General features: G+C 37.2%; 2 protein-coding genes and 2 long non-coding RNA genes across 7 annotated transcripts; all 4 read right to left on the reverse strand.

Annotated features, from left to right (window-relative positions):
• Window positions 1-977: 977 nt before the first annotated feature.
• On the reverse strand, window positions 978-10,454 carry LOC125276217. The gene is made up of 3 exons (XR_007186602.1): window positions 9,811-10,454; window positions 1,552-1,661; window positions 978-1,408 (listed from the first exon to the last, which is right to left on the reverse strand). It is a non-coding gene; the product is annotated as an uncharacterized LOC125276217 (long non-coding RNA).
• Window positions 10,455-20,435: 9,981 nt separating this feature from the next.
• On the reverse strand, window positions 20,436-23,786 carry edn1 (endothelin 1). The gene is made up of 5 exons (XM_048203715.1): window positions 22,836-23,786; window positions 22,313-22,463; window positions 21,967-22,110; window positions 21,593-21,697; window positions 20,436-21,195 (listed from the first exon to the last, which is right to left on the reverse strand). The coding sequence occupies exons 1-5, from the start codon at window positions 22,894-22,896 to the stop codon at window positions 21,072-21,074; spliced, it is 585 nt and encodes a 194-aa protein (XP_048059672.1). The 5' UTR covers window positions 22,897-23,786; the 3' UTR covers window positions 20,436-21,071.
• Window positions 23,787-27,040: 3,254 nt separating this feature from the next.
• On the reverse strand, window positions 27,041-101,107 carry hivep1 (HIVEP zinc finger 1). Of its 4 annotated transcripts, none has more exons than XM_048203500.1 (9): window positions 100,976-101,107; window positions 95,702-95,863; window positions 42,894-42,947; window positions 31,670-37,365; window positions 31,401-31,537; window positions 31,135-31,310; window positions 30,450-30,551; window positions 29,100-29,644; window positions 27,041-28,844 (listed from the first exon to the last, which is right to left on the reverse strand). In XM_048203500.1, the coding sequence occupies exons 2-9, from the start codon at window positions 95,739-95,741 to the stop codon at window positions 27,684-27,686; spliced, it is 7,911 nt and encodes a 2,636-aa protein (XP_048059457.1). In that variant the 5' UTR covers window positions 95,742-95,863; window positions 100,976-101,107; the 3' UTR covers window positions 27,041-27,683. The 4 variants fall into 4 exon arrangements, with proteins under 4 accessions (XP_048059457.1, XP_048059459.1, XP_048059456.1 ...); XM_048203502.1 differs by lacking the exon at window positions 100,976-101,107 and adding an exon at window positions 100,635-100,943; XM_048203499.1 differs by lacking the exons at window positions 95,702-95,863; window positions 100,976-101,107 and adding an exon at window positions 56,712-57,921.
• A 23,308-nt stretch (window positions 101,108-124,415) lies between these two features.
• LOC125276208 lies at window positions 124,416-128,501 on the reverse strand. The gene is made up of 5 exons (XR_007186592.1): window positions 127,298-128,501; window positions 127,085-127,181; window positions 126,880-126,915; window positions 125,409-126,327; window positions 124,416-125,086 (listed from the first exon to the last, which is right to left on the reverse strand). It is a non-coding gene; the product is annotated as an uncharacterized LOC125276208 (long non-coding RNA).
• Between the last annotated feature and the right edge of the window lie 15,678 nt (window positions 128,502-144,179).

Here is a 144,179-nt window from a genome sequence, read left to right on the forward strand (position 1 = left end):
CAGACTGACTGACAGAAATCACAGCTACAGGTGAAGAATGCAGTCCAAATTTAATATTTTATTTTATTATATGTTATTGTTATTTTATTTTGAGACCGTTGGAATTTTACCCTTAAGTTAGATTAAAACATTTAATTTAAATATTAATTAAATTCAATTATTTAACTAAAATAAAATTTTAAACCATTGACACAGTTGGCATTTTACTCATAAGTTAGATTAAAATATTTAATTTAAAATTAAATACTTTACCTAAATTATAATTTTAAACCACCTGGCTGATAATAGATGCTAGTAAAACTGTATTTTATTTTATTTTATTTTGATACAGTCGGAATTTTACTCGTAAGTTAGATTTATATATTTGATTAAAATTTTTAATTATTTAGCTAAATTATTATTTTAAACAACCTGGCTGATAATAGATCAAAATATTTAATTAAAAAATTACATTAAATTCTTTAAATTATAATTTACTAAATTATAATTTTAAACCACCTGGTTGATGAAAAATGCTAATAAATATTTTTATTTTATTTTATTTTATTTTATTTTATTTTATTTATTTTGTTTTATTTTGATACAGTTGGAATTTTACTTGTAAGTTAGATTTAAATACTTAATTTAAAAATGTAATTAAATTATTTAGCTTATTAATTATTTATTATTGACTGATAAAATTTGCTAATAAAACTTTATTTTATTTTATTTTATTTTATTATTTTAATTTAATTTTGATTCTGTTGGAATTTTACCCTTAAGTTAGATCAAAATATTTAATTTAAAAATTACATTAAATTATTTAAATTATAATTTACTAAATTATAATTCTAAACCACCTGGCTGATAAAAGATGCTAATAAATATTTTTATTTTATTTTATTTTGACACCGTTGGCATTTTACCCTTAAGTTAAATTAAACATTTTTATTTAAATTTTAAATTCAATTATTTAACTAAATTAGAATTTTAATCCACCTGGCTGATAAAAGATTCTAATAAAATTGTTTAGTAAATAAATACCTGAATGGTTGCAGGTTGGGCATATTGCAAAGAAAATCCTTGACACTGCCGTATAGCTTCATAGAAAACTATTATTTATTGACACAGCAATATATATTTTAGTGTTGAGATATTTCATATTGTCCTAGGGAATGAAGAATGTCATGTTTCTTTTTCAATATTGTATTTCTTGCACGTTGCAACAGTGTGCTGAACTGTATTTTCTTTATACGTTGTTTGTCTTATTCAAAGCTTGAATGCACAGTGTGGTGGAGGTCTGTGGAGCAAAGCATTGCTGTGTGGTGACCTCTGTGGTCAAGCCACCCAGAATTCCATGGCAGTGCATGGGCAGCACAGGCCTCGGAGGTCTGCTTTGTATCTGGACGCAGGGAATTCACACTGCTGACTGTTTGTACGGAGGAGACAAAAACAATAATAATTATTATAACTCATTAGGTTTTACATTGAGCTGTAATTGAGGCATTTAACTCAATAACAGATGAGAATGTGAGCTATTTCTTTCTGTAAAAAGAGTGTGACATAACTGACAGACAGGTATTTTGCATGTTTTCCATCCTCTTGGCCCCTGCTTTGACCTGTTTCATGCCGCGAGACACACGTCTGACGGAGAGACTGATTCAGGCCAGTGACATCAGTATCTGTATGAAAACATCACAGTGTGAGTCCTGCTTTCCTTCACTGCACACTATCAGTCACACTACAGAAAACTTTAGCTACAGCTGTTAGTTCACTCTAAAAAATGCTGGGTTAAAAACAAGCCAAGTTGGGTTGAAAATGGACAAACCCAGCGATTGGGTTGTTTTGACCCAGTGGTTGGGTTAAATGTTTCCCCAACATGCTGGGTAGTTTTATTTAACTCAACTATTGTTTAAGAATTACTGTATTGCTTGCTTAAAATGAGCCCAAAGTATGTTGGAAATGAACATTTATTAATAAGTTTTAAACAATATTAAACAATAAACATTTATTAAATTGCTTATTAATAAATGTTCACCTTTCGATTATTATTGTTGCCTCTAGTAATTATGTGTCTGATTTTTAATTTCCAACCTATTTTGGGTTCATTTTAAGCCAGCCATGTAGTAATTTTTAAACAACAGTTGGGTAAAAAAAAACTGCCCAGCAGGTTGGACAAACATTTAACCCAACCGCTGGGTTTGTTCATTTTCAACCCAACTAGAGTGTTCTTTAACCTGTTTATTCAAAAGAAAAGAAAATGGAAATTTGTCAAATTGTGCAAGTAAAATGAGTTACAAATGTGAAATATTTTGTATTTATTTCCCTTGCATTTCACAAATTGTTCTAAGATTTTACAGTAGTTACTATAAAATACTGTAGTAAATGCCTACTATAAAAGCCCCTTTCACACAGCAATCCTGGTAAATTAGCAGAACAACTTTTTCCGGTAAATAGCCTACACAAATGTGCTGTTCACACATGCAACGGCGCTCCGTCTTTTACCGGTAAGGCTACCGTTCACACATCAGTACACAACATACAAAACTCCTGTGATGTCAATCATCAGAAATGACCTTTAATTGCTGATCCGATTTCTTCACCCACCTGGATAAAAAGAAACATTTAGTTTCACTGTCTGTCTAATTTGACTCCATTTTCTTTACTTCTGAGTGACAGGTGTAAGGGGACGGTCACACGGTATGCGATTTTGCTCTTAAAAACATGAGATATGTAATAGTTACTATAGTATTGCAGTTACTATGCAATGACAGCAGAGTTCCGGCACTGATGAATAGAAAAGAAGGCAAGCGTGCGACAATGGTCAGATTTTCCTAGTGCATGTTTACATAAAAAGCAATTAAAGGTACTGGCACGACAACGATGTACTAAAGACAGAACCGTTTTTCATTTGCATTTTTCATGTAGACTTGACACCATTGTCAAAACCATCCCCGTTCACATGGTTCCGCAAAAATGATTAAAAAACACTGTATTCTGCTGCCAGGCCAGTAGTTGGCGATGTTACTTTGTAAAGAAACACTTCGCGCCTGTAGACTGAACCCATAATACGCATGCGCATGGCAAATTTTCACAAATTTGCATTTTTGTAGTTTATACTGAGACGATAACGGTATCGTTTTCAAAATCATGCATTTTGAAACCCAGTTTTTAAAAGTTCGCATTTTCAGGACCCCAAAACACTGTTTTCGTGTAAATGAACGTCCAAAATGCATAAAAAGTTTTATGTTTTTAAAACGGTGTTGTGTAAACGGACCCTTAAAGCATCAAAACGTACTGTAAACAGCTCCAACAGAGCTTTATGATTGGCCCAAAGCAGATCTCGTACATGCTCATACCGGTAATCTTCATTCTTTGTTCATACATCATATCGGTAATTTAAAGGTGCCATCGAATTGAAAATTGAATTTTCCTAGGCATAGTTGAATAACAAGAATTCAGTACATGGAAATGACATACAGTGAGTCTCAAACTCCATTGTTTCCTCCTTCTTATATAAATCTCATTTGTTTAAAAGACCTCCGAAGAACAGGCGAATCTCAACATAACACCAACTGTTACGTAACAGTCGGGGTGTACGCCCCCAATATTTGCATATGCCAGCCCATGTTCCCAACATTATGAAAGGCATTACACAAGTGCAGCCAGTATTAATGGCTGGATGTGCACAGCCGAATCATCAGACTAGGTAAGCAAGCAAGGACAATAGTGAAAAATGGCAGATGGAGCAATAATAACTGACATGATCCATGATAACATGATATTTTTAGTGATATTTGTAAATTGTCTTTCTAAATGTTTCGTTAGCATGTTGCTAATGTACTGTTAAATGTGGTTAAAATTACCATCGTTTCTTACTGTATTCACGGAGACAAGAGCCATCGCTATTTTCATTTTTAAACACTTGCAGTCTGTATAATGCATAAACACAACTTCATTCTTTATAAATCTCTCCAACAGTGTAGCATTAGCCGTTAGCCACGGAGCACTATCAAACTCATTCAAAATCAGAAGTAAACAATATAACAGTATACAATACTCACATAATCCGACGCATGCATGACGAACACTTTGTAAAGATCCATTTTGAGGGTTATATTAGCTGTTTGAACTTTGTTTATGCAATGATAGAGTCGAGAGCTCAGGAGGGGGGCGGTGAGCACGAGATTTAAAGGAGCAGCAGCCCTGAATCGGCGCATTTCTAATTATGCCCCAATATAGGCAGTTAAAAAAATTATTTAAAAAAAATCTATGTGGTATTTTGAGCTGAAACTTCACAGACACATTTAGGGGACACCTTAGACTTATATTACATCTTGTAAAAAAAACGTTCGATGGCACCTTTAATGGCAATGTTACAACATCTCATCGCCAGAACTGATTTACTGGTATTTTTGAAAAGGTCCTATTCAGACATTGGACCAGATTTACTAAACAGGGCAAATTATTGTGAGAGCGCAATTCCAAAAAAGTGCCGATGGGAGTGGAAAGTTCTGTGTGTCATCTATCTATCAAATTAAAGTACACAGACACATCATTTCTATACTGACTAACACAATCTACCAAGAGCAGCACAAATTAGCGTCTGATTTTAAGACATGATTTTTTTGGCAGTAAATAATGCCGCAAATACCAATAAATTGACTAGTGCAAACCATTCATTTAAATACTCTCCTCCCATACATTTTGAGTCTGAAAGGGAAACTCCTATAAATGCATATGCAATAAGATCAGCAGCAAAAATAAATGTGTCCACACCTTTTCAGCACTAATTTTTCACCATGTGTCTTTAGTAAATCCTGAAAGTACCTTTTTAAAGGCAAAAGAGGTTTTGCAAGCTGTTAGTAAATCTGGCCCATGACCTCTTAATGGTAATTTGAAAGGGTATAGACTGATAGAGTTCACTTCTTATTCTTTTTTTGCATTATGTTTATCTTTTGCCTTCTTGCAAACAGTCTCAGTTTGATTTGTATTTGCGTCACACTGTCAGACACCACATAGTTTCTTCTTCATGTTTTGTGGCAGTGACATTTTTAAAACTTTAGGCACATCTCTTTGTATGAATGATCTTATGTCACTCTCCCTCGTCACCGTGTTGGCAAATGCCATTGTTGCATTTAAATATTATGGAACAAGCTGCTGTGTTTGTCCTACAATCATGTATACTATTCTAGAGCTTGAGGTCATGGAGCTGATGGCTGCCAGGGTAACAAGTGCTGTCATTAATGTTTCATTACGTCTGTTTTCCAATCAAATGTTTAGTCTCCCAAATTAAAACATAAAGCAACACTATTGCTGCTTTCAGATCACGAATGGATTTATAGTATGTGTTTACTAGTTATAAAGCTTCCCAGAAAATACTAGAAATAGGAGAATTATAAATTATGCATTTCCTAACAGGTGCATGTAATTCCAGTGAAGTCGAACAAACCTCCTAATTATGATTGCTGAAATCCTCAATGGGAACTTCCCAGGAAGTTTTGAAGATAAAGTCAGAATGAGATATTAGAAATAAACTTTAAACATTTAAGAAATGTTCTGTTTATTCATTTATCATGGACCACTGAAGTCAGAGATCTAGAATGAACAATTGATTTTCATAGAGAAACCTGCTGATTTCATTGGATGAAAGTCTGTCAGAAGGACATCCATGCAATTTATTTTATTCTATATTATTTTAGTATTGTGGTGCTGTTGGCATTATATTAGATTCAATTATTTGAATATAAGTTAAATTTAATGATTTAACCAAATTATAAAAGATTCTAATAAACTGTTTAGTAAATAAACACTCCTCACACACTGAATGGTTGCAGGTGTGTATTACAAATACAATCTCTCCCACTACCAGAGCTTGCTAGATATCTAATATTTATTGGCACAGAAATATGTTTTGGTCATAGTCTTTCTGAGGTGTTTCATATTGTTCCAGTGACTGAAGAAAGTCACATTTCTTTTTCGATATTGGATTTCTTGCAAGCTGCGACAGTGCGCTGAATTTTTTTTACAACCATATTTTCTTTTTACCATGTTTGTCTCATTCAAACCTGCAAAATTAAGCATATTAAATATAAATATAATTATTTGTATAGAGAAACCTGATGATTTCATTGGATGGAGGTCTATTAGAATGATACACATTATTGTGTTTCTCAGTGGCAGTTGCAGGGTTTCATATACAAGCGGCTTTAAATAAAGCAATAAGCTCCGTGAAGCCGTGGTTTACAGTGAATTTATAACACATTGTTAGACATGAAAAATTCACTGTAAACCACGGCTTCACGGGGTGACCACAGAATACAAATATTAAAGCCAAAAACTATGTATCAATGCAACTTTCATGAGGTAAAATCATTAAAAGCCTTCCTTCCACTGGAAAAAATAGTCCCTGACCGTGAACAGCAACAGAAGTTACATTATTACGCCATTAGATGGCGGCAAAGATTGTCTTTATGAGCGAGTCACTCAGTCGCAAAAACTTTTATATTGAAATTTGATGTAAAAAAACGGAACAAGACGCAAACGACAAATGCTTTGACTAGTGCTGTCAGTGTCAGCAGGGCACGGGAAAACCCATTAAATGTTAAAAGGACAAGATCGCAGCGGACATTCAAACAGATTTTTTATTATTATAGGACTGACTTGAAGGAAAATGCTAAATCTGAATGCAGGTAATACACTCGGTCACTCGATATCTCTCTTACAATACTCTTCTCCAGTAAGCTTCAATGAACAAAATCAATTGAGAACAAACATATGTTTTCGTTGCTAAGTGTCGTTGCTAAGACAGACACAGCAACATAAACATTCATTGGCGCAGCGATACTTATGTAATGTGGTCAGCTGTATGTTTTCGGGAATTTTGCAATGGCTTCGAATGTGGTTCGACCAATCAGAATCAATGGCCGGAACTATCTGTTTTATAATGTTCCTTATTTTCACAAGAGTGCTCTGAATAGCTTGAAAACCCCCTGAATTGCCCCAATAAAAGCTGGTGTTTAGTGTTTTGACATAAATCAAGTTGAGTGCATGAGAAGCCGAAGGGGAAGAAGTCAGGTCATTAGGCCTTAATGTTTCAAAAAGAGCAGGCGGCTATAATAGTGTTTCTCAGTGAATCTCTTCTGAAACATTGTGGAAAGGTGCACTGATTTGATGGTCATCACGGTCACAAGTTACTTTCTGACAAAATCATTTCCGGTAACATTGCGCATTTATTTATGTTTTATTCTGTCATTTCTGCCAGAACATTCTGTGGTGTGATGCTGATGTTTTGGTGTCATAAGATAATAGCAGTAAGATAATAGCTCTGTTCTTTCAGTCTGTCCTCTTATGTAGGAAAGTTGAGCGTAACAGAAGGGGAGCCAGAGCACCGTCTGTTCGTATTGTGTCTGAAATGACATGTTGATGGGTTACGCTGACACCGAAACCCCATTTACTAAAAACTGGCACCTCTGGATCTGCTATAGCTATGAGTTTGAACCCACATTGGAAGGTACATACTGTTCAAATGTTTGGGCTCATGTTTTTGAAAGAAGTCTCTTCTCTCACCAAGGCTGCATTTATTTCATCAAAAATACAGCAAAAGCAGTAATTTTGTGAGAAAGAAGTCTCGTCTGATCCCCAAGTCTGCATTTATTTGATCAAATATACAGTAAAAACATTAATATTGTGAAATATTATTACAATTTAAAATAACTGTTTTCTATTTGAATATATTTTAAAATGTAATTTATTCCTGTGATCAAAGCTGAATTTTCAGCATCATTACTCCAGTCTTCAGAGTCACATGATACTTCAGAAATCATTCTAATATAATGATTTGCTGCTATGATTAATTTTATGAATTAAACAGCTTGGAAACATACTTTATGACTAGAAAAATTTGAAATAACCCTGCAGTCAATCATTTTTTCCACATTCAAATGACATATTTAAATGTTTTTCCTGTGAAAATAATTTCTTCATGCTTGAATGTAACTCTACGGTTGCTTCATTTAGTATAGACCTACTTGAAAGCATGAATATGCAACTTTGTCCCTGCCTCCACTCAATCACACCACTACTGGATTCAGTCGTCGACTGTAGTCAGTGTTGCCAAGTCTGCGGCTTTGCCGCAGGTAGGTTTTCATGTCCACGGGTTGAAACAACCCCAAATAACATAAATTAACCCCTGGAATGCGAATGTTACCGGGAACCCCCCTGAAAGGCAATTGGGCTAGTTTTGAGTAGCAATTGGGCGGGTTTTGTTGTGAAAAAGCACTACACAAAGGCAAGTGGAAATATTGGTTTAATTCAGCCAGACACTGATTCAGAAGAAGTGAAAGAGTGAATTATACAGGCTCATCTACAAGTTGATGTATCAGAATGGAAATGCGTTTTATGTGTCGCTCTCTACAACGTCGGACACATAATGGAAATTACTGATTAGCCTTTGACTTGACTACGTTATCAAACAGCTAATAATGTGTTGCTAATGTTACACAAACCATGTTCCTGTTCGCCATCTCTGTCAGACAGCTGCCTTCTAAAAATCAGCATCCATAGAAATGATTTGAACATCATTGAAAGTCAGTGGAGAAAGGCATATAGTAACATCGTAATATAGGCCTACATTATACATAATTCACCCGCTATATTGCTATATATACCCAATTATTCCTGTTCTTGTGCTCACTGTGAAAAAGCCCTGCCCATCCCGCACATTGACTAGCCTGACTTCGTCATACTCATATTCTAGGCAGAATGTGAGTCTGATACTGCTCCATTGCACTTGAATTAGTGAATAGTAAGTGACGTATGTTGAACTTGTACTTAAACTTTTGCCGAATCCCGTTGGAAGGACGGCAAACACATCTTTCCCATCGACAAATGCCTTGATTGCGGTTCTTTGTTCGTCTTTTAAAATTAATGCGCTGTCGATTTCTTTTATTACAGACGTGATAGCGGAATCTAAACATCTTACTTCTCCAGCTGCAGTCATCGTTGGTGAAAACCAATTCAACCCAAGCGCTCTTTGATGACGTGGGTGGTTACGTAACCGCAGATAGCCTGTCCATCATCGATTAAAGCCCGCCCTGGCAATTTGATTGGCTTGGCCTTCTGGGAGCCGAGCATAATTACTCCACAATGGATCGAGTCCAGACCGAACTTCCCGTCCAAAAAATGTTGTGGGCGGGGTTCGGGCTGGCACCCAGGCTACACATTGACAGGATTGGTTATGTGTTTGTGATGGTAGGAAACGGGCGGTTCCAAACTGCGTCTTTGGAGCACTGCAGGTTTAATAGAAAATACTCAGAAATGGTGTTACTGATACATTTGCACATGGTTTGCACATATATACATATAAACAACATTAAAAACTTGATTTTCACCACAGGGTGAAAGACATTTCTTTAAAGATTTCCCTGTGGTGAAAATCAAGCTTTTAATGTTGTTTATATGTCATTGTGATGTTTTTAATATGCTTCAAGACTAACCATGTGCAAATGACGATATATCACGGTATGAACACGTACGATTATCATATTGTGTACATTTGCTTATTTACGGTATTGTAAAAAAATAAATAAATAAAACGCAGAATTTCACTTGCGCATATACAACAACTTTATACTTCACTACACTCTAAACTTGCTCCACACATACAGCAGACAATGTCAGAGACAGAAGTTGCTATCTCTAATCTCTATGCCCCGTTGAAAAATAAGTTACAATTTGCATTATGGGAATACTTTAGATATAGAAAAACAAACGCGGGGCTGTCCTCGAGTGTAGATATTCAAAAACAATGTGGGCGCAAAGTAGGCCTACCTGCAAAAGGAGGAAACGCATCGAACATGTTCACCTATATTCGAGAACACCATCCGTGTAGATGCAGGTATGTTCCGTTTATAACTTAGGTCGTATGATATGCGTGATGGAGAGGGAATCCCGGAATCCAGTCATGAAAATGGAATGTACAGTATAACGCAGCGATGTCAGGTAAAAACGCGCGATTTGTTGGACTGATGAATAAAACGAAAACAGAGCAGTACAATAAATAAAATCGTGACATGGTCTAGGCGGGGTCTGTGAATATTAAAGCGCAAAAAGACGGCTGTATAAATATATCTGTTTGTTTTGCGTGTCTGCCTGTGTGAATGAGCTGCGCCGTTTCGTGTACTACATACTCAAGTATGTGCGACGCTCTTATTGTTTTTTCAGTCTTTGCCGTCTCGTTATCAGAGGACATGAACACAAACATATCCAAGGTTGCTCTGAGATAGCGCTTAATGAGCATTTCATCATTTTATTTGAGAAAAACCATTGTCAAATACACTGAAACTCAAAGCTCTTCACTACATCCCGTCAAAATAAAATACCGGTTTTTAACTCGAAGAAATTGACTGAAATTTATTATGATTGTTAAATAGAATGTAGGCCCTACTTCTCAAAATAATAATGAAAAAATTAATTTCATTTTCATCGTTTTGATAATATTTGTATTAAAAAATAAAAACCAGAAGAATTAGTCAAGGCAGAATTTCTGAATTTTAATTATTACTAAAAGTTGTTCATCTTCTAATCCATAATCATTTATTAAATGTGTTTGATTGTTTTTGATTATTAAAATCTGAATAGAGAAAACAAACATTTTAATTAATTTATTGGTCATTTTAATTGATGATATAAATAATAATTGAGTGTTTAATACCGTATACCGTGAAACCGTGATATGTACTCAGACGGTTATCATACCGTGGAAATCTCATACCATTACAACCCTAGTTGGTGTTTTTGATGTCACAAACTGCTTTGTAACCAATCACGGCAACGTTTGACTGTCAATGAGTGGATCTCTGAACTGGTGCGAGTGAGTGGAGGCGGGGCTAATTTGCATATTCATAGAACTGCGTATACAAAATGAGGCAAGGGTGTAGAGTTACATTCAAGCTGTTTTAAGGCACAAATAAATGTTTTTCAAGGAAAAAACATTTAAATATGTCATTTTGGTGATAAACGATAAGTTTAAAGGGATAAAATTATTGACTACGGGAGGACTTGAAGACATTTCTCCTTTATATAGAACCTTTTTTTTTTTTTTTGGCATGAATGGTAGTTTAAAAATCAAGTCAAGAACCCTAAATAAGAGTGTACTGTTCTCTGATATTAAGGTTAAGCATCATGGCTATGATTGGTTGATACTGTAGGAATGTCCCAGGAAGGATGTTGATGTCCTACTTGAGTAAATCAGGTTGTGCTAGATAACAGCTACTTAACATGAGTGCTCGACTCAAGTACTCCTCTTTTGAGATTTTTCTTCAGAGTGCCTCACCAAAACAATGAAATAAGATGAGTCTAATTACTTGAAATAGACTATTCACTGCAATTTTGTTGAAAATGAGGTCAGTGAATTTCAGCATTGAGGAGGAACTCCTCCCCCAGGATAGTGTTCCCCATCTTATTTGTTTTTGTTCAGTCTATTAGTGTGGTATGCGGTGTCAAGTAGGCTTCAGTTACAGTATATGAGAGTGACAGCAGTGTGGAAAAAAATGGTGTTTTGGGAAAGGAAAAGAATGTGTCCTTAGCTTACCAGAACCCCATTAAGGTCTGTCAGGAGCCTCCAACTTGGAAACAATGTCTTGTTTTGTGGCATCGCAGGAGTAATTGTAGTATTCCAGGTTGGGGAATCTTTGGATCTCTTCAACAGACCTTTGTCTGTCTGGACGATTTGAGCATTCACGTCCCAAGTGCCATCTAGTTGTGTTTCAAATAGAAAATGAGATGACTAGCATCAAAGTTGCATCTTTTAAACATCAGGCTTACTTAAACACTAATAAAACCACATTTCGGACCTTGATGTAAGTCAAATTATTTGATCGAATATACAGTAAAAACAGTAATATTGTGAAATATTATTACAATTTAAAATAACTCTTTTGTATTGTAATATATTTTAAAATGTATTGTTCTGATCAAAGCTGAATTTCCAGCATCATTCCTCCAGTCTTCAGTGTCACATGATCCTTCAGAAATCATTCTAATATGATGATTTGCTGCCCAAGAAACATTTCTCATTGGTATTCGTGTTAAAAACAGTTGTGTTGCTTCATATTTATGTGGAAACCGTGCTAAATTTTTTTCAGGATTCTTTGATGAATAGAACATTAAGCATTTATTTGAAATCTGCAAATCTTCCTCTCTGCATTTCAACAGGAATTCAATGGAGCAGGATCCTTCCAATGAAAGACGATGGAAGGTTTGGCGTAGGCGATCCAGTAACCAGACAGCATCTGGTTCAGCCAAAGGAGACATTTCTACTCACCTGGCAAAAGGTAAAAGGCGTTGTCTGATTTGTGGTGGCAAAGGGACCCTAGAGTTCCCAGAGGCCTTTGTGTTTCGTGCCAGGATGCTTTGATGATGCTTTGATGATGCAGTATGTTGGAATGCACTCAGAGCACTTTTCTATTTTCAGTATGTAGTTAGCAGGTTTTGCCTGCAGCACCTATATATGGTTTTTTACCTTTTGGGTGGTTAAATGTCAGGTGCAAGCGAATACAGTATTATGTGAAAGACTAGATGAGTTCATGACCGCAACCCATTCGCACGCACCCTTTTTTCTTTCAGAATATTACTCAAAACACACCTGTGACGTATTCTTTCTTTTCCCGAGGTGTTTAGTATTGAAGTGGTAATAGTTTTTGGAATAATAATCTTCAGTTCTGTGTCATTTTTTTTTTTTTTTTTTTTGTGAACTGAAAGCTTAGCTTAAGATTTAAACATTATAAGTAATGTATTTCAGTTTTTCTACTTCAAGATTTCATGTTTAATTCAATGTGTTACTTGCCATTTCTTTGTAATTATTTGGGAAATTTACTAGCAATTTCTAAGTGAAAACTTCTACACCGAAGCGAAAATGTTTCTACACCATTTTTTTTTTCTTTTCTTTTCAGTGAGCTGTTTTCAAATATTCTGGTAATAGTCTGTTTATTCTGGTAAAATAGACAGTGTAACTTTCACTTTCTGCTTCTGAGTATAAAACATGATGCTTTCCTGGCAGTGTCAACAGACTCTGTAAGACAGATATGATCTGAAAATCACAGTGTTCTCATACATGTTATATCAAGTCTCCTCAGCACTTTATCAAATTTTTGAAATCTCCGTCAGAGATATAATACTACTTACTCTGTATGTGGATCTCTTTCATATCTCAGATTCTTTTAGAGATTTGAAATTTGAGATTTGATATGTAGACAGGCTTGAATCAGACTTTGCAAACATCACATTATCAGTACTGGTCTAAAATCTGGATGGAGAAAAAAAAAAACATTATGTAAATAGTCAAAAGTCTAGTTAGTGAGACTAAATTTAATTTATAGAAGCCCTCATGGCTTGAAATGGTCGAAACGTCCCACCATCTATTGTGCCAACTTTTCATATTATACAAGCACAATAAGTGCATACATCTGAGCTCATTAGACATTTGCAAATTGCTGTCTGTCAAAAAGGAATTCTGAGAATGTTTTGGGGATCTTCCATAATAGCTTTCTGAAATTGTTTTGTCGCTGATGGAGATGACTGGAGGCGTAGAGGTGTGTTTGTGTGTGTCTGAAATGTGTGTTTACTGGATTAGGATGAAAAGACTGAATGAAGAATGAAGTACCTGGCCTTGTGAAATGAAAGCTCTGTTTCAAAACTATATATATAAGATATATATATATATACAGTCAAGCCAAAATTTATTCAGACACCTTAAACATTTCATTCATTAATGCAGTTTATTCACTATAGTTTAAAAAAAAAAAGTGTAATAATATATGACAAGATCTCAGAGTCAATATCTAATGTCAGAAAAAAATAATCTTAATTATGTCAGATAACACTTAACATGGTCAGGTCAATATTTTATTTTTTTTTTTTTTTCGATTTTACTGGTAGTCCACTGTATGAAGGATTTTTGGGTGTAATACGTCACAGTTTACTTTATTTTGCTATCCTCACTAACATAAATGAACTATAGTGTCCTGCATCCACTAGTAAAATGTATCAAAAATATCAAAAATGTAATTTTTCAAAAAAATATTTTGTGGTTTTTTTTTTTATATATATATATATATATATATATATATATATATATATATATATATATGAGAGAGAGAGATAGATAAATTAATACTTTTTTAGAAAAGATGTATTAAATTGATCAAAAGTGAGAGTAAAAGATTTGACAAAAACGTTTTCAAATAATAATCATAAATGTTTCTTGAGCAAAAAATCTGCATATCAGAATGGTTTCTGATGGATCATTTGACTCTGAAGACTGGAGTAATGATGCTGAAAATTCATCTTTGATCACAGGAATAAATTGCATTTTAAAGGTGCCCTAGAATTAAAAATTGAATTTACCTTGGCATAGTTAAATAACAAGAGTTCAGTACATGGAAAAGACATACACTGAGTCTCAAACTCCATTGTTTCCTCCTTCTTATATAAATCTCATTTGTTTAAAAGACCTCAGAAGAACAGGCGAATCTCAACATAACACCGACTGTTACGTAACAGTCGGGGTGTACGCCCCCAATATTTGCATATGCCAGCCCATGATCGAGGAATTACACAAGGGCAGAACGTCTGGATGTGCAGATTGTGCACAGCTGAATCATCAGACTAGGTAAGCAAGCAAGAACAATAGCGAAAAATGGCAGATGGAGCAATAATAACTGACATGATCCATGATATCATGATATTTTTAGTGATATTTGTAAATTGTCTTTCTAAATGTTTCATTAGCATGTTGCTAATGTACTGTTAAATGTGGTTAAAGTTACCATTGTTTCTTACTGTATTCACGGAGACAAGAGCCGTCGCTATTTTCATTTTTAAACACGTTCAGTCTGTATAATTCATAAACACAACTTCATTCTTTATAAATCTCTCCAACAGTGTGCAATGTTAGCTTTAGCCACGGAGCACTATCAAACTCGTTCAGAATCAAATATAAACACCCAAATAAATACTATACTCACATGACCTGAAGCATGCATGCAGCATACTGTACATGATGAACATCTTGTAAAGATCCATTTGAGGGTTATATTAGCTGTGTGAACTTTGTAAATGCACTGTATTATAGAGTTGCGAGCTCGATGGGCAGGGAGCATGAGATTTAAAGGGCCAGCAGCCCCTGAATCGGTGCATAGTTAATGATGCCCCAAAATAGGCAGTTAAAAAAATTAATTAAAAAAAATCCATGGGGTATTTTGAGCTGAAACTTCACAGACACATTCAGGGGACACCTTAGACTTATATTACATCTTGTAAAAAACGTTCGATGGCACCTTTAAAATATATTCACATAGAAAACTTTAAAATTGTAAAAATATTTCACAATATTACTACATTTTAAGCAAATACATGCAGCCTTGCTGAACAGAAGACTCCTTTCAAAACAAACAAAAAACACTTTTGAACAGAAGTGTAGCCAGCATCGACTCAATAGTCTAATAAGAGCGCACACAAATATTGGTGTCACGATTAGTGCGTTTTACTTTCATTTTCATGGACTTTTAGTTTGTTTCTCGTTTCTTTTGTTCCGTTTTCCCACTCTTTGTTGGTTACTGTAATTTCTGATTCATTAACACACCTGTTCATATTTGAGTTCATTATCCTTGTGTATTTAAGTCCCTCAGTTCATTCAGTTCATTGTCCGGTGTTGTTTGTGCCATGCATGCGTGTTCGCATCCATTTGGAGATCTGTTTTGCTTTCTTTAACAAACCATGCTGCTATTTTGAACTACTTCACCTATTTTCATCATCATTGGACTTGAAACTTATTTTAATTTCTCTCACTTTTTTCGCCATCCTTGATGTGCTTACTGCATTTTGGAAATGTCTAACTCATCAAAAATACATGTAATGCTGGCACAAAATTTGACCAAAACATTATAACAAGGTTTTGCAATACTTTGGTTTTGCTAAAGATCCAATGTGTCATCCTTCTCCTCCAGGTGTATGGATGACTGCAGAGATATTAGTGAGTCAGCTCACCTGTATAAGTGCAATTGCACTCCATGACACATTTATTTATTGAGGAGGCTCTCTGAGCCATATAAAGAATAATTAGAATTTTTATGAGTACAAAAGACAGCCTAGATCATTTAAAACACTGATCTGCACCCATTCAACAAGCCATGATCCCATCAATCAACTCTCATATGACTGCCTAGTTCTGAGATGATGAGTGAAGAGACTGAGCTGGAACAGCCATCAGCCAGCACTGTTAAACTCAAAATAACCGTCCCCGGACTTCACTGGAATTTAGTCCATGTTTGCATCAATGTTTTGTGTTACTATGTGGCAGTGTGTGTGTGTAAGGTAGATGCATTGTTTGTGTAAGTGTGTGTGTGTGTGTGTGTGTGAAGGTAACTCAGGGTGGTGACCCCGGCAGCACGCAGAGACGTCAGAAGCCCGAGGCGTGTCCGCCCCTCCCAGAGTATCTTCCATTGTTCGCTCCATACGCGCTGAATGCCTGTCGGTTCGAGGAGATTCCTTGTGCCATAATGGCCCATTATTTGTGCTCAAGCTCTATTCAAGCCTTAATGACTTACGCCAGTTTTCCAGGCCTCTGGAGACCCGCATACGAAAAGCGCACAGCTCAAGAGGAGAGTCAGCCTTTGTGCTCAACTTTATAGGATCCTAGAATATTTCTTTCTCTTGCTCTCTTCTACACATATGGACAAAAATTACCTGCAGGGTGTATTTTCTTGTGTCTTTTCCTAGGCTTCTGTAATGCAGGAATGCAATGTGGATGGAGTCTTGTCAACATACTTTTTTGATGTTTGTAGGTGTAAATGAATTTTAATAAACAGTGAATATAAGGTATAGAGCATAGACCACTCTATACAGGTTGTTTTTGTTGTAGTAGGGGCTAACCAAGGAGAAATGTAAAAATGTATCATCTTTTATTGGAAAGTTAAACAATGTTTTATCAAACTTTGATAGTTGCCTTAATCTTTGAAACTGATAGTATTCAAACTAAATTTTTATAAAAATCACCTGTCAAGTTTATAATCAGTCAAATTGGAAGACTACCAGGACTCGTCTCAAGATCACTCATTTAAGTTCACTGAATGCCAAAATGATGAAAAAAAGACCAGTCAAGAATAGAAAATTATTGAAAATATTCAAATCAGGAATGTCAGAATCAGAATGCGTAGTTCGTGCATAAAAATATCTGTCAAAGCCAACATGCTGAACGATGTTCACAAACTCTGCAAAGTTTTTCAATTGGATTGGCCGTTTATTCTCTTTAGCATGCAGTGTTGGGTGTTTCACTCAGTTCCCTGATCATTCAGATTCAATTTCAGCGAGTGAAGAACAAATTTATACTCATGTGCATTATGTATTATGCACGTTATTGTCTCTGACAGACAGCATGTTGAAGCCGCTCAGGCAGCCATTTTCTCCCTCTTCTCTGAAAGCTATGACGTAGTCAAAACATCCAGTTGTTTGAGTTTTCCAGGAAATACGTGACTTGCTGGACCTCTGCTTCTCGTAAATACTACCATGTATTGTGCACGTTATTTTTTTAAAGAAATCATTGTTGTGATATTCAAATGACATGGATCTGAAAACAGATGAATCGTAAGGTAATAATTTATTTCTTAGTCGGCAAGTATTCAGTGAAGTGATTGATGCCCATGAGTGTGTCGTCCATGTTCTTAGTTTTCATATTCCAACCGACAGCCAGTCTTAGTTTTTGACGGATGTGATAACATGTACGAGGGGTAAACTGTTTGATTTTTGGTTAATTATAAATGTTCTGGAGATGTTCAAAATACTTTATTTTGTGTAGTTCATTACACTTATTTTACAGAATGAAGTTTTTTTTGTGGCTTAAATTACATTACTCATAAACTGACATGTTTGATAAACTGTGATGCACTGTGTATTCTGACACCTTTCTGTCAGAACCAGCATTAAAGGTGCCCTAGATTATGTTTTTAAAAGATGTAATATAAGTCTAAGGTGTCCCCTGAATGTGTCTGTGAAGTTTCAGCTCAAAATACCCAAACATTTTTTTTTTTTAATTAATTTCTTTAACTGCCTATTTTGGGGCATCATTATAAACACACCGATTTTATGCTGTGGCCCCTTTAAATCCCGTGCTCTCCGCCCACAGAGCTCGCGCTTGCCTTAAACAGTGCCTTAACAAAGTTTACACAGCTAATATAACCCTCAAAATGGATCTTTACAAAGTGTTCGTCATGCATGCTGCATGCATGCGTCGGATTATGTGAGTATTGTATACTGTTATATTGTTTACTTCTGATTTTGAATGAGTTTGAGGCTGTGCTCCGTGGCTAACGGCTAATGCTACTCTGTTGGAGAAATTTATAAAGAATGAAGTTGTGTTTATGCATTATACAGACTGCAAGTGTTTAAAAATGAAAATAGCGACGGCTCTCTTGTCTCCGTTAATACAGTAAGAAACGATGGTAACTTTAACCACATTTAACAGTACATTAGCAACATGCTAACGAAACATTTAGAAAGACAATTTACAAATATCACTAAAAATATCATGTTATCATGGATCATGTCAGTTATTATTGTTCCATCTGCCATTTTTCGCTATTGTTCTTGCTTGCTTACCTAGTCTGATGATTTGGTTGTGCACATCCAGACGTTAATACTGGCTGCCCTTGTCTAATGCCTTTTATAATGTTGGAAACGTGGGCTGGCATATGCAAATATTGGGGGCGTACATATTAATGATCCCGACTGTTACGTAACAGTCTGTGTTATGTTGAGATTCGCCTGTTCTTCGGAGGTCTTTTAAACAAATGAGATTTATATAAGAAGGAGGAAACAATGGAGTTTGAGACTCACTGTATGTCATTTCCATGTACTGAACTCTTGTTATTAAACTATGCCAAGATAAATTCAATTTTTCATTCGAGGGCACCTTTAACTTCTTGAGCAATCTGAGCTACAGTAGCTCGTCTGTTGGGACCACACGAGCCAGTCTTCGCTCCCCACGTGCATCAATGAGTCTTGTCCGCCCATGACCCTGTCGTCGGTTCACCACTGTTTCTTCCTTGGAGCACTTTTGATAGATACTGACCACTGCAGACCGGGAACACCCCACAAGAGCTGCAGTTTTGGAGATGCTCTGACCCAGTCATCTAGCCATCACAATTTGGCCCTTGTCAAACTCGCTCAAATCCTTATGCTTGCCCATTTTTCCTGCTTCTAACACATCAACTTTGAGGACAAAATGTTCACTTGCTGCCTAATATATCCACCCACTAACAGGTGCCGTGATGAAGAGAGAATCAGTGTTATTCACTTCACCTGTAAGTGCTCATAATGCTATGCCTGATCTGTGTGAATCTGAGAGAGAGAGTATAGTATAGTATAGTATAGTATAGTATAGAATAGTATAGTATAGGATAGGATAGGATAGTAGTCAGACAGACCCTCAAACCCAAGACTCAATCCCTCAAGACCCAAATCTGCCAAGATCTCACACCTGACCCAGATCTTGGACTTTCAGTCCAAGAACCATTGTCATTGTCAATTATGTATCACCTTATTTTCAATGCTTTCAGTATTTGCATAGATTTTTAAAGTGCTGTCTTAAAGTTGGAAAAATTTGCCTTAAGATTAAACTAAATGTTTTGATACGTAACTAATGGATGAAAACTTTTGTTTACCATATCCATCTCTCATGTGCCTTTTTCAGCTCACACATAAGCCATCTGACCTGTGTTCATTGAAGGCTTACCAACTCACCGATCCCTGTAATGCCTCTGTATGTTACCTGCTTCTTTTGGGTTTCGCTCATGCGTGCTTGTTTATGTGTTTGAAATTGCTTGTTTGTGCTTTGTGAAGCATCATTGGGTTCTTCAAAAAAAGTTATGTTAATAAAAATATGTATTTTTGAAAGAATTGAAGAGTTTGTCACCCATGTTGCTCATAAATGTATCATTTTAAAAGACAAAATTGGCACGAACTAAAGTCTGCTAACAAAAACGTGGCAGCACCATGGTACAGTGATGGTATCAGATGGTGAGACCATGGTACTTTTACAGTATATACGGTATGGTACTACTGAGAGATTAAAATAGTTACGTAATAAACCATGGTACTTTTTAGCGCATTTTTGTTAGCGCATATATATATATATATATATATATATATATATATATATATATATATATATATATATATATATATATGCATGATTACATTTAACTTAACATGATTGCCGTAAATGAAATGATGCATTTCAGTGGGACTTAAACAAAATAAACAGAAAAATTCACAATCAACTGAAGTTGTTTAAATAATGCAAAATATTTATTATTACCTAAAAGTGGTTACCACAACAATGGCAATTAAATATAATAATTTCATAGAAATAACATTGAGAAAAATCTTATTAGCCAATATGGCTTAATTAAAGATATTTAATATAAATGTAAAAAAATAACATTTCCATTGATGCAATTGCAGAGCTTCATTGTTTTACAGTGTATAAAGTCCAGTAACAAGAACCAGAGCCGTTCTTCCACCAGAGTCTTTGGCTTGTAGTGTCTGGATGGGCATCACACCCCACTTTGGGTTTCTGGAGTCCACAGTTTTAATTTGTTACAGCATATTCCTCCTGTGCAACAAGTATCTTCAATGCAAAGTCTTTATTTGCGATCAGTTTAATCTTAAGCGTCCCGTGTGGAGGACACAGTGGCTTCTCTGACTAATCCCATGCACCAAAAGTTCTAGCTCAGAAGAGTTGGTAGAGGTTAGTCTTGATAATTTGAGGTTTGGTTTGTTTCAGTCAACATCTCCATCAGATTTGATTCTTCTTCCCGTTGAGCTCCACACCGATGCTGACACGCCCCGAGAGTGAAGACCACATGACAGAGACCGCAATCCAAAACGGTTGCATCTGCAGGTATTCCAACACACCTGATGACACCAGATTGCATGACATGTGCAAAGAATGAGTAGATAGGAGCTTCTTATTCAGGTAAATCCTGTAGTGGATCAGCGAAGCTCAAAAGGATGATCTCTACGATGCAGCATTTTCAGACATCCTCGCTCGTGGCCTGTGGTGCTTGCCTTACTCGCCATTTCTCCAGGAGAAGATGGATGTTCTTGACGGCCCTCACCCTGGAGAGGACATCACCAGTCTGTTCTGTGTTTTTCACCCTGTAGAAAAACAGAGCAGTGAGGTCAATATCACAGCAAACACAGGTGGGACCAGATTTACCAGGCAAGCATTAGTTGTACAACTGAAATCAGGTGCTCAGAGGCTTAAAGGGTTCAATATAGACTGAAATCTAAGATTTCATATAATAATAAAACCATAATCTAAACATACTGAGGGTAAAATCCACTCAATGGAGTCTTCGAAAAACTATTTACTTTCAAAGTCAATGCGCTTATATCTGTCATGAAAATGAATGTCAGGTTATTTGTCACAGCCACAAGAGACATCAATCTTACAGAGGCTTGTAATTAAAGCACACAATTATTTCTCAAATGTACGTGAGAATAAGATTGTGCTGCTTTATTTTTTTCGGTCTATGTATCTGATTTGTCTTACCGTCTAATCTTTGTCTGTTCGTCTGCCAGCTTGTGTTTGCATTGCTTCTCGGCGCAATCGTGGCCCTGGGCGGCATGGATCGCCTTGTCTGACGCTGCTTTATACCTATGAAAGAAAGTTCAGCAGTCAATTCCTGAGCAAGTTTGATAAAAGTCCACAAATAGAACTGAAACCTGTTTCTGCAAGTTCACCCAAGTCATGTAGTGACAGATATTATGGCTGTACATTAATACTGAGGTTCCCACACACAGCTCATGCTCAAGAAAACAAGTGTGTCCCAAATATTTTTGTCCTTGAAATTGGTCTTAAGATTAAAACTATCTGGATTTGAACTATGATGACGTTCACCTAATTTGCATTCAATGTGTACTTACCGTAACGCATTGTTCGCTTGACAGAATGAAGAGCATGTTTTGTCTTTGCTATCTGCACATTTGCAGCGTGACTTGGGCACAACAGGTTCCGTGACTGAGCGCTTCTTCCGTGGAGCGTTTCCAAGTCCATATGACACTGTTCGCCTAGGGGGAAAGAAAAAAATGATTAGATAACAAATTTAGTCATGCCATAAGCATGAAGCATGAATAATTCTATAATGATTTACAGATTTTTTGTACATTCATAAGTCATGAAACATCATAGATTCATATTTTTCTATCTATATTTAGATTTGATAGTATATGCTCTTCTGATTTCCATGATATAATGTTTGTTATGACTTACTCTGGTGTGTTGACCCATATTATGTCCAGGTGGCAAAAGTAGACGCACTCTTTATCCAGAAAACTCGCGCAAGAACATCTCTTAGTCCTGGAGTGGTGGGCAGGGATTGACGTGCCTGGTGCTGTGCCATGACCCAAAGATGCTGGAGCAGCTAAAATCATAAAATGATGTTGAATTCATAAGCTGTTGTGAGATAAAGATCTCCACCTACAAACACGCACTGTGATTTTTACATTCTTAAGTTGCACAACCTATGTTTGATGGACTGGAAAATCTGGAATTTGTCACGCTCAATTAAAAATGACAGTGATGCTCAACATATAGACTACAAGAATATTAAAACTTCATCTAGCATATGTTGTTTAATCAACGTCATGTTGTACTAATACTTTATTATATCTGGATCCCTGCACTTTTCTGTCTGTATTTTAACACATTCCAGCTTGTTTAATGGTTTAAAAAGTAGTCAAATAATATTTTCCACAAATATTGGCTATAAATACACTTAAAAACAAGTACATACCAAAGTCAAATATTCCAGATGACAGCATGGACAACACTGGAAAAATAATCCTCAAATCCATTTTATTTAATCTTATGCAAGTCCCAGATGTGGCACAAACGGTGATAGTCCAATAAATTCGCAACCAGTTAAAAAGCTTCAGTTTTGCACTATTAAGCTGCTGTCTTCTCAATGCATTATTCTGGAGTCTCGAGCACACTCTTGTACAGAAGCGCTTATATACTCGCGTTCTCCGCCTCCCGCCCGCTCGCTCACGCGAACACAATGCTGTTTGTTAATAGTCACAGACAAGCAACGTGTGGAGCGAGATAAGAACTTTGTATTCCTGAGATTCCAGCGGGATGGAGACGCCGGGCGGTCGTTCGGTGCCAAGTTTTTATGGTAAGAAAGATGACTTACGAGTAGTTTTCCTACAGGGCAGTAGAGGGCGCGCGAGTACAGACTACGCACACAAAATATACTGAGACTCCAAAAGAGGTTAGGAACAATGTGAATAATAGATGTAAGTAATATATTCCACAAATTCTTTGTATTATATATTCATATAGGCTAAAACAGGGTTAGTTACGTTTTACAAATTGTTATTGTGTATAGACGCGAAATTTCAAGTCTTGGCTTCCAAAAATCTATTGAGCATTTTCGCCGATATTGCCCAGAAAAAAAAACCTCGTGAAAACAAACCCCCGCTACTGTACTCTATAGGGGTAAGTTGAACCTGCTATTAAACAAAATAAAGCACAATTTAACTAGTGAATCAATTATAAAACACAACAACTCACAAAACTGGCCGAGCTTCAACAGTAGTAATTTATAAATTTGCATTCAAATAATTGTTTTGACATTCGTAAATCTAGCTGTGAATATTATTTTTTGTCACAGATATATTAGAGTAATTTAGAATCATTTGGTTTACCCTGAATCACTTTAGGTTTAAAAGATCTCACTAGCAGGACCCTTACGAAAAACTAGTATACTTCAAGTTCATTTGATCAAGTATACTAAAGTAATGTTCAAGTATACTTTATGTAGTAAGTATAATATCAATGTACTAGTAGTAAACTTGTAAGTGTACTATTTTAATACCGCTTGGGATTAATTGGCCCAATTGAAGTATATGTTTAAGTGTACTATAAGTGTAACAGTAGTAAACTTTAACTAGTTCACAGCTACGTTTCTCATTTGTACTGCATCTGTACTAAAAGTGAACTTATACTAGTATACTAGTAGTTTACTATTTTAATACTAGTAGTAGCTACATTTTTAGTATACGAAAGTACACTTTGAAATATACTCTCAGTAAACTGCTAGTTTAGTGCAAGTATACTTTTAAGTTTTCTTTAAGTGAACATGACATCACACTTATAGTTTACTTTTTATATATTATTTTTGCACTTTAAGCATACTTCTATGTTCCTACACAGCAAAAACTGCAGTGTTAAATTAACTCTCATGGGAGTACATGTGAGACCATACTCAAGAGTGTTAAAGTGTTAAAATAAGAGTGTTAAATGAACACTGAAAAGTGTTAAAGTTAATAAGATAATTAAGTGATTAACAGTGATGATTGACCATTATTGAAGATACCTGATGATAACAAGCAGAATCACCAAAGGAGAAAATCACAATTTTAAGCCACCATCGTGGAGATGAGGGTTTGCTTTAGTTGGGCTCTTGTCCCTTGACTTTTAAAAATAAAATTTGGTTTGGGCTGTTTTAACTGAGTTATAACATCCGGACAAACAAATGGAAAAAATGATCAGGTGGTGTTGGTTATGTTTTCACACAATCATTATTTGGTCTGAATCACTGAACTCATTTAGAGCACAATCTCTGAGTTAGATTTACGTTATTGATTACAGCAGCACTGTGATTCTACAGCACAAGATCAGCTTTATCAATATAATCTGAAGGATTTCACAAACAGTTGTTCTGAGCAAAAAAAAAAAAGAAATCTTTCTCTTAGGCACACACAGATATCAAGAATCAGCCTGAGAATCTCAACAATGGTGAGAATAATAAAGCATGTTGCAGTGCATTCTGGGAGCCACCAATCAAAATTCATCCATGGCTCCCATCATGCATTGCTGCATGAATAAATTATGAGCTGAATTGTCTTAGTAATTTCCTTTATTCTCATATTTTATTTTGTTCCGTTTTATGCGACTTTTTAGTAGCTTGTTTTTTAATGTTCACAGTTGATCAGAATATGTTGCTTGTCACTGTCATTGAGATTCACAGGCTGATTCTTTATGTCTGTGTGTGCCTAAAAGAAAGACTTTATTTTTTTTTTTTGCTCAGAACAACTGTTTGTGAAATCCTTCAGATTATATTGATAAAGCTGATCTTGTGCTGTAGAATCACAGTGCTGCTGTAATCAATAATGTAAATCTAACTCAGAGATTGGACTCTAAATGAGTTCAGATATTCAGACCAAATAATGATTATGTAAAAACATAATCAACACCACCTGACCATCTTTTCCACTTGTTTGTCTGGATGTTATAACTCAGTTAAAACAGCCCAAACAAAATTTTATTTTAAAAAGTCAAGGGACAAGAGCCCAACTAAAACAAACCCTCATCTCCACGATGGTGGCTTAAAAATTGTGATTTTCTCCTTTGGTGATTCTGCTTGTTATCATCAGGTGTCTTCAATAATGGTCAATCATGACTCAATTAATCACTTAATTATCTCATTAACTTTAACACTCTTGAGTATGGTCTCACATGTACTCCCTGGAGAGTTAATTTAACACTGCAGTTTTTGCTGTGTAGTATTAAAATAGTAAACTACTAGTATACTAGTATAAGTTCACTTTTAGTACAGATGCAGTACAAATGAGAAACGTAGCTGTGAACTAGTTAAAGTTTACTACTGTTACACTTATAGTACACTTAAACATATACTTCAATTGGGCCAATTTAGTCCCAAGCGGTATTAAAATAGTACACTTACAAGTTTACTACTAGTACATTGATATTATACTTACTACATAAAGTATACTTAAAAAATATACTTGAACATTACTTTAGTATACCTGATCAAATGAACTTGAAGTATACTAGTTTTTTGTAAGGGGAGTTCAGAAACTTTAGCCTCCAGCTCTGACCCTGCCCAATGGAAAACCCTGTTAATGGAAACTCGTGCCAGTTTGTGCTAACAATCAGCTAACCCTCCACCCGCTCCAAAAATGTATTAAATACAGCACGAAGATTCCATACGTGTAGCTTGTTCATGCTTGTTCCATCTAAGACAGAGAATTAGGACAACAATAAAGGCAATCTATTTAGATCAGATGAATATGGATGCTGCATTAAGGACAATTATGGAAATATGCTGTTCTGTTTTTCAATGTTGCTCTCCTCAGGCAAGGGTGGCATGAATACAGTAATAGTTTTCCAAATATTCTGACATCGCACTCAGTCAAGGTTAAGCCTCACCTGTACATACAGGTCGTAACGATGATACTTTCTCTTTATTTATTCATTTTTTCCCAACAGAACAGCACTGATGCAAGCATGTATTGAGATCAGCACATTTACCAATGAAAGAAAATTTGGATTAAAATAGATTAAAGTTTTATTTAGATTGCGGTCAAATCTAGAAATGGCATTCCATTGGATGCAGCTTAGTTTAGTATGTACAAGTGATTTTCAATGTTCTGCTCTCATTTTGACTAAATTCACCAGGTGTGGATGGACTGAATGTTTAGAACTGTTTTCAGAGAGTCTCACCCACTCTCATGATCTTCTGTGGGCTGGGTAACTAAGCAACATCCTCCCCCACCCCACCTTCCTGCATGATGCGCCCTGTACTCTTCTGCTTTGCCTGCAGTGACAAGACCCGTCCAGCAGGTGACGCTATTGAGTCACAGTCTTGGCGGACTGCAGCGGCAGACAGCAAATACTGTCAATTGAATGAGTCATTCCGGGGCTGTAATGAGAGCTTTTGCTACAAGCCTCTTGAGACAAGGACAATGTCGCCGTCAATAATCCTCGTAAAGGAGCTGATTGGTGACGTCATTTGCTGGCCTCTCCAAGCTCCTCATTAGTGATTTGAACTGCTGAATAATTCTAGTGTCTTGGAGAGCCCCAGGAATAACCCTTTCTACAAGGTTGATTAAAGGAGAAAAAAGACAGCAAATCAGAAAGCTAATTACACCGCTTAAAAAAAGAAGAAAAAAAAGGAGACTTCAGAGGCATTTCTGCACTTGTAAACAAGGTTTTACTGATACTGTCGATATTATAGATACAGCAAATGTAAAGCCACCATTTTACTCATACCTATGGACTTATGGAGTTCAAAATGGGCACCAGGTGTAATATAATAAATACTTGACCACAACATCTGTGCACAGGAACACTGACCCCCAAAAGCCATAGAAATGTTTATATATCAGTACAACATTAATTTCCCCATCAATTTATGATAGACATAAAACTTTTCAAAATGAAAACATTTAAAAATAAAACAAATTTCCTCCATTCTTCTTTGACTTCCATATCAACTTAATAGGCAACTACTAGATTTATAAGATATTATATACAGGTTTCTAAACGTGAAACTCCAAAAAGGCACAATTGTCTATACAACATGTACAAAAAGAAAATAACTGTCTGGTGCTGACAAAAGAGTACAAAATAAAATAATTGGTCATCATTTATGATTGCACATACAATATGACTGTCAGAAAATGTGCTTTTAGAGAAGGCTTGCAGAGCTGCAAACCTCCTGAAGTGTTTCAGTTTTACAAAGTGACACAGTTTTACAAAAAAAAGAGGGAGAAAGAGGTGGAAAGAGAAAGAGAGAAATTCATAGGCAGAAAAGAAAGAGCTTTTATTGGGACTCTCAGGTAGCTATGACAAGTCTATCCTCATCATCACTGGAGGCTTCATTGTAGTCATCGGTCACTGGTTGTCTAGAGACAGGTTGACGTGGTTTCACTTCACTAGCCCCACCTGCTGTTGCCTTGTGTGCAAGATCACAGCCTCTCTCATTAGAGGATGAGGGGGAGGAGAGCAAAGATGGCTGTGGTGGTGTTTTTGGTTTTTCCACCATGGCTGTTGTCTTCTCTGTGCCCCCTGTATCCCTAGATCCAGCGCTAGTGCTATTTTGAGAGACATGCTTCGCGTCTGTGGATGGCTTTGCATTTGTAGGAACATCTCCTGGATTGGCTGTTGGAGGACTGGCTGAGGGAATAGTTGCTGGTAGTGATTCTGCAACCTGTGCTGGTGAAGGTACAGATGCTACCCCCTCAGGGCTACGTGGCTTATCCTGGGCTGCAGGGAGTGGGCTGAGAGCTGAGAGAGGGCTGAGGGATGGGATAAGGGCAGGCAGGGCAATGTTGAGGATCTGCAGGCCAGGGATTTGTGCTGGGGAAGCAGTGCTGCACTGAGGGGTGGGGCTAGCTGCCAACACCTGCACGCCTAGGGTGGCATTTAATGGCAGACTCTGTTGAGACATCAGCTGAGTAGAGTTGGCTAAACCCACCACACTCAAAGTCTCCAAACCCACAGGCTGCAGGGCAGTCTGGGGAGCACCAAGTGTCTGAAGCCCTGCCACTTGGCCCAGAGGGAAACAAGGCAGTACACTACTGACTGGCTCCTGGACTACCAGCGGCTGGGTCGGAGAACCTTCTGGACGGGGCGAGGTGTTGGGGGCTGGGAGGGGGCTGCCAGTCTGCCTGTGAATAACACTGAGTGCTGGGATGGTTAGCTGGACTGGCCCGGCCTGAATAGGTACAAATGTTGAGTAAGCAGCCAAGCCGGCGGGAACAAGCTGGATGCCACCCACAGGTACCATGCTGTATGGGGAACGAGGGGGCTGTTGGGAGTGCAAAGGCAGGTGGCTGAAGAGATGAGTAGTGGCTCCTACTCTGGGCTCGTGGATCGGACCTGCATTTGGAAAGTGCAGGGGTCCCTGAAGAGGGTCAGAAGAGGTCTGAGTACCACGGTCAACGTTGGCATTGCACTCACTTGCAGGCTGGGAAATGGTGCTCGACACTCCATCCTGTTAAAAAAAACAATGCTATGAATACTTTTATCAACACTGCCAAACAACACAAAATTGCAGACACTGACTACCATTTAAAATTCTATTCACCTTTTCATGCATTCAAAGCAGTTTTGCTGACGTGCCAGGTATGCGAGACTCAAGACATTGGAATGCATATGGGGTTTGGTACTGGTATGGGGTGAGGTGTACATGTAGAGAGGGAGGGATGTACGACGAGAAAGACAGTGATTGCGAGGACATGGGTCTCACCTGGCCGAGCTTGGCGCCCTTGCCTGGCACTGGGGGACTAGGGGGAACGTCAAATTCAGGGTAGTCGATGGACATCTGCCTGCAAGGCGACACTGGGCTCATCATGTGTACGGAGTCAGTATCAGAGGTCTGGGATTCAGAGGCAGGGGCAGGGTGGGATATAAAAGAGGTGGGACTAGGGCCGGGGCTGGAGCAGGATGCAGAAATTGACATCTGTCTGACCAGTGAAACTGGGCTCATCATAGCCACAGACTCCGTGTCTGAGTTCTGGGAGTCTGAAGCTGGAGGAGGCTGAGGTTGGGGAGCTGGGGTTGGGTTCGGGCTGATGGACATCTGAGCTAGCAGAGAGCTAGGAGCTGTGTCGGCCTGGTTAGCAGGAAAATGCTGTGGGCTTGCAGAAACTGAAGGTGTTGCAGAAAGGCCAGACTCTGCCTGGCTGTCCTCCTCGTCTTCCTCTTCCCCATCGTTATCTTCATCATCTGGGCCATCAGAGTCATCACCATCTGAGTCCTGTCTGTCAGCACTTCCTGCTCTTCCTCGATCACCTTTGGGGGAAAAACAACTTAATGAACAAAAAAAGCAGGAGGAATTGTATAATGTAGCACAGCTAATCTTAACGCATAGCTACAAAAGAGCTAGGTTCTACTTGGAAAATTATCCTAGGAACTTTAATTTTTCACAATCATTCACAAAATCATTTCACCGCTGGCAGAGTGTGACCTTTAGTCTTTAGGGATCTTTAAGTAATGTTTGGTCTTTCAAAAGCTTTCACTTTCCTGAGTTATAGCTTTTACATCTACTGCATAGCAAAATAAGGAATGACAGGTCTAGAAATACTCCTCTCATTATATAGGGAAGACATTAACACCTCAGACCACAAATGCAGCCTGTGCTTCACAGCTTGTGCGGAACTGTGTGAGAGGAAAACAAATATGCTCTCAGTAACTGAGACCAGAGAAAGCTCACAGCTTCTTTCTCTCTCTTTCCTGCTAAAATTAGATGCTGCAATTTCCTCACGGTAAATGCTGTGTATGCCGCCCACATGCACCAAGAGTTAACAAGGAAAAAGACTGCGTTTAGAATCTCTAATTAGACTGTGGCATTGCCATTGATCATCACTGCAACATAACATAGCTAGAGACATTCCACATTTAACAGATGGTACTATTATTAGTAAACCTATTAATGGTCAGGTTGATTCTGTTGTTAAAAATGATGTAATGGTGTAAACAAAACTATAGTTTCTGCTTTCTGAGTTGGTTGGTAAAGTGTGGGTCCTCATGAAACAAACTCCCCTATTCAATATCTTTTTAAGACTTATATTCCCAAAAACACATGAGAGACATCTACCTGAGTCTTCTGTGTCCTGGTCCTCAATAATGCCCACAGCAACTCCCATTTCCATACACTTCTTACTGTGGGCTTTGGACTTCATGTGCTTGGTTAGGTTCCCTGTGTGGATAAATGAACAGAGAGGTCACTCAGGTGGGAGGCGGATGCAGGGCATGGGAGTGGTTTACATAAGCATGACATGTTCCCAAGCACTAGCTCTATGTAATGGGTGAGTAACTGATAAATAAGTTCTTAAAGGAACGTGGGCTGGTCTGACACTGTGTGCTGTTCTGCAGTGCAGCGTGGGAAGTTCAACTGTGATGAATCATACTGGCTTTTTTAAGAGAACAGGCACAGTCTTCAAAAAAAGGCAGGTAAGAAAAAAAAAAAAAAAGAAATTTCCAGCCATCCCTAAGAATGATCTAAATTACCTAACTGTTCTCAAATTCTGACACATTTGATTAAAAATAAATGAAAACTTTTAAGTTAAAAACATGTTTAGATTTGTCCTTATGCAAGTGTACGAGTTTGCTATTTATGGTGGTATTTTTTTTATGGATTAAAATGAAGTTTGTTTTTAATATCTTTTTTTTTTTTTTTTTTTTGTCCTGTTCATTATTTGTAACAATAATTGCCAATTGAGGAAGAAAACAAAATGTACCCATCACAGTTTTCAAATCAGTGTTTCAGACTGTGAACCCACCTTTAGTCTTGAAAGAGAAGTTGCAGTGCGTGCAGTGAAATGGACGGATGTCCGAATGAGTACGGATGTGTTTCCGCAGCATGCTAGGTTTCTTGCAGCGAATTCCACATTCCTCACAGATGTATTTTCCTCTTCCACGTCCCCTAACATACACATACTCCTCATTTGATTTGTAACTGAAAATATACCACAAATAGCACATTAAAACACAATTTCCTGTTAAATATTTTGAAAGTGGAGTAACATAAATGTGAAGATTTACAAACCCTCCATCAAAGATCTTCACTCGTTGAGGTTCAGATTTGGAAGAGTCTCTGTCTGGCTCTGTCTGATTTATTGGTTGAGTCTCTGGTTTTATTTTTCCACTATTCTCACTTGGCACAGATCTTTGCTGAATCAAAACCTAAAATAATCCAAAATACAAGAATTTGTTAATCATGCATGCACCATAAAAAAAAATGCATTAAAAATGTAAAACAGCAAACAATATAAAAGCTAACTATTAAAGCAGCATCAGTTGAGTGAAAATGCTTACTTTTGGCAAGACATCCTTCAGCTTCCCAGAGTAGGTCAAGATGTCAGATTTCAAAGTTGTTGTTTTTGCTTGGGTGTAATGTATTTTCTTGGATGTCTGTTTGGAGTCAAACAAGGACATAACCACTTTGGTGGGAAGTCCCAATGGATTGGGATTGTTTGGGTTTACTACCCATGCAGAGTAGGCAGAGATCCTCTGGTCTGTCTGCTGGATGTGGAGGGATTTCCTTTTCATGAGAAAACACCAGGTGAAGGTTGTAGCTGTTTTCAGACTGGGGAAAGACAGCCGATGGCTGTCTCTGGTGTTGACAACGGACACAGAAGAAGCTAACTTCACTTGTCCCTGAAATGTTGAAGGCCTCAGAGGAGATTTTGATGGAGACCAGCGCTGCTCCTCAGGTTTCTCTTGTGGCTTCAGAGTGGAATTCTCTGGCATGGCATAGCTTTGAACTCCGGGTGAAGAATGTGTAGCAGGTGTTGTGGTAGGTGTTCTGCTCTCCATCTCCTGTTCAGTGACCTCAGTTGTTGTTATCTGAGATACTGGTTCCTGGGTGTTCTTTTCAGCTTCTGAAGTCTCTGGCAATTGTTCTGGGGCATCAGTCTCAATTGGGCTATCCACTGGCTCTGTGGTACAGACCTGTCTAACCAGCATTAACTTCCTCTGCCTGGTCATTTCTGACATCTTTGAGTTCAAGTAGTTCAGAGATCTACCATCAGTGAGACATGCAGCTCCATGCTCATCTTTAGCCCGTTTCTGTGTTTTTTCCATAGCAATGTCAAGGCTGTTTGCAGGGGAGAGCATACGCTTGCTTGAGGCAGTGGATTCTTGGGGGCATAAATTTGCAGAAGCCAGTTTTTGTGTACAGTGCAGTGAACCAAGGGACAGAATGCTTTGCTCAGTGGTTTTCATGTTGTTTTTCATCTGTACAGCAACAGACCCATGTTGCCTGTGTGCTTGGATTTCTGGTCCAATCTTTGAATTACTGTTCACAACATGTACCGTAGGAAAGTTGACCTTAGAAACTGCAGACGCAGGTGCTAGGGTGTGCTCATGGGTGATTAGAATCTGTGGTACAGGTGTAGATGCTGGCGTTATATGAGATGTTGTATCAACTTGTGCACCAGCAGGCAGTACAATTGGAGGCTTATTGATTACAGCCTGATAAGCTGGTTGTGCTACATAGACATTTTGCATTCCATCATTTGACTGTGACACTTTAATTTCATTAGCAATTGGTATTGTTAGCACTGGCAATGTGATCTGCGTGCCTTTCACACCTGCTAAAGAATATGTCTGGCCTGTTTTTAGAACGGAGCAATTCATTTGGTATTTAGGTTCAAAGCTCTTTTGATTTTTTTCATCAGAGCTCTTCTGAATGTCTGTCTGACCAGCCCCCATATTGACCAGAGGTTGCATGTGACATGCCACAACCCTTGAGGTCTGATGCCATGGATGTGGAAGGCCATGAACTTGGGGCTGTTGGGTTTGGCTTCCAAGGTTGATGCTTTGAACCATTTGCTCATTTTTCGTTAGCGGGGCCTCTCCAGAATGTAGGACAAAGGACTGAGCAAGTGCAGATGTGTTCAGATTTACTGGTCTAGGTTGGGACCCAGAGCATTCATTGGTGAAGGGGACTCTTTGGATGGGGGGAGTCTGTTTCACTGCCAATTGAGGGTCTGGTGCAATCTTCAAGGACATTTGACGTACTAAAGGCCCTCTTCTTCTTTCAATGAGAGGCACCTGGGTAGCTGGAGGACATTGTGTAGTTTTTGGCAGGGCAGTCTGCATTGGTGGCAAAGGCCTGCTGGGTGACATACTGCTGCAGTCAAAGGATTTGCTACGGTAGTCACAAGAAATTTCCACTGATGACTGAGTGCAGCTGATCTGTTCTGAGGTAGCGCGTCTCATCATGCCTGGCACTCCAAGAGTGTTGTTTGCTACAGGGATCCCTTGAGCTTCTGGTGGCTTCCCAATACTATCAGCCCTTGATGGGCTGTCAGATCTTGGTGGATCATCTCTGTCAAAAGAGGCTGAAATACTAGAGCACCTTGACAAGCTACTATCTCTACTGAGGCTACGAGAGAGACTTGACTCAAAGCTGGATTCGCCAGATGAGTGTTCCATTTGAGCAAGTCTGATGCGCTTTTTCTTTGGGGGGAGTTTTTCTGTCGGCAGTTTAGACAAGCTCTCACTCCTCTGAGGCCAGTTGAATGTATCTGCAGGTTTCTCTGTTGATTCTACAACTTGAGTTTCATGATCTCTGTCTGGTTCCTCCGTTACTAAGATTTCAGGGACTTGAATGTTGTTCTGGCGCACAAGCCGTGATTGCTGTACAGGTGTCCCATCACTAGCAATGGTAAAGGTTTGCTTACCATGAGGTTCCATCCCTTGGCTGGCACATTTAGGTGTAGACATTCTGTCATGGTAACTTTGTGAAGAAGAACTCACTGCAGCCTCTGTATGGCCTTTTACAGAGCTCTTTACTTCCTTTTCCACAGGATCAACTGGAGATGACCTGTCAATGGACTCTGATGTTTCAAAAGAATTTGGTCTGCTGAGGGAGTTGGTATGTCGAATGACTGAAGTTCCACTTCCTTGTCTCTGGAGGTCACCTCTTTCTTTATTTGGTGTGCTGATCTGAGCCTCTCTAATTGGAGATAGTCTTGTCTCTTGCGATTCTGCAGCTCTACCAATGATTTGTATTTGTCCTAAAGTAGCAGAGTTACTTAAAGATTGGGTATGGTGAGAATAAGGTCGCCCTATCGAACCTGTCGAGGTCTGGCAGGAGTCAAAACTTCTTGAACATGGAGGAGTGGTCTCAGTTGGAGATTGGTCATCATCATCTCCAACACTTTTAATCTTCCTTCTTTTTCTTAACATGAGTGGTTGCTCTACAATGCCAGTAATTACTGCATTCCTGTTTAAAAGAGGCTGCTGAATTCCACGTCCAAACACTTCTGGCTCAATCTCTCTGGCATGCATAGGCTTGTTTTTTGGACCATGCAGTTCAGAACAATAAAACTTCTTGTGATTTTCAAAATTTTCCAGTTTTCTGTAACGGTTACGACAAGTCTCACATTCATACATTGTCCCTTTGTTTTGCTGGGGTTTTCGGTTTCTTTCTGTTGCATGCTCAAAAGACTTACTTCTCAGCTCATGTGTAATACTTGGTCCGTGATGGCTCTCATCCATGGAATGAACTGAGATAAGAACATGACCATCATTTGTGGACAAATCCTCAACTGCTATCTGCCTCACAAGGGTACGAGGATGTACAGCAGAATTTGGAGTAGAGGGAGCTGAAGAGAATACATCATCATTTAGTGAGCTAATCTTGTCGTCAAATGACTGACAGATCCTTAGTGGGTGAGGCTGAGGGGTTACATTGGGGAAAAGCGCTGACTGGCCAGGTGTGGTAGGCATTGAATTACTTCTTGTAATTGGTAAACAATCCATGGCTGGATACTGAGGTGGTACAGAAAGAAGAAATACTGGCTTTGATTTGTCCGTAGGAGTGAAAGGAGATTTTGGTATGTCTGAGTTGGAACTAGATCTTCTTACTGGTGGTTTTAGATCAAATTGAAAAGAGTCTTTAAATATGTAGGATTTAGGAGAATCAATGCTACCCCTTCGGGAAAGGGAAGTTCGTCTGGGTTTGACACTGTCTAGTTGCTTGTCATCCACAACAGCCTCATTGTCTGAGATCAGTTTTGAGATTCGCTCCTCAAGCGATAGAGCTTTGGTTTCCAATGGTGGACGCATTTGTCCAGAAGGAACTCGAGGCTTCTCAATAGATGCTACATGCATGACAGTTGTCACAACCGAGGAAGGAGGAACTTGTGGGGTTTTTGTAATGTCGGTTTCTGCTGGTGGAGTTATCTTAACAAAAGGACTTGGGGGACTCATAGCTTGATCTGCACTCTCAGAACGTGAAAAGTAGCCAGAGTCAGTGCTTCCAAGACTCCGAGGACTCAGCAGGCACTTGCCTTGTGGCTGTTGAGAGTAATCAGTTGCTTGTTGTCTTTGTAGCTGGGCGTGGCTGCCTCCTAGTGGTGATTTACAATGCTGATCTTCATCCTCACTTACTGAATCTTGTAGAGGACTTGTGCAATCCACTTCTTTCAGTGAGGACAGAACCATTACATTGGACCGTAGGTTTGCTGGCTGGAAATCCCTTTGCCTCTGGGCTGTGGCATGTTCAAGTGCTGAATCTGTAACTCTAGGGCTGTCTGCACGCAAAGGTGAAACATTTACAGGGTGGACAACCACTTTAGGGAGAGCAGCAGTGACCTTTGGCTCACATCCTCTCTGTGTAAGCAATGGTTTCAGAGTTTCAAACACCAACAAATGCTCGGATTCTCCTTGACTTCCTGGTACCATGCTTGCACTCTGCAAACTGCTCTCGGATAATGCCGTTAGGCTGCTCTGTGAAGAATCCGGGTCCAAGTCAGCTGCACTACCTTCTTCATCACTGTCCCCGCTTTCCTCCACATCAGAATGTGTTGGCAGACCTTTGTCGGACTCTTGGGAGAGGGATCCACTTCCAGAGTCTTTAACCAAACCCAGTTTGATGGCATGTGCATGAGACTTCTTATGCTTGTATAAGTTGCTCTTTGTCTTAAATGAAAAGCCACACGTCACGCACGGGTAAGGTCTCTCTCCTGTGTGGGACCGTATGTGTTTTAGAAGCACACTTGGCTTGGCACAAGCTCTTTTACAGTATTCACAGACATACTTCCCTTGCTTTTTTGGCTTTTGATCTTTTGCAGAGATATCAGATACTTGATTTGTGCCAAAGTTGACCACAGCTGTCATCTGAACAGGGTTGAAACCAGGTGTGACGGGGACTTGAATTGAGTTGGGTACTGTGGCTGACAGAGACTGGCATGTTTGAACAACAGGGGGCTGACTTTGAGGGAAACCACCTGATCCAGATGGAACAGGTGCATGCGTCAAGTTAAGTGAAGGCCCCAAACTGTAGCTTTTCTGGAACCCTGGTTTGTCCTGCTGACGATTTCCTGACATGTTCACATACTGCTGTGTTGTGTGTTGCCCTGTAGATGCCACACTGCTGTAGAAGTGTTTGGCTGCATTGAATGGTGGCACAAATGAAGGTTGTGACTGGACATTGAAATTAACAGCAGGCATAGCGACAGCATAGTCCGAATAAGTGACAGGAATGGAAATGGATTTTCCAAGATGTCCTATTGGACTGCTGTTCTTCCTTTCTGTCAGTGTATTGAAATCTGGCTCCATAGCCTTGAGCAATACCTCAAGGGGAGCACTTGTGTGAGAGGGAGATGCGTTTTTGTTGCTGCTGTTTCCACACCGGCTTTTTGTCCGCACTGGCCCTGCAGCACAAGGTTCTTCTGCAGAACTTTTGCGGCTGAGAGCCTGTGGCTCTGAGGTTGATGTCTCTTCGTGCTCCACTTTTACTGCCCTAGGTTCAGAAGCCTTCTGCGGTACATCTTCAGCATCTTGAGGGTCAGGCAATCCATGTGATGAACTGCTTGAAAAAGAAGAAGAGGGTGTGGCTTCCTTAGATGAAGAGATGTTTGGAGAAATGGATTTCTTGGTTTGTGATTGCTTTTTGACAGGAGATTTTGGTATTTTCTTTAGCTGGTTTTGTACCACAACTTTTTTCCTCTTCAGTCCTTTAATGCCCTCAGAGTTTCTGCCAGTACTTTCATTTGTGTCTGTAGGGGAAAAGAAAAATTGTAATGAACAACCCAAATGACATTTAATATTACTCTGTCCAATACCTTTTGAGATTTTTCCAGATAATTTGAGTAATAATCTATTAAATATTCCTTATTTAAATAGACAAATCTTTATGACCATCGACAAGGCTGAGGAAAAAAGAAAAACATAAAAAAATAAATAAATAAACAAAACAAACAAAATATGTATATTAACCTTTACAAATCTTTTTGAGTAAATGTGTAACCCAAATCTTTTAGATTAATTTTAAATATTAAATTAGAGGCAGTTTTTGAGTTTCCAAAACTCAGAATAAATGTCCTTTATTACTCATACAATTTTTATTCTAAAAAGAAACTTGAAAATTAATTATTGACATTATTGTAATTATATTTTTATTTTTGACAGTTTTGACTGCAGTACAGTACAGCACAATAACACGTATGGCTCAAATAGAAAAAGGCACAGAAAAAGCCTAAAACCTAAAAACCAAATGAATCTCTATTAGTGTGCTCTACGTAAGATTCTTGATCAAATGTAGTCAACGTTTATGTAATCTATCAATTCACAAATTACACATACATTTTCCTGTCAATCTTCAAAACAAACACCCATGTCTGTTATTTTCTGCTTTCATTTCTTCCCCCTTTGGCAGAATACCTTTCATCATGCAAAGCTCGTAAGCAAAGCAAAATCAAACCATAGACTGCTCTTTCCACAACACCTAAACATCAACATAAACAGTATGTTTAACCCGAAATTCGGACAAAAAGATATAAAGACAAATCAACAACAGCAAAAATCTTGCGATATCAGACCAACCAAAACATACCTAAGCAACGAGAGTTGATGAATTGTAGTGTAGACAAAGAACTTCAATTCACAATAAAAAAACAAATACAATCCTCTTCTTAGCATACCCAGTTCACTATAAGCTGTATCAGTGCCTCTGACAGCTAGCACATAGACAAGACTGTTTTGGAATCTAGAAGATCTCCTGAGCTGCTACTGAGGCCCACGCATCATTATGTACAAAACCCACTCTCCGTTTCTCAACCCTCTGTCACCATCCCTCTCTCGCTCTCTCTTTCTAAACCCTCCCTAACTTGCTCTCCTACATCTCATTCAGCACTGCAATTGTGATAGTTAGGATAAGCCTTACCTTGTTCTATTCTTCTACAAGCTCTCAGACAATTGGCAGAGAAAGACAATAACACACAAGTTGCATGCAGGTGTTTATGTCGATGAATAAGCTTGTGTGAATTCATGAAATCTGTCCCAAGATTGAACGTGGTCAAGATACTCTGGGCTATAAGACCTGAGCACCTATGTCAACATCTGGCAGAAAACAAATCACTATTAATTTGGAAAAAGAAACCTGCCATAGAGCATACACAACTGAAACTTGTTCACAATTACGCACTGATGGGCAGAGTTTACCGCATTTGCTGTGTTTTGACTCCCTGTAGTCTTAAAGTTATACTGAAGGCTCTTTGTGTGCCTGGCGCCAAGTAGTTACAAAACACATAACCAAGCCTGAACATCTGTGGCAACCCTGCACTTATTAGGGTTTCCCTTCTTTACTTTGCTTGGCATGGTTGGTGGAGAGAAGTGGTTAGCATTATAACAACAAAGTCATCAAATCCTGGATGCCTTCAGAATTCCCCAGAAATTCAAATAACCTGTTAGGATTACACCAAGACTTCAATATAACTTTTTTGTTTGTTTGTTACCTTAATAAGATAACTTCCTTACATGTTTCTAGAGAACGTAGAAAGAGGATATGAGGACATCCATGAGCTCTGAGCTAATTAACTGCTTTTAACAAATTCAGGATTAACATGGTAACTGGTGACATCACTGCCAGTTTTTTTTTTTTTTTTTTTTTTTTTAACCTTTATTTAACCAGGAAATAAAACTCTTTTACAAGAAGGTCCTGGCCAAGACAGGCAGCACATTTAGTTGAACATATAACAAATACATTAATTAATATATACAGAAATACACAAAAACACTCAAAAACAATTACAATCAAATGACTCAGAAACTAGATCCTTTAAAATACCCTTAAAATCATTTAGTAATACCAAATCTTTTAAATGTAATTTGTCTTGCAACTGGTTCCAATCAAATGGAGCAGCATAGCTAAATGCCGTTTTCCCATATTATAAGAACCAATTTAATATGTCAATAATTTGTATATTATTATTGTTTGTTTAGAGCGTTGATTTGCAAGTAATAACAAAGTGAATTTTTGTGACTTTCTCTGAGAGGCAATTCTGATATTTCCTGTATCATTATTATTTCTTATGTTTTCTGTATGTATAATTTCTGTTCTGTTTCTTTAACTGCCACGCCCACTTGTTACACACTTGTTTCCCCTCAAGCAGGGAAAGAAGGGAGAAACAGTTTTCTTACCGTTGCCATCATTTATGGCAACGTTTAAGGAAACAAGACAAAAGCTTAACAAGTGTAACATTATAAAATACATTTGTATATTTTTTTGTATTTTTGATTAAACTCGCACTTGTTTACGGACTTTGGATTGACTTTTGGGATGAGTAAGAACCCATTTTTCCTGCCACTGTATTCCAGTGAAGTTGATCTTTAAAAATCTAAATTCTTTACACCTTTCTGAATAATACTCTGCTGTAAAGAACTTTTGAGAAGTATTTTGAGAAGGGGTTTATGTGTTGAACCAGTTGCATTCTGATGTAACCCATCCCAACATGAACACTAAGAAACATAAGGCCAGGATAAACCTAATTATTAATAACCTAATATTTAAAATGAATCCTTCATGCTATTATTGTAACATGGTGCTTCAAAAAAAAAAAAAAAAAAAGTCTTACATAATCTATAAGACTTTCCAATTCCAGCCTATTATGCAACATCTATGGAGTTTCAATGTATGCTGGTGAAACGCAGCTTTGAAATGGCTGCTCCTGTGTTAACTAGGAGTGCAACGGTTCGGGTTGTATCACGGTTTCGGTACAGTTCGGTATGTGCTATGTTCAGGGAAAAAAGGACTATACTGTCAAATAAAAATAAAGAAAATAAGAACAAATAATCAAACTACAAGCAACAGAACACAAATCAATACAACAGAGCAAAGATTCAAATAAAATAAACAGTGCTTTTCAGGTATCTAACAGTAGTTTTCAGGTACAGAAAATGAATAAAATAATCAAATATAAAATAACACTGCATGTTATCTTCACTGTATAAATTAAATAAAGATGAATCATTATTTAGTTACAAAAGCTATTCAGTGAGTGATTTCTTTGTCATTTGTTGATTAACGTTAGCAGGAATAGGCCTCTTTCCCTTTAACCCTTTGACGCGTACGATCACACCGGTGTGATCAGTCTTGGCTGGCCCCAGGAGCATACGATCACACCGGTGTGATTAGAACGTTCAGTGCATTACGTGATCAACTGCCAAATTCAAATGTGCGTGCGCGCTTTAACTGGCGCTAAACCAGAGACGGACGCGCGCAGCGCTTTTCACACTGCAGTGTTTTCAACCAAATAATGTTCGTTTCAGGTTTCAGACATTTAAATACACATGAGTACTAACAAAACAATATATTTAGAGTTTGTAAAATACACAATGATGTCTATAGAAGCGGAAATAACAACCCTTTCCATTATAACTTGACCACACGTTTAATTCATATCAGATACACATTGTGAAAGTAACTTAAAAGCTTACTCTATTCTTCCCCAGTTCACCTGCCCACTTACTTTCATGTATTTCGGGAGAAGTGGATAAATTCACGGGTTGTAAATCCAACAGATCCGATTCTCTGCGTGGTGCAAACTAACATGGCGGCGCCCATCGCTTATATGGCTCAACTAACGACGCGATCGTTATAAAGGTGTTTAAACAGCAAAACACATCCACTTGCACATATTTGTCAATCGGAATATTAAATATTTCATGCTATAGTTAACAAATTTGTGAATATTTTGAATAAAAAAGGAAAAATTAAATGAAAGCAGATCATCAGTCATACAGTGCTGCGGTGTGTCACATAACAAGCAATGACGCGTCACCATGGAAACCATAAAGTGATACGTTCTAAATAACGGTCGCCTTAAAAAACTCACGCTGGGGGGTCAGACAGAATATTTGAAACTTACGTGCGAAAGGGTTAAGACATAATGCACGATCCAGTACAATTAGGCCTGGTTTCACAGACAGGACTTAGCCTAAGCCAGGATTAAGCCTTAGTTCAATTAGGATATTTAAGTTGCTTTTATAAACATTCACTAGAAAAAACATTACTGGTGTGCATCTTGAGACAAAACAATGGCAGTGACATATTTTAAGATATGTCAGTGCTAGTTGCTTTCAGTTGAAACGGCTCAAACATTCATTTTAGTCTAGGACTAGCTTACGCCTTGTCTGTGAAACCAGGGGATACTGTTACGCATGCTCTTTTTTCGAATGTTATACATTCACTCAAGACATAACCGACTATGTTTGTTAGGATACTTGCCAAGACGGGAATGTTGACATAATTTTTGTGTGAATTTGTCCATTCAAACGCATGACTTGAAAGAGAACTGAGATAAACGGCATGCGCGCTTCGGATGAGAGCACACAAACCTTCTCACAGCACGCGCTAATTCTCTTTCACGTCTTGCTCTTGAACGTTTAAATTAGCAAGGCTTAAATGAGTTTAGTTTAAACACAGATAGCAATGTGCACTGTTCAGGTCTCACCTGCGCCATCAACACCCGGGTGATGTCGCCGTAAATGACTGCCCATATTCAAGCATACGGCACTCGCAGTGAACCAAGTTTACAAAGAGTGACAGTTTTGTCCACGCTTTTTCATCATCGCTGTTGTAACGTTTTGGGAAGCAAGAATGCGTATTCATCGACTGAAACACATTATCCGAACGTTGCTATTTTCAACAAACCATATAGATGTGTCGTCATTCGAAATGAACCGCGGTGCAAGTGCGTGCCGAACCGTAAGTGGAGAACGGTACGGTTCGATTTTTTACAAAGAATCGTTGCACCCCTAGCGTTAACCCAAAGCCATGTTAACTGCCATGGTATAAAGTGTGGCAGGTACATTCACAGAGTGCATGCACAGCAGCGCTAAATGTGGTGGCCGCAGGTGAAAGCCAACAGAGGTGCTGGACCATTGAAAGTAGCTGGCAGACCAGAGAACCTCATCATAGAGTCATACAGTCCAGTACAAGCAAAGGGTGTGGCAGAACATTTAAACATTAAGAAGCCGAATAAAGGCACATCTGAAAAAATATTCTGGAATTTGCCCTGGATTCCACAGAAAAGCTTCTGCCTTTAAAACTTAATGAACAGAGTGATTCAACTGCTGCACAAAGACACCAAGCAATTCTTTTTTTTAAAGCAACAGACGTGAGAGAATGAAACAGCTTAGGTACTGGATGTTCTGGTATTGAGCAGGGGGAGGACAGAAAAGCTTCCTGTGGATGCTATTTGAAAGGAGCAGTCGCAGAAATGTTATTTTATATGATGAATCATACCTTTGTGTGCAACTTTGGGGTCTTTGAGCTCCTTCTGTGCTTCCTCTATTTTATCTGAAACAGAAAAAGAAAGATTTCCATGTTAGCCACATGCCAATCCAATATGGGATAATAGTAATAAGCATAAATTATGGTACAATGCAGGACAGAGTGATGCAGCATTTCAAAATACAGTCATTTTTAAATCAATATATTATCAATACTAGAGACAGTGGTGACCATATGACCATAATATAATATAATATAGGCCTGCAAAAAAACACATTCCTTCCCACATCTCACAGGTACAGCAGACATTTAATATTTCATATCATCTGCTCTGTGTGTGGGAGGGATATGCACACTGAGAATATACCCAATATTAGAATGCAATTACTGATTATTATATAAGACCAGCCAGGACAGTGTGTACCGAGTGTGTGTGTGTTTGTATGTATGCATGTACATGTGCTGTAAGGGGAATAAGAAGCAATCATCTCCTTTCACTACCTCAAGTCACACACCCATACACACACACAGCCATGGCATACACAAAAACAAAAAAGCATCTAAAAGCAGAACAGATTTGTGTGGTCTGTTTCAACCACAAAACCCCATTACAAAGCATGAGCAAACACTAGTTTGCTTTGAAAACAATGCCTCACTGTGAAGCGAGAACCAGAGCAGTTTCGGAAAGAATCCTTGCTCGCTGTTTGGAAAATGCCGTGGCAGAGACTCCCAGGATCACTGTAACGGGAATGACACTCTTCGCTGCATGAGGAACAGGGTGGAGTTGCGAGGGGGTGCCCGGTGATCAAGATCGTGGCGTGTTATGTCACGATGAGTGGGCTGAAGGCACACCCTTGATTAACTCCCCCACCCCTCTCTTTCTCACTATGCAAACTCAATTTGTTATATAACCCATTATATATTTAGATAGAACCCAATCTTAGCAAATCTTTCCCTTCAATCCACATCCAGCATCACTTTCCACACAAGGCCTGGTGAAATCAAATAGTTGTTTGACAGTTAACTATTAGTGTATGCAAGTGCGCATGCTAACATTACATGTGCATGTGCATGCAAGTATAATTCAGGGAAAAAACATGTCTCTGAGCCTGTGTTAGAAAAAAAAAAACTTTTAGTCTTAAAAAATAAAACGTAAAATTGGAACTTGTGCAATACAAAAGTTACAAAAATGGAGAAACTTTTGATCAATCTAGAAACAATGAGTCATTCCTGTTGTGCAGTACATTTTCATGTCCCCATCATAGATGATAAAATATTAATTGTATTATTTAATAATAAAATATACATAATTAAAATATTAAATAGTGTTTCAAGATTGAAATAAAAAAAAAATCTTGCATTACAGTCACATATGAATTTTTAACAATTTCATTAAGAAATATTGAGTGAAATTACTATTAAGAAATATTGTTCATTTTTTCTTTCTCTAATGGAAATGTCTCAACATGCTTTTTAGAACCACTTTCTTAAAGGGTTAGTTCACCAAAAAATGAAAATAAAGTCATTTATTACTTACCCTCATGTCGTTCTCCACCCATAAGGCCTTCATTCATCTTCGGAACACAAATTAAGATATTTTGAATAAATCCGATGGCTCAGTGAGGCCTGCATAGCCGGTAATGACATTTCCTCTCTCAAGATCCAGAAAGTTACTAAAAACATATTTACAATATAGTGATGGGCGATTTCAAAACACTGCTTCGGAGCTTTATGAATCGAATCAGTGATTCGGATCTCCTATCAAACAGCTAAACTGTTGAAATCACGTGACTGTGGCGCTCCGAGTCACTGATTCGATTCGTAAAGCTTCGAAGCAGTGTTTTGAAATCGCCCACCACTATATTGTTGAAAAGTCATTATTACTGTACTCGCATGAACAGTTTTAAATATGTTTTTAGTAGCTTTCTGGATCTTGAGAGAGGAAGTGTCATTGCTTTGAATGCAGGCCTCACTGAGCCATCGGATTTAATCAAAATATCTTAATTTGTGTTCCGAAGATGAATGAAGGTCACGAGGGTGAGTAACAAATGACATTATTTTCATTTTTGAAACTTTGAACTAACCCTTTAAATTACAACACACACATATTAAAAGTTACAGAGCTCAAAATGTCCAGCATTACAATAATACACTGCAGGTCTCTAAATGTTTTGTTTAAAAATATATATATATATATATATATTTTACAGCAACACTCAGTAATACTAAGGTCAGCATGATCGGTGTGTCCGTGACAGCCTGAACTTGCTCCGTATCTCTGGAGGGCTCATCTAAACTCTAAGAATGGAAACTTCTCTCATTCCCACTCTAGTCTCTTCCATTGCATCACATCACTCTTCACTCGTTCTCGTAACACTTAACCACCTCAAGCAGCACTGCATCACAGTCATCACCAATTATAACACCATCACATTCTGCACCATCATCTGGGGGATTTCTAGATGCTGAGTCACCACAGACGGTTATAGGCTTGAACCGCTTGGTCTAACCACACGTTCAGATTTATCCTACCCTCATCCGTTTGGAGCAATCAATGGAGCATATGGACACCAGTATATGAGGGATCAGATAACAACTGTTACTTAATGAACCGCAAATAGGATCCCCCTCTGCCCAACCCTGTCCCAGAATTCCTAGGGTGTAATGGCGTTCGAGAACTCAACCAAGGATGGAAGAACTCAAAGCCTGTGAACGAGAAATCAAAATCTGAATATTTTGGTTGAAGAAAAAGAGAGTGGTTGCAGGTGCTGTTTCCTCAACCGTGGACTGAGCGAATGCAAAGCGGCCTCAAACACAAGAACGTTGTTGAGCAGAGTGACTTCTTTGCATGCTTTAGGAAAATCATTATCAGAGATGATTACGCTTGGTTTCAACTGCTACATGAGATTAACACCGTGTCCTAACCAGGAAAAGTTTGCAAAAGTTTTTCACTGTGCAAATCAACATCACACCAATATTGAAATCAAGGAACTGATAAATTGTCCTTTCACTTGACGCTTATAGCGGTCACAGATGCGTAGGACAAAACAGATTTACGTGAAACTTCATGCCTGGTTACACAGAAAGAAAAAAAAAAAAAAAAGGAAAAACTGTACCTATTCACTGAGGCGGTACCCTTGACGGGACAACATTGTACCTTATCAGCTCCTTAAAAGAGACATATTGGTACCTTAGAGTAGTAATATGTACCTATAAAGGGGGAAAAAAATGAAAATCATTTTCTCATAAGACTTTAGTTGATCTTCAAAACACAAATTAAAGGGTTACTTCACCCAAAAATGAAAATTCTGTCAATTATTACTCACCCTCATGCCGTTCCACACCCGTAAGACCTTTGTTGATCTTCGGAACACAAATTAAGATACTTTAGTTGAAATCCGATTGCTCAGTGAGGCCTCTATAGCCAGCAATGACACTTCCTCTCTCAAGATCCATAAAGGTACTTTTTTGATTTAAATATGTTTTTAGTACATTAATGGATCTTGAGAGAGGAAATGTCATTGCTCCCTATGAAGGCCTCACGGAGGCATCGGATTTCAACTAAAATATCTTAATTTGTGTTCCGAAGATTAATGAAGGTCTTACGGGTGTGGAACGGCATGAGGGTGAGTAATAAATGACAGAATTTTCATTTTTGGGTGAACTAACCCTTTTTAATGAAACTTGAGAGGTTTACTCTCCCTCCATTGAAAGTCCAGGTAAACAACACAATGATCATTAAAAAAGAATCCATTTGAATCGAACAGTTTAATCCAAGTCTTGTGAAGAGATACGATTGCTTTATATGATGATCAGATTTAATTTATGCTTTTATTTTACCATGTATCTGTTGGTGGTAAATAAGAGAGGTAGAATTTCTGCACATTTTGTTCTGAGAGTGTAGGACAAAGTGCTAGAATCTGACAAAAATGTGTCAGGTGTAGGGCTCTATATTTGTCATTCTAGTTTCAAAAGTCATGCTTTCACCTACATCACAAATACACAGTCTGATGACCTGACAGGAAAGGAACCTCATGACAAAATTAAGAGTGAAAGAAGAACAGAAACGCTTCAGAAAGTTGCTAGTCATGAACACAATGCAAAGAATCTCCTCTAGAGATTTTCTCTTCCTCTTTTCCTCTATGATGGAGTTCTCAAATCATGAGTCTGTAGATGTGGTGGATCTACTGTAGTGTTTTGAGAGGAACTCCTTGAAGTGTAGACCAATTGCTATTAAATGGCATAAGGTTCGGCTGCAGTTGACATATGGGACAAACCACAGCAGTTGGTCCTCTCTCAATACTTCTCCAGATCTTTATCTCTCCATCCTCCTCTCCCACACTCATTTTTTTCCCCAAAAGCACAAGATTTTCCTTTCAAAACAGCGACCACACCAGCTCTAAACCTCAGATTCAGTGGAACACTTAGCAAGGGGATTTGGAAAAAAGAGTTGCTGCACAAAGGTGGTAAAATGAGGACAATAATACAGGCTGAAATTTCCCCTGGTTAATGCTGCCATGACAACCAGGAATTCTGAAGCGGCTTTCTTCCTCGAAGAAACACGCACTGGTCATCTCGATTGGTCCGGGAGACTTCATTAGATGTCAGCGTATGTGCGCTAACGACATAGAGGCTAATGGAAATTTAATGTGATCAGAGATCTGGTTTTAATGGCCGTGGCAGTACGAGCAGCATGTGGGTATAAATATCACATGAGTGGGTGGTGCTTATTCACAAACAAATTTTAAATGAGAGCTGGACTGAGTGTACCTGTCCTGAAGAGCGGGGTCATTAGAAAAATAGTCTCAGCCTCAGACTGTTCGAAAGCCGTCTAATGCATATTGCACAAAGAAATGGCAAGAGCTGGAAAAAAAAAAATCAGCTAGTTCCAATCTGACTGGCTTTGACATTTTTAATTATTTCTTGCACATATAATGAACCGTTATACTCACACATTTATTACACATTAATGTGTGTAATATATATCATATATGTATATATGTAATATATATAGTCATCATGGAATATGGCCATGATAAGTCTTCCTACATGGTTGTTTCAGAAATGAAAAGCTACACACTCCATCAGTTAGGGTTAGATGAACTGCTGCTAAACATATAACATGCTAATAATCACTGCAATAACAATCCAATCATAGACTCACTTGCCTATTTAAATCCAAACAGCGACTTTTAAGTACAAATCTGGGACAGAAAAATAAAATCCTTACTGCTAAGCCCTGTATATGGAGGAAAATTGATAATAAATGTACCTAATTTTATCTAATCTACAATGACAAAACAGACTCAACTGTTTACAGCGTTCAGCTCTCCAGTAAGTAGCACGTAAATCATCAGAGGCTGGCTGTGTAACACCGCTGTTAGTTTTCCCACACCACGTGTTTTGACAAATAACAGAGTAGGTGCCAAAAGGTTAAAGTCATTTGCCTGATAGTGTTGGACTTGTTATGGCATACAGAGGTTGAGCGCCCGCAAACCAGCCGGGCTCTCACACACACACACACACACACACACACACACACTAAAGAAAAAACCAGCATACAATGCCTGAATCTAACATTAAGAGTGGATCACTAAATCAGAATGACTTGTCCACACACTCAACAGAGCATTTGTATGTCTGTCTCAGATGTGATCAAATCAGACAACATCTCTGCTGCCTGTCAGTCTATGGGAATCACATGACTAAAGCATATTATGCAACCTATGCGTCCTGTCACGCGTGAAGTAACACAACACCACCGAAAGAACAAAAGAAACACGCCATTCGGGAGGAAATATCTGCAAAAATGAAGCGAACTATAGCACTTCCTTTGTCAGTCTTTTATCTGGACCCTTTGCACACACATACTACTCATTTAGAAACTAATAACAGAGCAAGTACTGAAAAGACACACTTCCAAGGAATTCATTCCAGGATTCCTCCGAATCCAGCACTGCTGTTCTCAACCCCACGCTGTTGGAGCCAAAAACCTCAGTTTGATTGCTCAAGGATTTCCACAAACAACCGCACTGGATCAGTTTTGCGATTTACACCCTTACATTTTGCCGCAGGACTGAAATAACATCCGCCTAGAACATTTGTTAGTTATTTGTCATGTCAAATCTACTCGTTTTGAAATTGAACTCGGAAAAGCCTTTTGATTGCATGTACAGTAACCTTTTGCTCTCTGACCTTGCAGCATTTCAAAGGGTCATATCACATTTTTAATGTTTTTTTTTTCCCTCAGTAAAAAGAAATTAATACTTTTATTCAGCAAAGACGCATTATATTGTTTAAAAATGACATTTATCGTGTTACAAAATATACTGTTTCTGTTCAAAGAATCAGAGTTTCCACGATTTAATATGAAACAGCACGACTGCTATCAACACTGATAATCAGAAATATTTCTTGAGCAGCAAATCAGCATATTAGAATGATTTCTGAAGGCTCATGTGACACTGAAGTTCAGCTCTGCACCACAGAAATAAATTACATTTTACAATATATTCACACTGAAAACAATAAATGCAGCCTTGGTGCACAAAAGTATGGAAGCTTGTTTCCACCATGGAATAAAAAAAATTAAAAAAAGGAAATTGTGACTTTTTATCTCACAATTCTGACTTTTTTTCTCAGAATTGTGTTATATAAAGTCAGAATTGTGAGTTATAAAGTCAGATGCTTTGCTTGATATAAACTCACAATTGTGTGTTATAATATCCAATAGAGAGGGGAAAAAGACTAACGTTTTTAACGTTAAAGGGTTAGTTCACCCAAAAATGAAAATTCTGTCATTTATTACTCACCCTCATGCCGTTCCACACCCATAAGACCTTCATTAATCTTCTGAACACAAATTAAGATATTTTAGTTGAAATCCAATGGCTTCGTGAGGCCTTCATAGGGAGCAATGACATTTCCTCTCTTAAGATCCATAAAGGTACTAAAAACATATTTAAATCAGTTCATGTGAGTACAGTGGTTCAATATTAATATTATCAAGCGACGAGAATAACAAAACAAAAAAACAACTTATTTAGTGATGGCCGATTTCAAAACACTTCTTCATGAAGCATCGATTAATAAATGAATCAATGTATCAAATCATGATTCAGACCACGTGTCAAACTGACAACGGCTGAAATCACGTGACTTTGACGCTCCAAACAGCAGATTCGACACACTGATTCATTATGCTCCGATGCTTCCCGAAGCAGTGTTTTGAAATCGGCCATCACTAAAAAAAGTCATTATTTTGGGGTTTTTTGGAGCACCAAAAATATTCTCGTCGCTTTATAATATTAATATTGAACCGCTGTACTCACATGAACTGATTTAAATATGTTTTTAGTACATTAATGGATCTTGAGAGAGGAAGTGTCATTGCTCCCTATGGAGGCCTCACGGAGCCATCGGATTTCAACTAAAATACCTTAATTTGTGTTCAGAAGATTAATGAAGGTCTTACGGGTGTGGAACGGCATGAGGGTGAGTAATAAATGACAGAATTTTCATTTTTGGGTGAACTAACCCTTTAAAATGTCAGGATTGTGAGATAAAAAGTCACAATTACCTTTTTTATTTTTTTATTTAGTGGCAGAAGGCGTTCTGAAAATTTTCATAGTACATCAAACTCTGATATTTATAGACTTTGAAAATTTGATTTCTTATGATATGACCCCTTTAAATCACAATGTGAAAGTGAAACAAAGCAAAGCTTAGAAGCAGCCCAGTGACGAGAGAACATGAGGAACCTTGAGGGACGATACACAACACCATTTATACAGTGGAAAATGGTGCACAGACTATGCTCTTCTAGAAAAAAAGACCATCACAACAGTTCACAGGGTTCCCAAGGTTTCCTTACAGGAAACTCAGATGAGCCTGAAGCCACCAATCAGCACGCAAGAGACAAACAAGGGAGCTGCTTACCAGAAGCAGAGTCAGTAACCTTCCCCTCCTCATTACTGTCAGAGCCCACACACCGACAGACAAATATAAACACACACAAACACACATGGCATCTCAGACCGCATTACACAACGCTCTATCTTCATTAGCTGCATCATCATTTGCTGTCCAAACTTCCTCTTTTCTTTCTCCTGAAATGAGTCTCCTTCTCTAATTCCCTGACTCCCCTGTCAAGAGTCAAGAAGAGACGAAGGAAAGTGAGAGCGAGACATACATTGAGCTCTACAGCGCTCTGAATGGCATCATCTCCACAAAACCCTCAAACAGCACACGCAAACATCTCCTGAAAACTGGAAGAGTTCTGAGGAGGCTCCAAAAACCCCTCCAGAATTCGTCTTTCTAGGTGTTTCTTGGCCGAGAACAGCAGCACTTTTAGGAACGTCTGGAGAGTTTGATGTTTCTGGAGTCAGTGGCAGAGAACGGAGCATTACTGATAAGGCGCACTACTGCGAGCCCGAGGCCGCTCTTAATAATGCATGAAAATAAAGAGACGGCTGGAATCACAAAGAATGAGAGCGACGTGACGAGAAACTCTTTCAAATGCAGAGCTGTAAATGAGCTCCCTACATTTTCTCACCCTTAAAAATCAATGAATATTCACAAATGATGGAGCTGAAAAAGACTGAATAGACTTTGAGGTTGCCACAGAAAATTAACCGTCAATAAAAATCACGGTCACACTTTAGATTAGGTCCAATTCTCACTAAAACTAACAATCAAATACGACTTTTGCCTCAAACTCCTAATTACTGCTTATTAATAGTTAGTAAGGTAGTTGTTGAGTTTAGGTATTGGGTAGGATTAAGGATGTAGGATATGGTCATGTAGAATAAGGCATTAAAGGATTAGTTCACTTCAGAATTCAAATTTTCTCATAATTTACTCACCCCCATGTCATCCAAGATGTTCATGTCTTTCTTTCTTCAGTCGAAAAGAAATGAAGGTTTTTGAGGAAAACATTCCAGGATGTTTCTCCATATAGACTTCAACGGAGATCAGTGGGTTGAAGAAGGAAGTACGGCAGTAGGGTGAAAATCTCCATATCATTTTCTCCTCAAACTTCAAAATCATCTGACATAGTTATTTTACCTTTTTTTGTAAAGACCGTTTGACTTACCCTTCACTTTGTAAACACTAGGTCAGTACTTCCGCCTAAGTCACGTGTGATCTTTCCGATGTGATTACGTAATGCGTGGCGGATCGCAGAGCAGTGCAAGACAAGCATTTGTGGTTAAAAAGTATATATTTTTAATTTTTTTAGAAAATGACATTGTTTTGCTAGATTAGACCCTTATTCCTCATCTGGGATCATGTAGAGCCCTTTGAAGCTGCATTGAAACTGCAATTTGGACCTTCAACCCATTGGTTGTGTTAAAGTCCACTATATGGAGAAAAAATCCTGGAATGAGTTCATATCCTTTAATAAGTTCTTTATAAGTAATATGCATGCTAATAAGCAACTAATAGTTAATAGTGAGAATTGGACACTAAACTAAAGTGTTACCACAATCACACTTAATGGAAGTCTATGGGATGAGTAGAGTTTAAAATCATATCGACTACTGTACAAATGTTTGGAGTCAGAAATTAATACTTTTTTTAATCAAGGATGCATTAAATTGATCAAAAGTGACAGTAAATACATTTAAAATAAAATAAAAAAGAACCTTCTATTCAAAGAATCCATGGTTTCTACAAAAACTGTAAGCAGCACAACCGTTTTCAATATGCATAATAATCAGAAATGTTTCTTGAGCAGCAAATCTGCATATTAGAATGATTTCTGAATGATCATGTGACACTGAAGACTGGAGCTTTGCATCACAGAAATAAATTACATTTTACAATATATTCAAGTAGAAATCAGTTATTTTAATTTGCAATAATATTTCACAATATTACTGTTTTTTTTTTTTTTTATAAAAATAAATGCCGTTTTAGTGAGTTTAAGAAACATCTAAAACATTTAAAAATCTTACCAACCCCAAACGTCTGAACACTAGTGTAATATTTAAGGCCTGTGGTTATGCTTTCAAAACATTGTGTATTTTGATGTATGTTTCGGTGCACTGCACCATGGACTTCCATTAAAAGTGCATTACTGTAAACACAAATTCTTCATTGTTTTCATACTAGTCAAGATGATTTTCTTTGGTAATCTACAGTATGTCACAGGTGCTTAAGTTGCATTTAGTCTTCAGTTCAGAAATAAGTACCATCGTGTGAAATTGTGGCAGCCTTTCTACAGATGCAAAATAAGATGAATCTACTCTCCTGAGATTTCATACCACACTTCTGGATCATGACCTCCGCGTCCCACACATACACGCCACACGCATCTGTTACTGATATCCTGTACACTTACATCAGCACCGCACACACTTGTGGCATCAATTCACACTTCTTATCCACAAAGAATGCTTACAAATCAGTACCATTTGTTGTGAACTCCACACACACACACACACACACACACACACACACACACACACACACGTGTGCCGCGCGACTGCCCCCGCAGGAAGTGGTGGGTGGATGCAGCAGTAGACGGAGCTGATAGTGAAGTCTGCGTGGGCACGCTGGTGAAACACTGATCCAGCGCATCTTTAGGACAAACATACACCTCCTAGACTACAGTTATATTTATATTCCCATAACGCGAACAAACAGAGAGACCATGAGACATTTAGCACATCATATTTAACTACAGTTTTACATTCTGAAGAAAATATGAATGGTGTTTGCCCATGAAATCTCAGCCACATTGCTAGGGTTTTGCAAATGGTTGTCAGGGCACTGATACGTGGTTTTTAGGGTGTTCTGGGTGGTTGTCATGCCGTTGCTATGTGGTTGATAGGATGTTCTGGGTGTTTGTCAGAGTGTTGCTATATGGTTGCTAGGGTGTTCTGGATGGTTGTCAGGGTGTTGATATGTGGTTGCTGGGTGTTCTAGATGGTTTTCAGGGCATTGCTCTGCGGTTGCTAGGGTGATCTGGATAGTTGTCAGGGTGTTTCTATGTGGTTGCTGGGTGTTCTAGATGGTTTTCAGGGCACTGCTCTGTGATTGCTGGTGTGTTCTGTGTGGTTGTCATGGCGTTACTGTGTGTTTGCTAGGATGCTCAAGATAGTTGTCAGTGTGTTGCTATGTGGTTGCTCGGGTGTTCTGGATGGTTGTCAGGTTGTTTCTATGTGGTTGGACAGGATGTTCTGGATGGTTGTCAGGGGTGCTGCTACATGGTTTTAGGGTGTTCTGGGTGGCTGTCATGGTGTTGCTGTGTGCTTGCTAGAATGCTCTAGATGGTTGTCAGTGTGTTGCTATGTGGTTGCTAAGGTGTTCTGGGTGGTTGTCATGGCGTTGCTATGTGGTTGATAGGGTTGTTTTGCATGGCTGTCAGAGCACTTCTAGGTGGTTTTTAGGGTGTTCTGGGTGGTTGTCATGGCGTTGCTATGTGGTTTATGGGGTGTTCTGAATGGTCGTCAGGGCACTGCTACATTTTTTTAGGGTGTTCTGGGTGACTCTCATGGTATTGCCATGTGGTTGCTGGGTGTTGTAGATGGTTGTCATGGTGTAGCTGGGGTGTTCTGGATGGTTGTCATGGCATTGCTGTGTGTTTGCTAGGATGCTCTCGAAGGTTGTCAGTGTGTTGCTATGTGGATTCTAGGGTGTTCTGAATGGTCGTCAGGGCACTGCTACATGTTTTAGGGTGTTCTGGGTGACTGTCATGGTGTTGCAATGTGGTTGCTGAGTGTTGTAGATGGTTGTCATGGTGTTGCTATGTTTTGGTTCTATGCGTTCTAGATCAGCGTTTTTCAATCCTGGTCATGTGGACCCACCGCTCTGCACATTTTGTCACTTCACGTTTCTGTTATTTGACACACTCAGTTCATGGAGCTCTTTCCTAATGATTATCTGAATCAGGTGTGTTAAATAAGGGAGATAAACAAAATGTGCAGAGCAGTGGGCCCCCAGGATCTAGATGGTTGTAAGGGCACTGCTATGTTGGCTACTAAAGTGTTCTGGATGGTTGTCAGGGTGTATCTATGCAGTTGCTAGAGTTTTCTGGGTGGCTAATAATGGATTTGCAAACAAACAAGAAAATTGCTGACCGCACACTGAATTCAGTCCAGAATAAAAAAAATAAAAAATAAAAAAAATGCAATGACATTTTAGTTTGGCTAATAATAGATAAAATAGATAAATCCCTATTTTGATTAGTTGAGTTACTCCTGCAGTGCATGCTGGGATCTTTCCCACTCACTCCCTTCATAAATGACCCTGCGTTCTCTCAATGAACGTTCCCGCTGGATCCAGCTGGGTGAGGTGATTCATCCGCGCGGTCTCTCTCTCTCACACACACCTCATTCACAGCCTTAATTATTCATCAACGACTGATCTACCTGAGACTAACACTTGTTGTATTAAATAATTAATGAACACTAATGCTAAACAGACTAACAAAGGGACTTGAGAGAATCCGCATGGTAGAAGCGTTTCCCGCTGCAGTTCACCTGCACTCGGAGGTGGGAGTCACTTTTTACGCATTGCGCATCTTTACACTCACAGGCCGATCTTTAAACTGGCTCTGTTGTGCTGTGGATTTGCTCAAGAGAAATTGAGGAAAAACCAAAATGAGCTGCATGTGTCATATTGATGCTGCAATCTTAACAGCTGTTCTTGCTAAAGAAATCACGCCACTGGAAATGGGAAGGTTCAGCGGTCGAGTATGCGCCTTTACGCAAAATAGCATGCTCCTGTTTTTTTTAGTTTTTTTTTTTTTTACCTCCCATAAAGAAGAAATGAAACAAACCAAGTGCATTACAGCCCGACACCACAGCTCCCAAAACAGAGCACTGTATTTCAATAAAGAGTAGAGGAACAACACTGAACTTCAAGAATAAAGTGAATAAAAACAGAATGTGTCAAACACAATATTGGCCACTCCATAATACTTTTACAAACCATTTACTGCACCCAAACGCTATCAACTTCGGACATCTGCATTAGGAGTATTCACATGAAACCCAGCCAAAAATCAAACAAACAAAGTTTTGGACATTTAGATTTTTTTTTTGGTTAAAAACATTCCATCACTTAATCAAATCGTGAAGAATATAATGTTTCATTCAGATCTTAAAGTTATTAACACAAACTTACATCCACTACAACAGTGATAAATTGCTGTCTCTCAGAACGTTGAAAATTGAAAAAGACATATACCAATTTACTATAAAGAGACTGTTCATTACAAACATTTACACAAAGAGTGTGATTTCAGATGCAGAAGTTAAAGCTCAAGACTAGACTTAACAGAATCTGTTTAAAACAGGGAAACACAAGTGTGAACTGACAATGACACGAAGCTTCCCCGAATCTAAAATTAGGCCATTTACCATCAAGTCATTATTTCAACATTTTCAATGATATACGTGCAAAACACATGAGAATGCAACAGGTTAAAAATTAACCAGTCATATCTTAGCTTGATTTATCTTATCTTTAGCTAGCATTTTTGAATATTTCAAAATCCTAGTGTTTATATTGTTTATATATATATATATATATTTCATTACACTCCTCAATTTGTAAACATATCTGATAATCAGCCTTGAAAATATGATATTCACCGAAACACACCAAAAGTAAAACCAACATGAGTTCAGCATTATGAAATGAATAACATTTCCCATTTTAACAGTATCCAACAGAGATAAGAGATATAAATAAATAAACCAAAACAGAAAGTAAAATGCCTGAAAGTACATATGTTTTGTAATTAAGAATATCTCAAATGAAACAGAAACCTAAAAATAGAATCACTATATTTTCAGAATTAAAAATAAAAGATTGGCAAACCTGTTTTCTTCAGGCACAGCTGACATGTTTGAATCTGTGACACTTCTCTGAAGTGAGTTTTCATTTCCTCATTGTGTCAGGATAATATATTGCATCCAGAGTGATCTGGAACAGCGTGCAGCTGCGCATGTGTGTGTGTGTGTGTGGCTGTCCGTTTACAGCCGTCTGTCTGACTGACAGCAGAATAGCTGCTCCCTGTCGCCTCCCATAACATCAGATTCTCTTATTGCGCTTAACAGTTTTTGAATCAGCGTTAATTAAAGGCAAGGAAAAAATATGATGTAAATACTGCAAATAAATGTCATTTTAATGTATAATAATTTTCACATTACAGGTAAAGAGAATTTGGAAAAGAAATGCTCTTGTTTGTCATAAAAAAAATGAATGGTCCATAAAATGGGCTTTATTATGCAAAACATAATTCCTTATTTCTTTTTTTCTTGGAGAAATATGGTCTAATAGAGTTCTTGACAGATTTTCTGAAATTCACCCAACTAGCTTGTGAAAGTTTAAAGCAAAAGTGTGCATTTCTTCTTTCTCTAAGAAGTGTCTTGCTCGCCGAGTTAAGGCAACCACACCCTTCAATCCACAAAATAGGAGGCACTTGTGTAAATGTGACTGTGCGCCACAGGCATTCACACACACACACACACACTGGGTTTCTAGATTTTATAGGGGAATTTTCTATTACTATTACTAACTATTTTTATACTGTACAAACTGTATATTCTATTCCCTTAACCTACCCTCATGGGGACCCAAAAATGTCCCCAAAAGGACAAGTATTTCAGATATTGCCATCTTTGTGGGGACATTTTGTTTACCAGGACCACACACACACACACACAGAGTGAAGTCACATGGTGTCCATGTGGAGTGGACGGGGAATCCCTGTCAGGGCAGGCCGAGCCGTTCCTGACCAAACAAACAGATGATGTCATCATCAGTGCTGGAGCTCGGCGTGGGCGATCCTGTTCTATCCTGCCTCACACAATCCCACACAATCCCTCCTTTATGAGCGCCCCTCTTGGACTTCTCCTTTTTTGCTTTCTCTTTCTCTCGAGCAAGTTTAACCCTCTAAGCCCTGGGCTGATCCGACTGTGGGGATTTCAATAAACACGATTCTACAGTATTACACTTAAGGGTAAATCCCACAAAAACAAGTCCAGTCACACTTCGATCTAAATCTAAATAAATATATATTGTTTGCATAAAGAAAAACGAATAAGATTTAGTTTCATTGTGACAATATTATATTTGCAATATTATATTATATATATATATTTTTTTTGTATTTATATTTTCATGACAATTGAACAAAAAAATTCTATAACACTTTATAATAAAAAAAAAAAAAATCATTTTTTTTTTCTTTTTTTTGCATTTCAGTAAAGAGAATGGGGACCAAATGTGCTTAATTGTTATGAAAATAATGCTGGATTTAAAACAACCCAAGTTGCGTTGAAAATGGTCAAACCCAGCAGTTGGGTTAAATGTTTGCCCAATGTGCTGGACAGTTTGTTTAAAAATGACTGTCTGGCTTAAAATGAACCCAAAATTAGGCCTGTCACAATAATCAATATATCGACTTATCACGCAATATATGTATCTGACCTCAATAATTTTTGGTGACGCAATATATCGCCCATTATGTTTACATGATAAAGAATGTCACCAACATTGTCATCTGCAATTCCTACACAGAGCAAAAACAAACAAGGCGTTTTCCTGACAACTACAGACACAGACAGTATATGGAAGAACAAGTCCGAATGCTTTCGATTTCAAAGCCGCAATCCACTGTTCCGGTGCAAATAAAAATGTCTTTGTTCATACGGACATCTGACTGCTAAGTAAGGGTTTTGTTTTCAGCAGTAGAATATTTACCATTTATTCAAGTTTTTTTATTTAGGATATTACATTTTTTGATCCTTCATTTCCATGATCTAAATAATTAAATGGTTGTTGTCATTTGAAAGTGTGTAGCCTACTTGCATTATTATGCTGTTATATTATGATTATATATTCAGTGGCATTAAATGGTCTTAAAATGACAATAATATCATTTATCACAATTATTTCTGAAACAATATATCGTACAACAAAAGGTTGTTAACATGACCTACCCAAAATAGGTTGGAAATTAAAAATCAGACACATAATTACTAGAGGCAATAATAATAATTAAAAAGTGAGCATTTATTAATAAGCAATTTAATAAATGTTCATTTATTAAACATATTAGTAAAATGTTAATTTCCAACATATTTTGGGTTCATTTTAAGCCAGCCATATAGTCAATTTTAAACAAAAAGTTGAGCTAAATAACACTACCCAGCAGGTTGGACAAACATTTAACCCAACTGCTGGGTTAAAACAACCCATTTTCAACCCAACTTGGGGTTTTGTTTTGTTTTTTTAACCCAGCATTTTTTAGAGTGTAGGTTTCATTTTCTTGAAGTAAACATAATTTCTCGTTTCTGTTTTATGATTTGAATGAGACATGTTTTTGACATGTTACGTGAGATTTCACTCTTGAAAGTTTTGATTCAAAGAAATGAAAGAAAAACAGAAAAGCACTCTCTTTCCTGACTGGGATTCTGCACTGGACAGCACTGCAAAAACTCCATGACGCTTGGCAAAGGAAATCAGTGTCACTTCCAATCAGCGCTCGGTTTGGAAACAGACACGGCCTAATCCCGGATCTAAATAGCCAGGATAACAAGATTGCAGTCTGTTATTTGTTTTTGGAGGAAAGAAGCTCTCAGCCTTAATTGTTCTGGAAACATTTCTGCGTGTATGAGTGTGAACACCCTAAAAAACAAAAAACATCCTGATGTCAGAGAAGAACCTTCCACAAGTTCCACAAAGAACCTTTTACACTCTAATTCTCAAAATCCATCAACGTTCTGTGGGGTTTAAAGAACCCAGAAACCAAACACTGATCTGAAGAACCTATAATACAACAACATTTTTGATCTACAAACCAAATAGCAGCCAAACCAGTTAGACGTACTTGTACACACTCAAACCTCAATCGTTCTCGTTTCGTCTACATGTGAATAAATGTAAACGTAAGTGTGAAAACAAACAAACATAGTTAGGAAATCCCCTGTGTTCTACTTTTATAACCTGCTAATGTTTTTATATCAGGGGAATTTTTGGCAGCTTATCCAAAGCCCCTCATTGGTAAGTTAAAAAAAATACTGTTAAACAGTCACACAGAGGTGTCTGTTACAGACGTTGCAAACCAACACCCAAAATGTCACCAAAGCAAACCTTTGATGAGGGCAGACCTTGATAACATATTAAAGTCACGTTTAAAAAAAGAGCCCATCCCACCTGAATGATATTCTGGTCTCTAGATAGGGCTCTTCAAAATTAAAGCCTATGGGATTTTTTGCTATTGGAAATCATACATCCAATTGCTTAGAAAAGTAATAGCAAAACCAGCAAGGTCTGAAATGAGCATACCTGTGCATTAACATACCTGTTTTACACTCAATCAATCTCCCTCAGACTGAATCCAGCTTTGCTGTAAGAGTCTCTTTGCATTTGAATCTGAAACCGATCTGAATGTGACAAAAGGACAGTTTGAATAATGAGAAAAAGAAAAGGCCTCACGCTGGAGACAGAAAACTCTCTTCCATCACCATTCCCTTTCAGAGGCGCTCTGTGAGAGAATCGCGGAGTTCGTGTCGAATGCAGCTGTCATCGCGACTGTATCGCACCGACACAAAAGCGCATTCACTCGCGTCCTTTATGCCGCTGAGGTTTATTCATCCATACTTCCAGCGAAGCCAAAGAATCCAGCTCTCATCAAAAATTAATATTACCGTATGAAAAGGAGAAAAGGGCAATGCTTTCTTTTGTAAGCTGGCGTGCCATTTACGGTAATTACACAACGTCTCGTAGATGAACTGTTTAAGGCTGTGAGGATGCATCAACTGGCTTTCACTTAAGAATCCTTTCAGTTTCTTTTTATTTATTTTCTGGGATTTTGGTACCTTGTATTGGCAGAAACGGCAGAATGGGAAGAAGACACGTCAAAGGCTGGAATCGAACCCGTGTTGCCCACTCAATCACCACCGATCTGGAATATTTCAGCTAACCGCTAACACAACCGCACAACTCCAACGGAAATTGTATTTTATTTTATTTTTGAATGTAACAACGTTTACAATGTAACACTATTTCTATTTCAAAATTGATCATTAGAAATGTTTCTCGAGCCGCAAATCATATTAGAATGATTTCTGAAGGATCATGTGATGATGCTGAAAATTCAGCTTTGAATTACAGGAATAAATTCTATTTTAACATATATTTAAACAGAAAACAGTTCAATTAAATTTTAATAATATTTCACAATATTACTGATTTTACTGGATTTTTAATCAAATAAATGCAGCTTTGGTGAGCAGAAGAGACTGCTTTTAAAAATCTTACCACCCCAAACTTTTGAACTATATTCTAATGAACTAAACAGAATAGAAATAAAGATTTTCTGTCCAGCTATAACATTTTAATGACATTATCCATAGCACTTTTGGTCACGAGCTTCAACAGAATACAAGCATACTGCACGCTGTACCCAAAACATGAAAAGCTCTTCCAAGCAGCAATATGCTATATTGTTGTCACGTGACATTATGTTAAATGAGGCCATTTGACAAATCACATGTCATAATTTCTTTTAAAGGATCGAGGGCAGGATTTCTCTCTGGTCTTACGCAAACACATTAAATTAGCGAAACCTCTCATGTCACTCCCCGCATCCTCCCACTCGAAACCCATTAATTTCTCCACACAGCGCCCGTTAACAACTACTGCCTGCGCTAGCCACCGCTAATGTGAAAGAGAATTTGTGATTTCCCCCGCTAAATGGATTTAGCCAAGTCAATAGCAGTGGAATTATGACGAGGCAGCGCTAAAAAGGCAGCGAACGCTGTGTGTTACGGGTCAGCCGAGGGGATTCGGCATGGGTCATGTTTAGAGAGAACATGCTAATCCCTCCGAGCTCATTAGTACGAGGCTGTTCATGGCATTCATTCATGGAATTCTCTCACTGCTGGGTAAACTTGATTATAACATTATGACATTTCAAAGCGTTGCTATAGAAACGTATAGGGAAGGAATGCGATTGGTATACAGACTTTGTTAAATTTCATGACATTAGACATAATATCAAACTGTAGGCTTCTTTGCAAACTATAGATTTACATTTCCTAAAGGAAGTACGAGCTCGGATAAGGAATAGTGTTCAGCTTATTGGCTGGTCTTAGTTAGTCTTCCAACCTGGTCATAGCTGGTTTAGCAGGCTGGTTGCAAAAGGGTTTTGATCACTGGGGAAATGATGCTGAAAATTCAGCTTTGATCACAGGATTAAATTATTACTCCAGTTTAATTCATTGATTAGCTGGTCGGGTTGGGAGAACAGCTGACCAACCTGCAAAAATCACCTAAACACCAGCTTTGTCATGTTGGGAGACCAGTTTGACCAGCTTAATTCAGCTATGTCCAACTTAAACCAGATAAGACAGCTAAAAGATCGTTAGATAGACAGATAGTCTATCTGAAACTGAACTAAAATCAGTTCAACACTGAACTGACTTCAGGGTCATTCTGTGTCAACTCAACCAGAAGTCCCCGGCTCAAATTTTTCATTTTGTTAAGATTTTTCTGTAGAAAGACAAACCTAAATAGTATAATATGTTGACTTTAGCAATCTTTGTTTCGTTATATGCCAACAGTGAACACGTCTTGTGTTTTTTGCCTCAAGTGTGCATGCCTGTAACTCAAGAAGTTTTAAAGATATCTTAATATCCTTTCAGATTCTGGTTCTTAATAAACGTTCCTTTTGGTATCTGCATTTTAAAAGGCCCTCGATGGTTCAATCAAAGAGGTTTGGAGATCTTAATGTGGCTCCATGAGTAAATTGTACACATTTTCAGTGGTCAAAAACCAAATGTGGATCAATTTGCATACAGCAGATACTTTATTTTCTTTCAAAGAGGAATATCTGAAGAACAAATAATGTTGAAACTAGAAATGTATCTCGTGTTTTTTCTAAACTCAATTTGCATAGAACATTCCTGTCCGAGTGCCATAAATGTGGCATTTTCCAAAGTTGCTGTAACTCTAAAAGTACTCAAGATATCTTAATATCCTTCAAGATTCTCATTCTTAATAAACTTTTCTTTTGTATTCCTCATTTTTAAGGCCCTATATAGTTCAGTCCCATATAGTTCAGTCCCATAGATATCCATGTTCAAATGTTAAAATTTCTAAAGTCATTTTTACACCCCTGTAAATTGGCTCCAAATCTTAGGTGAACATTGTCACTTTGACCCCCTCTACAAAATAGTGGATTACTCAGTAAATATAAATCAGTGACATTTAATATTTTGGCTTTCGTCACTATTTATGTTTGTCTTTCTACAGAAAATTTTTTTAACAAAATCAAAAATCAAAAAGTTTCCAAAATTTGGTTGATTTGACACCTTCAGCTGAACAACAGCCAGAATCCATTATTTTACTGTTATCACTGTAAAGCTGCTTTGAAACAATCTGTAGTGTATAAAGCGTTTTATAAATAAAAGTGACTTGACTTGACTTGACTTGACTTGACTTGACTTGACTTGACTTGACTTGACTTGACTTGACTTGACTTGACTTGACTTGACTTGACTTGACTTGACTTGACTGGCTCAAGTCTCAGTGATATTCTATCATATTGTGATCTCTAGATTTGACTCACGTCTACAATGCAAGTCAATTGGGATGTTTTCGTTTTATCATCTGCCTGGTGAAAAATGCACAATCAATCATTTTCTTAGTACTGTAACAGCTCACCTCTCCTCAAAAAAACAAAACAAAAAAAAACACACACACACTGACACACAATTTGAGTAATCATTTATGTCTAGAGCACAAATGTTGCAGAGTTACATTACAAAGCTTATTAAACCCAAAAATGAGTAATAGTACTAGTCATGTTATGGTGTCAATAGTACTGCACACTAATCATCCGACTTCCTGCGTGTGTGTGTGCCTCAGGAGACAGGTGACAGGTGTTTCTCTGTCTCTCTGGGCTCCTCCTGTCTGTTTGTGAATAACAGAGTCCCTCTGGCTGGTTCATCTGAAGTTTACACTTCCTGTCTTCATACGAACACACTATTGCATCCTCATGCCATCAACACCTTCATATTGACCTGAGATCTAGTTCCTGTGACTACTGATATCGCTTGCTCTAGATAAAAACACATCAATGACTTTTCGCAATAACAATCATTTTGATTCTGAAGTATGAACACCCTATGTGTTTGGACTGTATTGTAAAACCACATTGACATATTGTGATTTTGTTCTTCTGAATTGACTCAAGGATGACTCTATGTGTTCCAACACGGAATTCTCAAGGGGGAAAAACACTACACCAGCGATGACACCCTTTCCACATGCTGCAAATTAACATTTTATGCAAGCCAACTTGTACTTTTATATGCAGTGTTGGAGGTAATGCATTACAAGTAACGTGAGTTACGTAATCAGATTACTTTTTTCAGATTACTTTTACAACAAAATACCCAAGTTACATTTTCAAATAAGTAACGCAAGTTACTTTTTCCCCATTTATTGACTGACAGCTCTCCTGTCCCCATGTTGAGAGAAATAAAGTGCAGAGGTGTTGTGTGCGCAGTGTGAACATGATGATTATTGTAATTCTAGACTAAATGTGAACATGCATTTACTCATCTCACTTGCACGAAAACATTCAGTATTCCTCAAAATGAATAAAAACAGTGAAATGCAATCTCAGAAATTTACACAAACCTGTGATAATTAAATATGTTAAATTAAGCAAATATACTTTATGTATTTAATCTCACTTTATTAACCAACGTCTTTGCTGCTGACCTTCTTTGATCCAATTCAACCAAAAATGACTGTAGATAAATATCACATTTGCGTTTTTTTTTTTTTTTTTTTTATTGCTGAAGTAAGAGCATTGAACTTCCTTCTCCTGTACACTATCTTCTTCAATCCAGAACGGCAGCACAGCTGAAAGTTTTGTTTGAGCAGCGGCCTCTACTGTACAGGTGTGAATTAGCAATTTGCATTGCATTTTTGCACTTTTGGTGTGAAAGGGCCTTTACATTTGCCAAAAAAAAAAATATATTTTGTTATTAAAAAAAACAAGCAAGCCCAGCCCAAGTGAGAAAAAGAAACAAGAGTAATGTAACTCATTACTTTCCATAAAAAGTAACTAAGTACCGCAATTAGTTACTTTTTTAGACAGTAACACAATATTGTAATGCATTACTCTAAAAAGTAGCGTTTCCCAACACTGCTTATACGGCACTTAGCAAGTAATAATTTTAGACCCTGGTTATAGAGAACTGTCAGAAACTCCTCCTCCTTCATAGCGCAAGGGGTTGTGGGTAATATCAGCCAAAAAAACAATCATGCACCAAATGCATATTTATTTTTTAAAGTCCACTGAAAACATTACACTAATTCTAGTCTTAAGAGACTAGGATCTATTTGAATTAGGATACAGCCAATATACAAAATCTGTTTCAGTAGATTACAGGAAAATATTATGAGAACATCATTTGATTTCTGTTGGCTCTTTCCACCGTACAGCAGCATGTGTGTGAGTGTGTGTATGTCAGGCTGCCTGGCGCTTCAGAGTGTCAGCCAAAGCAACATGACGAGTTACAGACCGTCGGAACAGCCGTGTGTGTGTGTGTCTGTTTGTGAGTTGTTTTCCGTGTTTTCCCGCTCCGATTAGAGCCTGGCTGGAGGCAGCATTATGTAATCTAACACGGCAAAACAAACCCTGTGAGACGAGCGATACGGAGAATCTACAAATAACAATTATCCATCTCTCCCTTCATCTTCACCTCTTCCGCAATGCACCTCAGCTGCACATCATTTTTCTCTTTTCTATGCTCCCACACCTCGCTCTCTCTCGCCTTTTCTTTCTGCTGTCCTTCCTCAGTTTCTCTCAGTTTCATTATCTACTTCTATGCTGATGTCTAACTTTTAAAGTGGTCTACACCCAGTGGGTACAACGAATACAATTATTGGGGAATATATGGGTGATAAAAACAAATTTTATATATATATATATATATTAGTGTTTGAAAAACTGCAATAAAAGATCAATAAGTCAGTGAGATATAGTGAAAGGGTCATTTAATTTCCATTTGCTCAGACATCTGGTCATCCTTACTGTTGAGTCCTGCATAAACAAATACTACTTTGCTAACTTTATTCATACTCGGAGCTCCATGTCTTTCTCTCTGTCTGTTTCTCTGACCATTCATCCATATGATGAAGATCTCACAGCTTCAGCTGCGGCCCATCAAATGGCAAACTCTCTTACTTAACACACACATCGCATGAAACGCCCTGTGACTGTGTTAACAATACTTTTTGCCTGCTAATGGGGGTCATTTGTCTTTCTGGTGTTAATGTAAACCAGAACTCTCGAGCCAGGTCTGTGCTGTGTGTTTGCAGCGTTACGTCCATCTCTGACTCTGTTACATAACCGTTCATCCATTCTGGGCTGATCCTCTCCACCCAGGCCAGTTATTCGGCCCTCGGGGTGGAGGAGGGGAAATATCCCCCTGTGACCCCTGCAGAGCCTCAATCACGACTCCTAAAGGCTATCGTGAGTCTTTAATAAAACAGCCAGGCAACGAAAATAAAATAAAGAGCATGTAGCGTGTTGTTCTGACACTGGTCAGCATTAAAGTAGGCCGCCCTATTAAGACTATTAACCATGAGACTCATGACCTTGCTGGACTAATCGACCATAAGCTAACCTACGGTAATCCTGACATGACGACTGACATACACAAGAAAAAGAATAAAAAAGTGAAAAATAACAAATAAATACAAACTTAAGATCGGATAAATCAAACACTTGAGACACGCAAATCTGACCAAATGTACAACACAATCAAAAGCTAACCAATTATGCAACATTTAGAAATAAAATAAATGGCATGCAACAATTTAAAAAAGGCAAACGTATGCAAACTAGCATAAATATTAATTAATTAATGCAACATTAAATATATATATATATATATATATATATATATATATATATATATATATATATTTTTCAAACTAGCCTAGTTATGCAACATTTTTTTAAAAATACAGTTGTAATACCGGCAACAATCAGCAATTACAAACATTAAGCTAACCTATCAAGCAATATTTTAAAATAAACAAAATACAAATTCAAAACTTAACAATTGTGAAATGCTTTTATAAAATACAAATATGAAGTGGTACAGTAAAAAAAATAAAATAGAATGAACACAAATCTGGCCAGTTGCACACTTACAAAAACATAAAATATATAATAAAAATATAATAATATTATAAAGCATTTAACTGGCCTAGTTATGAAACAATAAAAAAATACAACTGTAAAATGGGCCAATTGGGCAACAATAAAAAAACAAAACAAAAACATTAAGCTGACCTATCAAGCAATAATGTTACACAAACAAACAAATAAATAAATACAAAGCTGACCCAATTGTGCATCACTTTCATTAAATGCAAATATAAAGCTGACCAATCATGCAACACTCCAAAAAAAACAAAAACAAATGTTAAACTGGCCAATCGTGCAACACTTTAAATAAATAATTAAATAATGTGAATAAACAAAGCTGGTCGATTGTGCAATACTGTCAAAAATACTAATGTATGTAAAGACAGGTGAAAGGGCCAATCATTCAAAACAAATCTAGTCTAGTCAAGACTAAAAAAAAAAAAAAAAGAAGCCAACATAAGAAAGGAGGTAAACATATGATCGCACACCTTCACACAGAGTACCTGAGCAGAGTTGATATAGTGATGGCAGGGCTGGAGCAGTTTTTTTTGTCTTCCAGTGAAAGTGTGCCTGTATCAGGACAAGCCGGATTTCCCTGAATCGCAGAGGAACGCCGCTGGGGAACACCTGGACCTCCCCTCAGAGTGTGTCCTCTCTCTCAAACACACACCGACCGCATAACCACCTCCGACCACAACAGACAGCGGACAGACCTCGCCTAGAAACTCACTCTTTCTGTTTCTTTCGCTTTCGACTGAAAAGCCGGCTGGGTGTTGATAGCTCACTCGCTCTCTCGCTTGTGTAAAAGCTACCGTTTACCAACCCTCCCTCGTTCCCTCCTTCCCTGTCTCTCGGTGTCTCCTCCTCCTCTGCTCTTTTTTTTCCCAACTACTTTTTTCAGTGTTATTAATCCCTGCGCTAAATCAGGGAAAGCCCTGACTACCGCCACGCTGACTTCCTCTCTCAGCGAATAAGAGAGAGAGAGAGAGAGAGAGAGAGAGAGAGACACAAAGCAGGACGGAAGGTCTATAAAAAGCTGGCTGCCTAATTCCTTCGGCTGAACGCTTCGAGCCACGCACACAGCGGTGGAAGCCGAGAGTTTGTCAGCATCAGATTAGCTTCTAACCCACTTGCGGAGTGTCGCCACCCACGGTACTGCCACACACTCCTATTAATACACGAGTCGGGCCCACACACTCCACACGGCACGGCCGCCCACGCAAAAACATAAACAAGCTCAGAGACGTACACAGACAAACAGAGCCCAGCACAGATGCACACACACACAAAAACGCTCAAATCTGCCAGGCCAATTACAGTAATTAATTAGCCAATGTTCTGTGATTTACAGTCAGATTTTCACTACGGCGTTTTTAGATTATGACATTGGTAAATAACAGATGAATTGGCAGATACTTCAAAATTTACATTACATTTGAATATTATTTTGAGGCTGATTATTCAGTTGTCATCTTATGTCTACGGAAGAGGATTAGGGCCAAGCAATAATAAAAAAATAAAACCATCTCGAGATTAAAGTTGTTAAATTTCGAGAAAAAACTTGTTAAACTCGTAATTTAACGAATTTGTTCTCATAATCTAACGACTTTTTTCTCGTAATTTAATGACTTTATTCTCAACATTTTATCTCGACTTTTTTTCTCGTAATTTAACGAGTTTATTCTCAATATTTTATCTCGACCTTTTTCTCGAAATTTAACGACTTTTTTCTCGTAATTTAACGAGTTTATTCTCAACATTTTATCTTGACTTTTTTCTCGAAATGTAACGAGTTTTTTTCTCGTAATTTAACGAGTTTATTCTCAACATTTTATTTCGACTTTTTTTCTCAAAATTTAACGACTTTTTTCTCAAAATTTAATAAGTTTATTCTCAACATTTTATTTTGACTTTTTTTCTCGAAATTTAACGACTTTTTTCTTGTAATTTAACGAGTCTATTCTCAACATTTTATCTCAACATTTTATCTTGACTTTTTTCTCGAAATGTAATGAGTTTTTTTCTCGTAATTTAACGAGTTTATTCTCAACATTTTATTTCGACTTTTTTCTTGAAATTTAACAAGTTTTTTTCTCGTAATTTAATGAGTTTATTCTCAACATTTTATCTCGATTTTTTTCTCGAAATTTAACGAGTTTTTTCTCGTAATTTAACGAGTTTATTCTCAACATTTTATTTAGACTTTTTTCTCGAAATTTAACAAGTTTTTTCTCAAAATTTAACAACTTTAATCTCGAGATGGTTTTATTCTTTTATTATTGCTTGGCCCTAATCCTCTTCCATAGATGTCAGTAAATCACAACATTGAGACTTCCAATTTTGATATTATCAACAAACAATTGGCTACCATTTTGAAATGGAGCCTATATTAACATTTATATAATGGTACAACACTTTTAGATTATCAACATTGGCTGATAACCAAATAGGTGATATTCTGGGCTTTAGATCAAGATTTACACTATAAAGCGTTATTGAAATGTCACATTCCGCTAACTGATTTATTAAACAATATTTAAGATTACCAACATTGGTAAATAATAGATTAATCGGCTGATATTTCTACATTTCAACATTTGGATATTATTTTGAGGCTGATTATTCAGTTGTCATCTGATGTCAGTAATCACAACATTTTGATATTATCGATGAATAACCAACTAATAACCAAATAATCAGATGATATTCTGAGATAGTGATATAGACTACTATCTATATATAGACTACTATACTGATTTAGACTACATTACGATATCGAAATCACAATATTATCACAAATTTAAGAGGCTGTTAACCGATTAGCCAATATTAGCCAAAAAAATGTTGATATATACATTTAAATTATACATTTGAAATGATCAGCATAATAATTGGTCACATTTACATAATGTTTTTAGATCATCAACATCTGCCGATAACCAAATAATCAGAAGATATTCTGGGATTTATATGAAGATGATTTTACATTACTATATTGAGTTTACGATATTAAAATGTCACAGGCTGTTAACACATCAATCAAATAATATTTTAAAATTACCAACATATTAGACAATTATTTATCATTCAGCTGATAGTAACCACAAATCATTGAGATTCAGATTTACATTACGGTATTTTTTAAGGGGACCTATTATACCCCTCTTCACAAGATGTAATACAAGTCTCCCCACAGATTATTTATTATAGCTTGTCAAATTTTCCCTCTATTTGGCTGAAAACACACCGTTTTTGTGTGTCCCTTTAAATGCAAATGAGCTGCTGCTCCCGGCCCCCTTTCCAGAAGAGGGCGGAGCTTTAACAGCTTTGGTCGCTCAACAACAACAAAGCTGACAAACAGCAACATTACACACTAACTAAAGTTAAAAAAGAGAAATCATAATCAAGGACCCCTTTAATGATCAACATAAGCTTTTAAATGAATAATTGGCCAAATAACATTCATATTTAGCCTACATAATGTTAAGTTTTTAGACCATCAACATCAGCCAGTAACCAACTAATTAGGCTGTATAGAGATTTACGTTACATTAATACATCTTGAGATTATCAACATAAACCGTAAACTGATATTTACAGATGTGTGTCAAAATCTACAGACAGCCTCAATGACAGACAATAATAAACTTTGAATAAATATTATGTAAAATATATAAAAAGTGTACCGTGTACATCTTATTAGCCAATATTACATTGCATTCTACGTAAAAAAAATCATGCTAGAAATCAGCATTGTGCAATGAGAAACTCATCATCGACCACAACTCTTGGGCAACACAACACACAAAAGCCTCTATATTAGGTGAAAAACAACTAAAAGTAACGAAAAACATGACCAGTCACGATCATGACATGTTCCTGTCATCTGCTGCGGTAAACTGCGCCCACACACACATATATATAGACAGAGGACCGCTGTCCCACACCTGTGCGCGCTAGATGCTAACACACCGGAAGGTGTGCAAACACACACAAACACACGCTTACCTACACAGCTGTCTGTGAATCTCTGGTTAACACCTGCTAGATCTTCGTGTTATGGGTGGATGAGTTCTGTTCTCACACTCCAACAGAAACACACATGGATATAGAGTTAGTCATCATACACCTAGACTTACACATACTTACAGACCTCGGGGGCAGTTTAGTCAGAGCCCAGCGGTTCTCACGCTCAGAGGACACACACTTTCACAACCTTAATATTATAAACAAGCCCTCACACATTCACAATCACAAACAGACCCATATACACTAACCTAAAACACTGACTGAAAACTAGAACTAAACAAAATCAAAGCTATGTTTAGAATAGTATCCTAACATGAACTTAAAAATCAAGATTCTTTATTGCTATCTATGCTTCCATGAAGAACCTTTTACATCCATGGAACCTTTCCATTCCAAAAAAGTTCTTTATAGAGGAAAAAGGTTCTTTTGATTTTTTTTAAAGGGGACATATCATGAAAATCTGACTTTGTCTGTGTTTAAGTGCAATAATCAGGTTCCTGGTGTATCTACCGACCCAGAAAATGTGAAAAAGGACAACTCAGTAACTTTGTTTTGGCAAGACTTTCTCTGCAAGCATGTGAAAAACATGAGCCGCTCAGATTTCACTCCTCTTGTGACGTAGGAAGGGGATCTTATTATAATATTACCAGTCCTTAATCCGCCATTTTGTTTTCGCAAGCAACAACAGTGTACCAGTCCTAACACCATGGCAAAAGTTCAAGCAAAGCATGCTAACTGTTCTGTCATTGGCTGCACAGACGAGCACTGAACACTATTTAGAGTCTCGCTATCTTGGATAGCCTGCAAGTTGACCCTGGCAAGCTTGATTGCTAAAAAACGAGCGTTTCTGTCCGAACTATATTTTGTGAAAAAATTCACAGCATCTGATAGCAATCATAAACGTTAGCCTGGTGTGTATGGCTCTGTTTGGCAAATGGGTATGCAATGTACAGTGGGCGTCTATACAGGTTTTGCACAAAAGATTAACATGACGGCACGTGAGTTGAATCAACTCCACGGCAACTACATAAATTTATCCACTAATCATTCAGAAACGTCCAGTTTCATTCTAAAAGTTGTAACTTCTTCCTGAGTCTCTCCATCAGTGTCCGACTCCGGTTTGAACAATGTAAGGCTGAACACACAATCATCATTTTGGCTGCGTGAGATTCTCCAGCTTTGTTGTTGTTGAGCTGTTAAAGCTCCGCCCTCTTCTGGAAAGGGGGCCGGGAGCAGCAGCTCATTTGCATTTAAAGGGACACACACAAATCGCCGTGTTTTTGCTCACACCAAAATAGGGGCAATTTAACAAGCTATAATAAATGATCTGTGGGGTATTTTGAGCTAAAACTTCACAGACACATTCTGCTGACACCAGAGACTTATATTACATCTTGTGAAAAAGGGCATTATAGGTCCCCTTAAAATGTTCTTCAAACTATGAAAAAATGGTCTATTAAGAACTTTTCACTGAAAGATTCTTTGGGGAACCAAAAATGGTTCTTCTATATAGCATCACTACAAAAACCTGGCTTTTGGAACTTTAATTTTTAAGAGTTTACTGCTGGTTTTTGAAGTATGCACTAAGGGTATGTTTACACGACGGGCGACAATGTTATCAAAACGTTCACAAAGATCCGTGATAACGACTAAAAACGCTCTATTGTTCACGGCAGATGTCACTTTGTAAAGCCTTTAGACTGATTACGTAATACGCATGACCTCACCGTTTTCACTATTAAGTATTTTTGTAGTTTACACGGAGACAAAACTTGCACTTTGAAACCCGTTTTCAAAAGTTTGCATTTTCAGGCCCCCCCCATGTAAACATGCATTGTCATGTAAATGAATGGCCAAAACAAATAAAAAGTTTCCTGTTATTAGTTTAAAGTGGTGTAGTGTAAACGGCGCCTAAGTATTGTGCACATTTTCAGTATGCATGGAAATGTGCAATATACTACAGAACAAACTGTGCTGAATACCCACAATGCAATGTTATATTTAATTTTCTGTTGTACCAATGAACCAAAAGTAATATTAACCATTTTTTTCACATTGACATTTTTACACAAAATGGTTCTAAAAATGCAAAATAATCATTTTAGAATCATTTGAATGCTAGTTTGGGGTCAGTAAGATTTTTTTTTTTTTTTTATGTTATTGAAGTCTTTTATGCTCACCAAAGCTGCATTTATTTGATTAAAAATAGAGTAAAAACAGTGAAAAATTATAACAATTTAAAATAACCATTTGCTATTTGAACATATTGCAAAATGTAATTTATTTCTGTGATTACTCCAGTCTTCAGTGTCACATGATCCTTCAGAAATCATTCTAATATGCTGATTTACTGCTCAAGAAACATTTCTGATTATTATCAATATTGAAAACATTTGTGCTGCTTCATATTTTTGTGGAAACGGATAAAACAAATTCTGGATTCTTTGACGAATAGAAAGTTCAAAAGAACAGCGTTTATTTTTTTCATCTTTTGTAACATTGTAAATGTCTTTACTGTCACTTTTAATCAATTTAATGCATCCTTGCTGAATAAAAGTATTAATTTCTTTCCAAAATTATAAACGGTAGAAAAAAAAAAAAAACAGTATGTAGTAATCAACAGTACTCTAGTCTTCCACTGCAAACACAACCAGAGTCATTGTTTTGATTTCAAACCGTCAGATGAGTTTGGGTGCCGCCCTTGTGTTCTCCCAAGAGGAAATGCATGGTTTCTAACTAATTTGCTTCTAATCTATTGACGTACGAAAGGGAAAGAAGAGGGAAGACTCAGAGGAGATTCACAGGAATGCTCGCACCCCCCTTCTCCAGAATTCCCATGGCAACAGCTGCTGAAGGAACGGCCCCCGTTACGCAAGAGGATGAAGCTCTGCTAGAGGGCAAATGAGAACACGCATGAACCGCAACCACATCTCCCGCTTCACACGAATCCACCTCTTCCCCATTCATCCCTCTCTGCCAATCAACATCTGTCTTTCGTTTTTTTTCCCAAACATCCATTCATCCCAGCTCACTCTCTCTCTCTATGTTCACAGCAGAAAGGTTTAACCCTTTCCTGCTCATAATCTCTCCCCATTCATCTTGTTTCTACATTCACACCTTCACGTGCCTCTTTAGCACTCGTTCAGCAATCAATCTCTGCTCCTTCTGTGAGCACGAGTTATTCCCAAGCACGCCCTTTCGGTCATTTTCTCTGCAAAAATCAATACTGAGCATTATTATATTCCACAAGCTCTTCGATTTAAATCATACACGCCTCTCAAATCATTTAGTTCACACCCTTTTCATCATAATAAACCAGAAATATAATTATGATGCCATCACACACACTCATCTTCAGACTTTCAATAGGTATTTTCTCTGTTTCTGGGTTAAAAGGAATAGAGTTCATACACTGTTAATTTACTGGATAAGAACAGAAATCATTTTAATACTTTACAATTAGATCTCATTTGTTAACATTAGTTAATGTATTAACTAACATGAACTAATACATTTCATATTTGTTGATGTTAGTTAATAAAAATCCAGCTGTTCATTGTTCGTTCATGTTAGTTCACAGTGCATTAACTAATGTTAAATGCAACATTTGATTTTAATAATGTATAAGTGAATGTTGAAATGAACATTAAGATTAATAGGTGTTGCAGAAGTCCCAACCTACATTTTTTTATTATTATTGAATTTCCAGAATAAGTCAAATTAGTTGTGAATGGCAATTTACATCGACTTAAACGGAGGGTAATTATCTACACATTAATAATAAAACTAATACAGTATTTATGTTAATTGAAATAAAGCTGAAATAAAATAAAATGTGACCATAAGGCATGAAGATAGTTAAATATTAGATGAAAAACCTAAACTAAAAAAAAAAAAAAAAATTTGAACTGAAATAAGCTGAAGCACTAAAATTATTAATTAGAAATAATAATAATAAAAAACCTAAAATGATAAAAAAAAAAAACCTAAATACTAATTTTTAAAAAAGACAAAAATCGCATAACAAAACTACTAAAAAATACATTAAATAATTTAAATATAAAAGCTATAAAAACTATAAGAACTAAAATAACCCTGCTTTTAAAGAAAAGAAAAAGACCTTTTACGGCCTTAATAATAATAATAATAATAATAAACAGTAATATTTCTTTTCCTGAAGACATAATCATAGCTGGGTGGGGCGAGGAAAATTTATATTAACCACACTGTAAAAAAGAATTGTTGGTTTAACTTAAAGTAAGTTACCTGGTTGCCTTTTTTGAGTTCAATGAAATTAAAACTTTGAGGTAATACAATGAAGGCTCAACAGAAACTCAAAATATTGTGTTATCTGAACCACAGTAATTATCCAAGTTGATTTGACAAAAGAAAAAATGTTGTGATAACAAATCATGAACATATGTTTTTACAGTGCAGTAACATCAGAATCCATCAGATCCAATCAAATTCCAAAGTACAAAACGAAGCTCCGCCCTCCATTGTTTCCCTCTGAACATTGCGTTTCATTCAAAAGCTGCAGCGAATGCAGTTTCATGTTCAAAGGTATCGTGAACATGCGGTATACAGTGTGTGTCGGCCTACGCAATCAATACTAACATCAGCCATAAACTTCTGACCCTGCAGTGAACAGCACGAGCAGCACTGCCGATCTGAACGACGCTTCAAACGCACGCACATCTATCAGCCGAAAGTTCCTCGTCTCCGCTGACGCGTTTGATTGGACAGGAACTCGCTGGCAGTCTCGCATCATCCACGAGGTGCTTCACTTTCATAATAATGTGCTGAATCTCATTTGCATGTAAAACACTTCACTTGTCTGAAAAGCACTTCACAAACGCAATGGTTCATTCAGACACTTGGTTATTTGCCTTTCTGATAGCTCAAGCTCTGTTTTTTCAGTGATTTCTCCTGCGTGATGCCTAAACCATCAGCTGAATAATAAGAAATATTTAGTTTAACATTATAAACTAAGCTACTGTATACTATACCAAGTAGTTAATAAAATAAAAATTTAAAAAATACAAAATCTTTTTTTTTAGAATACTTGTAGTATTTATGAATACACAGCTTTTGCTTTATAGTGTGTGTGTGAGAGAGAGAGAGAGAGATGTGTGTGTGGAAAATACCCAATTTACCCAAAAAATACCCAGCATTTCCATTATAATTAATGCTTTAATATAATATAAAAGCTGGAGAGAGTTGAATCTTTCTGAATCAGTTATTTGTATTATTATATTACATGACCTTACTAAGGCATTCTGAGCTGAAAATAACAGAAAATTCAAGGACAAGGACAAAGCCGAGGCTAAAGACAGAGAAACAGAGAGAGGAGGCGTCCTGCTGGTGGACAGATTGTGGCGAGGGTCAAGGCTCGCTCTGGCTCTCTTCCACGGAGGGTGTGAATCCGTTTTAAAGGGAAACAGTCGTATTTTACACATTTACACATACACAAACATTTACTTTAAGAGACAGACTGCAATATGAGGTCAAAGGGCAAGAGAAAGTGTGTGATGGCAACACAGAAGGAAACATCTGAAACTATTCCTGGCCATCTTTTACAAAGCATTTGAGAGAAGGGAATAAATAATATCCATTTTGAAAGTGTTAAAAAAAAAAAAAAAAAAAAAAAAAGCAGGAATATCACAAATTGGATTTTTAAAAGCTGGTCACGTCTGCGAATCTCATTGGGTAATGGATGTTTGTGTTAGAGTTCACTGCAACTAGAGTTTACTTTACAAATACTACACTTGTTGTACCACGAACTGTAGTTTTAAGAGTTTTTTTAGGCGAGAATGTAGTTGTTTAAACTCATATTTAATCATAGGGCCTATTTTACAATTTATTTAGACGTTTTCGGAGATGCGAGCTCCAGGCCGTTCGGTGCTCGTGTACCCGCCGAGAACAGCTTCATCTCGGCCAGTGCTTCGGGGATTTTCCGCTATCTCTTATAGTGGTTAAACATGAGATATAATTCATTTTGGGTACATAAAACAGGCAATCTTTGTTCTTATTAATCTATTACTTGTTCCCGAGCAAATCGAATTGGGCTATGTTAAATTGAATTATTTAATAAAGGCTATATTTAACTTACATCCTGTAGAGCACTGCTTTTGTACGTTTGACTGAATTGTACAATTGTGTTTATTTCCTATTGTCATTTATAATGGCTACTGTTGTTAATTTAAATATTGTTGTTCAATAAATATTATTTTATTTAAATAACAGGTTGTATTTGGTATTGAGAAAGGGTCCATTAGTGCGTAATATGGATTGAGTGAAAGTTGATATAGCTTGTGTATTTTATCAGTTTGATGAATCAGTATCCAGGTCAATGAGCTGTTTCATAATAGAGAGAGATTATACTGATATATCTCAAATTAACATTTAAATACACTATGGTTTTTACGCTCATCAAGGATACATGCATTTGATCAAAAAAATTTTTTAAAATTTATTTAAAATAACTTTATATTAAAATACATTTTAAAATGCAATTTATTGAAAACAGCTTAACATTTTTTAGGGAAATAGTCAAAAAATTTCAGGATTCTTTAATGAATACAAAGTTCAAGCATTTATTTCAAATGGAAATCTTTCGAATCATTTGATCTCATTTGAATGCATCCTTACTGAATAAAAGTAGTCTTTTCTTTTTTTCTTTTTTTTAAACTTACTGGCCCCAAACCTTTGAACAATTGAAATTTAAATAAATGTACACACAACTGCTAAATTACTTGCATCTCATTTGCTATAATTACATTTATATTTAATCTGCATCATATATCAGCAGTACTAAAATCCTCCAAAATCTTCTTCAACCAATTGTATGATATCTGGCAAAAACACTTGCTTATGTTCACGTGCAGCAGTCTTTGTGTTGTCTGTTATGACTGTGACCTCAGTAAAGACACGAGGGACTGGAGCTGTCTGAATGAAGCAGGAAAGCGGTTGGCAAAGCTCCTGGAGAAGCCCAGATGCCCCGTCAGAACTGGAGGAATTTCCAGAACGGACCGGGTGAATCTGGCATTGTGCTGGGGGAATCTGCTTTTGTGCGCCTCTGAAAACACACACGAGAGAGAGAGAGAGAGAGAGAGAGAGAGAGAGAGAGAGCAGCGCAGGCAGCAGATTCTTCTGGCTGTGAGATCTAAGTACACATGCACACATAAACAAGTCCTTAAAGAAACAGCTCACCCTAAACATAAAAATCTCCCAAAAGAACTACTTTCATGTGCTTTTTACTCATTTTTGGAGCTCGACAGCATCCATCACATCTGCTTCTCTAGGAGTTGCTACAGCTGAATTCATTCTATCACTGCATCCTTTTTCTGTATTACATCTTTTTTTCCTCTCCATTCTTCTCTGTATGAAAGTCACTTGGGTTACCGGACTCCCGCTGGGTCCTTGAGCTCCCGTTCAGGACTGCCTCTCTATCAAACTACCCTTCTTTCTCTCTCAAACCATTCTTCTCCTGTATCGTCATCCTTTCGTTCCCGTCGGGGTCTCTCCCACAGATAATCAATCGTTCACAGAGTCAATCCTCCTTCCAAAAAAAAGAAAAAAGCCCTCTCTTTCTCTCCCCGCTTCCTCCCGCAGTCAGACACAGGAACGGCACCTGCACACACAGACTCATGCTGCTCCTGTTGCCCTAGCAACAGCTAGATCGAGCTTTGCTTGTGTAAACCGTTAGGCTTTGCCAGTGTAGTCTCACACACACACACACACACACACAGGCATGCCCCACACAACACCCTTATAAGGGTTTCCGGTGGTCCACAGTCAGGGTTTGATATCTTTAGAGCAGTTCTGCTTTCAAACAAAGCCACATTCACACAAAAATAGAGTGCATCACTTTAGAGGACGCCTTAGCTTTAAAGTTTACTTTTTTTAATGCAGCTTCTGTGTTGTGCACAATCCATCGATGCATGTTACTCAAAAAAGTGTGTGTTTGTAATAGTGCTGTCAGATTGATTAATCGCGATTAATCGCATCTAACATAAAAGTTAGTTTGCATAATATATATGTGTGTGTATATATATTATTATTATTAACATTTATATATATAATATATATGTGTGTGCATATGTATATATACTTACACACAGACAGACAAACACACGTATAATTTATATGTGTGTGTTTATAACATATATGTGTGTATGTGTGTTATACACACACACACATATATTAAGGAAAAAAATAGATGCGATTAATCGCAATTAATCGATGTTGATCCGCTCAACAGCGCTCGAAGCACTGTCAAAACAATTACTCGCATCTAACATATTGCAATCAATCATTTTGACAGGACTAATTTGTAATATTTAATCAAGTCGAAAAAGACTTTCCATTTTGGCTGATGTCGCCTACTACATGGAAACTACTGATTAATGTTAACTAATAGTCAAAAATGTATTGTTTTATGCTACTGTTGTAGGTAATGCAGTTAACACTAATTTAACGTCGGTTAACATTAATGTAGAAAACGTTGCGACAAAAAAAGCAAACAACGTCAGATTTGAAAAGAAGCATTTCCATTGGGACAAATTAAGATGCTCTGGAGGGTGAACTTGACCTTCAGGCTCCATGTCCTGGTCAAAAGAGTTTGCCGGTGATGATTCAGGAGGGGAACGGCAGTGTTGTTATCGTTAACTAAAACTATTGAAGATCATTTTTGTTAAATGAAATTAAGCTAAAATAAAACAAAATGTAAATTTTAGATAAAAAAAAACTGGTTTAAATGTTGCCTTGGAATGTAAACTGAAATAAGTTTAGGTTGAAGTACTAAATTTACTAAAACTGAAATAAAAAACAAAGCTAAAAAATCTATTAAAATAAAAACCTAATAAAAAGCACAAAAAACATACTAAAATGAAAACTGAAAATATTACTATATTATCATATACATGATACAAAAATAACACTGGGTATATCCCCCACAATGCACCGCGAACTCACATTTAGATCTGACTTCATTCTATTATTAAACACACACTTTGTATGATCGAATCAATTCTGCCCTCATTTTTTCTTGTTGAATATTATTGAAATACATCACATAACGAAAGCAAAATAGGTCACAAATGCAGTTAAAGTTATGACTTTAAAAACAGGAGCTTGCAAGAAACAAATGCGTCCAAAACTGCAGTTCGACTCAGAAAGAACAAACACAGCAGGGTTACACATTTAAGACTGGCAAGATCGCTCAATGGATCTGGGATACATTTCTGGGATTTACTTGCAGGATTTAATTAATCTGCGCAGTTGTACGAGCATTGTAAAATTTAACAAGTGTGGTGTTTTTTCATTCACAAGCAGCAACCACAAGAAACAAAACACACCATTTTGTCCATTAGTGTGAGAGAGTTTGAACTGCAATGCGTTTAAACAGAGACACAAAAAGAGCATTACAGCATGCTGACAGACACGGCGGCAATGAGCATGTGGTGCATTGACTACGTGAAAAAAGAGAGAGAGAGAGAGAGAGAGATGAAAACACACTGTTCTGTTGCTATCTTAATCTGTCGTGCCAAACTGAGCCGAATCGACGTTTTAACCACAAAACTCAAACGCCTAAACTCCTGCGTATAGGCGTATGTGGGCGTATCCCCTGAAAATGTGCATGTAAATATAAAATCTCTTCTAAACATTAGACCGTCGTGCAGTGCTCGCACAGAAATACCTCTGTGAATCGGCTCTGAAGAGAAAATAAGGCAACATGCAGGCCTGAAGTGTGAGAACACACACACTCGCACAACCTTTTCAGCCTATAGCAGGTGGGTGGCGTCGGTCCAGCATTAGTCACTTTAGTCCGATACACAGTCAGAGCTTGACAGACATTCAGAATGAAAGTCTGAATGGTGTTCAGGCACGGTGAGGGGGTGGAACGAAGAAAAAAAAAAAATATGCGAGAACAAACAATAGCCAAAAAAGATCTTGTGTGCAGTAAGAGGGAAGCCGTGAGCTGCAATTTTACACCGGCTGTTTTATAAACCTTACGGGAGTGAGCAATTTGAGGGTTTGCAGGACAGCTGAAAGCGTCCAAGAAGAGGACAAACACTCAAGAGTGAGGGTAATTTTTTTACTATGGTAACCATAGTTTCAATCAAAACACTGATTACTACAGTTACTGTTGCTACTGTAAAAGCCAAAAGCCAAGACAATGGAGGCTGATATCAAGTAGCGCAGTGTTTTTTGTTGGACCTTTTAGCAAAAACTTCTGTTACCATGGTCAATTTTTGTAAGGCTTTCTTGCGTAACAGAAACAATTCAAAGAACAATGTTAAATGCATTTAGATGTGACCTTGGAAACAGATTTAGCTCGTTAAACAAAAGCAACTACGGCCGTAGGAAAATGAAATATAACTCCTTGCTTTTGTAACCAATTTGAACCAGAAAATACTGTTTGTCAGTCATAGAGTTCTAGTGGATTTAAAATTATTTTTACGTGACCAAACGAATAGCACTATGACTGCATACCTATTCACACACTATGTACCCTAAATAGTATGCAAGAATCAGAATTAGTGCATTACAAATCAGTCTCGTTCATAAAACAGGAGCAGAATGAATTTGTGTAAATGGGTCATTGACAAGTTTTTAAAAGTGTAAAAAAACATAATGGAGAATTAATTTTGAAGCTTTATTAAGTGTTAACAATTAGATTATGTGGTTTTTATAATCAATTAACACTGGTTTTGTCATTTTTTTTACAAGATGGACAAAATTTGTCACCAAAAAAGTCAGTACCGAATGACACTTTTGGTTATACTGAATGACGATATTTTCAAACAATGCTAATGGACTGATATCTAGTTAGCTTGCTAGCTAGCTAACAAAAGGAAAATAAAAAATTTTATATTTTGTACAAGTTTTTAAAATATTCCAACATTTTCCATGTTTTATATCGGTTGTAATGACCTGATGTTTCGGTGAGTGAAAACATGAATTTTTCGAATAGTTAAGATAGAGTTAGTTACTTTGCTTCACGACCATGTGGTCGTTTGCCGATGTCTGAATGATGTCACATGATATTGACCGCATGACTTGATCCAAAATGGTCCCTTTATATTGGTTACTCCGAATGATATCAATGATATTCTTTTTGCCTGACATTCTTTCTCATAACAAAGCAAAGACTTCTACACATCATTTTAATACCATTTTGCACTATGTTGATATATGATGTTACAAAATCATGCCAGAATAAAAATATATACATTTATTACATTTTAAGATATTTTAATCACAAATGAAATGGCTGTTTTGGCCTTTGGACGGTTAAACCGAATGACACTTCAAAATCTTTAAAATACCTTTATATGTAGCAAAATATAATTAAAACCTTTTGGATTCAATAAAGGAGATCTAGTTGCACTACCTTACATACCTTGGATGTTATCTTTGTTTTTTATTATTATTAAGGCCTTTGGACAAAAAAATGACCCGTCACGTCATTGACCCAAATACATGAACAATTTACACATAAAATCGCATATAAATTGTTTAAAATTCATAAAACATATTGTTTAAAGTTCATAAAAACATTCTTGCATACACTACTGTTCAACGGTTTGGTCAGTAAGGTTTCTGTTGTTGTTTTGGCTGAAAGAAATTAATAATTAACTTTTGTTCAGCAAGGATGCATTAAACTAATCAAAAGTGACAGTAAAGACATTTATAATGGTACAAAAAAAAAGATGTATTTCAAATAAATGCTGAACTTTCTATTTAATCAAAAAAAAAAAAAAAAAAATTAACATCGATAAGAAACATTTCTTGAGAACCAAATGATCATATCAGAATGATTTCTGAAGGGTCATGTGACTCTGAAGACTGGAGTAATGATGCTGAAAATTCAGCTTTGATCATATGAATAAATTACATTTTAAAATATATTACAATAGAAAACTGTTATTTTAATATTTCATAATATTACTGTATTTTGAACAGCAGTGTAATTTATCACATGAAATCCATACTATCTGCCCTAAGTAGTAGGTGAGAATCAGAATTAATGTGTTCCAAATTCTAAATGTAACAATTAACAAAATGCACCAATACAAACTATATACACAGAATTTCCTTCTGCTTTTTTTTTTTTTTTTTTTTTAATGAGTGAGACCCATAATATGTTAAAAACAAAATGGCAATGTATGATTTTCCCCATCGGCAGTGAAATATGTACTTTTAACGCATAATGCAAAAGTGTGCAATTGATGAACAAGACAGTTTCTATTCCATGAGTGGGCCACAGTTTTGCAACTACTTTGCTTCAATTATAATTTAAAAAGGGTCACACTGCGTGCAACAGTGAACCATCTCATTAATTAGAATGGGAACAATTTCTCACTAGAGTAGACAACTGTAACTCAGGCAAAGTTTCTGACCAATGAGCCTAAAGTGGAAGCCTGCAGTTCTCCACGGTGTGCAAACAAAGAAACAAGTTGTATGACTGCTAACCAACATGTGCTGGACCCCCTTCCTTTTCAGGATTTTTTTTATTTTTATTTTTTAAAGCTAAGCTGTTAAATTTATAGCTTAATTACTGGAAAGAGTCAGTGTTTCCATGGATAGGGGAAAAAGAATTATTCCTTGAAGAAATAAAAAGCAGAATTATACCTTTCCCTTCGTTATACGTACAAGCCGTTTTAAAGATCTTCACTGACCAGAGAATATTATAACTGAGGTTTGGATAACACACACATGAACAGTTGTTCCATACGTCACTATGAAAAACACTCTCACACATTCAGTATTTTGTTCTCTCTCTGTCACACACACACACAAACACACAATTCTCTGTAAGGTTTGCAGGGAGCCAAACAGACATGGCCAAACCTGTTGCTGTGCATCTGTTTTAGTTACTGTTGCTAAAACGGAGGGTGATCCCAGCCGCAGGGAACAAGGAGCGCGAGAGAGAGAGAACAGCATGGGTTTCACATTATTTAAACTGTACAGTAAAGTGTAGAAATACTGGTTTGCCTTCATAAGCATGACACAACAGGTAAAAATTCAGCCATCTGAAGCCACAACAAAACTCCATCACAGCGTTTCCTTTGAGAGATCTAAATCGGTTACCAGAGTTTCAGTGTGTCCGAAATCACATACTGTCTCTGAGTAGGTACTACATTTCAGTTTGAATTTACTGCACAAACCGTTAAAAAAGTTAAATATAGTATGAATATGGGTAATATGAATTAAAGGTGCCCTAGAATCAAAAATTAAATTTACCTTGGCATAGTTAAATAACAAGAGTTCAGTACATGGAAATGACATACAGTGAGTCTCAAACTCCATTGTTTCCTCCTTCTTGTGTAAATCTAATTTGTTTAAAAGACCTCCGAAAAACAGGCGAATCTCAACATAACACCGACTGTTACGTTACAGTCGGGATCATTAATATGTATGACCCCAATATTTTCATATGCCAGCCCATGTTCAAGGCATTAGACAAGGGCAGCCAGTATTAACGTGTGGATCTGTGCACAGCTGAATCATCAGACTAGGTAAGCAAGCAAGACAATAGCGAAAAATGGCAGATGGAGCAATAATAACTGACATGATCCATGATTACATTATATTTTTAGTGATATTTCTAAATTGTCTTTCTAAATGTTTCGTTAGCATTTAGCTAATGTACTGTTAAATGTGGTTAAAGTTACCATTGATTCTTACTGTATTCACGGAGACAAGAGCCGTCACTATTTTCATTTTTAAACACTTGCAGTCTGTATAATGCATAAACACAACTTCATTCTTTATAAATCTCTCCAACAGTGTAGCATTAGCCTGTTAGCCACGGAGCACAGCCTCAAACTCATTCAGAATCAATGTAAACATCCAAATAAATACTATACTCACATGATCCGACGCATGCATGCAGTATGCATGACGAACATCTTGTAAAGATCCATTTGAGGGTTATATTAGCTGTGTGAACTTTGTTTATGCACTGTATTATAGTCGAGAGCTCGGGGGGGCAGGGAGCGCGAGATTTAAAGGGGCCGCAGCCTGAATCGGTGCATAGTTAATGATGCCCCAAAATAGGCAGTTTAAAAAATTTATTTAAAAAAAATCTATGGGGTATTTTGAGCTGAAACTTCACAGACACATTCAGGGGACACCTTAGACTTATATTACATCTTGTAAAAACTGGTTCTAGGGCACCTTTAAATCTGGACATACTGCATCCGCCATGTTGTTACCGTCACATGACCTACCAGCATCAGTCGCTTCACTGGCATTCATAAATCCTCTCCTGTGGCCTAATGGGTTAGTAAAGTGCCTATCAAATGTGCAGTTCAGAATCTTAGCAGAAGTAGTAGGTCATCCAGGTACTTTAGCTTACTTTTTTTCAAATACTATGCATTCGGACATACCACTCTGTTGGTGTATACTGTTTTTCACATACTATATAGTAGGGAGGTATTTGATTTCAGACTCAGTGTTTATTTACATCGTCAGGGTCTGAACTTCATTTAAATCCACATTTTCACAAAGCTGAGTCAATTTATATGAATCTGTTGTGCAAAATGTTCATAAGCTCATACTTCACCCTAAATTGAAAGTAATACAGAAATAAGAATCATCCTTTACATTTAAATAAGCATATATTAAATTCATAACAACATGTATGCTTGTGTATACTTACAATATATACATACAATGGTTCTTTACAATTTGGGTACTTTAAAAAAGTATTTAAATAGATTCAGAAACAGATTCATAAGAAATTCAAAGTTTAAGTAAGCAAAACTTTCAGATTTTTATTTCATACTCATACATTTTAATTGCTCCTAACTTGAAATATCTGAGTAAGCTAATTCATACATTTAACTTAAAATGATCATGTTATCTCAACTTAAATATTTTTAGTAGTGGAAACTTACTAGCTAATTCAGTAAACGCTAACTTGTTCATTGTAGCACAATGCTTTGATTGCATAGTATAGCAATATAAAACATTCAACATATATCTATTCTTAAACTAAGCTCATGCTCCACTTGTCACCATGAAACCCCCCAAAAAACCCAACATAACAGAAACTCTTCTAAATTAGCATGGCAAAACAATAAACACTACTAAATCTCCCACTCAACATTAATCTAGCTTAAAAATCATTCAAAAATCAATAACACTTAGCTAATTTTAGCATTAACTCCCTTTCAAATGTCATGATGACAAAGCATGCTTGGAAATAGAAATCCCAGCCCAGTTTCAGCTCAATTTAAGTTTGTCTAAATTAAAAGAAACAAGTTCATAAAACTCAAAACAATTAATTCAGATTACTTGTGAACTCAAAAGAAAAACAAAATTCTAAATTATCAAAAGTCAATTTGATTGAACTAATTTGTGTAAGTTTACGCTACTCAAACCAATTAATTATTTTGAGCATTAGGGTTTACAATATCATTTTTCGTTCAAAATATAATAAACAACAAACTTTTCTAATACTGTCATTGTTCATAACAACCATATTCAACCAAAAAGCCCTGTTTACACCAAGAGCCAGAATAATATTTAAAAACAACGAAAAGCAAATTCATTTCATTACTCTAGGTGCCGCAAAGCAACTTCTGCAAAGTCATAACGCAATCTGCAGAAAATGGGAAAACAAAACACACAACCATAGAAGTAAAAGACGCAGGATAAGCAAAATAGCTTAGCTAGCAAAAGGTTAGCAAAACAACCAGAAAAAAAGGGAGGAAGCAGAAGTTAAAAAAGGGAAAAAAAAACTTGTCATCTGACAAATGCCAGTGTGAATATAGGAGTGCATTGCTTTGATTTCCCTGATATCACGTCTTGTTCACATGAAAATATTCCCTTTCTTTGAGATCAGCCCTTCAAACATGACCAGAAAAACACGCTCTCATGAAATAACAGACTGACTTGTATATTACTATGAAAGAACAGCCTAACTATGCTGATTTTACATCAGCTGCCGTAGCAGCTTTACGTCTGAATTGCTATAAAAAGAACAGAGATGCCAGAACCATTTAACTTTAGACAGAAACAACTCGGGGATATTCATGGGGTCTGTGTCTGGGATCGACAGGCTAGAATTCAGGGCCTACATTGAGTTCAAGACCCCTTCTTAACCCCAAGCCTGACCTCTTGACCTCTGATGCTTAGGGGGAGTCAGAAGGGTCAGACCGCTACAGCACTGAAGCGAATGTGAGCCCTGGGGTGACGCATGAGAAACACAACAAATGGCATTCAGACAGCCTCTCTATCTCTTCATCTCCTCAGATAAACACAAACGTAAAACTAATGTGAATTACAGGATAAATATTCATCGTACAGTGGCTCATTCAATGGGACACGTTATGAGAAATAACTTTTGACCTTTTGAAATAAAACAGTTCTTTGTACTGTGAAAACATACTGTAACTTTCAGAACTCAAAAGTTCACAAACATTCAAAATATCCTCAAATGTCTGACAACAGATTAATATACTTCTTACATGCATTCAGCTGGGTTTCCATTCACTACTGTTCAAAAGTTTAAAGAAATTAATAGTTTTATTCAGCATAGATGCACTAAACTGATCACAAGTTACAGTAAAAGAAGAAATTTATAATGTTGCAAAATATTTCTATTTCATATAAATGCTGTTCTTTTGAGCTTTCTATTAATCAAAGACTCTTTAAAAAAAATGTATCATAAAAAATTCAGCTTTGATCATTGGAATAAATTACATTTTACAATATATTCAAACATATTATTTTAAAAATATATTATTTTATATTGTAATAATATTTCATAATATTACTGTTTTACTGTACTTTTGATCAAATAAATGCAGCCTTGGTGAGGATGAGAGACTTTTCAGAAACATAAAATAAATCTTAATGACCCCAAACTTTTGAACAGTAGTGTATTTATTGCATAAAAATGTGAATAAAATCTCCAAAATTCACATATAAAAACACTTGACATGAATGCAATTTTTAATAAAGTAAGAAGACATGCATAAACTACCACATAATCACATTTACTGAAAAAAATCCTAGATACATGTTTTAAAAGTCACATGACTAAATTTTCTTAGAGAAGAAAACATTAAGCGAATATTATCGCATTGCATCTTACATCCCACAGTGGCTTCCATTTCTGTTTCTATTTTGCACAAATTTCCCACAAAGAATGAATACTTTATTTACATTATCCTAAAACAAATAATACCTAAATAAATCAATTCTTATCAAAATGTCATTCTGCCAACCATACAGTTTCAATGAACCTTGTGTCAAAATTCGGCACAACACCGGTAATCATTTCAAATGTAAACAGGGTCTTTAAATACGTCAACAAAACACAGGTCTACAGATATACTCCTACAGTGTTTGTTTGACGTCAAATTTGGTACAGCCATGCAAGAGGACATCGAATCAAACACCCCCGTCTCATAAACCATCAGAAACTCGAGATACCGCTACTATGCGTGTCTCTCCTCCACGTTATTCCTAAAGGAGGTTAGTCTCATCCTGCACCAACGGAGAAAACAGACTGAATTGAGACAGAAACAGAGGCATCTGCCACAAAAACAATTTAAAGTGACAACTCTGAATCTATGGACCCATCCATCATTGCCGTGAGAAGCCGGACGCGCGTGACACCTGAGATTATCAGCAACGGTCCGGGTTACGCAATCACACGCTTGGACCCTCGGGAGGTCAGCGAACATACCCACGAGTCGATTATTAACAGGTTTGCTGGGTCACACAGACAGAATGGGCATTCTGGGTGAAACATTTACCCTACAGCTTCAAAGGGACGTTCCAGATTACAACACTCACACGATTACTGAGCGTGCGCTGCACTAAATAGGGCTTTTCCATTTCAGCGTTCTGCGGTCATCTCCCACGAACACAAGCTGCAACAGTCTGCAAGCCGCACCACCTGTGTGTGGGCGAGGTGTGTTTGCCCGAGAGCAGGTTAATTCAGTGTCTCAGACAGAGAATGTGCTTTAATGGCGCTTTAGAAATGGGAAGTAGAGGAAGGCCCGCAGGAGAAACTTCCTGCATTGGCACGCCGCAATTTTACCGCCTACGGCCACCCTACCAACAACACCATTCTAAAATGATGTTACTGGGACACTTAAGGGCAATGTGGTCCGACATTCAACTTAACACCCACATTTATGAAGAGTGTACTTAACCATCTTTGTGCATGTAAACAGGGCCGGTGTACAGTAGTGATGATTTTAGGCGCCCTCGGCCCATCCCTAAACCAAGGAACGTGATTTCAACAGAGGGGGAACCCGAGGGGGGGGAACATTACGTGTTTTAAGGAAGTACACACCAGGAAATTACTAATTTGCATAGTTTTAGTAACCAGTTTTGTTTTTTCCTAGACAATCCCAGCGAAATGATTACAAGTAAGACTTATTATATATACATATATATATATATACATATATACACACACACACACACACACACATACACATATATATTAGTCCTATTTGCATGTGTGCAAATCATTTTGTTTTGTTTTTTGAAAATCATGTGAGCAAATCATGGATTGCACAGGAAAAAACTAAACTGTGGTTACTAAAACAATGTGAATTAGTCATGTCCTGGTATTTTAAACACACACACACACACACACACACACACACACACAGACACACACAGACAGACACGCACACACACACATACATACACACATTCATACGCATATATATCGTCACCTTTAATTATAGATTCTATTTGACATTTTGGTCAAAATTGAGTTATTCTGAAAAAAATATTCTTATTCCGTGACTACTTATATTATGTGATGTTTTTTTAGAAAACAAAAGGAGTATACCATTTTCAATATTGGTAATAATCAGAAATGTGACACAGAAGACTGGAGTAACGATGCTGAAAATTCAGCTTTGATCGCAGGAATAAATTACAATTAAAAATATATTTAAAATGTATTACAATATATTTGTAATATATAATAAAATAAAATAAAATAAAATTGTAATATATAATAAAATATATTACAATATTACAAAATACAATATATTAAAAATATATTACAATAGAAAACAGTTATTTTAAATTGTAATACTATTTCACAATATTACTCTTTTACTGTATTTTTCACCACAAACTTTTGAACAGTAAATGTATGTGAAGTCATGCACCCCTCAACTGCTAAATTAACAATAAACTGACTTTGGAATTTCATGACTTCAAGACTTTCCACTAGAAATCCTTTTTCCAGCCCAACACCTTGTGCTCTATTCACGGTACAAGCGGAAAACTCACTACTGTACGGATTTTTCAAGAGCTCTGACTCTTCCATTATATTTATGAAAACACTCGTAAAAAAGAACAACTTTCCAACTCAAAAAAGGCTGCCTTTACCCTTTTTATAGGTTTTAAAGGAATCATTCACACAAAATTTTAAATTCCATCATAATTTACTTTCATTTAAAACCTGTATGTTGTTATTCTTTTCCTGAGGAACACAAAAGGGGCATTTTGAAGAAGATTTTCACTATACAGCGACAGTTCATAGTGACTAAATCTGATAAGCGTCACATAAAACACCAAAAGCACCATAAAAGCAGTTCAAAAATGACTAGTAAGTCTTCTGCAAAATAACTTTCTGTGAGGAACAGACCAAGTCATTAATCACTAACAATGAGTCAAAAGTTGGACTTGAAAGCTGGTTTAGCAGCTAAAAACTGCTTAAAAAAGGGAAAAAACACACACTTTTGGGTGTGTGTGTGGGTTTGGAACAAGGGTTAAGGGTGGGTAAACAAATAGGTTAACTATTCCTTTAATTAGAAGATATTAAAATAGCGCAATGTCCAAAGGTTTAAATTCAAAATAGCAACAATATACATATATAATGGATAATGCACTTTATATAAATATATACACGTTTGTGACTTGTGACTTTAAGCGGATTCGTATATAACATCATAACTTAGGACCCGTTCCTGAATGGTTTATAATTTTATAAATAGTGAAAAACAGGTGACAGCGACGTAATGTCAGCGGTAGCGCGAGCGTCTGTGTGCTTGGAGACCAGCTGTTTCAGAAAAGTAAACACCGAGTCCAATGGGTGGAAGAGGTTCCTTACTTCCTGCCCGTTTACCCGCAAAATGCGTCACTGAAGCATTCCTGCTCTGCTCTAAAATCACGAGACGCACGCATAAAACAAATGACATGTAGGCTGAGTCTGCATATAGATTTCAACACGCTACCTAACAGTAAATACACCCTGGAGACCTCAAAGAACAATGAAAGCTTTATGATTGAATCTTTGACCGTCTGACTCGATTATGACATGCTTTAGAAAGGGTGTGTTCTGATAGACAGAGGTCACCTCTGTATCCATGACAGCAATAACACAGCCACTCAACACAAAGGAGGGAATCCTCTAGTTCCTTGTTGTGGTATTTTTCTTTCCCTCTCATGCGTTGTTTGTTCTTTCAAAACATTGCAGTACAGCCATTTTCATTGGCACAGTCAAATGCCACACTATGCAAGACAATCAAGTTTTAAAATAACAAAAATGACATTTTTATTGCATCACAAAATTCTAATTAAACCTTTTAATTCTGTAAAAATATTTATCTTTGACATTTTAAATGACAAGGAACCTTGTTTTAAAACATGAAACGGCATGAATTGTTCGAGCGGGTGGATTTAAAGGTGGGGGCGTCCTTGTTGAAGAGGAAATGTCTTGGATTCCACAGAAACGTCACGCATGGAAGCCCAATTTTGGCATGTACCGACATGCTTGGTGCGATCACAGAAACATTTACAGCTACTTTATCTTTGAGAAATATGTTAATAAATAACACAAATTTGTTCTGAAGGAGATCAAAGACTGAAAGTTAATCACGTTTTTGTGATTAGTACCTTGTTATAACACACTGTAAAAAAGTGTAATCTATTACAGAAAAATTCTGTAAAAATGCTATAATAAAACAACCTAAGTTTACTGTAAGTTATCTTATAAATGGTTTAACATTGCATTTTATGTATTTTATATGTATCTATGTATCTGATATGATTATATTTAATATAAACAATTTAGTGTCTTCTCTTTTTTGCGTCACATTCTGTTATTTGATTAAAGCTGCAATATGTAAGAATTTTGCAGTAAAATATCCAAAAACCACTAGGCCAGTGTTATATATTTTGTTCACTTGAGTACTTACAATATCCCAAATGTTTCCAACTATTTGTAAATCGTGAGAAAATTGCAATTTTAACCAAGGCTCCGGGACGTGTGAGGAGTCACCTGTCAATACCCGCGTTACCCTCGGTTTCCGGTTTTATTTTGTAGAAACCATGGAAACACCAAAGACGCTTTAATATATTACAAACCTGATTCTAAAAAAGTTGGGACACTGTACAAATTGTGAATAAAAACAGAATGCAATGATGTGGAAGTTTCAAATTTCAATATTTTATTCAGAATACAACATAGATGACATATCAAATGTTTAAACTGAGAAAATGTATCATTTTAACGGAAAAATAAGTTGATTTTAAATTTCATGGCATCAACACATCTCAAAAAAGTTGGGACAAGGTAGGGCTGGGCGATATATCGCATGAGATTGTCACGCACATTTCGTCAGTAAAGCCGGTTCCCGGATTACCGCTAAATCGCCATCACCTGCTGGAGCGGCATTTAATAGACAGAGCCATAGATCACTGACAAGTCACGCAATATCGCATTCATTATCGAAGGCAATTCATCTAATATGAACGCGATACTGCGTGGCTTGTCAGTGATCTACGGCTCTGTCTATTAAATGCCGCTCCATTTGAAAGCAGGTGATGGCGATTTAGCGGCAATCAGGGAACCGGCTTTACTGACGAAATGCGCGTGACAATCTCATGCGATATATCGCCCAGCCCTAGGACAAGGCCATGTTTACCACTGTGTGGCATCCCCTCTTCTTTTTATAACAGTCTGCAATCGTCTGGGGACTGAGGAGACAAGTTGCTCAAGTTTAGGAATAGGAATGTTGTCCCATTCTTGTCTAATACAGGCTTCTAGTTGCTCAACTGTCTTAGGTCTTCTTTGTCGTATCTTCCTCTTTATGATGCGACAAATGTTTTCTACGGGTGAAAGATCTGGACTGCAGGATGGCCATTTCAGTACCCAGATCCTTCTTCTACGCAGCCATGATGTTGTAATTGATGCAGGAAAATGTTGGAAAATGCAAGGTCTTCCCTGAAAGAGACGACGTCTGGATGGGAGCATATGTTGTTCTAAAACTTGGATATACCTTTCAGCATTGATGGTGCCTTTCCAGATGTGTAAGCTGCCAATGCCACATGCATGTTTAGATATGGCTTCTTTTTTGACCTATAGAGTTTTAGGCGGCAACGGCGAATGGCAGGGTGGATTGTGTTCACCGACAATGTTTTCTGGAAGTATTCCTGAGCCCATGTTGTGATTTCCATTACAGTAGCATTCCTGTATGTGATGCAGTGCCGTCTCAGGGCCCGAAGATCACGGGCATCCAGTATGGTTTTCCGGCCTTGACCCTAACGCACAGAGATTGTTCCAGATTCTCTGAATCTTTGGATGATATTATGCACTGTAGATGATGATAACTTCAAACTCTTAGCAATTTTTCACTGAGAAACTCCTTTCTGATATTGCTCCACTATTTTTCGCCGCAACATTGGGGGAATTGGTGATCCTCTGTCCGTCTTGACTTCTGAGAGACACTGCCACACTAAGAGGCTCTTTTTATACCCAATCATGTTGCCAATTGACCTAATAAGTTGCAAATTGGTCCTCCAGCTGTTCCTTATATGTACATTTCACTTTTCCGGCCTCTTACTGCTACCTGTCCCAACTTTTTTGGAATGTGTAGCTTTCATGAAATCCAAAATGAGCCAATATTTGGCATAACATTTCAAAATGTCTCACTTTCAACATTTGATATTTTATCTATATTCTATTGTGAAGAAAATATAAGTTTATGAGATTTGTAAATTATTGCATTCCTTTTTATTCACAATTTGTACAGTGTCCCAACTTTTTTGGAATCAGGTTTGTACACATTTTACTAGACAAGGGAACAACTGTTTTGATATATTTATAGACAGAAAACGAATTGTTGTTATATAGCTCAACACGTTTAGTCTTATTGTTTGAAACTAATTTTCTTGATTTTTTGCGAGTACCATGCTTTACCATGCCTCAGAGAAAAACACTATTTTGCGAAGTAGCTAACATAGCATAATCAGATGCAGCTTTATTTTTAGTAACAGTAATACAGAATTTTCTCCATCGTACAATACGTTTAATTGCATGCCATTTATCAACACAAGCCATCCAGCATTTAATATGATATTCTAAAATCGATCTATCTTACTGCAGTGCGCAACAAGTGTCTCACAGCAGCCGCCGAGTGAACGCACAGAGTAATGTTATAACATCATTTTCAACACACTCAAATGTATCTAATATGATAAACAGAGCTGCGTTACCTCATACCCATGACCGGAAAAGCGGAATCAGCACCGGCGACTGTGTCATAATAAAAGTTAAATAATAATAAAAGCAGTTCTTGAGACAATCAAAAACGTGATTAACTTTCAGTCTTTGATATCCTTCAGAAATTTCATTTTTGGATAAACAAACCCTTTAATGTTGAGATGTAATGAAAACTTCATATACTTCAAAAACTAAACGCCTAAACTTGCTTTTAATCAAGAAAGAATCATGGTCATTTCTTTGCAAGACTTTTTTCATTTTTTGTTTCTCTCTTCATTTAATAATACTAATATTGGGAAAAGTCACAGCCGTCTCCAGTGGATGCTGTTCAGTAATCAAACTAAATTATTCATGTTGTTTGGCCAAGCTCAAAGCAATGATTATCCAAACACTCCAAAATCTGGGTTGCTACATGCTCTGCTATGGCAAGTATGGTTTTTAACTCTATGAAAATGACTTGAATTGAAACACAGAGATAAATGATAACATAAAATACTGCTATATAGCTGTAATTAAACAGGCACTGTCAACATGCTAGTGTACTCGTAAACATCAACTAAGTCACTATAAACAGATTTAGCCTACGCATTTACAATTCACTGTTTTTCTCTTCCAGGAAAACAGACCAAAATATCAATAAATACTGATTCCATGCAAATTATTTATAGGAATAATTAATACCACCTGCCACCAACTATCCACAGCTTCCTGTTTCAACAGGAAGTACATCAACGTGGAAAAAGGAAACTGTGCTTTTGAGCTAATTTTACAATGCATCAAATTAGAATTACTAGAAAAACCTTTGAAAGACACGTCGAATTGAAACCACCAGTTGACACTTGATGTCTGACTAATTTGTGGAAAATAAATGTGTTAATGCCGGTATTTTACAGCAGCAAATGTACTAACGACCCTACACTCTTTTGTTTTAACTATGCAAACATTTCCCTTCATGAACATCACAAACATTTTAAAAAAGACACTTTGCAACCACATCAAAGCCTCCTGACACCAGTGAAAGGGAAAAGTGCGACCCAATAAACAAACAACCTAAGCAAACAAAATCCTGGACGAATGGAAGCGAACACTTACCTTTCAGGTTTTTGGGGTTGTTCTGCTTCGTACGTGGCATTTTCGATGGTTTTCCGCTAGCTCAGTGAAACATCGTACGGAAAGATGCTGGATGGAATGCAGGCGATCACAGGGAGGAAAGACAATCTCCTATTCCACACAGGAAAGACACCATCTGCACATCTGGGATGGATGAGAGACAAATAAACTGAAGCAAACGCAAAACAGGCCACAAACACATATTCTTGCTGCTGGAAACAACTCAACCATGGCTTCCTCTGTCTTTAGCTCCAGCTACTGTGACAGATCACTAGTGTTGTCTGTAAGAACTGATTTTTTTTAGATAGACTGACACAGATACACAAGTGTGGCGCAGGAATCAGATTTCTGATCTAAATGGTCTTTTGCAGTCGATGCTTTGACTGACTGCACTTCTACACACACCTCTGACATCAAAAACAAAGAAATGACACTGTCATCTCCGGCGTGTTGCAAACCTTGCAGGGAATTTCAAAAGTGCTGTTAGGGTCAAAATTCAGAATCATTTCAATATTACACATACTGTTAAATATTTAAACCAATACTGTCAAGACAATTAACAGCCATTAAAACACTTTAGCTATACTGCACCATAAAAAGGGCCAACAAACATTTTTAACAACTTCATGAAATAGTGTTGCAAAATCAATTAATCATAAAAGTTTGTAATAATATATATGGGTTATTGATTTTTTTTACAAGATCAAATGACAAAAAGTCATTCGGTTTAACCAAAATTTCGGTTTTACCAAATGACGATATTTACAAACGATGCTAAAAGGCTAATATCTAGCTAGCTAGCAAAAGGACAAATCTACATTTTATATTTAATACAAGTTTTTAAAATATTACAACATTTTCCATCTTTTATAGCGGTTGTACCGAATGACCTGATGTTTCGGGACATGCGTATGAGTAAGTATAGTTAAGAGAGAGTTAGTTACTTTGCTTCATGATCATGTGGTCCTTTGCACGTGTCTGAATGATGTCACATGATACTGACCGCATGACTTGATCCAAATGACCCTTTATATTGGTTACTCCGAATGATATCAATGATATTCATTTTCCGGACATTCTTTCTCATAACAAAGCAACGGCTTCTACACATCATTTTAATACCATTTTGCACTATGTTGATATATGATGATATAAAATCATGCCAGAATAAAAAAATATATTAATTTATTACATTTTAAGAAATTGTAATCACAAATGAAATGGCTGTATTGGCCTTTTGGTTAAACCAACTGACCTTTAGACACTTCAAAATAGGGCTGTCAAAAGATTAATCACGATTAATCGCATACAAAATAAAAGTTTGAGTTTGCCTAATATATGTGGGTGTACTGTGTGTAATTATTATGTATATATATATATATAAATACAAACACATCCATGTATATATTTGAGAAATATTTACAAGTATATGTATTTATTTATATTTTTATATAATTTATATTATATATAAATACATTTTTTGTACATAAATAACATATTTCTCTTAAATATATACATTAATTTGTGTATTTATATATACATATTATTTATACACATTACTCAGACATATATTATGCAAACTCAAACTTTTATTTAGTATGCGATTAATCGCGATTAATCGTTTGACAGCTCTACTTCAAAATCTTTAAAATACCTTTATATGTAGCAAAATATAATTAAAACATTTTGAATTCAATAAAAGAGATCTAGTCTTTGTTTTTATTATTATTAAACAAATAATACATACACACATACATATTTACTTGTACTTTTATGTTAGATGCGATTAATCGCGATTTATATACACACACACACACACACATAATATATTTATAAACTTGTCTGAGATTAATATATATATATATATATATATATATATATATATATATATATATATATATATATATATATATATATATATATATATATATATATATATATATATATAAACTTTTATGTTATATACGATTAACCGTGATCAATTTATTTTATAGCACTATCATGAGATATGAATTAATTTGTCAGATACAAAATAGCACCTAAAAATTAATTTGATATATTTATATAGAAACCAAAAACCTCCTGAACATTATATAAAAAAGAAAACAGTTGTGATGTATTGGGATTTAAAAGGCATTTTAAATTCAATTCTGAATAATGCACAGCGCTGGTTAGTAAAGGTCCATTCAACATAAATGAAAATAATGGGGCAATGCCAATTCAAAACGTCCCTCTAATGCTTTCAGGGTGAACGGCTCTAATGCAAACCATAAATGTGATGAAAATAGACCAGAAGAGATTGATTTGTGTTAACTGATACATTTTTAATGGAACATGTATTTACTAAAATCTAAAGATCAAGGTGGCAGATATAATGCTAAAATATAATTTAGGTTGATGATAGCAAATATTTTACACAATATTTACGTTAAGAATGCATCCGTGCAGATAAATAGGAAATGTATCTGCCTGGTTGATCTGCCGCTCTCACTAATGTTGTCTTGTTGTCTACAATAAATATCACCAGACTTCAAAACATTTTAAAACTGCAACTCTCAGAATGGCAAATGCATTTCTTGGCTCTGCAGGAATAGATGCAAATACACCCCACATTCTACACAAGATGCTCTTTGTTTCAACGTTTAGGAGGTTTTTGTTTCTGTATGTTACTCAGTTCCATTGCAGTATGAAGCAAACATCTGACATGCCTCGCCCATGCATCCCGCATGCATCCAGTCCCAGCGCGTGCCAGATTCCACGCGAATGTTCCGTCTCACCGCATTACATAACGCTTACTACGAGTGTGTATGATTTCCCACCGAATGCAGCTCTACGCCAATGACATCACCTCCCCGAGGATTCGAGCATACACTCACACACACAGCGCATGCACCAGGTTTCACACACACACACACACACACACACACACACACACACACACACACACACACACACACACACACATACACTCCTAGAATAGTGTTTGTCACTCCTGGTCCAGGAAGCCCCCCTGCACCACACATTTTGGATTATTTGACGCATCCATTTCAAGACATGAAGCGTCTAATACTTAGGTGTGCTTGATTTTTTTCAAGGATCATCTTAGGATGATCTGAAAATATAATGTGTCCATTTTTTAAATCAACACATATTTAAATATTTTAAATTAATATATACTGGATATATATATATATATATATATATATATATATATATATATATATATATATATATATATATATATATATATATATATATATATATATATATGTGTGTGTGTGTGTGTGTGTGTGTGTGTGTGTGTGAGAGAACCTTTGGTCTTTTTTTTTTTTTTTTTTTTATCCACAGTCATTTTAAACTTTCTGTGATGACAAATATTTTGAAAGTAAAAATATTCCATGTAGTTTCTCAATTATAAGAAATAATCAGCAAAATCCTGTTTATGTATATTACACTGCAGGACATGCACACTTTTCAAAAGTATTTAATCACAACTAGCCTATAGCAGAATTGGAATAATATATTATTAGTGTTTCAGTGTAGAATTTGATCATTACGTTATTTTATCATTTGAATGTTACAATATAACTGCAGAATTTGAATATGACACTTTTTTGCAGAATTGGAATGTTAAAATGTTACTGTAGAATTTGAATATTGCATTCATAATTTGAATGTCACTGCAGAATTTCAATGTTACTGCAGAATCTGAATGTTGCATTATTTCAGAATTTGAATGTTACGTTAGTGCAGAATAAGATTAGATTTTTCACAACTTGAATGTTTGTGTTACAGCAGAATTTGAATATTTCGTTATTTCAGAATTTGAATGTTACTGCAGTTTGAATATGACATTTTTGTAGAATTTGAATGTTACAATATTAATGCAGAATTTGAATGTTACATTATTTCAGAATTTGAATATTACAATGCTGCTGCAGAATCTGATATTATGTTATTTCAGAATCTGAATGTTACAATGTTACTGCAGAGTTTGAATATAACATTTTTGTAGAATCTGAATGTTACATTATTTCAATTTTGAATGTTACAATGTTTCTGCAGAATTTGAATGTTACATTATTTCAATTTTTGAATGTTACAATGCTACTGGAGAATTTGATTATAATGTTATTTCAGAATTTGAATGTTACTGCAGAATTTTATTAGGTTTTGTCAGAACTTAAATGTTAGTGTTACTGCAGAATTTTAATATTACATTACAGAATTGGAATGTTACAAAGTTAGTGCTGAGGCCACTGTAGTTTATTGTTATTTTTTTTCTTGGTTTTCAATGCCAAGGTCAAGGGTTTGATTCCCATGGAACACACATACTAATAAAATGCATGCCTTGCCATACATCAGTCAAATACATGAATGCAAAATGATAAAGAATCTGTCAATCAAGCCATTAGGAAACACCCTGAAATCAGCCTAATGGTGCCAACAGAAACTACTGCACATGGGACATACAGTATACGTAGCCTACTTGGCATGCACGCTCTGACAAAAAGAAAAAAAGATGGCACTAAACAGGGGTTGCTCCTGTAAGGCAGACCATGCAAGTGCCAATCTGACATGCTTACAGCCTATAAGACCCGCATGCGATGAGTCACCATGTGTCCAAACCTAACTGCTACAAAACCACAACCTTTCCCAATAAAAGCCACTGCGCTTACATGCCACAGTTCAGCGCCAAATCCAGGTGCGTTCAGGATGAATGGCGCATTACTGCCTTTAAGAAACACATGAAGAGGGCGGAGCCGGGGAAAACCCCTCTGCAACAGGACATGAACAAGAAACACTTCCCTAATTCGACAACAAAATGCCCTTTAAACCAGCAGAAGACGTGCAAAGCGCATCCGAAACGCGATAGTTTGCATCCCATGGTCGAGGAAAGGTGTTTTGCGCTTACCTGCCGTCGCGGTCGGCGCTTCGGCGACTCTCTCCAACAGCGTTGCGGGCTTGATAAACATTTACACCCCGCGTATTAGGATTCTGGAGACGTGCGCTCTCGGCGAGATACAAAACACGGGCCGGCTCAGTACAGAGCGACCGACACCAGCCAAAATCAGCATAAAACTCACACAAACATGCTCACAAGTTTAAGCAATCCATCAAATCTTTTGCAAACAGTGTGTTCCAAAACAACAGCACTTGGAGATGCGTTTACGCAAAGCATGCGTTTGCTACGCACTGGACCATGCGTCCAAACGCTTATTAAGACGCGTGTATTTCTAAACTTTTGGTACTTACAGGTGCAGTCTGAACTGTTGTCAAGGGTTTCAACGGTCAGAGGTCTGTTTTTTTTTTCCCTGTCTCTCGCTCTATCTTCTCTCACTTTCTATTGCAGGAAACCGACAGGCCCACTGACGTCAACGGGGGTCCCGTCTCCGCCTCCCAATCGAAGCAAGCGAGCTCAGGGAGTGTCCTGACGGCCGATGGAACCGTTGAATAAAACGTGTTAAGCACCATCTGAGTGACTATTATTGTAAACCTTCCTTATAAACGTCACATTTACAACGAAATGAAAGCGATTTTACCGAGCGGCACTCGCAAAAGCGCATTTTGAGCGTCATTTCCAAAGCGTCGCTTCTCGCGGAGCCCCTTAGACTGGGCCCTTGTGCGCATAGTTCAGGACTGACGGTGTTCCCGGAGGTTCCTTGTTTGTTAGGTCACGTTGTGCCCCTCAACCAGCGCTGGGCTTTCCCGCACAGATCCAGGCAAACAATGGAGAACGCAGCACAGAGTGTGTTTGCGATGTAATGATGATACGCAAAATCATTTCGTACATGTAAACGCTTGAATTGTAATGTTTCACAGTCATGCAAAACTGAAAGCACTTAGTATACTCGATTTAGTAATGATGTTTCTCTAAGGAAAAAATATGCACTGATGTCACTGTCAGCGTTAAGCTGTTTGATAATGCATTTAAAATGAATAATATTGGAGATATCACCTTACTATAGGTATTCCATTATTCCTTTAACAGATCGGTGAAGTTTGTTGCAGTATACGAAGGAGGAAGGAGGAGCTTAGCGAGAAATCAAGTTCATTTTGTGTTTAAACAGAAAATCAGTGTAAGTCAACAGAAGCCGTTTTAGGGCTATTGTAATGATAAATATATTACACTATATATTTTTATGATTTTAGTGTAATATTTATATATATTTTATATGTGTATATTGATATGTATATATATATTCAAAATAATTATAATTATTTTTATAATTGCCATAATAATGATTCAAATCAGTTCATGTTTACAGCTCTTTTCACAATGCAGATCATTTCAAAGCAGCTTTACAGAAAATGGCAAGCGTAAAAATGCATGCTAATGGCCTGCAGTGGTTATATATATATATATATATATATATATATATACAGTACAGTCCAAAAGTTTGGAACCACTAAGATTTTTAATGTTTTTAAAAGAAGTTTCTTCTGCTCACCAAGGCTACATTTATTTAATTAAAAATACAGTAAAAAACAGTAATATTGTGAAATATTATTACAATTTAAAATAACTGTGTACTATTTAAATATATTTGACAAAGTAATTTATTCCTGTGATGCAAAGCTGAATTTTCAGCATCGTTACTCCAGTCTTCAGTGTCACATGATCCTTCAGAAATCATTCTAATATGCTGATTTGCTGCTCAATAAACATTTATGATTATTTTCAATGTTGAAAACAGTTGTGTACTTTTTTTTTCAGGATTCCTTGATGAATAGAAAGTTCAAAAGAACAGCATTTATCTGAAATACAAAGCTTCTGTAGCATTATACACTACCGTTCAAAAGTTTGGGGTCAGTAAGAATTTTTATTTTTATTTTTTTGAAAAGAAATTAAAGAAATGAATACTTTTATTCAGCAAGGATGCATTAAATCAATCAAAAGTGGCAGTAAAGACATTTATAATGTTACAAAAGATTAGATTTCAGATAAACACTGTTCTTTTGAACTTTCTATTCATCAAATAATCCTGAAAAAAAATATTGTACACAAATATTTTGTACAATTGTACACATTAAATGTTTCTTGAGCAGCAGATCAGCATATTAGAATGATTTCTGAAGGATCATGTGACACTGAAGACTGGAGTAATGATGCTGAAAATTCAGCTTTGATCACAGAAATAAATTACTTTGTGAAATATATTCAAATAGAAAAGTTATTTTAAATTGTAATAATATTTCACAATATTACTGTTTTTTACTGTATTTTTAATTAAATAAATGTAGCCTTGGTGAGCAGACGAAACTTCTTTTAAAAACATTAAAAATCTTAGTGGTTCCAAACTTTTGGACTGTACTGTATATATATATATATATATATATATATATATGTATTTCAAAAGATAGACCCAAAAGCAAGATTAAATGCTTGTTTAGTCATCTATATTTGCCTGTTCTGAGTGAGTGACAGTCACAACCCATGGCAAACCAACTAATCAATACCTTTTCAAAACAGTCCAAATACCAACAAGAATCGCATCAAAACTGATTTATTGATGGACGTTTAGGTTGTTCTCACAATAGCTGATGAAAATATAAACGATTGCCATGATTGCAAGAAGCGATGCACTGAATGCTGACCTCGAGCCTCGCATGTGTGCAGGACCACAGGATCCACCAAAACCATACTAAACCACGCTGAGACTTTACCAGATAGCACAAATAATGCTGCTCGGCTATTTTTAACCCACATTCAAAGCATCTCGCAATACGTCCACGGGTGTTTGTGTTTAAAAAAAACACATCGCTTAACGAGAAAGGTCAGCCCTGAGAATATAAATAGCACTTTAATGAAGGTGGAAGAGGTGACTATCTGATCTATCCTTCCTCCAGCAACAAGCCCACAGGGACACATACATACGCGTGCTGGTGACGAAGAATAGGGGGCGAACAGCATCACGCTGGATATATATATGTGTTCTCCCCCTCTCTGCCTCTCTCTTTCTCCCTATCTCACACTCTATATTTATATCCAAACAAGCACACAAACAGTGGGATTTGGCACATTGAAAATCTGGGATTTTTTCTTCTAAAGCTGGGGATAAACAAAATTTTAAGAGTTTGCAAAATGCAAAGAAAACAACTCTTTCTAGGTCATTTATCAAATTAGTAACACTGATCACGTGACTCCAGATTTTCTAGCTTCTACTGAAGCGCAGGAGCATATCAAATCATGCTGGAGATCATGATCATCAGGTTTTGTGGTAACACTACAATAAGATCTCATTAGTTAACATCAGTTAATGCATCAACTAACAATGAGCAATACGTTTGTTACAGTAGGCCTATTTATTCTTCCTTGTTATGTCAGTTCATTGTTCATTGTTAGTTCATGTTAAAGGTCCAGTGTGTAATATTTGGGAGGATCTATTGACACAAATGCAATATAGTATACATAACTATGTTTTCAGTGGTGTATAAGGACCTTACATAACGAACTTTTATGTTTTTATTACCTTAGAATGAGCCATTTCTTCACTTTTCATACTTACGAGATTAGACGTTGCATGACGAACACTTTGTAAAGATCCATTTTGAGGGTTATATTAGCTGTGTGAACTTTGTTTATGCTGTTTAAGGCAGTCACGAGCTCAGGGGCGGGGAGCATGAGAATTTAAAGGGGCCGCAGCCTGAATTGGCGCATATTTAATGATGCCCCAAAATAGGCAGTCAAAAAAATGAATAAAAAAAAATCTATGGGGTATTTTGAGCTGAAACTTCACAGACACATTCATGGGGCACCTTAGACTTACATATTTTGAAATCACGTTCTACGGCACCTTTAACAAATTAGCCTTTTTGTAAAGTTTTACTACAAATTCAACACAAATAAGATGCTTGAACACACATGTAAGATCCAGACAGGTGAAACAGAATATTTTTGTAAGATTCATAAAGACTTTACTTGTTTCTAAAAGAATGATTCAGTGATAAAAATTTGTTGCCACCTACTGGCGTAACAATGTAATCGATACAGTTGTTATTAGAAGCACTTTCAAAAGGTGATTTATTCTATTTTGATCGGTAAAGTAGACATCAGCGTTTATCTGAATAATACACTTTTGTATGCTTCTGTGATAACTGGAATATTTGAACCAGAAATGATTCTGTGTGTTTGACAAGATTGTTTGTGAAGTTGTTTAGATCTACACTCTCTCTACAGGGAGTGCAGAATTATTAGGGAAGTTGATTTTCTGATCATATTTTTTTCCCAAGCACATTTTACCAATTCCAATCCACATCAATCTTAATAACTACTATTAATATTGTTTTTAATCATTTATAAGTGATATATAATTGTTCATGAAGGCTGGAAATGAAAAATGCCTTATATTCAGGTGTGCAGAATTATTAGGCAAGTTTTCTTTTACAGGCAAAATGAGCCAAAAAAGAGATTTAACTCAGACTGAAAAGTCAAAAATTATTAAATACTCATGAGAAGGACGCAATACTAGAAATTGCAAAGTTAAAGCATGACCAAGGGACAGCAAAATGCTCATTGGGTCAGCAGGGTCATACAAAAACAGCTGGAAAAGAAAAGACACGTTAACAGCAAAATAATTAAGAATTAAGGTGAAGAATTAAGTGTGAAACCATCAGGAACCCTTTAGTCTCCAGCGCCACCATTTTCCAGAACTGCAACCTACCTGGAGTCTCCAGAAGTGCAAGGTGTCAGGATCTCAGAGACTTAGGTTAGCTAAAGAATCCTAAAAAATGACCTGCACTTGATAAGAATCACAAGCTGAAGTGTTATAAAATACATGAAGACTGGGTTTTTATAGGCCTTATAAACCGACAGCTTGAGAGTGACTCCTGAAGGACCAGCACCACATCCTCTTGTACCACTGTTTGAAGAATTTATCTTCCAGAATCTGGCAGTAAGTTTTGGAAGATCATTTTTAGTCCATCTCTGCAAGACAGACATTTCAGGATAAGAGATGGACTAAAAGTGAACTCAAACACCTTACTGCCAGATTCTGGATAAATTCTTCAAACAGTGGTACAAGAGGATGTGGTGCTGGTCCTTCAGGAGTCACTCTCAAGCTGTCTGTCTATAAGCCCTATTAAAACCCAGTCTTCATGTATTTTATAACACTTCAGCTTGTGATTCTTATCAAGTGCAGGTCATTTTTTAGGATTCTTTAGCTAACCTAAGTCTCTGAGATCCTGACACCTTGCACTTCTGGAGACTCCAGGTAGGTTGCAGCTCTGGAAAATGGTGGCGCTGGAGACTAAAGGGTTCCTGATGGTTTCACACTTAATTCTTCACCTTAATTCTTAATTATTTTGCTGTTAACGTGTCTTTTCTTTTCCACCTGTTGTTGTCTGACCCCGCTGACCCAATGAGCATTTTGCTGTCCCTTGGTCATGCTTTAACTTTGCAATTTCTAGTATTGCATTAGTATTGCGTCCTTCTCATGAGTATTTAATAATTTTTGACTTTTCAGTCTGAGTTAAATCTCTTTTTTGGCTCATTTTGCCTGTAAAAGAAAACTTGCCTAATAATTCTGCACACCTGAATATAAGGCATTTTTCATTTCCAGCCTTCATGAACAATTATATATCACTTATAAATGATTAAAAACAATATTAATAGTAGTTATTAAGATTGATGTGGATTGGAGTTGGTAAAATGTGCTTGGGAAAAAAATATGATCAGAAAATCAACTTGCCTAATAATTCTGCACTCCCTGTAGATCAACGACAGCGCGAACGCAGATTTGAATTCCGCAATTTTATTTTTGTCAAAGGTTTAATATACACGGGCAAATCGTTGTCATTGGAATTGTTGTGAAGGAATTAGATCATGTGGGTGATGAAATCGAGAACGCAATCTTTTAAAGATTAATCGTGCAGCTTGCCTTTGTGCACCTCTCTCTCGATATGTGACGTATATGAGTAGCGCGAGGGCTTTTTAGTGCATTCATTGCTATAAAATTCATGAGTCGAGACTTCTCTATTACAGGATATGCTTCTCGCACTTCGCCCACCCATCACACCAGAACCGTTTTCGGAACCAGGCTGAAAAAAAAAAACCTACACTTTCTGCCCAGAAGACGCATCGTTTCATACAGTCATGTGACCACGATAATATCGAGACAGTTTTGCTATCGCGATAACACGATATTGATAATATCGTTACATACCTAGTAAACGGACAAACTGCTCTACAGAGCGTGTTTGCTTGACTGGCTACTCTCTGCTGTTTCAGACGACATCTTTGTCCTGTGTCGGCCACCGTAGCTTCTCTATGTGCTTCGAAAGGGAGGGGTGAGCGGTGGACTGAGCTGTTGGTTGCAATTCGCAACCTCACCACTAGATGCCGCTAAAATTTATACACTGCACCTTTAAAGTCAACATGAAACGGAAGTTCAATAGTCTTTTTGTCCTATTGTGATGTATATCCCAATAAAATGGTTTCTTGAACAAGAACAAATGTAGGGCGGGGCTTGATTTTGTCCATGGGGAATTGAAAATATGGTTTTCTATTGGTGGCTCTCATGTGAGTGACAGGTTGCCCCGCCCTCGCACCAGTAAACACGACTAGAAGAGATGGAAGAGGGAGGGGAAGTTAGTTTGATTAAAGGTGCTAAAGAGGATCTGTTCGTCGACTGAGAAACCAAAGACTGTTACTGAGTTTTTGAAATGAGCACATGCGTAAGAACAACCCCCCTCCTTCGAAGGAACACCTCCCAAAACTCGTAAACACTCGTATTGGAACACGAGTGTTTACCACCGGCATTCGCTGTGTTGTGTTTTTTGGATTCATTATGTCGGACTCACCGCAGGTAACTCATAATCTGCAGTTGTTACTCCTGTCTCCTGACAAAAACATTGCATGCGGCGCCTGTGGAGTGTGGAAAGTTACTGGAGCGCGAATAAATCATTTATAATAAATACTGCAATATTGCATAAAAAACAAGACTTTAACTTAGGTCCATTAAATAATATTAATAAACACTACTTTTAATTTTAATAATGTATTAGTAAATGTTGAACTTAACATTAACTAAACTAAAAATGAACTATTTTTAATTGTTAATTGATGCAGGGGAGAGAGGTGGTGACAATTCTCGGGGCCCCTGGCTTTCAGGGCCCCCGCGATTTCAGCTGAGGTGGGCCAACAGCAACAACCTGCACCGGGGCCGGGATACCATAAAAAAATTATGGACCCAACTGCACGTTTTTAATTTCATTTGGTGCATAGAACAACCCCCCCCACAAACTGTTGTCGCAGAGCAGATGCACGTCACATCACACGTACTCTCGAGGTCCCTGTGCAGAGCCCCCGTCTGAGTTTGAGGGGGTGATGATGTTCCATTCAGAGATGCCTCGATGACAGCCAGCCGCCCGCACACGCTCCATATTCTGACATGGTGACTCACTCGCCTTCAAACACCACACGTTACAAAATGGCATCGTGCATTTTATGCCTCTGCTGTTCCTCTCAACTAAGTTTTCTTGAAAATGTTTACAAACTTTTGTTAAATTGTTTGAGAGATATTAGTTAACTAAGCTGGTTAGAATTTGTTTTTGAGTTGTTTTATAGTTTTCAGCTTTTGCATGAATGTCTAACGCAAACGTAATTGTAAATGAGTCATCAGTGCACATAATAATTATATATATATCTCACACGCATGCATATATGAACAAACCTTGCATTTAAATGGTTAAATTAACTGACATCTGATCAAACTGATGATGATGATGGCCTACAGTGGAGATATCAATAAACATATTAGTATTTCTATGACTCACTCGCTTTGAACCACCACGGATTACAAAAATGGCATCCTACATTTTCTGCCTCTGCTGTTTCTCTCAAATACGTTTGCTTGGAAATGTTTACAAACTTTTGTTAAAGTCACCATGAAATCAAAATTGACAATTCTTATTTTTAATGGAATATTGCAGTATTTATTATAAATGATTTATCTGTATTAAAATAACTTCCCCTCCCTCTTGCAGCGACATCTCTGATGATGTGTTTACTGGAGTGAGGGCGGGGCAACCTGTCACTCACAAGAGATCGACCAATAGAGTGCCTCAGGGATGACGCATTTTTGCAGGCAAAACCCAGAAAAGGGTTAGCATTTTAGGACTTCCGGTTCCAACACCGTAAAATCTATGGGTTTTTTGAATGGGTTTTTGCTAAATCGTAACGGTCATGCACGTCCGTCAAGCGCGTTTACATAGAAAAATAATGGGAAAGTAGCGCATTGGAATAGAAAAACGCGTTCTGTGTGAACGGCCCCTTACTGTTTACATCAAATTCCTGCTTTAATAGTAGACTAATCCTTGCAGGTGTCATCAGTCCAGTCTGTGAAACGTCTCCATTTAGCTTCAAAGGACGTTTTCAATGATGGTTTTCTTTAAAAATGAAGACTAAATTTTTTTGCATTCCGATTCCAACATCCAGAGGCACAACAAAACATTTTTCTCTTATTCTGCAGATTTTGAACATTTTGCACCAATTGTTTTGCACTTGAATATACTAAATTAATATGTATTATTTGATCATCGTTGCTGTTGCCATTTCATAAAAACATGCTAAAATGCTGCGTGTCACATTAATGATGGTAAAATCACTGTAATACACAACAGCTTGTCATATCAACATATGGATATCTGTAATTGCCTGTAATTCTAGCTAGAGTTTGTCAACATTCAATGAATGAGGCGTGTTGCATCATCCCTTGAGCGATGCTAGAGACGTGTGTGTGTGACATGCAGTCTGATCCTAAGTGCATTCTGGAGTCTGTACAGACGTCCTTTGGGAACAATCGTGTTTCAGCCGCACCACATCAAAAATAATAAGCTATTTGCATACCCAAGCTAGCACTTCATCCAGCGCAGATGGAAATCAGTGTCATCTTACACTGCGCTGATGCCTTTGTATGCTCACCGAACATATAATAGCATGTCAGCATTGGACGTCCTTTACATTCGCTATCTCTAACTAGAGGCTATTTAAAGATAAACAAATTAGCTGTTAGCATATGGAATCTAGCAGGGCTACATTTTGTAGCTGCTGTACTTCCTATATATATGTGTGCAAGACTCCATTGTAGTTCCTTTTTGTAACCATGTTAAACAACTTAATTTGAAGTTCTTGTACTGTGGAAAGAAAATTAAACTAAATGAAACGGAGCATGTTAGCACTTATTAGTTAAAGCTCCACATACTAGTGAAAAAGGCCAAGTATGGTAACCCATCCTCAGAATTTGTCCTCTGCATTTAAGCCTTCTCAATTAGGCCACGACTGCGGCAGACTAAACTCAATAAACGCTGTCATGTGATCATGTTTTCGGATGCTGGTGTTTGGGAACACAATCGTGTGAGATGCTTCTGGGAGAGAATTAAACCAGATCATTCTGGTAACAAACTTTTGTTCAGGCGTTTCAGAATTATCAAGCCAACATTTGATATGCTGTGCGATGTGATTGGTCCACTGGTTAGTCCAGTTATCCAGTCACATCAACTGTTGAGGCAAGGTCACAAGAGTTTTTTGCTGTGCATTGAGGGATTTCGTCATTAAATGTGTTTCCATCGTAGTTTATGCACGTTTTCTTATCAGATCAAAAATGCATCTGCCTCAGTTGAGTGCATAAGTTTAAAAATGTATGCGCATTTTTAGAATTGATGCACATCTTGGCATTTCCATCTAGCATTTTTATTTATGCAATATCCCAAAATGCACATAAAAATAGGTGGACAGAACCAGCCAATGGTGACCCAAACTAACTGAACACTAACACGTCTTCTCTCTTTCTCAACTTTCTCTCTTTCTCAACTTTTTCAAAGACACATAAAATAACACTTAATTTCAACATCTACAGGTACTCTCCCAATCCATGCAAACCATTGCATAGCATGCTGGGAAATTGAAATCCACAACCCAGTTTCAGTTAATGGTCAAAAATATTATAAACTGAAGAATTCAGGAACCGTATTGGATTAGCTACTAAATTTAACAAACATCAAAAATGTAGCACAGACATAAACTAACTTGTAATATCCCTTCCTAATATCTAACACGTTTTTATCTGTGTGTGCCTGATTTCTGGAAAGTTCTGAACCTCTTAATGGGCTAAACATTTTTAATCCTGGGTTATCTTTCATCAAACCTGCATGAAACTCTTCTTCTTCTGTGGAACATGAAGAAGATATTTTAATGAATCATAATAACCAAACAGTTTCGGTTCCCATTGACTTTTTTGACAAAATATATTTTTTGTCCATACAACGGAAGTCAATGGGAACCAAAACTTTTTGGTTACCAACATGCTTCAAAATATCCTCTGCAGAATAAAGAACTTAATACAAGTTTAGAATGACATGAGGGTGAGTAAATTATGACAGAATTTTTATTTTTGGATGGGCTTACTTAATATAGGCTTATATTATGTTATCACATAATACTAGAAAACAGAAGCAAGTCTCCTCTGGCTCTTCCACACTAGAAGCAAAGGGAGATTTGAGCTATTAATAACTTGGAGGGAGTTCAGAGCAGGACGACATGTGCCTGTCTCACTGTTAGAAACAATGATCCGCTTGTACAGAGACCTCAAGACCTGAGTCCCTCTTCCTCAAATCACATGGATGCACTTGTGTTTGCTATTTACTATCTATCTATCTATCTATCTATCTATCTATCTATCTATCTATCTATCTATCTATCTATCTATCTATCTATCTATCTATCTATCTATCTATCTATCTATCTGTCTGTCTGTCTGTCTATCATATATCTGTCTGTCTGTCTATCTATCTATCTATCTATCTATCTATCTATCTATCTATCTATCTATCTATCTATCTATCTATCTATCTATCTATCTATCTATCTATCTATCATCTATCTATCTATCTATCTATCTATCTATCTATCTATCTGTCTGTCTGTCTGTCTATCTATCATATATCTGTCTATCTATCTATCTATCTATCTATCTATCTGTCTGTCTGTCTGTCTGTCTGATCTGTCTTTCTTTCTTTCTATCTATCTATCTATCTATCTATCTATCTATCTATCTATCTGTCTGTCTGTCTGTCTGTCTGTCTGTCTATCATATATCTGTCTGTCTATCTATCTATCTATCTATCTATCTATCTATCTATCTATCTATCTATCTATCTATCTATCTATCTATCTATCTATCTGTCTGTCTGTCTGTCTGTCTATCATATATCTGTCTGTCTATCTATCTATCTATCTATCTATCTATCTATCTATCTATCTATCTATCTATCTATCTATCTATCTATCTGTCTGTCTGTCTGTCTATCATATATCTGTCTGTCTATCTATCTATCTATCTATCTATCTATCTATCTATCTGTCTATCATATGTCTGTCTATCTATCTATCTGTCTGATCTATCTATCTATCTATCTATCTATCTATCTATCTATCTATCTATCTATCTATCTATCTATCTATCTATCTATCTATCTATCATATATCTGTCTGTCTGTCTATCTATCTATCTATCTATCTGTCTGATCTGTCTTTCTATCTATCTATCTATCTATCTATCTATCTATCTATCATATATCTGTCTGTCTATCTATCTTTCTTTCTATCTATCTATCTGTCTATCTATCTATCATATATCTGTCTGTCTGTCTATCTATCTATCTATCTATCTATCTATCTATCTATCTATCTATCATATATCTGTCTGTCTGTCTATCTATCTATCTGTCTGATCTGTCTTTCTATCTGTCTGTCTATCTATCTATCTATCTATCTATCTATCTATCTGTCTGTATCTATCTTGTCTGATCTATCTATCTGTCTGATCTGTCTTTCTATCTGTCTGTCTGTCTATCTATCTATCTGTCTGTCTGATCTGTCTTTCTATCTGTCTGTCTGTCTGTCTGTCTGTCTATCTATCTGTCTATCATCTATCTGTCTGTCTGTTTATCTTATCTATTTTCATGTTTTTCCTTTTGCCTTTCTTTTGTTCATTTTATTTCACTTTTGCATGCATTTTCTTTTAATCCTTTCATACTTTTTTCAAATCTTCCTTTTGTAATTTCTTTTCTTTCTTTCTCTTTCTTTCTTTCTTTCTTTCTTTCTTTCTTTCTTTCTTTCTTTCTAAACTTTTTTTCCAGTTTCCCTTTTTTGAATTCTTTCTTGCACATTTTCTTTCAATCTATCGTTCTCAATTTTTTTTTCTTTCACTTCTGCTTTCTCACATTCTTAAATAACTGCAAAAGATCCCCAAGCAAAAGACTGTGAGAAAAAAAACAATGTGTGCTTCATCCCTATCAAATTAGGATCATTCATATCTCAATTTGACTATTGACACATTCATCTATCATTCTGTTACCAGCACTGAAACCATGTCAGTTTTCATATGCAAACTATTTTTAAAACTCTGTTTTAAAATGGTCAGTCAGCCTTGATAACTGCAGTCAAGTGTTTAACTGTCCGATGGGCTCTGCAGAGCGGCTTTATGTAATATGAATGATGTGATGTGCCGTTATAACCGTTACTTTGATCACACAAAAGTATTAATTATATATCTGTTGTAAAGGGAGGGAACTACCAAATAGACTTTGTTTAAGGTACAACAGAACATCAAGAACTTATGTTGTTAACTTGGCAAGCATTGACAAGACCCTGTGATCAGTAAACCCCAACAATAAATAAATGTTTCTCATTCATTTACATCCTTTTATCTTTTAAACACGTTTATACCCAATACACAAAACATACATTTTTCACCAATCAATAACCAGCAGCATAGAGATGAAAATCTTAATGAATGTTCCTTCACCACAGCTTATGAATCAATGTCCATGAAAAACAATGTCCAAGAACGCCATCCAAAAGTGCAACCTGTACTCCTATCAGTCCACGCCGAATAAAAAGTCTCTCAATTCCCAAGTGGCAGAATCCGGTTTAAGGATCCACTGTAGTTGAATCAACTCCTTGCCTCTAATCCCATTTTAGTGTCATCTTTCTGACATGGGTTAAAAACAACAGGCATACGAATAAAGAGATAAATTCCACAGAATGTGGAGTCCTTCTATAAATTAGATGAAATAAATCACATTAGGAAAATAACTACACACAAATGAACTAGTAAACATTCAATAATTACAAGGAAAGAAACAATGCTTACTTCCGATTGAGCATAAAACTCACGGTTTCTCAATCAGGACCAATGATTGTTTGGAGCCATAAGCCATGCTTAGTCCCTCCATTACGAATCTGACTTCTTCTACTCTTTACACTCATTTTATACCTGAGAGTATAGCTCACTGTTGCCCCCTCATGGAGAGTAGTACAATTACACACACAAAAAAACATGTTAACAGGTTTATAACTGTTACATATGCACCCCCTCAATTTAAGGCTTTACATATCCATGACAAGGCTTTAGATTTTGCACATGGTAAGTATCTATCATTTCAGGGTCAGCAAGCAAAGAAACAGAGTAATTGACAGGGCCCAAACATTTAGCTATTTTGGCCGGTCCCTTCCATCTACCAGACAACTTGGCCATAAAACCCTCCTCTGCTCTAGATAGAGGATGAGTGCGCACCCAAACCATATCTCCCACTTGATACTGGTTTTGTTTGCGTCGCAGGTTGTAATACCTTTGCTGCTTGTCTTGTGCTTTTTTCACATTCTCCTTCACCAGACGGAGGAGGTGATGGTGTCTGTCAAGTACAGGATAGATGGGACTATTTGGATCGGGGGTCTTGTGTAATTGAATTGCTCTTTCTACTGGACCTTTTAAGTTTCGACCTAAGGCAATCTCTGCTGGGGAATGACCGGTACTCTCCTGCCAAGCAGTATTTATTGCAAACCGGAATTCATGCAACCATCGGTCCCACTGCCGATGCTGTTCTTTCACATAGGATGCCATCATTGTTTTCAAAGTTCGATTGATGCGTTCGGTAAGGTTGGTTTGTGGATGGTAGGCGGTCGTGAGCTTTTGGACAACTCCCCACTGCTTGCATACTTGGTTAAGCAAATTGGAAGTAAACTGAGCCCCTCTGTCAGAAACAAGGTAGGCAGGAGTTCCCCATCTTGTAAAAATTTCTTCAATCAAGATCTGGGCAATTCGGGGTGCTTTGGCCTGTCTCAAAGGGAACAACTCCACCCATTTAGAGCAGTAGTCAACCACAACCAGTAGGTGTTCATTCTGCCTAACGCTTTTTGGAAATGGCCCCATGAGGTCTACTCCAATCATATGACCTGGTTCAACGATGGGTGTAGATTGGAGGTGACCGGACAATTTACTCAAAGACGGTTTGTATTGCTGGCAAGTGACACATTCTTTGCAATGCTTCCACACATCAGATCTAACACTTGGCCAATATACCATGTCTAGTAGTCTGAGTAATGTTTTAAGTCTGCCCAAATGTCCACTCAAAGGATTATCATGGGCATAATGCAGAAATTCTTTGCGTAGATCTGAAGGAATGACGAGTTGCAATTTCTGGCCTGTCTGTTTGTCTGGTATGCTCCGGAACAAAAGACCATTTTCCACCAGGTAATGTACACGAGAAATGTCTTGGGACGTCTGTGTTTTTACCTTCAAGATCAGCTCCTGAATCTCTGGGTCCTTTTGCTGTGCTGCCGAGACATTAGATATATCCACTGGAAGGTTGGTTGGTAGGTTGCTGGATTTTGAAGCTCTTACTACCGCAATAATATCTGAGGTTAGTTGCTCTGGTGACCTAGATAACACATCAGGCACCACATTGCAATGGCCTTTACGATATTTAACTGTAAAGTCATAACCCTGTAACCGTATGGTCCAGCGGGTAAGTCGTGATGAAGGCTTAGGGTGTTGAAACACCCAAGTGAGTGCAGTGTGATCGGTAATGACCTCAAATGTTCTCCCTTCCAGATATGGTCTCCATTTTTCCACTGCCCAGATGACCGCTAAACACTCCTTTTCAGATACAGAATACGACTTCTCTGCTCCTCTGAGTAGTCTGGATGCATATGAAATGACTCTTTCTCCATCCTCCATCTCTTGGGTAAGTACTGCACCCAGTCCTATCTCGCTTGCGTCCGTTTGTACCCGAAATGCTTTGTTGAAATCTGGTGGTAAAAGAACTGGAGCTTGAGTCAAGTCCTGTTTTATGATGTTGAAAGCTTGTTGACATTCTTCTTCCCAAATCCAAGTTGATTTTTTTTGCTTAAGGGCATGTAGAGGAGCTGCTTTTGTTGAGAAATGTGGAATGAAACGATGGTACCATCCAGCTAACCCCAAGAATCTCTGCACATCTTTGAGAGACTGTGGGGTGGGAAAATTGTTGATGGCTGAGACTTTGTTGGGATCTGTCTTTACTCCATCTGCTGAAATGATGTGGCCAAGGTAAGTGATGTTACGTTGCATGAAGCTACATTTTCCAAGGTTAAGGGTAAGTCCAGCATTATGTAAGCAATGGAATACCTGAGTGAGATTGTAGATGTGCTCCTCTTCATTTTTGGAGTACACAACTACATCATCTATATATACCAGACAACACTTGCCTTTAAGGTCTCTCAATACAGTCTCCATAAGTCTCTGAAACGAGGCTGCTGAGTTTTTGAGGCCAAAAGGTAAACGCAAGAATTCAAATAAGCCTGCAGACGTCACAAATGCTGTTTTCTGTATGCTATCTTCTTCCATCTCAAGTTGCCAATAGCCACTTCTAAGATCTAATGTACTGAAAACAGTAGAGCCGTGGAACGACTCCAATATTTCCTGGATTTGTGGCATGGGGTACGCATCGAGGTGTGTTTTTGCATTTAAGCCTCTGTAATCAATACACAATCTGAAACTTCCATCCTTCTTGGGTACAACAACAACAGGAGATGCCCATGGGGAAACAGATGGTTGTATGATTTTTTTGTCCAACAGTTCCTGAATTTCATTGTCAACAAACTTCTGTTTGTCAATGGAGAGTTTGTAGGCCCTTTTTCTGACAGGGAGTTCATCAGTGGTTATAATTCGATGTTTGACTATGTTAGAATGTCCAACCTCTTTAGAGCAGATGGTAGGCCAGTCAACCAACAGATTTTCCAATTTTTCTTTGAACAGTGGCATGGTCTCTGCCTTATTTGTTAGCCTTTGTATGGATTCAAGCACGGTGTCATCAATATTAGGTGTGGGTATGGCCAAGTAGAAGTAGACTGAAGAAGTAGAATCTGACATCATAAATGGGAAAAACTGGTTAGTGTCCTGGCTACTTGCAGATGGCAATCCATATTGGGCTTTACTAAAATCCAGCACAATTCCAGAATGCAACAGGAAATCCATTCCTAAAATGACTGGAACCGTTAAATCTCTGTCTTTCAAGATGAACAGAGTCAAGGTAAACTGCTGCCCCTGTACTTTACAGTGCCATGTCACCTTTCCAGTAGCTGCTTGCTTTTGCCCATTGGCTAACATAAATGTTTGGCCCTTGCTTGGTTGACTTGGTTCTCCCTTGTTCAGTTGTTTCCAGACTGATTCTTGGATTAAAGACAAGGAACTACCAGTGTCCACCATGGCTGGAAAAAACCTATCACGTAAGATAATAGGTATATTCACTGTCTTGGTTACCGTTTGTTGCTGCATTTCTATGGACTGTACCACTCTAGTACTTGCTGGCATATGTTTTTTCTTTTGCTCTTCAGAACTGACCTGACTCCAATATTTTTTGGCCTCATCAAAATCACGTTCAATTTGTGTCCCAATTCTGACCAACTCGCCAACATTTGTTACGGTACCTCTTAGCAAACTAGCCAGGCGGGGATTGCAGTTACGTAATATGGCCAGTACAATGTCTTTCTCCGACATGTTCTTTCTCCATCTTAAACATAGAGCCCGATAATGAAATGCAAAGTCTCTTATGCTCTCTTTGGCCCCTTGCTTTCTCTCCACCAACCGTCTTGATGCCACATCCTCATAATCTTCACTCAGAAACGATCGTAAAAAAACATCTTTAAACTGCCTCCAACTATGTACCTTCCTTCTCTCGGCTTGCCACCAGTCTTTAGCAGTTTCCTTAAGCACTGTGTTAAGAGATGCCAGAATTTCCTGATCACTCAATGGCCTAACGGCAAAGTACTCCTCACAACGTTCAATAAACAGAATAGGATCCTCATCTTGATTATTACTGAAACAAGGAAAGTCTAACTTGACCGGTGGGCTATAGGGCATTAACATAGTTTTCTCTTGACTGTTAAAAGAGCTTTGATGAACTTCAAAGGTATGATTTTGACCCTGTCCAGAATCATGAGCACCACAACAAATTTTGGAAGTGACAGGCGTGGATATTGGATTAAGTGATTTGAACTTGGCTTCAAGCTGCACATCCCTTCTTTTAAGGCAATCTACCATTGATTGGCCGAGTTCCTGTACAGACATTTCCACAGCTTTCTTGACTCTCTCACATTCACGTTCCATTCGATACATCAGACGATCTTCCATGCCTTTACATTTGTTCTGGAATTCCTCTTGGGAAACATAACCACTCATTGTCTTTACACATTCATCAACCCGACCTTCCAGTGCATTAATTCTATCAGTGAGTTGTTCTATGAGATTGGTAATAAAGTCAGAATGTGTCTCTCTCTCTCTGCTGCAGGTGGTGGAGGTGGTGGAAAATTTAATTCAGAGTCCTCATCTAGGCTAGCTTCACTTTCAGAATCTATATATAGATCACTAAAAGTAGTGATTAAATCTTTGAGGGGTTCTCTAGGATTGGTGAATGAACCAGTTGAGAAATCCACCTCTGGTACACACTCATCCTTATCTAGAGCTGTATGACTTGCCATAGTAACCTGTTTTGCTTTACAAACATAAAGTCAGAGTCCCTGTTCGGGCGCCATTATATAACCGTTACTTTGATCACACAAAAGTATTAATTATATATCTGTTGTAAAGGGAGGGAACTACCAACTAGACTTTGTTTAAGGTACAACAGAACATCAAGAACTTATGTTGTTAACTTGGCAAGCATTGACAAGACCCTGTGATCAGTAAACCCCAACAATAAATAAATGTTTCTCATTCATTTACATCCTTTTATCTTTTAAACACGTTTATACCCAATACACAAAACATACATTTTTCACCAATCAATAACCAGCAGCATAGAGATGAAAATCTTAATGAATGTTCCTTCACCACAGCTTATGAATCAATGTCCATGAAAAACAATGTCCAAGAACGTCATCCAAAAGTGCAACCTGTACTCCTATCAGTCCACGCCGAATAAAAAGTCTCTCAATTCCCAAGTGGCAGAATCCGGTTTAAGGATCCACTGTAGTTGAATCAACTCCTTGCCTCTAATCCCATTTTAGTGTCATCTTTCTGACATGGGTTAAAAACAACAGGCATACGAATAAAGAGATAAATTCCACAGAATGTGGAGTCCTTCTATAAATTAGATGAAATAAATCACATTAGGAAAATAACTACACACAAATGAACTAGTAAACATTCAATAATTACAAGGAAAGAAACAATGCTTACTTCCGATTGAGCATAAAACTCACGGTTTCTCAATCAGGACCAATGATTGTTTGGAGCCATAAGCCATGCTTAGTCCCTCCATTACGAATCTGACTTCTTCTACTCTTTACACTCATTTTATACCTGAGAGTATAGCTCACTGTTGCCCCCTCATGGAGAGTAGTACAATTACACACACAAAAAAACATGTTAACAGGTTTATAACTGTTACACCGTAATGGTTTTAAGTGGTGGAGGGCGGGGGAAGCCCATTCTCTCATCACTGCACTGACTTCTTTGTTTACACACCACCATATGATGTTACATAACTGAGGCTGTTGCCACGGCAACTGCCTGACTCCCACGCCCCGCCCCTCCTTCTCCCCTGCAAACATCCCTCCACCCCATGCCATGTTCAAACTAATGAGTTGACACTCAGTTGCCCCACATCTAAGAGTTTAAGCAGTTTAAAGCTCTGGATATTGGTCATCCACAGTTCTGGAATGTGCTTTTCTTATACGGTACAGTTATGGGATCAGATTTACTGTGGTATGCTCACGCACACCACGGTACTGTAAAATTACCACATGCAACCATGGTATTCCAAGGTACTTCAAAGAAAACCATGTAATTTACGTTATTTATTTATTATTTTTATTTATTTTTACAGCAGTCTTTTATTTTTATTATCTTTCTTTTTTAATACTTTTCATGTCAAAAAGTGTCAAAAAAACTGTGCTGTATTACGGTTCTGTTAAAAAACATGGTAATTCCATAATACCAATGTAAATAACTGTATTCAATAACAAATCACACTTTGTTGTTTCTTGTGTTATTTATAGGAAAGAAAGGTCATAAATGAATAAAAGGCCTCTAATGTTGGCAACCAAGACCACAATATTGCCATTATATCCCTGCTGTTAAAATCTGCTTACATTTCAGTGGCGTGAAATTTATTCATGAAAACATGCCTGTGGGATCAACAAACAACACTGTATTTTGGAAACCTTGGAATATCCCAAACAGTCCTAATGAGAAAAGGATGGCTGCAAACTGTATACACAAGCGTGATATCAATAGCAACATTGTGACTCTTTTTTCAAGCTAGTGGCTGTGTGATCCTCGTTTTATTACTGCACCGAGGTCATTTACTTTCCGGTTCTCTTGACTTTTCTGTCTTCTCCTCTCTGGGGTCTATCCTCATCTGTCTTCGCTCTGTGATCTGACCTAAAGCAACAGTGCTAAGTGCTTTTTCAGACAGCAGTATTTCCTCCGTTCCTCATTCATCTGGCATTTGACCTCTGTTCCCAGCCATCTGCTAGGCTGTTGCATTACGTGCGATTTCAGTCCGGACGGCAGTGCAGGTGTTCCTAATGCATGCTGCTTTCTGTATGGACTCAATCAATTAAGTTCCATTTAAGCTGCCTCTCTTGATTTATTTCTTTACTTTCTTTTTAGAACCGTCTTGATTCCTCTTCACCTTTACGGAAATCGTTCCAAGGTTTTGATGTCTTTTGAGCAGGCTTGTTTTATAGCGTGTTTGCAGAGGTAGCCCACAGGTGGCTCTGCCGATATGATTCAGGCACTGACGCATGGCCCGCTGCTCTGAGATGTTTGTGATTCATAAGTGTTCAGGTTGGATTTGGAGCAATTATAGGCTACGTGATGAGCGAGTCTTCTGACAAATATTTTTTAAATGATTTAAAAACCGGTCCAATCTCATGAAAATATGTGGCTGTGATGTCATTTTTGCAAAATTATATTACAGTTTTTCTCATTTACTTTGGTTCATTTTTTAAACAGTCTTAACATTCACTAAACCGTAAGCGCAACTGTCTGATTTATGGGCAATCACAACATTACTGCATGTCTGCATAATGTAGTAACTCACCCAAAACATATAATTCAGGATTCAGAACCAAAATGTTATTTTTGTTCTAGTTTTTTGTTGACAGTTGCTATGTTTCCATCCAAAATTGTGAATGTAATTTATATGCAAAATTGGAATATTGCATAAAACATTTTCAAATAAAGCAGAGTTTCCATCCAATGTGTTCAAGAGAACAAAACTGTCACTTCCAGGGAAATTGGTACAAAATATCTGTAATAAAAATGAAAGATGACACTTCTGGCAGGGAATTATACCAAATCATTTTGATGACAAAACTTTGGCTCAGGCATTTCAGAATGATCAAACCAACATGTAAGATGCTGTGCGATGGTTAGTCCAGTTATCCAATCACATCCATTCCATGCAAAGTATTTTGTTGCGCATCGAGGGATTTAACTGTTAAATGTGTTTCCATTTTAGTTTGTGCTCGTTTTCTTATCAGATTAAAAATGTATCCGCCTCAGTTGAGTGCATAAGTTTTTAATGCACATTTTTGCCATTTCCATCCAGCATTTTTTTAAGCAATATCTCAAAATTTGAATAAAAATAGGTGGATGGAAACAGATGTCAGCCCAACTATCAGGGAATGTTCTCAGAACTTTGGCAAACGTTCTGGCAAGGTTCTCTCAAAGTTATGAACAAACATTCTTGCAGTAACATTAATAGAACTTTTGTTCATAGTTATCTGGTCTTTAATAATGTTCTCAAAATGTTCTTTCAAAACGTGTAGAGAATATTCAAAAGTAACGTTCCCATAATGTCTAAAGAATGGAATGCTCCCTTAAAGGTGCCCTAGAATCAAAAATTGAATTTACCTCGGCATAGTTGAATAACAAGAGTTCAGTACATGGAAAAGACATACATTGAGTTTCAAACCCCATTGTTTCCTCCTTCTTATGTAAATCTCATTTGTTTAAAAGACTTCCGGAAAACACGCAGATCTAAACATAACACCGACTGTTACGTAACAGTCGGGATCATTAATATGTACGCCCCCAATATTTGCATAATGCCAGCCCATGTTCAACGCATTAGACAAGGAAAGGCAGTATTAACGTCTGGATCTGTGCACAGACAAGGTAAGCAAGCAAGGACAACAGCGAAAAATGGCAGATGGAGCAATAATAACTGACATGATCCATGATATCATATTTTTAGTGATATTTGTAAATTGTCTGTCTAAATGTTTCATTAGCATGTTGCTAATGTACTGTTGTGGTTAAAGTTACCATCGTTTCTTACTGTATTCACGGAGACTAGAGTCGTCGCTATTTTCATTATTAAACACTTGCAGTCTGTATAATGCATAAACACAACTTCATTCTTTATAAATCTCTCCAACAGTGTAGCATTAGCCGTTAGCCACAGAACATAGCCTCAAACTCACACAGAATCAAACGTTAACATCAAAATAAATACTTTACTCACATAATTCGAAGCATGCATACAGCATGCATGACGAACATCTTGTAAAGATCCATTTGAGGGTTATATTAGCTGTGTGAACTTTGTAAATGCACTGTATAGTCGAGAGCGCGCCATTTAAAGGGGCGGTGCGCTGCAAAAATCAGTGCATAGTTAATGATGCCCCAAAACAGGCAGTTAAAAAAATTAATAAAAAAAAATCTATGGGGTATTTTGAGCTGAAACTTCACAGACACATTCAGGAGACACCTTAGACTTATATTACATCTTGTGAAAAAGCAATCTAGGGCACCTTTAATGTTCGCACAACTAAGGCCCCATTTACACTAGTGAGTTTTTGTTTAAAACAGTGTTTTAAAATGAAAACGATCCTCATCTACATTGATGTTTCCACAGCGTTTCAGAAACGATCTCCGTCTACACTACACGGCCGAAAACGAGTGTCACATGATCGTTCATGCACACTGGGCATGCGCATTCAAGTGTAAACAGATGCCTCTTGCGCATGTAGGCAGCTGCAGTATTAAAAAAATGCAGAGTTTAACTGCACCATGGCTGCTAAAAATTACAACAAAGCCAGCTAAGATTGCAGTTCAGTCTACATGTTATTGTTTATATGGTCAAGGATATGCAGAGCAAACATGGGCAGCCATGCCATCGTTTTGAAAAGTCTCCGTTTTAGTCCGTTTATGCTGAAACACAACCCCAGTGTTTTCAAACTAAAACTCTGAACCGTTTTCAAAATTCTCTGTTTTCGAGGTTAAAAAACGCCGGCGTAGCAAAACTTATGCGTTTTAAAAAGACAATATGCACTGGTGTAAACGGGGCCTAAGAAAGAACGTTTTTATAGCATTTATAGCATGTTCAGAGAACATTCAGAAATAACGTTTTCAAAACTTAGCAAAACATTCTTAGAACATATTTTTGTTAGCTGGGAGTTTTGTCTAGCTGAAAGCTATCACATTAAAAGAATATGAACTTTGTATGTATTCAGCAGCCTACATTTACTTTTGTAGAAATATGTTACATGCCTAAACAGAAAATATTCCATAGCACAGATATTTGTGATATGTCTCACATATTTTACAGTTTTACCTTTGGCATTTGCGAAACAGTCTAAACATTCTCTAAACTGTAAGTGCAATTGTCACGACTGTTTGCTGAAACATCAGAACTCCGCAAAATGGAGTAACTCACCCAAAACATTTAAAGGGGTGGTTCAATGCGATTTCACATTTTTAACTTTAGTTAGTGCGTAATGTTGCTGCTTGAGCATAAACAGTATCTGCAAAGTTACAGCGCTGAAAGTTCACTGCAAACGGAGATATTGTCTTTTAAAGTTATGGAAGTTTAATGCCTACAAAAACGACCGGTTTGGACTACAACGAGGTTGGTGACATCATAAACCCTGCAAAACAGCAGCTAACCAATCTGAGCCCTTTGCGTATTTCGGAGGGAGTGGCTTCATAGAAGCAGGAAGTCAAACGAGCCGTTCATATGACAGTGGAAACAGAGGTGTAGAATAAAGGTAAAATATATGAAAAATACAGCGTTTTCAAAAAAACGAAGCATTAAGACATGTTAAACTGTGCCCCAAAAACACAATCAAGCCTAGAAAAAAAACACATACATGCTTCAAAACCTAGTTATTGTGTTAGTAAATTGACCATTGACCAAAGTGTTTTTGTCATTGTGTGAGCCACACTGGTCAAAATGTTTAGATGTTTTTTCACCATGCAAGTATTTGTTATATTAAAAACTTGTTGTATTAAAAATGTTTTTTCTATTTTTTTGTTGACATTATTTTCTATAATATCCAAGAATGTCTAGCTGGATGAGCTTCTAAGATATATAAATTTTAATAGTAGGTACTGGGAAAAGTCAATACTGTAGTACACAAAAAGAATATTTTTATTTATACAGTAAATTTATTTGTGCAGAAATTAAACTGAACATTTACAGTTGAGTGATCATCTTAACACACACTATTAAGTCTTCCCATAACACCACACACATATGTTCCTATTGCTCTTCCACAACAAGAAACTGTGAATTTCCAGTTTACGTTTAACAAAACTCTATGCTAAACCGATAGTGTGAGCAAAAGCAAATGTGAGATAAAAAAAAAAGTTGCTGATGTAACCACGCCATTTTAGCTTGTTTCTACAATGCGTTGAGCTCATTTGTCAAGTGTCGTGTTTCACACTCCTCGTACCAGAGTTCTCCGCATTGCAAGAACCAGCTACTGAGCAAGTTTATCTCGTCAGAAAATCCATAAATGAGCTGATTATGTATGCAAAAATTAAAATGTATATGCTAAAAATGCACTACAGTAAAAGTGTTCTGAGGTCAAGGGACACAGCGACAAGTTTATTAATTGATAATCTGCTCCTATAATCATAATTTATGTGAAAAGAAATAATAGTTGTGCTAGAGTTGAAGTGGTTTAAACACAAAATCAAAATGGACTAAATGCATGACTGTAAAAATACTTAGCATCTGCATTCCTCTATGGCTACCAATGGAAATGTCCCATCCAGCATGGCAGACTGAAAAAACTTTAGCCTAAATGTCCTGACAAAAAATAAAAAAATAAAAAAATAAGGGGATTTTTCTTATAGGGGAAAAACTCACCAAACCAGTCTGAGGAGAAAAAAAAAATCCTACTTTTCCATCTGTAAGTGACGGAAATGTCATTAGAAGTCACTGAGAAAGGGTTTTATTTGCAGCCAATGAGGAATTAAAGTTCTTCTTTATGGCTTCAAATCACTGTCATGACTTTAGTTTTTTTATATATATATATATATATATATATATATATATATATATTTCCATTTTTGTCAAATACAACGTTTAAACAACACTGAGGCAACATTATAGGGAATCCAGTACTTACCAGAACAGAGTCAACATTTCCAGAAGAAGCAGCAGGCAGATTGTCGGTATGGGTTGACGTCTCAACGGAACATGCCAAATAAAGACCTGTACAGATAACTCAGTAGAAAGTGAGGAAAATAACAGCATGAGCTTTTCCATTCACTACCAAATGAATATAAATCAAATCACTCCAGTTCAGTTTGTCAGGTTTGAGGTTTGCAAAATTCCAGCCACAATCAAATGAATTGTTCCAAAACAAGTAGAGCTCTCTAGACAGCATCAGCGTCCCTCAGCTGTAAAACCATGCATGTTTCCAGTAATGTGCTTTTATAAAGTCTTGAACTAATGCATTCTAATAACATAACATAATACGAAATTCTATTGTTTATATCAGCCAAATGTAGACTTCCACTGTAAACTGCATTACTGTAAATGTGATTGTTGTTTGTTTTTCAAACTGAAGGAGGAGTTAAAATTTTCAACATGCCTTAAATGCTGCTGATAAAACCCACAGCATGTCTTTAAACTTAATCCAAGCCTCTCAAGCAAAACTTCCTTCAGTTCAAAGAGCCCATGAAGCAATCATTTTAGTTCTTACTAATTTCATTCTCTTAAATCATCCAAACGGATCTGGAGTCATGCCAAAACCCTGCCAGCAAGAAGAAAAGAACATTATTACCCATCCTGGATTTAGTGGGTGAATCCCGTTGCTCGGGGGAGACTTCTGCTGGATCATACATCAGCTGATTTATGGTCCAACCACAAAGTCTAATAATCCTCCTCGAGCTCCACAGCTCAAGGGACCAGAGAGCTGCCACATACCTGCAGAAAGGGCATCATCTCTGGGTAACTGTCTGTGAAACGCCCCCACTGGAAGCACAGTGCCGATCGATGAAGGTGCTTTACCGCTGAGCAAGAAAGTTCTGGAGTCTTGAACTCTAATGGGAGAGAGAAGAAAGGAAATTACAGTGCATGTGACACAATATGCAATATATTCATGTTTCTATGATTTGTCCCTTACATGCCCTCATCCAGAAAAATTCACTGTAAAAATAAAAACCAATATGGTGGAGGCTTTGAGGTTCATTTTAAAACATTTTGAACAGAAAGATGCGCAGTTTTGCTACATCAAAGATAATAAAAAGAAATGGTATGGTAAATAAAGGGATCATTATAGTAGTGAAATAATACTTTAAATACTTTCAATTTTTAGCACATTTTGAGTCAGTGTTGTGTAAAATACATTCATATATTTGTGTAAAACATACAACTTAATCTTATAATTCTGTAAAAGAACACTGTCTTGATTAAACTTTCACCTTATCATAAGAAAGAGAAACCAATGTCATCACAGTCATAAAACTGAAACTTTAACAAACAGAAACCATCTCAGACTTTCATAAACTTGAAACTTATTGTGTGGTTAAGTTTTCATCTGACAAGAATAGTTAAATTCCCAAAAATGTAAAATTTTATGAACATTTACTCACCCTCATGCAGTTCCAGACTTGTGTGTTGTTACTTTTCTGTGGAACACAAAACAAAAGAATCTCCATGAATCTCTTCTCCATACACCAACAGCTCATATAGTAACACGACCGTCCAAAAAGAACAAATGATATCCTAAAGAGCAATGTTGTGTGCAATATTATAAGTATTCTTAACTCTTATGCTAGTTTTGTGTGAGAAACTGACCCATATTTAAGTCGTTGTTCATTTATTTCCCCTGGTTTCTCTGAGATCTCATTCACAGTAAAACTGTTGTTGTTCAGAAGAGCTGTGTGAAGACTGCCTGTGTTTCAAAACAAAAACATAAAATTTAAAAGGCATTTAGGATTGAAACAACATGACAGAATTCAATTGTCTTTTTTGGGTCAACTATGCTCTGTACTTGTCTTGTCCACTTACGTTTCCCTCGTCTCCAGTCTGTGCTCTGGCGCCTCCTGTGGGCTGTAGGCAGAAAAGGCTTGTGTTTTTTCCATGAACCTGAAGGGTCTTTTGGTATAATGAGTCGCAGGAGATTACAGCGTTGTTTTAGATGCTTGCATCATTTACATCATTAAAGCAAAACAGCACAATATCTGGTGAATAACTTGAGCTATTCTTCCATTTCATCCAAAGCACAAGTACAGTCACTTATTTGCTCATTATCTTCCACCAATATTTATGCAAGCAGGCTTTGCATATTGTTTTATACTTCCAATCTATATTACATTTTTTATGTTTTATGCAACTGATTTTAATTACTATTGTTATGTAGAATCCAGAAACTCTTGTTATTAGTGACTCCGGTCACGTGGACGTTAAGTCAACTGCAGCCAGCAACTTATTGCTCGTGCTTGCACCCGTGACACGTAACTTACTAGACTAGAGACTAAACGACGTGATTGAAGGCCCCGATATATGCTGTTTATCGTGCTGTTATAAGTTCTTTTTCGTTCTTTAGGAGTAAAAATAAGTTGGAGATACCTTTACAGCGATATACTGTTAACGAACATCTGCCGTCCTTGCTGCCGAGAAAGCGACCTTTAGATGAATATAAATACTTCCACTTAAACTAAACACAACACCGGCATCATCGACAGATGAGGTAATTAAAATTACACAGTTATGATTGATTATAAAGTATATTTGAGTGTAGACTAGGCCCTATTTGACTATGTGAAACTATAGTTTGAATTAATCACTGATATTACAGTAACCTAATAGCTTTTACGACATTATCGGGAGCGCGCATAAACGTCACATTCTTTTGATTTTCCCGGCAAAAACGTCCCGAGTCCTTCTCATAAAAATCAGTCTACAGACTTTCATAGACAACCTAGGAAGTCTGGGAAGGGCTCGTTTTTTAAAGTTTGTTACAAGCTGTTCACACACTGGGAAAAAAGCAAATAATACTTAAAAATTCTGACAGCCCCTTTAAATGGACTTATTTTACAATGCAGTGATTCTTTGCTGGTAGGTCACTTCAAAATGGGGTCTGTTCTAAAAATTAAATTGAAAATGCAAATAATGATATGCAACTAACAAAATAATTTTGTGCATAGAGGACAGCTAAATAAATATGCTTAAAGGTGCCCTAGAATTGAAAATTGAATTTACCTCGGCATAGTTAAATAATTAGAGTTCTGTACATGGAAATGACATACAGTGAGTCTCAAACACCATTGTTTCCTCCTTCTTATGTAAATTTGATTTGTGCAAAAGACTACTGAAAAACAGACGAATCTCAACATAACACCGAGTGTGGCACAACAGTTGGGATCATTAATATGTACGCCCCCAATATTTGCATATGCCAGCCCATGTTCAAGGCATTAGACAAGCCAGTGTTAACGTCTGGAGCAGCATGGCCAAATCAACAGAAGTTATGCAGGTAAGCAAGAAAGGACAATAGTGAAAAATGGCAGATGATATCATGATATTTTTAGTGATATTTGTAAATTGTCTTTCTAAATGTTTCGTTAGCATGTTGCTAACATACTGTTAAATGTGGTTAAAGATATTATTGTTTCTTACTGTATTCAAGGAGACCAGATCCATGTCGTTATTTTAATATATAAACACTTGCATTCTGTATAATTCATAAACACAACTTAATTCTTTATAAATCTCTCCAACAGTGTCATGTTAGCTTTAGCCCCATTAGCCGCAGCATACTATCATACTCATTCAGAATCAAATGTAAACATCCAAATAAATACTATACTTACATGAGCTGATATGCTGCATGACAAACACTTTGTAAAGATCCATTTTGAGGGCTATATTAGCTGTGTGAACTTTGTTTATGCAATGTATTATAGAGTTGCGAGCTTGGGGGCGGGGAGCACGAGCATTTAAAGGGGACTCGCACAGAATTGGCGCATTTTTAATGATGCCCCAAAATAGGCAGTTAAAAAAAGGGTTCAAGGGCACCTTTAATATCCAATGGAAGAGAAATTCTTTGTCTGTTGCTGTTGACATCTCAGGCCCTGCATCCAATCCAGCTTTACAGTATTTTGGCAAATTTGGAACCTGGCAATAAATGATTCAATCTTTTAATATTATTTTTTCAACACTTGATATCCAATGCAAAATGTGCATCTAAAGCAAAACCATTCAACCGCCACTGGTTTAATGGCATGCACAATTTAATATTTGAGCTAAAATAAATCAACTGGTAATTCAGAAAACTTTTGCTCAAACTGTTGGTGAACTTTATTCCCTTTTGTTCATAACTGATGAGACATATGAATCATTCTTTATTGAGAACCTGTATAGCAGACCAAAACTGGAAAAGAAATGAGATGAAAAGTGCAGAGAAGAGACTGAAGGTGTAATAATGCTTTTCCAAGTTTTTCGCTTTATTTAATTCAGCGTTGATGAATTAAACATGGCGATGGCTGCCGCCCACTCTTGGAGTTAGGTAATACCAGTGGCGCGTGGAGACCGTATGCTCCTGAGAGCGTGTATGTGTGTGTATTTTTACCCAGACAGGGAGGGTATGCGGCGATGACTCACACCCTTTCACTTTGCTTTTACCCCCCTCGATACCGCCTGGAAGAATGTTGGTTTAGGCATCTCCATGTACCAAATCTATTTTTAGCAAGAGTGATTACTTTTCATGTTTTCATTGTGTTCCTTTATATCTAACTTGCTTATGAAGTTATTTAGATCCCTTCTTTGCCACTCTGACTGCTACAAAAGCAAAAGTTCTCGAGATAATTAGGGGTGTTCGCAATTGCACTGAAAAAAAATGTAAGATTTACTTCAAAATAATTTTTACTCAGAAATTGCTAGTAAATTTCCACAAATGATTACAAAGAAGCAGTAAGCAACACATTGAATTAAACATAAAATTTTGTAGTAAAAAGACTGACATAGTATTTACTTATATACGGCAATAATCTTTTTTTTTTATTTATTATTCACAACTTTGAAATTTTTTTTTTTTTTTACAGTGTACAAGTCCTGATACTTACAGTTAGGGATTCAAACATATGGAAGTTTCTTTCTGCCAGTAAATAAAAAATAAAAAAAAAGCCAATTGCGAGTTATAAAGTCAGAATTGCATGATGTAAAGAAAAATGTCAGTCTTTTTCCCTCACAATAGGACATGATAACATGCAATTGCGAGTTTATATCACACAATTCTGACTTTATAACTCGCAATTCTGACTTTATAACTCGCAATTCTGAGTTTATAACTCACAATTCTGACTTTGTATCTAGCAATTCTGACTTTATAACTTGCAATTCTGACTTTATAACTCGCAATTCTGACTTTATAACTCGCAATTCTGACTTTATAACTTGCAATTCTGTGTTTATAACTTGCAATTCTGTGTTTATATCACAATTCTGACTTTATAACTTGCAATTCTGAGTTAATAACTCGCATTTCTGACTTTGTATCACGCAATTCTGACTTTATAACTCGTAATTCTGACTTTATAACTCGCAATTCTGACTTTATAACTCGCAATTCTGACTTTATAACTCGCAATTCTGACTTTAAATCTTGCAATTCTGACTTTATAACTCGCAATTCTGACTTTATAACTCGTAATTCTGACTTTATAACTCGCAATTCTGACTTTATAACTCGCAATTCTGAGTTAATAACTCGCATTTCTGACTTTGTATCACGCAATTCTGACTTTATAACTCGTAATTCTGACTTTATAACTCGCAATTCTGACTTTATAACTCGCAATTCTGACTTTAAATCTTGCAATTCTGACTTTATAACTCGTAATTCTGACTTTATAACTCGTAATTCTGACTTTATAACTCGCAATTCTGACTTTAAATCTTGCAATTCTGACTTTATAACTCGCAATTCTGACTTTATATCACGAAATTCTGACTTTATATCACGCAATTCTGACTTTGTATCTTGCAATTCTGACTTTATATCACGCAATTCTGACTTTATAACTCGCAATTCTGAGTTTATAACTCACAATTCTGACTTTATAACTCGCAATTCTGACTTTAAATCTCGCAATTCTGACTTTATAACTCACAATTCTGACTTTATATCACGCAATTCTGACTTTATATCACGCAATTCTGACTTTGTATCTCACAATTCTGACTTTGTATCTCACAATTCTGACTTTATATCACGCAATTCTGACTTTATAACTCGCAATTCTGACTTTATATCACGCAATTCTGACTTTATATCACGCAATTCTGACTTTGTATCATGCAATTCTGACTTTGTATCATGCAATTCTGACTTTATAACTCGCAATTCTGAGTTTATAACTTGCAATTCTGTGTTTATATCACAATTCTGACTTTATAACTCGCAATTCTGACTTTAAATCTCGCAATTCTGACTTTATAACTCGCAATTCTGACTTTATATCACGCAATTCTGACTTTATATCACGCAATTCTGACTTTGTATCACGCAATTCTGACTTTGTATCATGCAATTCTGACTTTATAACTCGCAATTCTGAGTTTATAACTTGCAATTCTGTGTTTATATCACAATTCTGACTTTATAACTCGCAATTCTGACTTTATAACTCACAATTTTGACTTTATAACTCGCAATTCTGAGTTTAGAACTCGCATTTCTGACTTTGTATCACGCAATTCTGACTTTATAACTCGTAATTCTGACTTTATAACTCGCAATTCTGACTATAACTCGCAATTCTGACTTTATATCTCACAATTCTGACTTTATAACTCGCAATTCTGACTTTATATCACGCAATTCTGACTTTATATCACGCAATTCTGACTCTATCACGCAATTCTGACTTTATATCACGCCGTTTTGACTTTATAACTCGTAATTCTGACTTTATATCACGCAATTCTGACTTTCTATCTCACAATTCTGACTTAATAACTCGCAATTCTGACTTTATAACTTGCAATTCTGAGTTTATATCACAATTCTGACTATAACTCGCAATTCTGACTTTATAACTCACAATTTTGACTTTATAACTCGCAATTCTGAGTTTATAACTTGCAATTCTGAGTTCATATCGTGCAATTCTGACTTTATAACTCTCTATTCTGACTTTATAACTCACAATTGTGTTATAAAAGTCAGAATTGTGAGATAAAAAGTCGTAATTACATTTTTATTTTTCATTTCATGGCGGAAACAAGCTTCCATACAAACAGTCTCAAAAACACAGGTAATGTTAAAGGTGCCATCGAACGTTTTTTTACAAGATGTAATATAAGTCTAAGGTGTCCCCTGAATGTGTCTGTGAAGTTTCAGCTCAAAATACCCCATAAAGATTTTTTTTTTAATTCATTTTTTTAACTGCCTATTTTGGGGCATCATTAAATATGCGTCGATTCATGTTGCAGCCCCTTTAAATGCTCACGCTCCCCGCCCACGGAGCTCGCGCTTGCCTTAAACAGTGCATAAACAAAGTTTACACTGCTAATATAACCCTCAAAATGGATCTTTACAAAGTGTTTGTCATGCATACTGCATGCATGCGTCGGATTATGTGAGTATGGTATTTATTTGGATGTTTACATTTGATTCTGAATGAATTTGAGGCTGTGATCCGTGGCTAACGGCTAATGCTACACTGTTGGAGAGATTTATAAAGAATGAAGTTGTGTTTATGAATTATACAGACTGCAAGTGTATAATAATGAAAATAACGATGGCTCTTGTCTCTGTGAATACAATAAGAAACGATGGTAACTTTAACCACATTTAACAGTACATTAGCAACTTGCTAATGAAACATTTAGAAAGACAGTTTACAAATATCACTAAAAATATCATGTTATCATAGATCATGTCAGTTATTATCACTCCATCTGCCATTTTTCGCTATTGTTCTTGCTTGCTTACCTAGTCTGATGATTTGGTTGTGCAGATCCAGACGTTAATACTGGCTGCCCTTGTCTAATGCCTTGAACGTGAGCTGGCATATGCAAATATTGGGGGCGTACATATTAATGATCCCGACTGTTATGTAACAGTCGGTGTTATGTTGAGATTCGCCTGTTCTTCAGAGGTCTTTTAAACAAATGAGATTTATATAAGAAGGAGGAAACAATGGTGTTTGAGACTCACTGTATGTCATTTTCATGTACTGAACTCTTGTTATTCAACTATGCCAATATAAATTCAATTTTTAATTCTAGGGCACCTTTAATGCATTTTTGCATCTTAAAATGTGTCTGAGCATATTTCACAATGCAACGCAATATGAATTGCATTCTCAACACTGCCTCAAGGGGCTATATTGAGTGTAAGCGCAAAATTGTCTTCTTCTATGCTCTGTTTTTCTCTTAAGAAAATCTTGAGCAAGTTAGTTCAAGCCATCTTCCTTATGTAATCTTGGTTATCCTGACCATTCTTCCTTAAGAAAAACACTATCTAATCAGAGCTTTCCAAGGGCTCACGATGGAAAGGTCAGTGGAACTGCTTGGAATGTCTAGGATAAAAACAGCACCTCCGTTGCAGCGAGTGAAGGGTGGCAGGGAGAAGCCAAACCTGCTGACGGCTCATTAGAACAGCCTGAATGCCTCATCAAAATGTCAGGCCTGGGTCAGACCGGAAGGTGAGACCCATGAGCTGATGTCTGAGGAGGTCTGATAGAGCTGGAGCCATTGTGAAGGTTTGGGGACCTGCACCTCACACACCGCTGCTGAGGATCCACGCACGCTTGCCATTTCACACGCTCACTGAGAAACAAAAAGGTTACATAACTGTTTGAGAGAATCTGGGAAAAGTCAGAGCTGGTGACTGTTTTAAGAATTGATGAGGACGTGGAGTTCAAGCCCTGATAATGTGCTCACAAAGACTTTTTTTAAGAAGATTTTTTTTTTTTTCCCTCAAAAATCATCTGGTCACTGGCCAGAAAAATGCTAATAATTTAATATTATAATATCCAACATTTCTCATTTTTATGGAAGCGTATTTCCACTACATAAGAAAAAAATGCTTTGGTAAATTGTAATTATGGCAAAAAGTCAAAATTATGATATACTAAGTCATAATTATAACATAAAAAAAACGAATTATGACATACCAGGTCATAATTATGAGATTAAAAAATTGAAATTATGACAAAAAAAAAATCTAAATCATGAGATAAAGTTGAAATGATAACTTGAGATAGAAAAATGAAATTATGACATTGAGTCAGAATTATGACACCAAGTCAATTATGAGATTAAAAAGTTATGGGATAAAATGTCAGGATTATGATGTATCAAATCATATTTATGAGATGAAAATCTGAAATTATGACATACTGTCATAATTATGAGATGAAAAGTCAAAGTTATTACTTAGAAAGTTGAAATTATGACATTCAAAGTCAAGATTCTGGTTTAAAAAGTCATAATTATGACATAAGAAGCCGAAATTATGACACACCAGGTCATACCAGGTCATAATTATGAGATTTAAAAAGTTGAAATGATGACATAAAAAGTCAAAATTGACATATTAAATCATAATTATCAGAAAAGATGAAATTATGATGAATTAAGTCAGATTTATGATAGGCTAAGTCCAAAAAACGAAATTATGGGATAAAAAGTCAAAATTATGAATTAAAGCCATCTTTTCATCTCATAAATATGACTTAATATGCCATAAATTTTCTACTTTTTATGTATTTACAGATGCAAGATTTTTTTCCCTTATGTGGCAGAAATGGGCTTTCATACATTTTACATAGAAGGCAACAGTAACAAATAACAAAATACAAAAAAAAAAAAAAAACACCAGCAAATACAGTTGGAAAGCCAGCACTACACTCTTTGGACTATTTTTGTAACTTGAAATAAAATAAACATTAATTTAAATAAAATATAAAAAACTTGCCAAGGCAACGTTGTCATTTAATTGAACTTGATGTACTAAAATAACTAAACGTAAAATAAAAATGAATAAAACCTAGACTTTTTTTTTTTTTTTTTTTTTTCGAAAAAGACAAAACTAACAAATAATCAGATCAAACTGACTCTATTTGACCTTATCTGCAAAGCATGCTGGGTAACCAGCAATATCACACTATAATATTTTCTTAAAGTTAAAATACATTATTCATTTCCATTTGACAGCGATTAAACATATTAGCATATTTACATTTGTGCATGTAGCAAACATTACATTGCAATGAAGGCAATTTTATCAGTTCGTGCATTCCCTGAATCAAACCCATGACCTTGATGTTGCTAGCCATGCTCTTCTGTTTGAGCTACAGGAATGCTCACATATCCCAGAATGCAAACATATCTCATATCTAAGTCATTTCATGTGTTCTGTTTCTCATAAAAATAGAGCTGTGGATAAAAGCATCTGCCTAATCCATAAATGTAAATATTATGCATTTTTGTCAAGTTCCAAAGGGTGGGCAGCAACTTTATGATGCCTTGTCTTGTTTTAGACAAATTTACAATTCCAGAAGTCATTGAAAATCAGTCACTTTTGATTCTCAGATTCTGGAGCAGAGCAGCAGTGATGCCAGAGAAGATTTGGCTTACCCACCAGGTATCCTCTTTGTATGCAAATAATTCTCCAACATTTTCCATTTTATTAAACAATACCGTCTCAGTAACTGTGAGGGATCCAAACAAAAGGACTCTGGCAATGATGTCTTCCTTCCACATATAACAACTTGACCTGAGTGCTTTAGATTGGCTAATTCTTGGCAGCAAACAAACGGATGCTTGTGCCTGCACAGAAAGAGAGAACCACAGTCGCTCCCTTGTGGTTATTTCTGGACTATACAGAGCATTTGAATTTTCCAAAAAACATTTGAACACTTCAGCCACACCAAGGTTTATCATTAACTGTAGTAAAACTAAACTAAACTAAACCAATAAAATCATTTTTGTTACTTGAAATAAAATAAACATTAACTGAAATACAATTAAATATTAAAAACGTACTTTATTTCAGTTATTTGACAAGGCAACTTTTCTAATTGTCTTTTAGTTTAACTTGATGTACTAAAATAACAAAAAATGAATTAAAATTATGTAGGCATTAAAAAAAATGATAAAATGACAAAATTATGAGATTAAAAATTGAAATGATGACATAAGTCAGTATTATGACACACTAAGTCAATTATGAGATTAATACGTTCAAATTATGGGATAGTCAAAATGATGACTTTTTAAGTCAATTTTGACTTTTCATCTCATAAATACTACATTTAAAAAAAAAAATGATAAAATGAAATGTCTAAATGTAGCCATGTCTAAATATAAAGGCCAACAGCTTTTTCTGAGAAGAGCTTGATTATGCAACTGACATTTTTTAGGTCTGATAAATCCTTAATGTCGAGGACCGACCCTGAATTTCCCAGAACAAAGGACAAATATGCAGGTAAAAGTCAAAGGGTGTGATTTTTATTCCTCAGTGACACGTGTGCGCGGCTCTCCTCTCAGAGGCCGGTGGCTGGCGCCGGGACAGCAGGTGACAGCTGACCTGTCATCGCACGCGACCGCCCGCTGTTGTCCCGACAGAGCATTCACTCCCCCGAGGAGCCGAACAAAGGAGAGGCACCTTGTTCGGCGCCTGCCGAGGGGCGAGGATACTCCATTGTTTGCGTTTGGCTGCAAAGGGCGGCGAGAGCGCGCTACGAAACAATGGAGCCGAGGACCGAGTCCATTTTGGAGGCCCTGCTAAAAATAGTGTGATACACTGAGCATCATAAATCCCCAGTTCACTGTGAGCTCGGGCGGGGGAGAATCAGACACTTCTGAGGACCTGGAGCCTCAGTGTCATGCAGCTCAAAGCTTCCAGGGATGAATTTATCATTGAAGATGGTTTATAGGTTGAGGGGTCAGGTCTGCTTGCAGACATTGTTTCCGTAATTTTTCCCCCTCCAAGTTCAAGAATGCAGGAAGTTCTATAGTCTGGATGCCTTCTAGACACGAGAGCACGTCTTACACGTGAAATAGGCCTCATAAATCAGATTTACAGCATAAAATAACCGTATTTGGAAGTCAGAGTGGTTTTAAATCAAAATCCATGGCTTAATTACAATCAAACATTATTTTATAGTTTTGGTTCTTCTGATATGAAACCATCTAAAGCACTTTAGAAACATTTACAAAAATGATGGCAGTCAAACTATTAAAGACACAAATAAAGGTCAAATTTGTTTTTTAATAAATTGTCTTTTATTTAAATGTATAGTGAAACGGATTTTAGAATTAAATAAAAAACTAAAACTATTAAAATAAAAAAATGTGTTATCACACAAAATTGTTGTTACATTAAATCAAATGATTTCTTTAAAAATTAGTAAATAATAAAAATAACAATAATAATCAAATAAATGATATGTTAATTTAATTAATTAATTAACCATAATAATTCAAAATCATTTCTGTAAAATAAATACATTAATAGTCTTTTATTTAAATTAGTGAAACTGACTTTAAAATTAAGTTAAAAATAAAACTAATAAAAAATGTCATCAGATTTATTTCAGTTTTAACTTTGCACAACATTGTTGAATTAATTTTTTTTTTCATTAAATCAAATTTCTTAAAAATAATAAAAAAACAATAAAAATAACAATAACAAATTTAAATAAATTATCAAGTAATATATGTAAAAAATGAATGAATAAATAAGTCATCAATAATTCAAAATAATTTCTGTTAAATAAATGAAAATAACATTAAAAATAAAATAATATATGTAAAATATACTTAATTGGTAATACTTTATAATAAGTTTCATTTGTTAACATTGATTAACTACATTAGTTAATAAAAATACACTTTTAACTTATGTTAACACAGATTAGTAAATACTGTAACCAATGCATTGCTTATTGTTAGTTAATATTGGTTAGTGCATTAACTGGTAACTAATGGGACCTTAGTGTTACAATTGAATTATATATCATTATCTTGTTCCATATCTCAAATATGTATTGTCTTTTAAAAGTTAAGTGCTATTAACATTCACCAATGAAAGAAGCTGAACTGGTTGAAACTGGATCAAGTGAAATGTCCTCAGTGCCCCTGAAACCACCACACTGTGCGTGTGACGAACCAGAACAGACTGGTACAGCACTGAGAAGCGGTCCAGAGAAAGTCACTTCTTGTTTTTGTTTTGATATGAAATCATTCACTGTACTGGTGCTGCTCGATAATGAATCTGTTTTTCTGACCCACTGTTCAATTCTTTAAATTCCAGAGGGGTTGAAGGAAACGTCTTTTCTTAAGTAGATCACTTTACAGCAGCTTCCTGCCGTGTTCCCAACATTTCCAGGTCAAACACATTCACAATAAAGACAGTCCGCACCACTGTTTCGACCGAAGAGACGGGAATTTGACCACAAACTACAGGAACAAAACAAGATATCGATGACAAACTGCTTTCCTATGTCACTGAGTGATAATATATTAGTGACAAATGAACTTGCAATCCACTTCATTTGACCTCAAAAACACATAAAAGCACAAACACATTTATAGGAAAGAAACATTACAAAAGAAGTCTCGGCTGTTTCCCTTAGACAACAATGAGATTAAATACAGATCAAATGGATCTGATACAGTGTTATTTTAGGAATTATACACTAGAATAATATTTATTCATATTTTTAATTACCTTTGTTTTCATATTTTCAGTTTTCATTGTAATTTTACTTCATAAGTAAAATTTCTTTGTGCCTGTCATTTTTATTAGTTTTTTTATATTTCTATTTCAGTTTTAGTAATGTCGGTACTCCTTCAACTTATTTCAATTAGTTGGCAAGTTTTTCATATAATATTTACATTTCATTTCAGCTCTATTTCAATTAAATTGTATTTGTAATTAACCATAACAACACTGTTCTTAGAAAAATAACCCAGCAATCTCACATCGTCTTAAGAGTTTCAGAAGGGATCTCAACAGTGTCTCAAATGTGCTCAGACTTGCAATCAAGTCAGACAACTCTATATGAACTCATATTTCTGTCATGACAACTCAAGTGTTTGGCATGGTAATGGATATGACAATGTTGATATGTTTGGTTTTGGCGGAATAGATCTGCTACGCTGCTGCTGTTGGTTGCGGCTGTTGTTATTGCTGCTGTTGCTGCTGTTGGTTGCAGCTGTTGTTATTGCTGCTGTTGGTTGCTGCTGCTGTTACTGCTGCTGCTGCTGCTGCTGTTGGTTGCTGCTGCTGGTTGCTGCTGATATTGCTGCTGCTGCTGTTGGTTGCTGCTGCTGGTTGCTGCTGATATTGCTGCTGCTGCTGTTGGTTGCAGCTGTTGTTATTGCTGCTGTTGCTGCTGTTGGTTGCTGCTGCTGTTATTGCTGCTGCTGTTGGTTGCGGCTGCTGTTATTGCTGATGCTGTTGTTATTGCTGCTGCTGTTATTGCTGCTGCTGCTGCTGATGGTTGCGGCTGCTGTTATTGCTGCTGCTGCTGTTGGTTGCTGCTGCTGTTATTGCTGCTGCTGCTGCTGTTGGTTGCTGCTGCTGTTATTGCTGCTGTTGGTTGCTGCTGCTGTTGTTGCTGCTGCTGTTGGTTGCGGCTGTTGTTATTGCTGCTGCTGTTGGTTGCGGCTGTTGTTATTGCTGCTGTTGGTTGCTGCTGCTGCTGTTATTGCTGCTGCTGTTGGTTGTGGCTGTTGTTATTGCTGCTGCTGCTGCTGTTATTACTGCTGCTGTTGGTTGCTGCTGATATTGCTGCTGCTGTTGGTTGCGGCTGTTGTTATTGCTGCTGTTGCTGCTGTTGGCTGCTGCTGCTGATATTGCTGCTGCTGCTGCTGATATTGCTGCTGCTGTTGGTTGTGGCTGTTGTTATTGCTGCTGTTGGTTGCTGCTGATATTGCTGCTGCTGCTGTTGGTTGCGGCTGTTGTTATTGCTGCTGTTGCTGCTGTTGGTTGCTGCTGCTGTTATTGCTGCTGCTGTTGGTTGCTGCTGCTGTTATTGCTGCTGCTGCTGCTGATATTGCTGCTGCTGCTGGTTGCTGCTGCTGTTATTGCTGCTGCTGGTTGCTGCTGTTGGTTGCTGCTGCTGCTGTTGGTTGCAGCTGTTGTTATTGCTGCTGTTGGTTGCTGCTGCTGTTACTGCTGATATTGCTGCTGCTGCTGCTGTTGGTTGCGGCTGTTGTTATTGCTGCTGTTGCTGCTGTTGGTTGCTGCTGTTGGTTGCTGCTGCTGTTATTGCTGCTGTTGGCTGCTGCTGCTGATATTGCTGCTGCTGTTACTGCTGATATTGCTGCTGCTGCTGCTGTTGGTTGCGGCTGTTGTTATTGCTGCTGTTGCTGCTGTTGGTTGCTGCTGTTGGTTGCTGCTGCTGTTATTGCTGCTGTTGGCTGCTGCTGCTGATATTGCTGCTGCTGCTGATATTGCTGCTGCTGTTGGTTGTGGCTGTTGTTATTGCTGCTGTTGGTTGCTGCTGATATTGCTGCTGCTGCTGTTGGTTGCGGCTGTTGTTATTGCTGCTGTTGCTGCTGTTGGTTGCTGCTGCTGTTATTGCTGCTGCTGTTGGCTGTTGCTGCTGATATTGCTGCTGCTGTTATTGCTGCTGTTGGTTGCTGCTGCTGTTATTGCTGCTGCTGGTTGCTGCTGTTGGTTGCTGCTGCTGCTGTTGGTTGCTACTGCTGCTGTTGGTTGCAGCTGTTGTTATTGCTGCTGTTGGTTGCTGCTGCTGTTACTGCTGCTGTTGGTTGCTGCTGCTGTTATTGCTGCTGCTGCTGTTGGTTGCAGCTGTTGTTATTGCTGCTGTTGCTGCTGTTGGTTGCTGCTGCTGTTATTGCTGCTGGTGTTGGTTGCGGCTGCTGTTATTGCTGATGCTGTTGTTATTGCTGCTGCTGTTATTGCTGCTGCTGCTGATGGTTGCGGCTGCTGTTATTGCTGCTGCTGCTGTTGGTTGCTGCTGCTGTTATTGCTGCTGTTATTGCTGCTGTTGGTTGCTGCTGCTGTTGGTTGCGGCTGTTGTTGCTGCTGCTGTTGGTTGCGGCTGTTGTTATTGCTGCTGCTGTTGGTTGCGGCTGTTGTTATTGCTGCTGTTGGTTGCTGCTGCTGTTATTGCTGCTGTTATTGCTGCTGCTGCTGTTGGTTGCTGCTGCTGTTATTGCTGCTGTTGGTTGCTGCTGCTGTTATTGCTGCTGTTGGTTGCTGCTGCTGTTGTTGCTGCTGCTGTTGGTTGTGGCTGTTGTTATTGCTGCTGTTGGTTGCTGCTGCTGCTGCTGTTATTGCTGCTGCTGTTGGTTGTGGCTGTTGTTATTGCTGCTGCTGCTGCTGCTGTTATTACTGCTGCTGTTGGTTGCTGCTGATATTGCTGCTGCTGTTGGTTGCTGCTGTTGGTTGCTGCTGCTGCTGTTGCTGCTGTTGGCTGCTGCTGCTGATATTGCTGCTGCTGCTGATATTGCTGCTGCTGTTGGTTGTGACTGTTGTTATTGCCGCTGTTGGTTGCTGCTGATATTGCTGCTGCTGCTGTTGGTTGCGGCTGTTGTTATTGCTGCTGTTGGTTGCTGCTGCTGTTATTGCTGCTGTTATTGCTGCTGCTGTTGGTTGCTGCTGCTGTTATTGCTGCTGATGTTGGCTGCTGCTGCTGATATTGCTGCTGCTGTTGGTTGCTGCTGATATTGCTGCTGCTGCTGTTGGTTGCGGCTGTTGTTATTGCTGCTGCTGTTGGTTGCTGCTGCTGTTATTGCTGCTGCTGCTGTTGGTTGATGCTGCTGTTATTGCTGCTATTGCTGCTGCTGCTGTTGGTTGCGGCTGTTGTTATTGCTGCTGTTGCTGCTGTTGGTTGCTGCTGCTGTTATTGCTGTTGTGGCTATTGCTATTAATTCAATTTAAATTGAATGAATTAAAGTCACCATGAAATCAAAACCAACATTTTTTTTTTTCTTATGGAATTAATGCACATTTAGTTATTTAATTAATGTGCCTCGCAATCTTAAATCAAAATAACTTCACCTCCCTTTTACTGGCGCGAGGGCGGGGCAAACTGTCACTCACATGAGGTCCACCAATAGCAAAACACAACCATCCAATCAATTCCCTATGGACAAAATCAAACCCCGTCCTACATTTGTTCTTGTTTGAGAAGCTGTTTCACTTGGATATACATCAAAATAGGGGGAAAAAAAGACTATCGCAACTTCCTTTTCATGCATTTAAAGAGAGACGTCTGAACAATAAAATATTCCTCTGGGCATAAATCATGATTCTAGGCTACATGCATGGCTCTTATGAAACACTTCCTGTATCAGTATCCAGGCATGTTGCATACAGCAGAAACACTTACTACCGTACAGCCGACACCCTCCATACTTCACTAGAAGTGTTGAAAGACTCTTTACACGGGGGCCGACTGGAGCACAGCAGAGCTGGACAGCACAATGCACACAATATCCTGGAATAAAATAACAAAATAACACAATAACAAAACCGAGCGATAATCAGCAGGGAACTTTGACTCCCAGACTAGCTGATTAAATTCCTCTGCTGTGACTCTATTGTACCATCTTGTTGAACTTCCGCAGCGGTGCTGTAAAGTAATGAGCATTGTGCTCACTTAAAAAGGGCCACGAAGGTCTAAGCATCCAAACAGGGTAGAGGCATCAACACAGGATACTTTGCCCTGGGCCGTTTCTAGTGGATATTCATTTTTTTGGAAAATGTCTGGGAATGGTTATGATTGTTCAGAGCCATCAGTTGGCATTAATGATCAGTGGCTCTGTTCCAGAACATTGTGAGCTGACTAAATGCTGTAGGCCATATTTTATGGCATATGTGACATCACACAGCTATTTCAAAATGTTTGCAGCATAATTATGCTATGTTCTGTTTACTGTCAACTTTAACAGAACATTGCAGACTAACATATATGAAAATTTAAGTCCTAAATTTTAGTCTAAAAATATAAGTCTAATTATTAATAACACAAACACATTACAACAGAAAAACAAAAATCAGCAAAAGCAAGAAATTTTATATATATATATATATATATATATATATATATATATATATATATATATATATATATATATATATAAAATATACACACACTCACACACACACTATATTGCTAAAAGTTTTGGGATGCCTGCCTTTACATGCACATGAACTTTAATGACATCCCATTCTTAATCCGTGGGGTTTAATACGGAGTTGGCCCACCCTTTGCAGCTATAACAGCCTCAACTCATTTGGGAAGGCTTTCCACAAGGTTTAGGAGTTTGTTTATGGGAATTTCTGACCATTCTTCTAGAAGTGCTTTTTTGAGGTCAGGCAGTGATGTTGGCAAGAATGCCTGGCTCGCAGTCTCCGGTCTAATTCATCCCAAAGATGTTCTATAGGGTTGAGGTCAGGACTCTGTGCAGGCCAGTCAAGTTTCTCCACACCAAACTCGCTCATCCATGTCTTTATGGACCTTGCTTTGTGCACTGGTGCGCAGTCATGTTGGAACAGGAAGGGGCCATCCCCAAACTGTTCCCACAATGTTGGGAGCATGAAATTGTCCAAAATGTCTTGGTATGCTGAAGCATTAAGAGTTCCTTTCACTGGAACTAAGGGGCCAAGCCCAAACCCTGAAAAACAACCCCACACCATAATCCCCCTCCACCAAACTTTACACTTGGCACAATGTAGTCAGGCAAGTACCATTCTCCTGGCAACTGCCAAACCCAGACTTGTCCATCGGATTGCCAGACAGAGAAGTGTGATTTGTCGCTCCAGAGAACACGTCTCCACTGCTCACTGGCGTGCTTTACACCACTGCATCCGACACTTTGCATTGCACTTGGTGATGTAAGGCTTGGATGCAGCTGCTCGGCCATGGAAACCCATTCCATGAAGCTCTCTATGCAC

This window comes from Megalobrama amblycephala, linkage group LG9 (assembly GCF_018812025.1).
Source record: "Megalobrama amblycephala isolate DHTTF-2021 linkage group LG9, ASM1881202v1, whole genome shotgun sequence".
NCBI classification, from domain to species: domain Eukaryota; kingdom Metazoa; phylum Chordata; class Actinopteri; order Cypriniformes; family Xenocyprididae; genus Megalobrama; species Megalobrama amblycephala.

Bases quoted from the DNA above. Each gene is read 5' to 3' on its own strand.
- hivep1 (XM_048203499.1), bottom strand. From the start codon at position 56,775: ATGAAAACTCACTTCAGAGAAGTGTCACAGATTCAAACATGTCAGCTG. The intron at 31,311-31,400 runs GTTTGTAAATCT...GTATATTTTCAG, and splicing joins GTGAAGATCTTTGATGGAGG to TTACAAATCAAATGAGGAGT. The intron at 29,645-30,449 runs GTAGATGTCTCT...TTTCCCCCAAAG, and splicing joins CCAGGACACAGAAGACTCAG to GTGATCGAGGAAGAGCAGGA.
- edn1 (XM_048203715.1), bottom strand. From the start codon at position 22,896: ATGGATTTGAGGATTATTTTTCCAGTGTTGTCCATGCTGTCATCTGGA. The intron at 22,111-22,312 runs GTAAGTCATAAC...CTTTCCCCCTAG, and splicing joins ATATGGGTCAACACACCAGA to GCGAACAGTGTCATATGGAC. The intron at 21,196-21,592 runs GTAAGACAAATC...GTTTTTCTACAG, and splicing joins GAACAGACAAAGATTAGACG to GGTGAAAAACACAGAACAGA.